Source organism: Hemiscyllium ocellatum, chromosome 26, assembly GCF_020745735.1.
Source record: "Hemiscyllium ocellatum isolate sHemOce1 chromosome 26, sHemOce1.pat.X.cur, whole genome shotgun sequence".
Classification (NCBI taxonomy): Eukaryota; Metazoa; Chordata; class Chondrichthyes; order Orectolobiformes; family Hemiscylliidae; genus Hemiscyllium; species Hemiscyllium ocellatum.
Window position 1 is genome coordinate 14,487,176 of NC_083426.1, and position 144,179 is coordinate 14,631,354.

Here is a 144,179-nt window from a genome sequence, read left to right on the forward strand (position 1 = left end):
ATCCAATCAACTAGCAATCGTGGAAAAAATTGAAAAAGCTCATGTAGACCAAAACAAACTTATTAAGGTTACAACTGGGAAGTATGAATCAATCCAGGGCAGAGCACTCATTATCAGACATTTAATATTAGTTATGCCCCTTGGAGGAAGGGTGAAAATTTGTCCATTGAATAAACAATTCAAAGCTCAGAAACTAAATCAAAGTTTAAATTGCTGTATCTAATAAAAGACCATCATTATAAGAGTTTGAATCTGTTGGGAACAACTGCAAACAAACTTTCAAAAAGAGGACACACATAAAGAAAAGCATTAAACTAGCTGGTATAATTTGACTACACTGCATAAACAGTTTATTAATAATTGCTGTGTTTAAATGAAGATTAATGTTTGCAATGCAATCAAAAACAGACTCAAAGTCAAGAAGTAGGGTGCCAAACATTTTCAGAATGAAACTCGTGAGCATTCAACAGAAAGGATGCAAATTGCCTATATTGTGAAGAGGAATGTGAAACCCATTATGAAGGAGAGAGAAATAGCGCAAAACTACAACATCTTTTTCCATTTCAGAAAAATAAACCTACAAAATGACTTCATTTTAGCACATTGCTATGCTCTTTTAAATTCTTGAAAACAAGAATTTGACAAGTAGGTTTAAAGAGAATCCAAAGGGATTCTACAAATACATCAAGGGCAAAAGGGTAACGAGGGAGAGAATAGAACCACTTAAAGCTCAGCAAGACAGCCTAAGTGCAGAATGGCAGGAGTTGGGGGAGATAATTAAATGAGTATTTTGCATCAGTGTTTACAGTGGAGAAGGATATGGAAGCTAGAGGACTTGGGGAAATCAATAGCAATATCTTGATGAGGAAGAGGTGCTGGATGTATTAAAATATATTAAAAAGTGGATAACTCCCCAGGACCTGATCAGGTATAACGTAGAAGTTGTGGGAAACTAGGAAAGTAATTGCTGAGCCCCTTGCTGAGATATTTATTTCATCAATAGCCACAGGCGAGGTGTCGGAAGATTAGAGGTTTGCTAACATAGTGCCACTATTTAAGATAAGTGGCAAGGAAAATCCAGGGAACTACAGTGCACTGACATCAGTGGTGAACAAGTTGTTAGAGGGAATCTTGAGGGACAGGAATACATGTATTTGCAAAGGCAAGGAATGATTAGCAATAGTCAACATGGCTTTGTGCATGGGAAATTGTTTCTCACAAACTTAATAGAATGTTTTGAAGAAGCACCGAAGAGGATTGATGAAGGTAGGGTGGCGGATGTGATCTGTATGGATTTCAGTAAAGGCATTCAACAAGGTTCTGCATGGGAGACTGGTTAGCAAGGTTAGATTACATGGAATACAGGGAGAGCTAGCCATTTGGATACAGAACTGGCTCGAACGTAGAAGACAGAGGGTGGTGGTAGAAGGTTGCTTTTTGGACTGGAGGCCTGTGACCAGCAGTGAGCACAAGGATCGGTGCTGGGTCCATTGCTTTTTGTCATTTATTTAAATTATTTGGATGTGAGCACAGGAGGTATGGTTAGTAAATTTGCAGATGACATTAAAATTGGAGGTGTAGTGGACAGCAAAGAAGGTTACCTCAGGGTTCAATGGGATTTTGATCAGATGGGCTAATGGGCCTAGGAGTGGCAGATGGAGTTCAACTTAGATAAATGTGAGGTGCTGCATTTTGGAAAGGCAAATCAGGGCAGGACTCATACAATTAATGGTAAGGTCCTGGGGAGTGTTGCTGAACAAAGAGACCTTGGAGTGCAGATTCATAGTTCCTTGAAAATGGAGTTGCAGGTAGAGAGGAGAGTGAAGAAGTCATTTGTTATGCTTATCTTTATTGAACAGAACATTAAGTATAGGAATTGGCAGGTTATGTTGTGGCTGTATAGGACATTGGTTAGGCGACGTTTGGAATATTGAATGCAAATCTGGTCTCCCTACTATCAAAAGGATGTTGTGAAACTTGAAAGAGTTCAGAAAAGTGTACAAGGATGTTGCCAGGGTTGGAGGATTTGAGCTATAGGGAGAGGCTGAGTAGGCTGGGGCTGTTTTCCCTGGGGCGTCGGAGGCTGAGGTTTGACCTTGTGGAAGTTTCTAAAATCATGAGGGTGGTGGATAGAATAAATAGCCACGGTCTTTTCCCTGGGGTACAGGATTCCAGAGCTAGAGGGCATAGGTTTAGGGTGAGAGAGGAAAATTTGAAATGGACTTAAAGGGTTACCTTTTCACTCAGAAGATGGTGCGTACATGGAATGAGCTGCCAGAGTAAGTGGTAGAGGCTGATACAATTACAACATTTAAAAGACATCTGGTTGGGTATATGAAGAGGAAGAGTTTAAAGAATACAGGCCAATTGTTGAAAAAGGAAAGTAAATTAACTTAAGATATCTGGTTGGCATGGATGAGTTGACTGAAGAGTCTGTTTCCGTGCTGCACATCTCTCCGACTCTTTGGCTTTAATAGAAATTGAAGGGTAATTCTAAAATATTTAGAAGATTTTGCCACGCTAATTGATAGAATTTAAAGATAAACTTCTGAAAAGTGAAACAAAGAAATAGCAGTATAAAAGAAACTTAATTAAAACAGGCTTCATTAACAATTCATCTTCAGTATACAGCAACAACAAATCACAATACCAAAAATAAGTTGCAAAAGAACACTCAGCATTTATTAATTGAAGTGATCATGCTATTTAAAGTATTGAATACCAGCTATATACACAATGTAGATAAAATATTCTTTCACAGGCAAATCAGAAATTGCTAGAAAAACTCAGCAAATCAAGCAGTATCTGTAGAGAGAAAGCAGAGTTAATGTTTCGGGTCCAGAGACCCTTCTTCAAAAATATTCCTTCACTAGGTTTCAAATAAATTATTTAAATAAGAGAAGGAACAGTAATGAAGAAAAGTTTACACCACAAAGTAGATGTAAGAATACAGATACTTCCGACAGTGTATTAAAGTAGATGGTATGGAAGAAATATTTCATGAGATGAAGAATTGCTTCAGGACTGCAAAAAAAAGCCCAGAGAAAAGAAGAACAATGTCAAGTAGCAGAGCATATTTTAAAACAGCAGAATATAAGAGATAGACAACTTGGATAATATGGTATTGGCAATTATATTGTATTTAGAAACAGTGGAGAAAGCACATTTTAATATAGGATTGCAGTTTCCAGGAGAACCTGTTGACAACTTTATTGATGATTGTTTCATATTGTCAGAACTAATTTGAGTTAAAAATCACACAACACAAGATTATAGTCCAACCAGTTTATTTGGAAGCATTACCTTTTGAAGCGCTGTTCCTTCATCAAGTGATTGGCAGAACTAATTTGTCAGTCTGTCACACTGACAGAACTAATTATGTCAGTTAGAACTAATTTGAGACAGAGTTGTTCGTAGAATTGTATGATACTTTTCATTCAGCTCTGTTACAAACAAAAAAGAGATGTCACACTTGAAAGAGCTATCCATATATAGTAGAAGCTGAAACCCAAAAGTATTACAAGGCATTGACAAGAACAGAAAGTAAACCTAACTCATGTAGGGGAATGGGTCTGGGTGGATTGCTCTTCGAGGGTTGGTGTGGACTTGTTGGGCCTAAGGGCCTGTTTCCACACTGTAAGTAATCTAATCTAATCTATTCAGACATGATCAAAACAGCATTAAAGTCTTCAAATTGCTTGATACTAGAGGTTGCTGTTTCAGATATGGAAATTTTAAAAACATATGCAAACAGACACAATATCCAGTTACAATATCCAGTTTTATTAACATCAGTGCAGCTTTTGTAAGAAAGTGGGCCATTTCCAGAGAATATCGAAAAGTCAAAAATAACATCTGAAGCAGCGAATTAATAAAGCTTATTTGCAGATCAAGATCAACACCTTAGAGCTAGTATTATTGGCAGAAGTTCCAGATTACCAAGAAATGCCTCCATTACGACACATCCTAATATGATGATATAACATCTTTAAACTGAATCATTCCAAGGGGTATTAGAAGACTCATGTGTATGATAGAGAGTATACAGATTCATTGGCATCAAACTTCATTTCAAACGTGACACTGGGACAAGTGTCACTATATAATATAAAAAAAGCCCACTTCATTAAAACTACAATTTTCAGACACAGGACAGCAGGAACTACAGAACATTACTCAAAATCAAAGGCATTGCGAGGGTAGTCTTAAAATAAGAAAGCAATTCTATATGGATTACGGATGCATCATCAGAAACCAACACTTCTCACTCAGAGCAGAGAAACCTGTGTAACTTTTACAATTCTGCTTCAAAAGCATCAACCCGCTCAGACATCAAACGCAATCAGTTGACATAGCTTTGTTCAATAAGAAGACTTCATAAGCCTCAGAGGAATACTTGATGAACCCAAGAGGAAATGTATGCCACTGAAGATCAGTTACGTAAGTATACAACAACTCTTCACACCTTGAGAGGTCAGAAGGTGCTACTGATTTCACAGGATGAGATTATTAAATTGACTTCCAACCGCAAATGAATATTCAAACTCTGATCATTGGATATCTTTGACACCATAGACACCAGTAATTTATAGTACCAGTTAGCAGTAGATTCTTGAGATAGTCAGGTTGTCTGTTTGAAGGAAGCAGTAGAAAAAGGGCAGAATCAGATTTAATTGGATAAACTGACCATGTCATCCAAATGAGGATGTGCAAGAATGGAAGAGGCACACACGAGTTAACCTCACTGCAGTTGACTTCTTTCAGAAACACAGCTTCTTCTCTTACATGATTCGATCAAACTAAAGATCCTCCAAGTGGGAATATGTTAAACAGTATTCAGGAGATTAAAGATCCACCAAGATTCCAGGTTTTGAATGAATTGAACTTGAAAGTTCTGTCCTCCAGCAGCAAGCTTCCAAGCCAACCAAGTTGACAGCCATTTGTAAAGTCAGAGACTTGCTGAACAATGGGTACTTGTAAATCTATTTGCTTTACCAATGTTATTTATTTTAAACAATTGTATAAAGAATTTAATAAACAGTTAGTACCTGAAAGAGTTAACTAACACCATGAGGAAAGCTCAGCTTATCAGAATGAAAAGAATGCTTCTCTGGAAAGTAGTTTCTTGGAAGGAGCTAACTGGTTCACTTGTATTTCAAGTTCCAAGTTCACAGTAATGTTTTCTTACTCTTAAATCTAACCTGAGGTCTTATAAGGAACTACCATGTAACTTAGATGCAATGTAACCATTAGGTCATGTGCAATAAATCTATTCTGTTCAACAAATACCTTGTGTGGCCATCCTTCCCTACTTCATATCAGTGACTGAGCCAGTAACAGTAAGAGGGATTGCTGGCTGTGAATTTACCCAAGGCATCTCAGATGATTCTGCTGGATATGACCACAATTTATACCAAACGTTGCACTCAGTGTCCGTGTACTACCACAAAGACCAAGGACAAAGTAAAGAAGAAAATAATACATTGTTTCAGTACAAAGTGATAGAGTCATAGAGGTATACGGCACAGAAACAAACCTTTCGGCCCAACTCATTCATGCCAACGAAGTTTCCTGAACTGAACTAGTCCTATTTGCCTGCGTTTAGTCCATATCCATCGAAACCTTTTCCATCCATGTACCTGTCCAAATGTCTTTTAAATTTTGTAGCTGGACCTACCTCGACCTCCTCTGGCGGTTGAATCCATATACACACCCTCTGCAAGAAAAGGTTGTCTTTCAGGTCCCTTTTAAATCTTTCCCCTCCTACCGTCAGCCTATGGAGAAAGGGAGGACTGCAGATGCTGCAGATCAGAGTCAAAAAGTGTGGCGCTGGGAGAGCACAACATGTCAGACAGCTTCCGAGGAGCAAGAGAGTCGATGCTTTGGGCATGAGCCCTTCATTCGTCATTCCTGATGAAGGCTAATGTCCGAAATTGTCCTGCGCCTTAGATGCTGCTTGACCTGCTGTACTTTTCCAGTGCCACACTTTTCGATTCTTACCTTAAACCTATGCCCATAGTTTTGGACTCACTTACTCTGAGGAAAAGACATTGGCTATTCACCTTATCTATGCCCCTTGTGATTTTGTACAGAGTCATAGAGATGTATAGCATGGAAACAGACGCTTCGGTCCAACCTGTCCATGCCGACCAGATAGCCCAAACCAATTTAGTCCCACCTGCCAGCACCCAGCCTATATTCCTCCAAATCATTCCTATTCATATACCCATCCAAATGCCTCCTAAATGTTGCAATTGTACCAGTTCCCACCACTTCCTCTGGCAGCTCATTCCATACACGTATCACCCTCTGTGTGAAAAGGTTGCCCCGTAGGTCTCTATTATATCTTTCCCCTCTCACCCTAAACCTATAGTTCTGGACTCCCCGACACCAGAGAAAGGACTTTGCCTATTTACCCTTTCCATGCCCCTCATAATTCTATAAATCTCTAAAAGGTCACCCCTCAGCCTCCGACACTCCAGTGAAAACAGCCGCAGCCTGTTCAGCTTCTCCCTATAGCTCAAATCCTCCAATCCTAGCAACATCTTTGTAAATCTTTTCTGAATCCTTTCAAGTTTCACAACATCTTTCCGATAGGAAAGAGACCAGAATTCCACGCAATATTCCAACAGTGGCCTATCCAATGTCCTGTACAGCCACAACGTGACCTCCCAACTCCTGTACTCAGTACTCTGACCAATAAAGGAAAGCATACCAAACGCCTTCTTCACTATCCTATCTACCTGCGACTCCAATTTCAAGGAGCTATGAACCTGCACTCTAAGGTCTCTTTGTTCAGCAACACTCTCTAGGACTTTACCATTAAGTGTATAAGTCCTGCCAAGATATGCTTTCCCAAAATGCAGCGCCTGGGGATTTATCCACCTTTACCCATTTCAAGACATCCAGCACTTCCTCCTCTGTAATATGGACATTTTGTAAGGTGTCATCATCTATTTCCCTACAGTCTATATCATCCATATCCTTTTCCACAGCAAATACTGATGCATGGTGGCACCGTGGTTAGCACTGCTGCCTTACAGTGCCAGAGACCTGGGTTCAATTCCTGCATCAGGCAACTGTCTGTGTGGAATTTGCACATTCTCCCAGTGTCTGTGTGGGTTTCCTCCAGGTGCTCTGGTTTCCTCCCACAGTCACAGAGATGTGCAGGTTAGGTGAATTGGCCATGTTAAATTGCCCATAGTGTTAGGTGAAGGGGTAAATGTAGGGGAATGGGTCTGGGTGGGTTGCTGTTTGGAGGGTCGGTGTGGACTTGTTGGGCTGAAGGGCCTGTTTCCACACTGTAAGTAATCTAATCTAAAAGAAAATGCTCATTTAGTATCTCCCCCATTTTATGCAGCTCCACACAAAGGCCGCCTTGTTGATCTCTGAGGGGCCCTATTCTCTCCCTAGTTACCCTTTTGTCCTTAATGTATTTGTAAAAACTCTTTGGATTCTCCTTAATTCTATTTGCCAAAGCCATCTCATGTCCCCTTTTTGCCCTCGTGATTTCCCTCTTAAGTATACTCCTATTTCCTTTATATTCTTCACTCGATCTAGCTTGTTTATACCTTACATATACTTCCTTCTTTTTCTTAACCAAACCCTCAATTTCTTTAGTCATCCAGCATTCCCTATACCTACCGTCTTTCCTTTCACCCTAATAGGAATATACTTTCTCAGGATTCTCGTTATCTCATTTCTGAAGGCTTCCCACTTTCCAGTCGTTCCTTTACCTGCGAACATTTGGCCCCAATCAGCTTTTGAATGTTCTTGTCTAATACCGTCCAAATTGGCCTTCCTCCAATTTAGAACTTCAACTTTTAGATCTGGACTATCCTTTTCCATCACTATTTTAAATCCAATGGAATTATGGTCGCTGGCCCCAAAGTGCGTCCCTACTGGCACCTCAGTCACCTTCCCAGCTTTATTCCCCAAGAGTAGGTCATGTTTTGCACCTTCTCTAGGAGGTATATCCACATACTGAATCAGAAAATTGTCTTGTACACACTTAACAAATTCCACTCCATCTAAATCTGTAACACTATGACAGTCCCAGTCTATGTTTGGAAAGTTAAAATCCCCTAACATAATCACCCTATTATTCTTACAGATAGCTGAGATCTCCTTACAAATTTGTTTTTCAATTTCCTTCTGACTATTAGGGGGTTTATAATACAATCCCAATAAGGTGATCATCCCTTTCTTATTTCTCAGTTCCACCCAAATAACTTGCCTGGATGTATTTCTGGGAATATCCTCCCTCAGCACAGCTGCAATGCTATCCCTTATCAAAAATGCCACTCCCCCTCCTCTCTTGCCTCCCTTTCTATCCTTCCTATTGCTTTTGTATCCTGGAACATTAAGCTGCCAGTCTTGCCCATCCCTGAGCCATGTTTCTGTAATTGCTATGATATCCCAGTCCCACATTCCTAACCATGCCTTGAGTTCATCTGCCTTCCCTGTTAGGCCCCTTGCATTGAAAGAAATGCAGTTTAGTTTATTAGTCCTACCTTGTCCCTGCCTGCCCTGACTGTTTGACTTGCTTCTGTTCTCAACTGTACCAGCCTCAGACTGATTTCTTTCCTCACTATCTCCCTGGGTCCGACCCTCCCCACCTTACTAGTTTAAATCCTCCCAAGCAGCTCTAGCAATTTTCCCTGCCAGTAAATTAGTCCCCTTCCAATTTAGGTGCAATCTGTTTTTCTTGTGCAGGTCACTTCTACCCCAAAAGAGATTCCAATGATCCAAAAATGTTAATCCTTCCCCCATATACACCAGCTCCTCAGCCATGCATTCAACTGTTCTATCCTCTATTCCTGCCCTCAATAGCTGATAGCACCTAGAGTAATCCATATATTACTACTCTCAAGGATCTACTTTTTAAATTTCTGCCTAACTCTCTGTAATCTCCCTTCAGATTCTCAACCTTTTCCCTTCCTATGTCATTGGTACCAATGTGGACAATGACTTCTCGCTGGGCCCTCTCCCCTGTATGTACCTCGGACTAGAGAATCCCCTAATACAATTAATCTCTTGGAACCCGACATACCCCTCGTTGCATCAGAGCCAGTCTCAATACCAGAAACCTGGCTGTTCGTGCTACGTTCACCTGAGAATCCATCACCCCCTACATTTTCCAAAACAGCATACCTGTTTGAAATGGGTATATCCACAGAAGATTCCTGCACTTGCTGCCTACCTCTCTTACCTTTCCTGGAGTTAACCCATCTATGTGACTGTATCGGAGGCTTTCCCCCTTCCTATAACTGCCATCCATCACATACTGTTACTGTTGCGAATTCCTCATTGCTTCTAACTGTCTCTCCAACCGATTCATTCGATCTGATAAGATTTGTAGCCAACAGCATTTATGGCAGATATAATCTGCTATAACACTTAAACTCTCTTTAAACTCCCATATCTAACAAGAAGTACATATCACTCTATTAAAGGCCATTTTTGCTCCTTCACAATCTACAGACCCAGAAAATAACACTGTCTTATTCCCCTACAAACACTGCCCCAGGTTAAATTAATAGTTATGGCTTATATTTTAATTTAATCAAGAGGCATATCTCCAAAAAAACTAATCAAGAAAGAACCCACTCTACTCACTTCTGCAGATTCTCTGTGGGCCACATTTAAAACAACAATTAACTTATCTGATTCTGTGCTGTGGACTTTGCCTAACAGTTCCTCCAAGATCAGTTGTGAATTTCACTGTTTGTTAATTTTCTCAGATGCACTCCCATGTCCAGCAATACATGAATTCAAACATCAAAGGCAGTAATTGTGCAGGTTCTTTCTCCATCTCTCTCCTGCAATGACCTCACCATGTACTTCCTTTGTCTGTTCTTGTCCCTTTTAAAATTGCTGTTGTTTTGACTTTTCTTTTCCAAAGTTCCAAAACAATGCATCAGTGTATAAAACAGTAATTGCTGCTCCTAGAATTTGAGGAAATCACCTCCAGCACCTAAAATACCTCAAAAAAGGAGCAGATGTTATAGACAGAAATTTTTCCCTTCCTCCATCTTGAAATACCCAGAATCCTCCCCAGCTGTAGCATTACCTCCTAATTCCTGTGCTCAATGATCTGACCAATGAAGACAAATATGCCAAACACCTTCTTCATCACCCTGTCTACCTGTGATGTCACTTTCAAAGAAATGTGCACCTGCATCTTTCTATTTGACAACGCTCCCTAAAGCCCTTGTGTAAACCCTGCCCTGGTTTGTTTCACAAAAATGCAATACCTAGCTTTTATCTAAATTAAACTCCAGCTGCCATTCATTGGCCCACTGGTCCAGTTGGTCAAGATCCTGCTGTACTCTTGGATAACTTTCTTCACTATTCATTATACCATTATTTTGGTGTCATCTGAAAATTTATTAAACATGCCTCCTATATTTTCATTTAAATCGTTTTTATAAATGGTGAATAACAACGGGCACAACACCGATTCTTGAGGCATACTGCTAGTCACAGGTCACCAGTCTGAAAAATAACCCTCTCCCACCATCCTCTGTTTCCTCCTGTCAAACCAATTTTGTATCCAATTGGCTAGTTCTCATTGGATCCAATAAGGTACCTTGTTGAAGACCTTCCTAAAGGCCACATAGACAATATCTACTGCTCTGCCCTCAGCTATCCAGCTTATGCACTAACAGTCATGCACAAAAATGTGAGGTGAAGTGCATGGAGGGATAGTTAATAGGAGAAAGTGAGGACTGCAAATGCTGGAGGCCAGAGTCGAGAGTGTGGTGCTGGAAAAGCACAGCAGGTCAGGCAGTGTCTGAGGAGCAGGAAAATCAATGTTTCGGGCAAGAGTCCTTCATCAGGAATAGTTAATCAGAATAGTTAATAGTTTGCTTTATTATAGGATGTGTCTGTTTCTTTGGTCACTTTGAACAGTTGAACGTTCTGGATCTTGAATCTGTGGTGATCTCATTGTGAACTGAAAGTTCTGACAAACATATACCAACCCACCAAAGACAAACTGGATTTTGAGTTCTGTTTAGCATTAAGAACAGTTCCTTTTACGTCATTGTTTAATTTGAGCCTGTTGCGTGAAATCATATTGGATCAGAAGGGTGCAACCCTTTGAGTCTGCTTATCATTTGGAACAGCTCAACCAGCAACCCTCCTTCACATTCTGAGCTCAGAAACAATGCGACCTGCTGAATAAAGACTTAGCTGCTTGCGAATGAACTTGTTTTGAAAATCTGTCAATAGTAATGATAACAGGAGCATGCAGAAAACTAGTTCGGCATCAGAACACAAAAGAAATGATCACTGGAAGGTGGACCTTTTTTTCAAAGTGTGGCATAAAGATTATATATAGTTTGCTGAAATATAAGGAGAACAGGGGGCTAGCGGGATTAAACAAGTGAAGAAATATCAGGCACAACTGCTCAGCCGAGTCACTATTTTTCTGTTCAATTGGCTGCTAAAACTGAGTGTAAGAAAACAAGGTATACGGCAAGGCCAGCTGGTATGGCAGACTTGTTCCTTCTAAAGACCATGTACAATTAGTCTGTTGTGGACTCTGCCTTGTTTATTAAATCTCTTGAGAGAAGTGAATAACCACAGGTAAAATTTCCAAGATAAAGCTCTGTGAAAGTTATCCCTGACACCCTAAGGTAACATAGCAAAACTCTCAGACATTAGGCTAAAATTACAATCAGCATTATTCAACCCTTGCCAATCGCATTCCACTGGTGACACTTTCTTGGTCTCAGAAGTACAGAAGCCATTGTGTTCCAGAGCGTATTTGAATACCTGTGTCACCGTCATCACCTTCAACCTTGTTCTTTAATAAACCAACAAATGTTTTTTTTAGGGAAATTAATCAAGATCGCATTAACTGATTTTTTTGGTGGAAATCCAGTTCACATATGGTTACAGTGGGAAGACGTCAAACTTAGTTTCTTGCTGTACTTGAGATTTTCTTTTCCGTATCACTATGATCAGAGGTTAAGTAATTCCTTGTATCGATGTTATCCATCCCTTCCTGTATCAGAAAGACTAGAATAACTGTGCTGCCTTAATCTGCTTTACTCAAACGGAAGCAAATTCAATTCCAAAAATCTTCCTTCCAAAGTAAGAGCTTTAAACAAGGGCATCATCCTTGTTAAAAATCACACAACACCAGGTTATAGTCCAACAGGTTTAATTGGAAGTACACTAGCTTTCAGAGCGACGCTCCTTCATCAGGTGGTAGTGGAGGGCTCAATCCTGTTAGGATTGAGCCCTCCACTACCACCTGATGAAGGAGCGTCGCTCTGAAAGCTAGTGCTTCCAATTAAACCTGTTGGACTATAACCTGGTGTTGTGTGATTTTTAACTTTGTACACCCCAGTCCAACACCGGCATCTCCAAATCATCATCCTTGTTGCTCTTCTCTAAACCTCCTCCACATCATCAATGTCCTTTTGTAAGTTGAACACATTCAAACCTAGCGCTCCAGAAGTGAATGAACCTACAAATGAAACAATATTGAAATAACCTGTTAGTGCTTACAAACTTAAGGATATTTCTGATATAGAAGGGCCCCAACATTATTAACCAGGATCATCCACATTTCCTCTTTAGATTCTTGGAGAACTTTACGATGTGTTTGATAGACTGATGGTGTAGCTGTTTAGCAAGCTTTGGAATGTCTGGATATGAAAAGCAGGAGAGTTCATCTTGATGTTGTAGCCAATATTTACTTGTTAACCAATATCACTAAAAAAAAAGTTTGCCTGGTCATTTCCTTATTTTAAGTGAGATCTTACCATGTACAAATGAGCTCCCTCCATCTCCTATATTACAACAATGAATAGGCTTCAAAACCAATTTTTTGGCTATAAGGTGTTTGGGATGTCCTGAAAGATGTTATATAAAAGTAAGTGTTATTTTATTTCATCCTCTTGGCATTCACTTATTATTCAGCCTTAATTATGTTTTATTCTGATGTGTAGCACTTGATTTTACTGCTATTAGGAAGCTAAAACAGCTAAGTTGGTTTTGCTAAGTTAGGCTGCCTCAATGGGTTTAATGGGTATGTTACTATTCTGACAAATGTGACATTTTCAAAAGACAGCCATAAAAACCAAGAAATGGAAGGCAAGTTAAAATAAACTTAAGGAATATGATAAATCATTTTGTTCATTTTTGGTTGGTTTAATAATTTTGCTGAATTGAATAATTATCTGGCTTTGGCATTGGTTGCGGTTTTTCGACAGATGCATTGTGAGATGTTCGAGATGGCCATTCAACTATGAAAACGGCCATTGCCCATGATATCTTTCAAATACAGCCTTAGTTAGTTTGGCAACAAATCTTTCCTTGAAATGCAGTATAAAGTTTACTAATTGGCTAGCGTTTGTCATGGTTAATGAGTGAAACCTCCCTTAATGATGAACAAGAGAACACAAGACTGACAGAATTGGTGGAGAATGACCTTGGCTTCTTTGTTGTAAGACCTAGTTCATTAATTCATTGATATTCTGGGGTTATAGAGTCATACAGCACAGAAACAGACCCTTCAGTCCATGCCAACCAAGTAGTTCCATTTGCCTGCATTTGGCCCATATCCCTTTCCTAATCATGTATCTGTCCAAATGTCTTTTAAATGTTGTAGTTGTACCTGCATCTAACACTTCCTTTAGCAGCTCATGCCACATACGAACCACCCTCTGTGAAAAGACTCCCCCTCAGGTCCCTTTTAAATCTTTCTCCTCTCACTTAAAAATATGCCCTCTAGTTTTGAACACCACTATCCTAGTAAAAAAAACTTTCTATTTACCTTTATCTATGTCCCACATGGTTTTATAAAATCTGTAAGGGCACCACTCAACATTCTAAGTTCCAGTAAAATAGGTGCCAACCTATCCAGCCTCTCCTGATAACTCAAATCTTCCAGTCTCGGTAGTATCCTCGTAAATCTTATCTACACCATCTCACATTTTATAATATCTTTCTGATAGCAAGCGACCAGAACTGTACACAGCACTCCAAAGTAGCCTTACCAACATTCTGTATAACAACATGACATCTCAACTCCTACATTGAATGGTCTGAGTAAGCTTTCAAAATGACTTCTTTACCATTCTGTCTATCTGTGACAAAACTTTCAAAATGCTATGTATCTGAACCCCGAGGTCTCTCTGTTTGACAAGACTCCCCAGGACCCTACCAATCCAAAAATGTGCAAGTGAGGTGAATTGACCATGCTAAATTGCCCATAGTGTTCAGAGGTGCGTAGGTTAGGTGCATTAGTCAGGGGAAAATATAAAAAAAAGTAATAAGGTAGGGGAATGGGTCTGGGTTGGGATACTCTTCAAAGGATCAGTATGGATCTGTTGGGCCAAATGGCCTGTTTCCACACTGTAGGGACTCTATTTATCTGTATTAGTCCTTCCCATGCTTGTCAACATGTCAGAGGCTCAGGAATTACTCCAAAGCTGAATTAACTACCATGCAATACAGGCTAGCTCTGTTGATTGGATGGCTGGTGAGTGATGCCAATGATGTGGGTTCAATTCCTGCACAGGCTGAGGTTACCATGCATGACTCTCCTTCCCAACCTCTCCCCTTACCTGAGGTGGGGTGACCCTCAGGTTAATAAGCTGCCAGTTGTATTTCCTTAATGAGAGAGTGGGATTGTGGTGACCTTTCCTTTTTTTAAACCAGACTTGAATTTTTGTTCCTCGTCAACTCCTTCCAAAACCTGAGGTCACTTCAGGAAAAAAAAAAGTCCTGATATAAGAACCTGCATTAAATGCATCACCTGTAAAGTCCTAATAAATCTCAAAATCTTAAAGAGAATAAGGTTTCAAGATTATTAATGAAAGTCTTTTTTAAAGGCTCCACCAACAGTCTGTTTATCTTTTTCTTCAGAATTATAAGGTATAAGCATTGCTGACAAGTCTACCAATTATTGCCTACCATTAATCGTTACTCCTGAGAACGATTGTTGATCTTCTTCAGTGTTTCCAATGGCTGTTGCCACATGTAGTGAGCATTGTTCTTCTGATTTCTGGGTTTTATTGTGACTTCAACAATTGCCAATAATAATTACATTAGTTGTTTAAATGCTGTCCAAGCCAATTCTTGCCTCTGATTCAGGTGGTCAGGGTTAGAAACCCACTTCAAGACTCAAGCACAAAATCTAAGATGGCACTTCATACAGAATAGTGTTGTTAGAGATGATGTCAATGATGAACATTAAATATTCCACAGCATTATTGAAGAAGGTTTGGAGGTGCTGTGACCAGAATTCTTCCCTTAACCAATAGCAACAGATATAGTTTAGCTGCTTATCCTGCCTATCTGTCACTAACCTGTGGGAATTTACTATGTCTGAAATACCTAGCACCTTTGTCTGTATGATAACAGAAATGCATTCAAAAATAATTCGTTAAAAATGAAATAGTTTAAGGGCTTGCTGGAAAAATACTACAAGGTGGCATATGAAATCTTATCTATCAGAACACTTATCTATCCTTACTGAATTCATGAAACCTTTCCTTTGAAAATGAATTTGACACATTTACCATTTTGTAATGCTCTTCAATAAGCTTCTTGTAGTTTAGGTCCTTGTTTTTCACTTATTCCAGATGTTTCTTGGTTTCCCTGTCTGAAAATAGTCTTGAGGGTTGATTTACCAGTCTGAACTAGTAACCAGATCCAAACAGAATTTAAACAACTTTCTGTGAACTTAAAAATTCTGCCAAACTATCACTCAGAGTCATAGGGATGTACAGCATGGAACCCGTCCATGCCGACCAGATATCCCAACCCAATCAAGTCCCACCTGCCAGCACCCGGCCCATCTCCCTCCAAACCCTTCCTATTCATATACCCATCCAAATGCCTCCTAAATGTTGCAATTGTACCAGCCTCCACCACATCCTCTGGCAGCTCATTCCATACACGTACCACCCTCTGTGTGAAAAAGTTGTCCCTTAGGTCTCTATTGTATCTTTCCCCTCTCACCCTAAACCTATGCCCTCTAGTTCTGGAGTCCCTGACCCCAGGGAAAAGACCTTGTCTATTTATCCTATCCATGCCCCTCATGATTTTGTAAACCTCTATAAGATCACCCCTCAACCTCCGATGCTCCAGGGAAAACAGCCCCAGCCTGTTCAGCCTCTCCCTGTAGCCCAAATCCTCCAACCCTGGCAACATCCTTGTGAATCTTTTCTGAACCCTTTCAAGTTTCACAACATCTTTCCGATAGGAAGGAGACCAGAATTGCACGCAATATTCCAACAGTGGCCTAACCAATGTCCTGTACAGCCGAAACATGACCTTCCAACTCCTGTACTCAGTACTCTGACCACTAAAGGAAAGCATACAACACCTTCTTCACTATCCTACCTACCTGCAAATCCACTTTCAAGGAGATATGAACCTGCACTCCAAGGTCTCTTTGTTCAGCAACATTCCCTAGGACCTTACCATTAAGTGTATAAGTCCTGCTAAGATTTGCTTTCCCAAAATGCAGCACCTCGCATTTATTTGAATTAAACTCCATCTGCCACTTCTTGGCTCATTAGCCCATCTGTTCCGGATCCTGTTGTAATCTGAGGTAACCCTCTTTGCTGTCCACTACACCTCCAAATTTGGTGTCATCTGCAAACTTACTAACTGTACCTGTTATGCCCGCATCCAAATCATTTATGTAAATGGCAAAAAGTAGAGGACTCAGCACTGATCCTTGTGGCACTCCACTGGTCGGAGGCTTCCAGTCTGAAAAACAACCCTCCACCACCATCCTCTGTCTTCTACCTTTGAGCCAGTTCTGTATCAAAATGGCTAGTTCTCCCTACATTCCATGAGATCTAATCTTGCTAATCAGTCTCCTTTGGGGAACCTTGTTGAACGCCTTACTGAAGTCCATATAGATCACATCTACCACTCTGCCCTCATCAATCTTCTTTGTTACTTCTTCAAAAACCTCAATCAAGTATGTGAGACATGATTTCCCACGCTGAAAGCCATGTTGATTGTCCCGAATCAGTCCTTGCCTTTCCAAATACATGTACATCCTGTCCCTCAGGATTCCCTCCCAACAACCTTCCCACCACTGAGGTCAGGATCACCAGTCTATAGTTCCCTGGCTTGTCTTTACGGCCCTTCTTAAACAGTGGCACAATGTTAGCCAACCTCCAGTCTTCCTGCACCTCACCTGTGACTATCGATGATACAAATATCTCAGCAAAAGGTCCCAGTAATCACATCTCTAGCTTCCAACAGAGTTCTCGGGTACACCTGATCAGGGATGGGGGATTTATCCACCTTTAACCGTTTCAAGACATCCAACACTTCCTCCTCTGTAGTCTGGACATTTTGCAAGATTACACCATCTATTCCCCTACAGTCTATATCTTCCATATCCTTTTCCACAGTAAATACTGATGTAAAATATTCATTTAGTATCTCCCCCATTTTATGTGGCTCCACACAAAGGCAGCCTTGCTGATCTTTGAGGGGCCCTATTCTCTTCCTAGTTACCCTTTTGTCCTTAATACATTTGTAAAAACTCTTTGGATTTCCCTTAATTCTATTTGCCAAAGCTATCTCATGTCCCCGTTTTGCCCTCCTGATTTTCCTTCTTAAGTATACTCCTACTTTTTCTTTACTCTTCTCAGGATTCACTCAATCTATCCTGTCTATACCTGACTTATGCTTCTTTCTTTTTCTTAACCAAACCCTCAATTTCTATAGTCATCCAGCATTCCCTATACCTACCAGCCTTCCCTTTCACCCTGACAGGAATATACTTTCTCTGGATTCTTGTTATCTCATTTCTGAAGGCTTCCCATTATCCAGCCGTCTCTTTACCTGCGAACATCTGACTCCAATCAGCTTTCAAAAGTTCTTGCCTAATACTGCCAAAATTAGCCTTTCTCCAATTTAGAACTTCAACTTTTAGATCTGGTCTATCCTTTTCCATCACTATTTTAAAACAAATAGAATTATGGTTGCTGGCCCAAAGTGCTCCCCCAGTGATACCTCAGTCAACTGCCCCACCTTATTTCCCAAGAGTAGGTCAAGTTTTGCAACTTCTCTAGTAGGTCCATCCACACACTGAATCAGAAAATTGTCTTGTACACACTCCATCTAAACCTTTAACGCTATGGCAGTCCCAGTCGATGTTTGGAAAGTTAAAATCCCCTACCATAACCACCCTGTCATTCTTACAGATAGCTGAGATCTCCTTACAAGTTTGTTTCTCAATTTCCCTTTGACTATTGGGGGGTCTATAATACAATCCCCATAAGGTGATCATCCCTTTCTTATTTCTCAGTTCCCCCCAAATAACTTCCCTGGATGTATTTCCAGGAATATCCTCCCTCGGCACAACTGTAATGCTAACCCTTATCAAAAATGCCACTCCCCCTCCTCTCTTGCCTCCCTTTCTATCCTTCCTGTAGCATTTGTATCCTGGAACATTAAGCTGCCAATCCTGCCCATCCCTGAACCATGTTTCTGTAATTGCTATGTTATCTCAATCCCATGTTCTGAACCATGCCCTGAGTTCATCTGCCTTCCCTGTTAGGCCCCTTGCATTGAAATAAATGCAGTTTAATTTCTTAGTCCTACCTTGTCCCTGTCTGCCCTGACTGTTTGACTCACTTCTGTTCTCAGCTGTACCCGTCTCAGATAGATCTCTTTCCTCACTATCTCCCTGGGCACCCCCCCCCCACCACCTTACTAGTTTAAATCCTCCCAAGCAGTTCTAGTAAATTTCCCTGTCAGTATATTAGTCCTCTTCCAATTTAGGTGCAATCTGTTTTTCTTGTACAGGTCATTTCTACCCTAAAAGAGATTCCAATGATCCAAAAATGTGAATCCTTCTCCCATACACCAGCTCCTCAGCCAGGCATTCATCTGCTCTATCCGCCTATTCCTGCCTTCACTAGCTCGTAGCACTGGGAGTAATCCAGATATTACAACCCTTGAGGACCTCCTTTTTAAATTCCTGTCCAAATCTTTGTTATCTCCCTTCAGAATCTCAACCTTTTCCCTTGTTTTGTTGTTGGTTCCAATGTGGACAATGACCTCCTGCTGGCCTTCTCCCCCGTGAGAACATTCTGCACCCTCTCTGGGACATCCTTGATCCTGGCACCAGGGAAACAACACACCATTCTGCTTTTTCTCTGCTGGCCACAGAAACATCTGTCTGTACCTCTGAATACAGAACCCCTGAACACAATTGATCTTTTGGAAGCCGACGTACTCCTCGTTGCTTTAGAGCCTGTCTCAATTCCAGAACGTAGCTGTTCGTGCTACGTTCCCCTGCAAATCCGTCACCTCCTACATTTTCCAAAACAGTATATCTGTTTGAAATGGGTATATCCACAAAAGACTCCTGCACTAGCTGCCTACCTCTCTTACCCTTCCTGGAGTTAACCCATCTATGTGACTGTATCTGAGACTTTCCCCCCTTCCCCCATCACATACTGTTGCTGTTGCAAATTTCTCATTGCCTCTATCTGTCTCTCCAATCAATCCACTTGATCTGATAAGATTTGCATCCCACAGCATTTATGGCAGATATATTCCGCAGTAACCCTTAAACTCTCTTTAAACTCCCACATCTGACAAGAAGTACATATCACTGCAAAGGCCATTTTTGCTCCTTCACAATCTACAGACCCAGAAAATAACACCGTCTTATTCCTCGACAAACACTGCCCCAGGTTAAATTAATAGCTATGGCTTATATTTTAAGTTTAATCAAGAAACTTATCTCCAAAAACATATAAACAAGAAAGAATCCACTATACACACTACTGCAGCCTTTCTCTTGGACAGACTTAAAACAACAATTAACTTATCTGATTCTGTACTGTGAACTTCGCCCAACAGTTCCTCCAAGATTAGTTGTGAATTTCACTGTTTGTTAATTTTCCCAGATGCACTGCGATGTCCAGCGATACCCGAATTCAAACAGCAAAGACAGTACCTGTGCAGGTTTTCTCTCTCTCTCTCTCTCTCCTGCACTGTCCTCACCATGTGCTTCCTTTGTCTGCTCTTCTCCCTTTTAAACTGCTGTTGTTTTTACATTTTTTTCTCAGATCACTCCAATATCCAGTGATACACGAATTCAAACAGTCTTAACTGAACACATCACATCACATGATTGTATTTGAATTTAGTATAAGCTGGTTCCTCAAGCAAGCTGCCCAGAATGAATCCTATAATCTTCAGAATTTCTTTGGGCTTAACCCTGAGTAAACAAGGTTTTTGAGCGCGATAACAGAAATAAACGGACAAATACCAGCCTTCAAATTAGGAAAAAAAGTGTTTAACTGAAATCCACACAGACACCAGTCATAATTGAGCACCATGGGCCTCTGAACTTTCAAGGATAGGCCATATGGAGCCACTCAGTGATTATATTAAGCAGACAGACCTTCTACTACAGGAAGTTCCCTGTTTGTACACAATATTGATTTCCTCCACTAACCTGAGAAGTTGTTGGACTTCCCCTTCTCTCTATTGCCCTAGATAGCACTGGAAGCAATCCAGATACTTTCACCTTTGCACTCTTCACTTTTAAACTTGTATATCATACCTTGCTTTCCTGCTTTGCTTCTGAACTATTGTTCAGACTTGACTAGTTAGATTGATGGATAATATTTCTCTGGTCCCAATAGGACTGCAACAAATGTTCCAGAGGACATTTGATTCTCTATGTCGAAGCCTCTGCTTTTGACTTTTAATCCCATTCTTAACACCATGTTCATCCAGCTTATTTTCAACTGTTAATCAACATGGCTTTGCATTGTGCCACATATCTATTACTCTACAGGGAGAAAAGGCTTCTAATCTTGCTTGAGACTCGCCAATTTTTGTGCCAGTGTTTTCACTCATTTTGATCATGGTATAAGCTGGATTGCATGCTTATATCTGCATTATTGATGCATATCAAATAAAGTTTTGGATGGGCAGTGGTCACACTGCACTGTTTTGCCTTGTGTATAAAGCTTCTTCCTGGTTTGGATGAAGTTTGGACACAGTAGTACAAAGTATGCAGAAACACGTAGTGCAAGTCATGGAAAGCCTTATCTGGAATATGACTTGAAAACAAGGAAAGAGATTATGGGGAAAGGTTTAAAAGGGCACAATATTTATTTCTCATTAAGCATCAGGTTGCCTCTGATTCATGGCAAAATTTAGCAATCCTTGAACTTAGCAGTAATAAACAGATCTTGATAGTGGGGATGGGTAGTTACAAAATTATTTTTCAATATTAGTTTGTACTCCGATCACAACAGCACACCTTCACACCTCAACTGCTGGGTAATGAAATACAGCAAGCATGTTTTCAGAAGGCAAGGTGAACAGCGAGCACAATGTAAAGTGGAATTAATGGAGAAGGTCAAAAAAGTGGTGAAAGAGGTAGGCTTTCAAGATTCATTTGAGGGTGGACACTGGGTTTTGAGAAAGGAATTGAAAAGAATTGACACCTAAATGTATACCATCAATAAAGGAGCAGGTTTGGGATAGAACAGATGGACTGGAGCTGCCTGGGCGGAGGATGCTGTTGAGACCTGTTTAGCAATAATATTGCAGGCTAAGGGAAGAGAAAGGTAATGGAGTTTTGGAGACAAATATCGGTTATGATTCCAATGCATGGAGAAAGCAAATAGATTGATATGTGATCAGAAATGTATGTGGGACACAAAATGATCTCTGGGTAAATTGGAACTTGAGTAGAGCATGACTTGGTCAAAAGTTTGCCAGAGATTTTGAATTTCTGGCCAGAAAGCCAAGGATGGAGCATTCTGCTGAAAACTACGTGTGAAATAGGGAAATTAGGGAGTGGTAATCAGAGGGCAGAGGAGGGGTGATCAGTTCGTGCACAAGATGTGTGATTTGAAGTCCAATCCTGGGTTTGTGAGACAATGTAGATTGGTCGGTTCAAGCGAGTGAGCAGCCAGTGTGAACAGTGGAACCAAGACCTGGAGCCTCCTGAGAAGTACTGATCCGACTAACTCCAGTATGGCTGACATTGAGCTGGTTCTTTCTGAACGAGGGGCTGGATTTTAGTTTTCCGACCCGCGAGCAACACGGGAACTTGGCAGCACATACGGAAGCCAGGCATTTCAGAAAACGTTTGTTTGATCGTGGCGTCTTAATACAGTCAGTGCATTAGCAACTGATATCGTGGGTTTCTGACCAATTAGCGCAAGTGGGTGTGGTGATGACCTGTATCTGTCTATTGCAGCTCAAATATTTAAAAGGGCTTGTTAAGATGAGATTTGAAACATTGTACAGCTGTTTAAACAGAGCCAGAGCCTGGAGCTATGGATTCACAACATTATAACAAGGTAATACCAAGATAATACCAGTGATGCCTCCCTGGAGATGATGTTGGCTCCAAGGGCCCAAGGAGATACAGTTCCCTGCCGATGGGAAGAAGAAACTTAATACAGAGTACAAGAAAGTGTGGTTAGAAGTTGCCGAGAGAAGTGAGCAGAGAAAGTGCGGTTCTGCGCTCCTGGATATAGTCCTACAAGAAGTTAATGACCTTATCAGAGAAGGTAAGTAACGTGGCACAGTGAAGAATTTCCAAATGTGTGTCTTAGCCCAGCAGCCCATCAATCTGCCTTCCAAAGCTTTCTCCAGCAAATCACACTCACACCACACCTTAGAAAGACACCCATCCCTCTCTGTTGAGATACATCCTCACATTACAATCTGGTCACACACTACCTTAATGCAGTGTTATGCCATCACTTCCTATGATTTCCTAAATCTTGCTTTTATACCCATTCAATTCACTCCTTTACTTACACTTAAAGTCTCTACTTTCCTTTCTTTCAGGAGGAGAGAGCTCAGAACACCATAGAGAGGAAGCTAACTAGTGCCATCTCTGGACAGATGGAGTCATAGAGAGGTCTAGCACAGAAACAAGCCCTTCGCTCCGACTTGCTTGTGCCACCCAGTTGTCACAATTTAATCTAGTCCCATGTGCCAGCACTTGATCCAAATCCCTCGAAACCATTCCTATTCATATACCCATGCTGATGCCTTTTAAATGTTTTAATTATACCAGCCTTCACCACTTCCCCGGCAGCTCATTCCATACACACACCACCCTCTGTGTATATAGGCCCCTCAGGTCCTTTTTATATCTTTCCCCTGTCACCATAAACCTATGCCTTCTAGTTTTGAATTCCTCCACCCTGGGAAAAAGACTTTGTCTATTCATCCTGTCCATGTCCCTTATGATTTTATAAATCTCTATCAGGTTACCCCTCAGCCTCCGACACTCCATGGAAAACAGCCCCAGCCTATTCATCCTCTCCCTATAGTTCAAACCCTCCAATCCTGGCAACATTCTTGTAAATCTTTTCTGCTCCAACTCAAGTTAAAAAACGTCTGTTCTAAATTAGGGTGACCAAAATTGAATGCAGTATTCTAAACGTGGCCGACCCAATGTCCTGAACAGTTGCAACATGACATCCCAACTCAATGCACTGACCAATAAAGTCATGCATGCCAAATGCTTTCATCACTACCTTGTCTACCTGCGACTCCATCTTTAGGGAGCTATGAAACTGCACCCCAAGGTCTTTTTGTTCAGCCACATTCCCCAGGACCTTACCATTAGTGAATAACTCCTGCCCTGATTTGCCTGTCCAAAATGCAACTCCTCATATCTATCTAAATTAAACTCCATCTGCCACTTCTTGGCCCAGTGGCTCATCAGCCCATTGGTCTAACTGTTGTACTCCGAGATAACCTTCTCTGCTGTCCGCTACACCTCCAACTTTGGTGTCATCTGAAAACTTACTAATTATACCTCTTATGTTCACACCCAAATCCTTTATATAAGTGACAAAATGCAGTGGACCTGGCACTGATATTTGTGGAACACCGCTGGTCACAGGGCTCCAGTCCAATAGCAATCCTCAACTACCACCCTCTGTCTCCTACTTTCCAGTCAGTTTTGTATCCAAATGGCTAGCTCTCTCCTTGTATTCCATGTGATCTAACTTTGCTAACCAGTCTACCATGTGGAAGCTTGTCAAATGCTTTGCTCAAGTCCATATGGTCAAAGTCCTCTGCTCTGCCTTCATCAATTTTCTTCATCATTGCTTCAAAAAAATAAACCAAGTTAGTGAGACACAATTCTCACATGCCAAGCCATGTTGACTATTCCTAATCAGTCCTTGCCTTTCCAAACACATGTAAGTCCTGTGTTTGGAATCACCTCATTGTTCATGGCCATCAGAAACCCCTCCAACAACTTACCCACCACTGATAGGAGAAAGTGAGGACTGCAGATGCTGGAGATCAGAGCTGAAAATGTGTTGCTGGAAAAGCACAGCAGGTCAGGCAGCATCCAAGAGCAGGACAGTCAACGTTTCAGGCATGAGCCCTTCTTCAGGAAGAAGGGCTCATGTCCGACACGTGGACTCCCCTGCTCCTTGGATGCTGCCTGACCTGCTGTGTTTTTCCAGCAACACATTTTCAGCTACCCACCACTGATGTCAGGCTCACTGGTCTATTGTTCCCTTGGTTTTCCTTACCATCTTTCTTAAATAATGGAACCACCTTAGCCACCCTCCAGTCTTCTGGCACCTCATCAGTGGCTATCAGTGATATAAGTATCTCAGCAAGGGGTCCAGCACTCACTTCCCTAGCTTCACACAAACTTCTTGGGTACACCGGATCATGTCACAGGGATTTATCTATTTTTATGCATTTTTAAATGTCCAGCAGCTCCTCCTCTGTCATGTGGCCACATTTCAAGATGTCATTATTTATTTCTCCAAGTTCTCTAGCTTCCATGTCCTTCTCCACAGTAAGTACTGACGTGAAATACTCGTTTGGTATTTCATTCATTTCCTGCTGATCCACACATCAATGAACTCGTTGATTTTTAAGGGGCCCTATTCTCTCCCTAGTTACTCTTTTAACCTTAATGCATTTGTAGACTCTCTTTAGATTCTCCTTAACCCGCTTTGCCAAAGCTATTTCATGTTCCCCTTTTGCCCTCCTAATTTCCATGTTGAATATACTTCTACTGCCGTTATACTCCTCACAGTCCAAAGATGTGCGGGTCAGGTGAATTGGCCATGCTAAATTGCCCGTAGTGTTAGGTAAGGGGTATATGTAGGGGTATGGGTGGGTTGCACTTCGGCGGGTCGGTGTGGACTTGTTGGGCCGAATTCCACACTGTAAGTAATCTAATCTAATCAAGGGATTGATCCCAGCTGTCTATACTTACCATATATCTCCTTTGTTTTCTTGACCAGTGCCTCAATTTCTCTAGTCATTCAATGTTCCTTACACCTACCAGCCTTGGCCTTCACACCAACAGGAACATACTGTCTCTGGACTCTGGTCACCTCATTGTTGATGGCCTTCCACTTTCCAACCATCGCATTACCTGCAAATAACCTTTCCCAATCAACTTTTGAAAGTTCTTGTCCACTACTGTCAAACTTGGCTGACGGAATTGGAGTGGGAAAGCAGGGTTTCCACATGCCAGATTGTCAGAATAGGAGAGATAGAATCTTCCAGCTACCTTTAGACAGAATTAATTACCAATGAACACAGCCCACAAAGCATTCAGTAGCTTCCTGATGTAAGCAGGACTCAAAAATGATAATACAGGTACAATCCAGACTGGAAAGTCACAAAATGTAACCCCACTATTTAAAACAAAAGGAGAGAGAAATTGTAGAATGATGGGCTTGTTGATTTGTCATCAATAGAAGACAATGTTAAGATTGTTTTTATTCATTCACAGATTGCTGGCTGGCCCAACATTTATTACTCATCCCCAGTTGCCCTTGAGAAGGTGTTGATGAGCTGCCTTCAACTATGAATGAATGATGATATATTCTCAAGTCAGGATGGTGAGTGGCTTGGAGGGGACCTTGCAGGTTGCAGTATTCCCATGCATCTTCTGCCCTTGACCTGGACATGGTCTGGGTTTGGAAGGTGCTTTCTCAACAGCTATGGTGAATTTCCACAACCGGTGTTATAGATGATACATACTGCTTCATCTTAGCATTCGTAGTGGAGTATGCGAATGTTTGTGGTTATGGTGCCAATCAAGGGGGCTGCTTTATGCTGGATGACACAATCCAGGACAAAACAAACCAATTAATTGCCAAAACATCCACAAAACATTCAATACCCCCACTACTAATACTCAGTAGCAACAGTGTGTATCACCTGCAACCACTTGAGCATGGTTGGAGCTGCACTCATCCAGGCAAGAGGGGGCATTTGGTCACGCTCCTGACTTGTTCCTTGTTGATGATAGTCTGTTGTGGAGAGTCAGGAGCTGAGTCGCCCACTGAAGAATTATGAGGCTTGATCTGTACTGTGGGTCATATGTTAACTTTCAACCTCCATGTCTGTGGATAGGCTAACCTGCATGACATATATGTGGCGAATTTCAGCTGGATATTCCCAACCGTCTGTTAGAAGGGTGTTTTTGGAGCACTGAAGTTGGAATAATCACTGCTTCAAGCAGTGCCATGTAGATATTGCCACAAGTGGACAGATACGTTAAGACATATGGAGAGAATGACTAAATATTATACTCAATAATGCATGGTAATTACAGGCAAAGTTATGATAGATGGTCCAATGTGAGAAGTTCATCCCCAGATGCTCAGACAGCTGCTGTAATGATTTGGAGTTCCAGCTTTTCAGATCAGCAGGATCACCCAAAAAGTGGGGGCCTTACTGATCTTCAGGTCGTCCATCGCAGTAAGCATTGAGCATGGGGAGGCATTGAAGCTCAATCTGAAGATTCAACCTGATGGAATATGGTCACTCCAATGTCTTTTCTCACAAAATACCAGAAATTGACCAACATCTGCCTGTGAGGTAATGGATAGGATAAAACAGGTAAAAGAGAACATATTTACCAAGAGAAAGCACCAGAGGAAAAAACGATTGACAATGACACACATCACGTATAAAATTGTTTAAAAATCTGTCAGCACTGATGAGAAGACTGAAATACTTTAGTCAAGAGGTTGGTGAATGTAGTCAAGTGCAATGTACAATTTTTAATATTTGGAAGTTACTGTGGTCGTAGATATTGATTTACAATCCCTGCAGCTTTCCCCCAGCTGCTATTCATGATGCTCATGTACATGCCACCATAATGATACTCCTTTTGCAGGACTAAGATCACCACAGGCCTTGACCTCTTAGCTGGAATGCACAGTAGGACAACATTAACATCCAAAACTGCTGAGTCAACATTCCAATGATGTGGTTCATGACCACTCTTGTGGAAGTCAACACCTGGGTGGTTAGAAATGACTAAATCCTATTGTCGATGCTGTGCTTTGTTTGTAGGTTATGTTTAGTGTGTGTTTGTTGGGTGGAGAGAATGTGCACGTCACAATACGTGCTGCAGCTCTGCTAATTTAGGTGTGGCTTTTTGTAAACTTCTCTTGTTCTTTTCATCCATGCTATGGAACAACTGAAATATTCTTGGTACTTTATTCCCAGCCTCTTCATATTTATTCCATGCGCATATTTGTTTAAAAGAGTCATGTGCTTAGCTCTACCACTAACATCAAGATGTGATTGTCAAACCTGCAAAATGTTCATGTTATCAAAATCTTTAACCTTCTTCACTTCCTTCACCCATCAACCGGAATCTATTCATAAGATCTTCAATTTTTATTCATTAGCCCTTTGTACAATCAGCCCCTATGAGATAATATTGGAGTGGCCTATCTGCATACTCTGCCTTGCAAATTTATTAAGAACAAAATAACTCATTATGTGTATGAAATTGTTGCACAAACCTGTGATATGGTAGGCTAGTATAGAATGCTGATGTCAAACAGGAACATTGAGGGCAACTTTATTCTAACCTGCTAAGGGCAATGGGAGACAAGCAATAAATGCTGCCCCAGCCAACAACGGACAAATACCATGAGTGAATTAAAAAGAAAAGCTGATTGGTTGCATCACTTGATTTACATCCCACCTATTCTCAACTGAAGTTAATAAGAGGTATATTGGGTGTGGTGTAAAAACCAGCTGATCTTGTGTTTTCTCTGTCTGCCAGGAGTTGGGTTAAAATATCCTTGGTAATGTGCTGCATTACGCAAATTTTAGAGCTAGCAGTAATCAAGAAAATATCAACGCCAAGATTTGTGCAATTGTCAAAAACCACAATACATTACTCTAAACTGGTCTGACTCGGTCTTTCTCTGGTTTAAATAGAAACATGTGGGCCTATTTAATCGATCTGCCAATTTTTAAAAAATGTTGACATCCATAATTGTTTTTTTATGTTCAAGCACAATTGTGCTTACCAATGTCTGATTTGTGTTTTCCCATTGTGAACTCACATCAATCCAATCCTCTCTATAGCAACAGATTAATTCTGGACACCAAATGAATCTTGAAGCCACTAAATGTGTGGGTTGCTCCACTCATGAGTATCTGTTCTGATAAATGTTGGTACGATAAAGGGTGTGTTGACCGTAAATCTATTTCAAGCTCAGCATGTTTAAAGGTTGGGGTCATCTTATAATGAAATACAGCCACAAGTTTTATCAATGTAGATAGGTAATCTTAACCGTTTTGGCAATTCAAAAGATCCAACTTAATTGCTGGAGTATGAGCTTGAAAAGTTGTTGATTGTTAAGGCTGTTTTCCATTTGTTTGCTTTTGTGTGTAAGGCTCTCTGTATTCATTTGAAAACGGAATGCTGGGCGGTGCTGTTCTCTTCTATTCCACCTGTGTTGCCATGTATCTGATTCATTGGAAGTGAATGCACGCGGAAGAAACTGGACTTGCTCATCCACTTTCATTCCTCGTTCCTTCAGGGGAACTGTTCTGTATCATTTCTGTTCTCTTGGGAACGACTGCAATGGGAGTCAGGAACTTCTTTCTAAAGTGTCTGTGAACCTTTTACTAATCTGTTTGTCTACAGGGCTTGAAAATTTTAATTGGAAAAAAAAGTAATCAAAGCAGTTCATGAACGCTGGGAACCAACTTATTAAAAATGATAAAAATTTGATGCTTGTTTCAAAGCTTAGGGTTTCCATTTTCTTGTCTGTGACAACCTACTCTGAATGTTTTTGCGGTCTGGCAAGTAAATACTATCTTGATGTTCATCAAACTGGCACCGAAGGTTTGAGAGTTAAATTATGATGAACAAACACAAAAATAATACAATATTCATCACTTTGAAATGACATTGATTGTGATACACTGACACTTGATGCTTTGTCAACTGTGGGAAATGTTCTATAGATGACCTCATAACAATTCAGTCAAATATATTGCATGCTTGTGCAATAACCCGACAGAGGCCGGTATCCAGTCACCAAGTCACACGTGCACAGTACCTGACACTGATCTGCTAGCGCAGAGCCAACTCTCTGAGCGAATAGAGCCTCTGACACTCCTTTTTTTTTTGTTTTTTTTTCTTTTTTCTTCAAAAAAAAGTGAAGGGGAAAATACCATAGAAACAGACCCCTAGATTTTCTGCAGTATAGCCATCGTCTTACCAGAACAAAGGGGTTGCTTTCTTATTAGAGAGAAGCAACTGATGGTGATTTAACCGGGGGGGGGCTACCAGAACTCAAGCAAGGGAAGAGGTTAAGAAGGACAGTCCTTCATGGTAACCTCAAACTGGTGATGGGAATGGAACCCATGCTGTTGGAATTATACTGCTATGCAAACCAACTGAGCTAAATCAACTCCCAGGTCACTCCCTGTTTATTTTTTTTCCCTGGTTAATTTTTTTTTAATTAAGCCCCACACTACCGCCTAACTGCAGTAGTGCTTATTTTTTCCCCAGCACCCATGGTGTGTGTGTGCAGGTGTGAGACACAGTGAGAGACACAAAGTGCACAAATCTTTATTTAATTTCCACCACCAGGAAGAAAGGAGACACCCGAGTGGCCTGTGACAAGCAGTGCCCTTCACATCAAAGGGCAATGCTGTGTGATCAAAACAGTGAAGGGGAGGGCAGGGACTAAACCAAAATAGCGTTGGAGGGGGAAATGATGCACTCCACTCCCTGCGACGCCCACCTCTCCCTGAACAACTCCAGGGTGTTGGTGGACACCGCGTGCTCCTTCTCCAAGGACACCCGGGCCCTAGCGTAACCGCGGAAGAGGGGCAGGCAGTCAGCCAACACTCCTGTTTATATCTGTCAGCCAGAGATCCCTGATTGGACCAGATTAACAGCCTTAACCAGGGAAATCATACCTTATGAGAACTACCTGGCTGACCTCATTATAATCACTAGATCATGGTTGCCCGATTGCCAGTTGTCACTGCCTGACCTTTGCTTATTGTTCTATTATTATTCCATTGTTGTCAACATGCCTGGCACCATTCCGTATGTCAGATGAGCAGATCGCTTCCTCTTTGGGTCCAGCTTCCCACAGTTGTGGATATATTGACCATATTACTTAAATCGCTGCTTCTTCATTTTTTTTTCTTGAATCATTTCCTTTGTGCCCAAGTTGCTCTTTCTCCTATTGACCAGCTATCAAATACGGTGTACATCTTCCACAGAGGTACAATCCAATCTAACAGAGTTTCTGTTCAGTTCTGAAGGGTAAACATCCCTTGATGGAGCACTGCAAGAGAAATCCAATAAAATGGTTAACCAAAAACTTACAGAAATGCAATGGAAACTTACCAAAATCAAATTAAAATAACATTAGAATTTTTGAAAAGATTTGTAGTTCGGGTTGTGGATGAGGTTGTAGATTTGTTTGCCAGGCTTCTACAAGATACCCTGCAAGGACTGTGAAAAACACTACATAGGACAAACAAGGTAAAATGGAATTTACGAGTGAATGACCATTAGCTCACCACTGCCAGACACGACCACTACTCTCTCCTTTCCACCCACACAGACAATGAAGTAGACAAATTCGACTGGGACAATGTAACCAGCCGAGCACAGGCTAAACAGAGACACGCTAGAGAATTCTTTGAAACCTGGCACCCCAACCAGAATTCAGTCAATAAACATATTGAACTGGACCCGCGATGCAAATGATTCAGATACAGAACTGGAAGTACCAGAAAACAGACACATAAAAACCAGGCGGGACAGACCACCAACGCTTCACTGGAGGCACACTGTCGATCACACCTCCCATGGTGATGAAATGTCTGGGAGCCAAACACATTGATGATGCACCCTAGCCCCTGAGGTGCCCAACAGAGCTTCTGTACTGACCCTGTGCCTGGACTGAAGCAACTTACTGCTCAACATTTTACCTTGTCACTTACTTTTCATGAGATGTCACAGATATGTTTGTAGCATTTCCTGACTGCTCCACAGCTGCTTGCTATAGAGTTCAGGGTTATTCATGTTTAAAAATGCAGTGAGCACCGTACTTGCACTGTCTTCCTGTAACTTTGATTTAAGCTCAAACTGCGTTCCTTCTAAGAACAATGGTACAGATAGTTGCACACTGTCTGGCTTTCTTCTCCAGGCTTTATTTAGAACATAGAACAGTACAGGCCCTTCAGGCCTCAATGTTGTGCTAACCTTTTATCCTACTCTAAGATCAGATTAACCTACATGCTCTTCATTGTCCTATCTTCCGTGTGTCTCTCCAAGAGTTGCTTAAATGTCCTTAATGTCTCAGATTCTGCTACCACTGGTGGCAGTGTATTCCACCCATCCACCACTCTCTGTTTAAAGAACCTGCTTCTGACATCTCCCCTAAACCTTCCTCCAAACACCTTAAAATTATGCCCCCACACAATAGCCATTTCCCCCCGAGGAAAAAGTCTCTGGCTATCCATGCTATGCCTCTTATCATCTTGTACACCTCTATCAAGTCACATCTCATCCTTCTTTGCTCCAATAAGAAAAGCCCTAGCTCCCTCAGCTTTTCTTCATTAGGCATGCACTCCAGTCCAGGCAGCATCTTGGTATATCTCCTCTGCACCCTCTCTAAAGCTTCCACATCCTTCCTATAATGAGGTGACCAGAACTGAACACAACATTCCAAGTGTGGTCTAATCAGGGCTTTATAAAGCTGCAGCAAAACCAAGTGGCTCTTAAACTCAATCCCCCTGCTAATGAAAGCCAACACACCATATGCCTTCTTAATAACCTTATCAACTTGGGTGGCAACTTTGAGGGATCTATGGACATGGACCTCGAGATTCCTCTGTTCCTCCACACTGCCAAGAATCCTGCCTTTAACCCTGTAATTTGCATTCAGTATAGACCTTCCAAAATGAATCACATCACACTTTTCCAAGTTGAACTCCATTAGCCCAGCTGGCCAGTTGGCCCATTCTTGTTCCTATTTATTACCTTCTTGTGACTGAGTCCACTGGCTAATGATATAGAATTTAGACCACTTAGCTTTGTGTTCTATATGACAGCATTTTGGCTTCATCCTCAGGCTGATCTGAGGTGAAATGTTACAATTTATTGTTTGTTGTTTCTTTTGGTCAAGCAGTAACACAAGGTGAGCTCAATAAATTGATTCAAGATCGGCTTCACGTGAAGGCTAGAAACCTTCCAATTTTCCAGGGGTGAGAATCCTGGAAAATTAGGTGAGTGGTTGCCAGGACTGGTGTAAGACCACGTCTCATCTCTGTCCATGTAACATCCAAGCAGGAAGATGTGTGAGCAACTGTCAACATTGTCCCCACTTGGGAAGCTTATGTAGTCAAGTAACTACCATGAAAAACCACTTGAGGGCCTATTGCTGCTTTGGCAGGAACTTTCTCAGCTACAGTTGAGAAAGTTGAAAGACTAACTGCCAGATAAATCTACTTGCAGGCTGCATGTTGTTTGGTGGAGACATGAGGGAGGTGGGAGATTGGTGAAATCCCTTGATCTTAAATAATTGCTCATGCTTTGTCATGGCATACTGGCAACATTCCCACTGCTCTTGTTTCCAACTCCATCTCCCTGCGATCCCTTCTCTGTGGGACAGTCCCTCGACAACACCTGTCTTTGTTTCTAGTTCCTCCAACCTGGAATCTTAGGGATGGGGTGGGGATCTGTGGAGCAGCAGTCACAACCTCCTCAGTGGTGCTGAGTACCTGTAATACCTGACAGGAGATGGACCATGCACCAGTCCCCAGATTCGAAGGACATGGATCCCCCAGACTCTGGTAAGATCAGATATCTGACTGATTGCATTCACAATCCTGGGCTGGACTGCGGTGATACACTTGACTGACTGTAATCTCCCTTTATCCCACTGAGGACTGCTTTCCATTGAATTTCACTCATGGCTATTTTCTTGCAGCACGTGCAGTGTGTTTGCCACATTAGCTGCTGACACATGCTGCAGTTTTGACGTTAATGTAGTACAGACATACAGCAACATGTCAACCCCTTTGATCGTTCAGTGCTCCCCACCATCATATGATGCCTGCCTCTCCCTCTGTGCTATGCAGCAGCTGCTAATCTGTAATTAAACACTTAAGACCCTGTGCACATAGGAAGCAATGTGACCCGCACAGAGGCTGGCAGTCTGAAAATCAGTGCTGAAGTCAGTGAGTGTGCACGAACAAAACAATGAGAAATACACAGAGGCTAGAATCTTCCAATTAAATACAAAATGAGTGAGCTGTAAGAAAGCCAGTGAGATGCATGTGTTCTTGGGGCTAAAGGGTTCAAAAGTAATGGGTAGAAAGCAGGAACTGGATACAGAATTGGATGATCAGCCAGGAGAATAATAAACGACAGAACAGGCTCGAGGGGATGAATGGCCTATTCCAATTCCTATTTTCTATATTTAGAACATAGAACATAGAACATAGAAGGATACAGCGCAGTACAGGCCCTTCGGCCCTCGATGTTGCGCCGACCGAATCCTACCTAACCTATACTAGCCCAATAACTTCCAAATGCCTATCCAATGCCCGCTTAAATGACCATAAAGAAGGAGAGTTCACCACTGATACAGGCAGGGCATTCCATGAACTCACAACCCGCTGTGTGAAGAATCTACCCCTAACATCTGTCCTATACCTACCACCCCTTAATTTAAAGCTATGTCCCCTAGTAACACCTGACTCCATTAGCGGTAAAAGGTTCTTAGTATCTACCCTATCTAAACCCCTAATCATCTTATACACTTCTATCAGATCTCCCCTAAACCTTCTCTTCTCCAATGAGAACAGCCCCAAGTGCCTCAGCCTTTCCTCATAAGATTTTCCTACCATTCCAGGCAACATCCTGGTAAACCTCCTCTGCACTCGTTCTAAAGCTTCCACATCCTTCCTATAGTATGGCGACCAAAACTGCACACAATACTCCAGATGAGGCCTCACCAGAGTCCTATACAACTGCAACATGACCTCAGGACTCCGGAACTCAATTCCTCTGCCAATAAAGCCCAGTACACCATATGCCTTCCTCACAGCACTATTTACCTGGGTGGCAACTTTCAGAGATCTGTGTACATAGACACCAAGATCCCTCTGCTCATCCACACTACCAAGTAGCCTACCATTAGCCCAGTAATCCATCATCTTGTTATTCCTACCAAAGTGAACGACTTCGCACTTAGCTACATTGAATTCCATTTGCCACATTTCCGCCCAGCTCTGCAACTTATCTATATCCCGCTGTAACCTACCACTTCCTTCCTCACTATCCACAACTCCACCGACTTTTGTGTCATCCGCAAACTTGCTCACCCAGCTTTCAAGTCCTTCCTCTAGATCATTTATAAAGATAACAAAAAGCAATGGTCCCAAAACAGATCCTTGTGGTACACCGCTAGTAACTGCGCTCCAAGATGAACATAATCCATCAACTACTACCCTCTGTCTCCTTCCAGCCAGCCAATTCCTAATCCAAACCTCTAATGTATCCTCAATGCCATACCTCCGAAGTTTTAGCATTAGCCTACCATGGGGAACCTTATCGAACGCCTTACTAAAATCCATATACACAACATCTACTGCTTTACCCTCATCCACTTCCTTAGTCACCTTCTCAAAGAACTCAATAAGGTTTGTGAGGCACGACCTGCCCTTCACAAAACCATGCTGGCTATCCCTGATCACGTTGTTCCTACACAGATGTTCATAAATCTTATCCCTTACCATTCTCTCTAAGACTTTGCCCACCACTGAAGTCAGACTCACTGGCCTATAGTTACTAGGGCTATCCCTACTCCCTTTCTTGAACAATGGGACCACATTCGCTATCCTCCAGTCCTCTGGTACTATTCCCGTAGACAATGACGACATAAAAATCCAGGCCAATGGCTCTGCTATCTCCTCCCTAGCTTCCCATAGGATCCTGGGGTAAATGCCATCAGGCCCAGGAGACTTATCTATATTCATCCTTTCCAATATTCCCAAAACCTCCTCCCTGCATATTTCCAGGGCATCCATTCTAATTATTTGTGATTCCATATTCACATCAGCAACAGTGTCCTGTTCCTGAGTGAATACTGATGAAAAGTACTGATTTAATGTCTCTCCAATCTCCTCCGCCTCCACACACAACTTCCCACTACTATCCTTGACTGGACCGATACCTACCCTAGTCATCCTTTTATTCTTGACATACCTATAGAAAGCCTTTGGGTTTTCCCTAATCCTACCAGCTAAAGACTTTTCATGTCCCCTTCTCGCTTCTCTTAGCTCCCTCTTTAGCTCCTTCCTGGCTACCTTATAACTCTCAATCGCCCCAACTGAACCTTCACGCCTCATCTTTACATATGCCGCCTTCTTCCCTTTCACAAGGGACTCCAATTCCTTACTAAACCACGGCTGCCTCACAAGGCCCTTTACACCATGCCTGACTGGTACATACCTATCGAGGACACGCAGTAGCTGCTCCTTGAACAATCCCCACATCTCATTAGTGTTCTTCTCTTGAAGCCTGTTTTTCCAATCCACACATCCTAAGTCATGCCTCACTGCATCATAATTTCCCTGCCCCCAGCTATAGCTCTTGCCCTGCGGCGCACGATTATCCCTCTCCATCACTAAAGTAAAAGTCACCGAGTTGTGGTCACTGTCCCCGAAGTGCTCACCTACCTCCAAGTCTAACACCTGGCCTGGTTCATTACCTAGAACCAAATCCAATATAGCCTCCCCTCTTGTTGGCCTGTCGACATATTGTGTCAGGAAACCCTCCTGCACACATTGTACAAACACCGACCCATCTAATGAACTCGAGCTATAGCTCTCCCAGTCAATATCTGGGAAGTTAAAGTCCCCCATAACAACCACCCTGCTACCTTCACTCTTTTCCTGAATCATCCACGCAATATTATCCTCTACTTCTCTAGGACTATTAGGAGGCCTGTAGAAAACACCTAACAGGGTGACCTCACCTTTCCTATTTCTAACCTCAGCCCAAACTACCTCAGATGGCAAGTCCTCTTCCATCATCCATTCCACTGCTGTGATACTGTCTTTGACAAGTAATGCCACGCCTCCCCCTTTTTTACCCCCATGTCTGATCCTACTAAAACATTTGAACCCTGGAACGTGCAACAGCCATTCTTGTCCCTGTTCTACCCACGTCTCTGTAATGGCCACAACATCGAAGTCCCAGGTACCAACCCACGCTGCAAGTTCACCTACCTTATTCCTTATACTTCTGGCATTGAAGTATACACACTTCAATCCACCTTTCTGGTTACAGGCACCCTCCTTAGAGATCGCTGCATTATTCCTAACCTCCCTACACTCAAGGTCCTGTACCCTAAAGCTACAGTCCTGGTTCCCATGCCCCCGCGGGCTATGTGGCTGCAAAGTAACCTGCCAGAAGCAAGCGAGTTATAGGTGTCCCTCAGCTCCAAAAAAAAGTATTGAAGGGCTGAAATGGCACCTGAGTTGGTCTGAGAGTAGGCACAGTGATACTGCTGATGGTTTGTCAATATTGGCATGCATGGATGAAAGGTCAAGGAGAATGGTGATGACAGAGCATGCAGGAATAGCAGAGAGAAGGTGGCACTTACTCCAGCAAAGCAGAGAAGGTCATCGACCTTTTTGCGTCAATGCTGAGCATTTCTCTGGATGGTGGAGACTGTACTGACTAGAGTGGCAACCTCAGACCCAACTGGCAGGGTCTGGTGTGATGGTCTCCTCTGATCCTGGGGGAAGAGGACATTGTTGCTCTGCAGCATCCTGTCCCCTGGGACCTCTAAGTCCCTGTCTACAAAATGGGGCACCGATTTTCTCTTATCTGCCTAGTCAAAAGCAAATGTCATGAATGGTGCAGAGCTGTCAGAACTTGGCTGGGTGAGTAATGGCTTTTTAGTTATGGCACTGGTGCCAGGAATTCCGATATGTTCCAGTAGTGATGAATACTTCGGCCTACAGCCAGTGGGAAAACAACCAGGATGTCATTTTAATGAGGTAAGTTTGGAATAATAGAATGAGAAATCTCCCAATGCCTCATAGAGGGAAACCTTCCATTAAACATGATAAAAATGACACTGAACTGATCCCTGGTTACAATCAACCCATTGTCCATGAACTGTCAATGAGACATATTGAAAAAAATGATGAATAACTTGTGAATGTCCTAGCTGCTTAGATGAGCAGGTCTGTAAATTTACTTGAAGTGTCCTGTGTAGGAAAATGTTGGTCTGGTTTTATACCTCCTTCCCCTCATGTATGTTGCTCCTGTTCCACGTGGAACACCTTGCTCTGTGTTAGCATTCTGAACAGCAATTTCATCGAGAACAGAAGAAATTGCAAAACTGGGGAAAATAAGTTTGAGCCCACAAATAAGAGCTTCATTAGAGCAAATTGCAGAAGATCCCTTCATGTTATTTTAGACATAACGATAAGAGAGAAAACAATGGATCATAGTAGTCCATACAGTGCTAAGGGGTTGGTTAGCACAGTTGGCTAGATGACTACACTGTGATGCAAAATAAAGCCTACAGAGCAGACTGCCATTTCACGTGATCCCACATCTGTGGAATGGTTACTCTCAAGCTGTACATAACCAATTTTCTCTCTCCAATGAATCACAGAATTGTTATAGTGTAGAAAGAGGCAATTTGGCCCATCATCTGTTCAAATAAGCATCATTACCTTACAACAGTCTCTTGCCTTTTCCCCATATCCTTGCAAACTATTTCTAAACAAATATCACCAAATACCCTATTGATACCTGACTCTGGATGGACTGCTCTTCAGAGGGCCAGTGTGGACTTGAAGTGCCTGAGGGACATCCACTCTGTGGGCAGCCTATGATTCTAAATTGATGCTCAGTTGAAGTTCTGTCAGGGCCATACCAAACATCATCTTAGTCTTGACCCAAATATGGGTTACAATCCCAACTATGTTATTACTAATCAAGTTAGATCCCAGACTGTTTCGTTTTCACTTTAACAAAGTGTCATTTACTAAAACATAAATACATGACACTATGTATTCAAGATAGCACCAACAATAAACGAAAGTTTATTAGCAAGATAAATAAAGTTAAATAGAAAAACCCAAGCTATTTATGTATAAAACAAATTTTAAAGATTTTGAAATATGGCAAAATACAACTACATTAATGCCAACAACATACTTTTATAGTACTCACATTGGAGAAAATGTCCTTCTATTTCATATCCACAGGGCTTAATTTAACCATAGTATCAATGCCTTGGCTTGAGACGTGGTTAGTATGTTACTGGAGCATTCATACAGTTGAGCTTAGCTTTTTTAGCTTCAAATAACCTCAGAATTTTAACCAAACACTTTTGGTCTGGAACATTTAAATTAAACACTAACATTGAAAGTATTAAACAAAAATAAACCAAAGAACTATGCATGCCGAAAATCAGAAACAAAAACAGGAAATTCTGGAAAAAGACTCAGCAGGTTTAGCAGCATCTCTGGAGAGACAGCAGAGTTAACATTTTGTGTCCAGTGACCCCTCTTGAGTTCTGAATATCTGCTGCAAGCACAGGTCAGAGGCTGAGAATTCTGTGTAAGTAACTCACTTCCTGATTTCTCAATGTGTGAGAAATCCATCTACAAGGCACAAGTTTGTGAGTGTGATGGAATACTCTCCATTTGCCTGATTAGATTAGATTCCCTACAATGTCGAAACAGGCCCTTCGGCCCAACCAGTCCACACTGACCCTCCGAAGAGTAACCCGCCCAGACCCATTTCCCTCTGCCTAATGCACCTAACACTACAGGCAATTGAGCATGGCCAATTCACCTGACCTGCACATCTTTGGACTGTGGGAGGAAACCAGAGCACCCAGAGGAAACCCATGCAGACACTGGGAGAATGTGCAGACAGTCAACCGAGGTTGGAATCGAATCTGGGACCCTGATGCTGTGAGGCAGCAATGCTAACCACTGAACCACTGTGCCACTCTAATCATACACAAGAAGTTGAACACCTTCTGAGCAAAATAGCTTGCTGGACAGGCACCCTGTACTCCACCTTCAAACATTCACTCTCGTTCACTATCTACTTCAAACCTTCGACATTCACTCCTATTCACTATCTACCACCAGATGGACAAGGGCAGCAAACACATGGTTCACAATCACCTCAATGATTCCCTCCGAGCCACACACCATCTCAACATGGAACAACATTGCTGTCCCTTCACTTGCTTGGTCAGAACGCTGGAAATCCATTTCCAATATCCTGATGTTTACCTACACCGTGCAGATGACAAGGGAGAAAAGAGCTCAATTCCTCCTACTCAATTATTGATGGACATTAAAAACTGGGTTTGACACTGTCGTAAAGGTTTTTAAAAATGCACTACTGGGATTAGAAAATAAACTTGATGGACTTTAATTTCTTTTGGTCCACAAATTCCAATATTTCTATGAATTCATCCACTACTTTTGATAATTCGATTTTATTTACGAGATATCTCCACTTTAATTCAATTATATTTACTACATGTCTCCACCTTAAGCTAATTTCTGAGTAAGTCGCTTAGCCCCCAATCCTGCCTTCTCCCATTCTGCAAGAGGAAGATGATGCATGGCAAATTTTATAACAAAAAAAACATTAAAATCCCACTTTTAGAATCACCAGTTCTTATGTAAATAAAAATCTGTCACAGGTTCATGATTACAAACTGGAACAATGGTTAGCATTGAGAATGTTTGAAATTGTCATAAATTTATTACTTAAAAGATCCCAAAGTCTCTCAGCTGTTGAAAAGACATAAATGATTTTGACCTAAAGCTGGATAAAGGAAAATGTATTAAGACCACAGAGATATCGGTACTGTATGGTTAGTAATCAATACTTGTTGGTTGTCTTGTATATTTCTTGTTGATTGAGCTTAGTCCCAGACTTTGGGGATAATACTAATGTGATTAAATTAGAATGAATGAGGTGGTGATGACTTCAAGACCAGGTTGGCAGATATGCTGCACCATTATTAGCATTTACAAAGCCTTCACCACTTTCAGGCTGTGACTGTATAACCCATGCATCCAAAGACTATTATTTTAGGAGAAATGTGAACAAAGCTGTGATTTTCTGGTTTTTACCAAGAGGCTGGCCAAAGTTAATCAGTGAAAGCAACTTGCCAATTTTTCCTTTTATTTCTGAAGAAGTATCATGCCAGACTTGAAACATTTATTTAATTTCTCTCTCCACAGATGCTGCCAGATCTGCTGAATTTCGTCAATTTGCTTTGTGTTTGCTTCAGAGTTCCAACATCCGCAATATTCTGCATTTACTGATTGGAACATCACTTTTCAGATGCTCAACTTTTCAGTCACAGTTCAGGTCACCAATGTATGTGGTCATGAGGGAGCCACAAAGAAGTGACCTAACATTGGGCCCTTGTATTTTCATGTACACATATCCATCCTTACTCTGCAAGGGTTTATACATTGCAAATACAATGTTAGCAGCTTGAATCTGATCTGCTCCATTGGATTACCCTGCTTGGGGCAGGAATTTTGTTTATCTTCTTTAAATGGCATCCCACACTCACAACGGATGCAGCCTATCTCCATTTTGACAGTGGTGAGCATCTACCAGTATTCTACCGGTCAGCTGCTGGAAGATTAGAACGCAGCTTCTCATCCCTGTAGTATATTTTATGTCTCAATAGTGACAACTGGCTCAATTTTTGCAGGTTTCCAATTTAATCTTCACCTACATTTCAAAAATCACCCCAATGACCCTCTCTGACGTAACCATTTGTGCTTAGTCAGACCACTTACGTGACTGTGATCACATTTATATTTTGTTGATCGGCATTAATAGTTTTTTAAATACATAATGACTCATCTAGTAAAACAAAAACATTTTCCTAAGGTTGAATTGAAGTTGGGTTCTGTTCAATGAACAAGTGTGTGTTCCTGTTTGGGCAATTATTGTAGTGGGAGCTTCAAATCAGATTGTACTTTTGAAACAATGTTGGTCACGGAGCTCAAACCAGAACTGTAAATGTGTGCCAGAAAAGGTGATGGAGAAGTACCGACTGAGATAAGGAACATTGTGCTTTCAGAAGGAAAATGAAGGAAAAGCTGGCTGTTGAGATCTTCAATTTCCTCTCAAGTTTTAATAATGACATCGGAGACCTACAAGCCTAAGGGCTTGGTCTGAGTTTCTTGAGAATTTAATGATCTTTATTATTTTACATGAGTCCAGCTAAATATCGCCAAATTCTCTCAATAGGCATGAAATTCCATGTTCATGTCAACCCAAACTTAATTTATTTCAGATGTGAGTCATGCAACTTGCAACTATTTATTTCTATGCCTCCAACATTCTAATGTCAAATATTGTACCCTTGCTGTACAACAACAAAAGGAAAATCTCAGCAAGTGTCATGCGGTGGAAAGATTTTGAGCACTGATTTGGAGCTACCTGTGATTATAAAAATGCTCCATGCTTTAGTCCTTTTGTGTTACTTCACCCATTCCTGTAAAACCTATGGGACACAGAACATTTGAATGGAAAGTTGCCAAGGACATGGTTTCAAAGGATTATTAGTCAAGAGCAAAGGTCGGAATTTTAACCCTTCACCTTTTTGCTGACAAAACATTTCTAATTGCAGTAAACAACGGGATATCTGTCTACAAAACAGCAGATGAAAAGAAGTGACAAACACAAAGGAGGAAATGAATACTCAGGACTGTGCGGGCTTTTGCATAATTGGAATTTCTGCATAATTAGGAATGAAAGATCAGCAGAAATCTACGTGCTTCTTGCACTTGTTTCAATTTTCATGTTAATCTTCTCCCAAAGTGGAAAATAATAGGAAGATAATTTGAGATGGATCTTCCTGTATGTGAGATAAATCCAGCTATTGGTGGAATGGTAGGGGCAAAAATATTCATTGACAAGCTAGGTGATTGATGAAATCAATAATACATTGCTATAGCCTGATATTTTATTTAAACTATGCAAAAACGTGATATCAACAGGAGTATAATGTGACATACTGCATGCAAATTTCACTATTTGGAGTTTCTACTTGTCCAGATTGTAATCAACTGATCTGTGCAATTAAGAAAGGATCCTTGATTTCAGCTGTGGAGTTTTGGGAAGGCATGACTTTCACCCAGCCCTTTATATCTATTACTGATCTAGCTTATTTTCCTGATGTTTAGTACTGGTACATCGGGCTCTTCCATGATTGGTAATCATATAATCCTCACAATGTGGAAGCAGGCCATTAGGCCCAGTAAGTCCACACTGACCCACTGAAGAGTAACCTGCCCAAACCCATTCCCCTACCCTATTCCTCCACATTTATCTCTAACTAACGAACCTAACCTACACATCTCTGAACACTATGGGCAATTTAGCACGGCCAATTCACCTCACCTGACATTCTTTGGACTGTGAGGGGAATCCAGAGCACCCGAAGGAAATCCACACAGACATAGGACGAATGTGCAAACTCCACACAGACAATGCCCAAGGCTGGAATCGAACTTGGGTCCCTGTCGCTGTGAGGTAGCAGTGCTAACCACTGAGCCTCTATGCCACCCAAATGAGTAATGTGTGTAGCTTCCTCCTCCAATGAATTGCTTAACCGTCCACTGCCATTTTTGACTGGAAGTGGCAAGACTGAAGAGCAAGTCCAATGAATTTTTTTTTTAACTAATTGTAGCCGTCACTGGCTTGTCTTGCAGTTATTGCCCAGAGGACAGTCAAGGGTCACATCTGGGTCTGGAGTCACACATAGACGTAAGAACAACAGATTTCACTCCTCGAGGATATTAGTGAACCATGTAGGTTTTTACTCCAACCAACGGTGGTTACATGGCCATCAGCTTTTTTTTACTGAATTCAAACTCATGTACCCAGAAACTTAGTCTGGAGCTCCGGAATGCTCATTCAGTGACATTACCAATATGCTGCCGTGTCCCCAGATTGTATTACAGAATACCACTCCTGCCAATGTATACAACAGTGTATCCTCCATTTAAAGGTGTGCAGGGGAACTGGCAGTTCACAATGTATCTGTCAATGTACTTCATTCTTTGGTGCTCCCTTCTCCACCAACACGTCATCCCTTTCATGCCCACAATCTCCACTTGTTAATGCTCCACCCTTGGAGTTCATTTTACTAAGTTACCTCCTGTCCTGCTTGTTTGATTCTGTGTTGCAGAACCTTTCACTTGTGCTGCTCAATTAACTAAAACACTTGAGGTTAAAAAAAAAATGATGAATGGGCAGTAAATTAATCTTTGATGCTTTAAATTGCATCATGCCTTGAGATAGTTTTTATGTGCATAACGACAATAACATTTAAGTTCCCATTATTGCGATGCCTTTGCTCTTGTGATATCAGTAACAGAATAGATACTGTAAATATTTAATAAGAGATAGAGTGTTACAAAAGGTTAAACATAGCAATTCCTGTATCTGAGCACTCAACGATAATAAAGCCAAATCCTAAACGTTCACTGCTTGCCAATTGTGATTACTGTATACTTTAGGAAATTGGATGGTGCCGGGGTAAGATAGTTGGCCTTTTCTCTCTGTGAACAGCTTTAGCACAGACTCCTCTGCAAGAATCTTACAGGACTGGGGAGTCTCAGTCTTATTCCTAGAAGGCACTGGCTGGCAGTGCTAAATGATCCTTAATTTAGTGCAAATCAGACAAATTTGCTTTGAAAGGCCTCAGCATGACCATGAGTGAGAAAATGTCACACTGCTGCAGTAGCAGCATACGTTAAATTAGATTCCCTACAGTGTGGAAACAGGCCCTTCAGTCCAACAAGTCCATACCGGCCCTCTGAAGAGTAGTTCAGCCAACCCCATTTTAATCTGACTAATGCACCTAACACTATGGACAATTTAGAATGGCCAATTCACCTGAGCTGCACATGTTTGGACTGTGGGAGGAAATCAGAGCAAACCCGCACAGATACAGGGAGCAAACTCCACACAGACAGTTACCCAAGGCTGGAATTGAACCTAGGTCCCTGGCACCGTGAGGCAGCGGAGCTAACCACAGAGCCACTGTGCCACACAGTTCTGAGTTTAGGACTGAAAAACATGATTAAGGAGCATAAAGAAAAGTAAAGGAAAACTTGCGTTTGTATAGCGCCTTTCACAACCTCAGCATGTCTCAAAATGTATTACAGTCCCTGAAGTACTCTTGAATTGTTGCCAGTTTTGCAATATAGGAAAGACAGCAGTCAATACTGTGTTCTGCAAACTCTCACAAAATGGTAACATGATAATGACCAATAAAGATGCTTTAGTAACATTGACTGAAGGATAAATATCAGGATAACTGCCTTATTCCTCTTAGAAACAGAGGACTGGGAATCTTTTGCATCTATATTAGGATGCTGATGAGGCTTCAATTTAATGTCATATTTGAAAGTGTGATGATACCATGCTTTAAGATATGCATTTTGCCCTGTTTTCGTTTGAGGAGAGTTTTAAGACAGGTGTACCGAGCGGTCTATTTGAATGCAATGAACAGCTTGTGAGGCCTTGGGATTTCTTTAAAAGTTGGATTTTTCAAACTCCCACAGAACCAGGATTTTAAAAAAAATTTCATTTTTCAGGAGCAGTTGCTGGTTTCGAAGCTGTAGTAAATCGTGACAAACTCTCACAGAGTTGTCTTTCTTCCTTCTGCTAGGGCCTTTCTTTCCTTTCCTGCAGACAGCACTGCAGCCAGTGCAGCACCCTCTCAGTCATGCAGCAGAGGAAAGATAATTTGCACTCCAACTGGGAGTGAGTTTCCCAAAGCTGACATTTCTCACTACAATCACCTGGGTAAAAGTTGCATCAGGTAGATGCGTTGCCACCACCTTCCTTTTAGGGCAGTAAAGGACCTGACAACATTAGCAAGTTTTGAGAAGATTTGTAGCTCAGGTTGAGGTTCTGGATGTAGGTTTGCTCGCTGAACTGGAAAGTTCATTTTCAGTCACTTCATCGCCGTATTAGGTAACATCATCAGTGAGCCTCTGGATGAGGTCATATGGTGAGTTTCCTCGGCTTTGCATAGTTCCTCTGTGCTGCCGTGTGTGGTGGTTCATTGAAATAATGTTTTAATGCTGTTTTGTTTGTTGGGATGATTGCTTCTGTAGTTCAGTATTTGGTCAGTATGTGCTAATTTCCTGTAGACGCTGGTTTGAAGTTCCCCAAGACTTCATCCACAGGCTCACTGAGAATGTAACCCAGTGTGCTGACAAAACGTTGGAAAATGAACCTTCAAGCTCAGAGAGTAAACCTACATCTAGGATCTGACAACATGTGGGAGGGGAACACCACTCTGTAGTCTAACTGGAAGAGGCTATTGTCTTAAATAAGGTGATGTTTATTTCCCAATCACAAACAAATCCCTGTTACAACGGTAAGATAAATATTGTCACTACTGAGTAAGACTATGAGGGAGATCTTGAGGGTAGGTTTGGCTCCTTCAGGACCCAGTGCTGTTCCCCACCTCTTCATATTGGTTGGAGTGTTATGCACTCCTCAGCAACAAGCCTTTCAGAAACAAACACCTTATACAAACATTATACAGAAGAGGACAGTATTTCATTCACCAATTTATCACAGCTTGCAAAATATCAACCAAAAAAAAATGTATTAAAGCCTGAATATTTATGTCCAATAGATGAACGTGTTCAAAATTGTAATAAGTCTGGGCTAAAGTAGAAGAGAAAAAACTGTTTCTACTTATCAAAGGATCAGAAACCAAATGACACCAATTTAGGCAATTTCCAGAATAAACAATAACAATGAAGAAAAGCTTCTTTTTCATAATGTGTGGCTAAGATCTGATATGTGCCCATGTGTATGTTGGAAGCAGGTTCAATCATGGTTTTCAAAAGAGAATTGAGCAATTATCTAAAAAGAAAACATTTTCAAGGCCTGGAAACAAATCTGGGGTGTGGATGAGATGAATCTTTCTTGTAGGCAGCTTGCAGGAAAAGATGGAATAAACAGTTTCCCGCTGCAAAATCTCCTTTACTTCTCCTCTATTCTTTTGTGATTCTATTTTACAAAAGCACTGTAAAAGCTCTGTCACATGATATGCTTTGCAGAAGTTGTCAAGGCAGTTATGAATGACAAACTTTGAAATCAAGATAAATTGGTGCTATCCCTTAGATTCAACTAAATGGGAGAGATGTCCAGGGTTCTTTCTGCACGTGGAGTTTCACTTGGTTTGAAGGGGGGCTCTCACTTCAGTCAGAGGCAAGTACTTGAGACTTATTTTAAAAACAAAACTATGCAATTAATTATTCTGCAATTATTGATTTAAAGAGGATTGGAAAGAATAGAAGCTTACATCTTCAAATACAATAACTAAGGATGCATACAGTTGTTTATTCTACTGTGGTCGTTATTCTGGATCTGATCAACTAGACTCTCCTCAAAACTCCTTCCTCACATTGAAAATTGTAGAGTTCAATTCAACGCAGATGACAATTTTTAGGAAATGCATTCAACTCACAGCACATAATAGTTGGAAGTTTATTGTAATTGAGAAAGGAACAGTTCTTGCCTTGCAAGTTATCATGAATTTCAGCCTTGTGAGTTGCTCTAACAGAGGGGATTTGAAGTATTCTTGAATAGGATAAGTAACTGAGTGTTTCCTTAAACAATCAAAGTGGTGGAATATGAAACAAACATGACAGCGTTCCTGCTCCTCGGATGCTGCCTGACCTGCTGTGCTTTTCCATCACCACACTCTCGACTCTAATCTCCAGCATCTGCAGTACTCACTTTCGCCTAGTTGATTACAGCATCTGAGCCAGGAAGTGAAAGTTAGAATAAATAATTCAATATCAAGTACGTACCGTAATATAAACAGAGGGGAAAAAAAGATAAATTAAAAAGGCAAAAAGAAAACACTTTGAAATAATCTTTTTACAAAAGTATCCGACAATAATTAAGCTGAAGGAATGAACCTCCACAATATTATTCTGGATTAGTGGTGCTGGAAGAGCACAGCAGTTCAGGCAGCATCCAAGAAGCAGCGAAATCGATGTTTTGGGCAAAAGCCCTTCATCAGGAATAAAGGCAGTGAGCCTGAAGTGTGGAGAGTTAAGCTAGAGGAGGGTGGGGGTGTGGAGAAAGTAGCATGGAGTACAATGGGTGAGTGGGGGAGGGGATGAAGGTGATAGGTCAGGGGGGAGAGGCCATCACCACTGATCCAGAATCTGGTTTCCAGCATCTGCAGTCATTGTTTTTACCTCGTTTTCACCTCCACAATATTAAGTTGAGTTATTTTTTGTTAAGTTTGACTTGATCAAGCAAGTGAGGAATTAAATTATTGTCTGTTTTATTGGGGTTATTAGTAAAACACTTCCTGTAAAGAAGAATAGTCAAAGGACTCACGTTAAAAGTAAAGGCGTAGATTTATGGCTCTTTATCATGGCCCAAGGATAACAAATGTAAAGTCCTTTGAAGTAAAAATAACTTCTGCAGTTTGGGACACAGCAATGTTTTAAAATGTTTTGTCTTATAATAGGTCTGTATGTGTACGTTATTGGAATAAGTTCAGTAAAGAGGCTTGTACACTTATTTTGATCTAAGTGCAAAGGCACTTAGTAATCTCAGTTTTAACAGTAAGGGGATAAGATTTGATTCTTGTTAATGTAGCTCTCATTTCTTATGCAGAACAAAATAAGCCAATATGATCTTTTGAAAGTGATTTTAGTTTATTTGTTTCAGTCATCAACTGTTATTGTTGAAGCGCACGTGGCTCTTTAAACTGAAAGTCATTAATAACTATGGAATTTCCATAATACTTAGATACATCAATCATAACACTGGAAATGGTATTAATCACCAGAATGTACCCAACATAAAAACATATGAATTATGGTCATTTGGCTCCTTGATTCCACACTGCAATTCAGTAAGATCACAGCTGATTAGATTTCTTCATATTCCTGCCTATCCTGATAAGCTTTCACCCTCTTGTTTGTCAAGAATCTAGATCATAGAGTCATAGAGTCGGACAGCATGGAAACACACCTTTCGGTCCAACCAGTCCATGTCGACCAGAATCCCAAACTAAACTATTCCCAGCTGCCTGCGCTTGGCCCATAACCCTCTAAATGTTTCTTATTCATGAACTTATCCAAATGTCTTTTAAACGTTGTAACTGTACTCACATCCACCACTTCCTCTGGAAATTCATTCTGCACACAAACCACTCTCCATGTAAAAAAATTTGTCCTTCCATGTCCTTTTTAAATCTCTCTCCTCTCACGTTAAAGATACTCCTCCTAGTCTTGAACTCCCCCACCCCAGGAAAAAGACACATGCGTACCACCTTATCTATATCCCTCATGATTTAAAAACCTCTATAAGGTCACCCCTCAACCTCTGAGGCTCCAGTGAAAAAAGTCCCAGCGTATCCAACCTCTCCTTATAACTCAACTATTCCATTCCCCAGCAACATTGTGGTAAATCATTCCTGAACCCTTCCTGCTGGATAATATCCTTCCTATGACAGGGCAACCAGTTACCTCTACTTTAAAAACATTCAAAACCTCTGCATCCACTACTTTTTGAGAGTCACAGTTCCAAAGTTTCACAACTCCATGTGAAAGAAAACAGCTCCTCTCATTCAGGCATAAATTGGTCTCATGATGTCCTATAATCTTAATAGAGATCTATAAAGGTAGTAAGCTAAGACAGACAGCTTCTAATGAAAGGGATGATCCCAGAAATAACCGACATCCCAGGAATGAAATAGAACAAAGAACTGAAGATGCTGAAGATCTGAAACAAAAAGGAAATTGCTGGAGAAACTCAGCAGCATCTGTGGGAAGAAAGCAGAGTTAACGTTTCAAGTCCAGTGACTCTCAGGAAAATAGTCTGGAGATAATAGGAAGTAATATCAGTAAGGTGACCATCACTTTTAGAGGAACCAATTAGAAATTTGATATATACTACCTGGACAGTCTAAGATGAAAAAAATCCAAAAGAACTGCAGATGCTGGAAATCAGAAACAAGAACAGAAATTGTTGGAAAAGCTTAGTAGGTCTGGCAACATCTGTGGAGAGAAATCAGAGTTAACGTCTTGAGTCACTGGACCGCAAATGTTAAATCTAAAATTAATCATGTATTCTTCATACAGTGCTTAGCCAACAACATTTCAGGATGCCTCTGGTCATATCCAGGTGGCAGTGGTAGCAAAAGCTAATAAGCTGTAACTCTTAGCAGTCTGTCAAACAATGGGAAGATAGCGGACAGAAGATGTCAGTTAATGAAAGAGAACAAGACACTAGTGTCCAGCCAGCCAGAAATCACAAGCTGAAGTCCTGAAGGAGATTGACTGAAAATTATCACCTTTACAGATTTGTTACGAAAACTTAATAACTTCAATATATTCTGAAATGCATATGAAAACATACTTTCACCAGGAATGGTCCTTTCATTAATCAAGACTAGTAGACATTCTAGGTAGGTTCTCACAAATTCAGTCTATAATTGTAAGTGAGCTAAGTTTACAATTAAACTGAACTCCAAATCTGATACACTTGTTAAAAAACATGTTTTACTGCCATAGAGTTTGATCAGGGTAAGTTAAGACTTAGGACAAGGCCTACCATGGGTAACTACCATGCAAACACAGAAGCTTCCCATGTGTTTGAGTGGTGAGTCAATTGGGGATAACAACATCCAGATCTTTTGTGTTTCACCACACATCTGCCCTCACTTGAATCTATTGAAAGATTTATGCATTGATAACTACCAACCATTTATTATTTTAGCAGGATAATCTGGGATATCAGTTTTGCTGAATACGTGGTTTCGTTCATTTAAAACTCCTCACAACTGTTAATCCATTTAACATATGCTAACGAGAAACATTGCTTTTGTTAAAATCTCAGACAAAACAATTTGATGTGAATGTGTTAACCAATTCATTACTAATCTGACCTCACCACCTCTGGTGTGAGATCAAGAACTTGTGTCTGTACAATGCCTTTAATTTAAATAAGTTCATAGAGAAATAAAGTAAAAGTCAGTTATAAAAGTAGGGAGGTTTAGATTACTTACAGTGTGGAAACAGGCCCTTCAGCCCAACAAGTCCACACTGACCCGCCAAAGCGCAACCCACCCATACCCCTAACCTAACACTACGGGCCATTTAGCATGGCCAATTCACCTGACCCACACATCTTTGGACTGCGGGAGGAAACCGGAGCAAACCCGCACAGACACGGGGAGAACGTGCAAACTCCACACAGTCAATTGCTTGAGGCGGAAACTGAACCTGGTTCTCTGGCGCTGTGAGACAGCAGTGCTAACCACTGTGCCACCGTGCCACCCACGCATTTAATTTGGTACACACTCATTGTCTAAACTTGAGCTGACTAGTTTGCTGAAATGTGTTAAGAGAGTAATAATGTTAAATTAAGATGTAGAATAAATTTTATGTAAATGAATTAACCCATGGTAAAAACTGTAAGTGCATGAAACAATCTTTAGGTTATGCAGCAAAAGTGAAGAGCAAAAAGCAGTTAACCTTTCTTTCCAGTTAGGTCCAATAGCAACACTCACAACATCTTCTCAGGAGGCTGTAGGTTCAAGTCCTACTCCAGAGATTTGAGTATGTCAATCTGTACTGACAACATACTGCAGTACCTGGGGGAGGGCATGCTATTGAAGATGCCATTTTAAATCAAAGCATGGTCTATTCTCTCGGGTGGACATTAAAGGCTCTATGGCAGTACTTTGAAATGAGGCAAGAGAGTTATTTCATGGTACACATCCCAATATTTATCCCTCAGTCAATGTCACAAAAGAAACAAGAGTATCTGGTCATTATCACATTGCTGCTTCTGGGAGTTTGCTGTGCACAAATTAGTTGATACATTTCATACATGTAGCTGGGACTACGTTTTGAAAATACTTGATTGGCTGCACAACTTTTAGGGATGACTAGGATTTATGAACGTGCGCTACACAAATGCAAGTCTGTCTTTCTCATTAGATGCTGAGAGTTCCCAACACTTCTCTAAATTTAAGATATGCAGCATTTTGCCCTTGTGGCCAGAGCATAATCACAAGAAATGAAATATTTAAAGTCAAAGGAAAAAAAGTCACCGAGAGAAAATAATTTCTATACATTTTATTTGATAATAAAATAAACCTTAAGACAATAACAATGTTGTATATTAAATTTGACATGTTTTGGAATTTTTTGTACATTCTTGCCTTGGCATAATATAAATCAAGTGAATATTCAGTCAATGATTTATCGATATAGACAGCGATTTCCTTGTGTAACGGACATCGTCATTTTTGTATCAGACTAACCTGCCTGCACAGTCGACACAAAGATTGTCTATGTGGAGCATACCATACATGCATTCATTTTCTGGAGATCCAATATTTGGCTGAAATGATAGCTTTAGAAACAGTTACCAATATGTGGTATTGTTTAGGCAGCAACCTAACTTGTTTGAGTCAACTTAGCTGATACACCAGTCTCTTAAACTGTACTATTATCCAATTATTTGTGAAAAAATATTTATAGTCAATAAATACAAATGAATGTCACAGTGTCTCACTCACCTGTCTATACACTGCGATTGTGCAATACAGTTTTGACTAGTTTCCTGAAGTGTACTAACAACCAGTTTCCTGGTTGTAATAACCCTGCTAACCTTGCAGATCATCCAGGTAAAACAAAGGTTGGTATGATGCAACAAGCAGAAGGAACATTTACAGGTAATCAATTAATTTAAATTAAAATGTTAAAAGAATCAGTGGGAGAGATTTTTAGCTGAAAATGTGTTGCTGGAAAAGCTCAGCAGGTCAGGCAGCATCCAAGGAACAGGAAATGCGACGTTTCGGGCATAAGCCCTTCTTCAGGAATTCCTGAAGAAGGGCTTATGCCCAAAATGTCGAATTTCCTGTTCCTTGGATGCTGCCTGATCTGCTGCGCTTTTCCAGCAACACATTTTCAGCTCTGACCTCCAGCATCTGCAGACCTCACTTTCTCCTCGAGAGATTTGTAGACAACAATCTGCCCAAATAGAGAATAATACATCTCCCTTTACTTACTGAAGCTGCCTCAATGCTTTCCTGAATTAGGTTAAAAATCACACAGCACCAGGTTAGAGTCCAACAGGTTTATTTGAAGCACTAGCTTTCAGAGCACCGCTCCTTCATTGGGTGGTTGTGTGATCATTTCCTGAATTACTGAGTCTACAGCAGTTGGTGAAGCTGCTCTGCAATGTGCTTTCCTCAAGTAATGGAGATGAAACCAATTTGCATGGTGGCTATTCAGAGCCAAGAATGTGATGCTGGAAAAGCACAGCCAGTCAGGCAGCATCTGAGGAGCAGGAAAATCATTTTGGGCAAAAGTCCTTCATCAGGAATGAGACTGGGAGCCTCAGGGATGGAGAGGTAAATGGGAGAGGAGTGGGGCTTGGGGGGGGGGTAGGTAGCTAAGAGTGCAATAGGTGAATGGAGGTGGGAGTAATGGTGATAGGTCAGAGGGGAGGGCTGAGTGGATAGGTGGGAAGGAAGATGGACAGATGGGTCAGGTCATGAGAATGGTGCTGAGCTGGGAGGTTGGAGCTGGGGTAAGGTGGGGGGGGGGGAGAGGGGAAATGAGAAAACTGGTGAAGTCCACATTGATGCCATGGGGTTGGAGGTCCCAAGGCGGAAGATGAGGCATCCTTCCTCCAGGCGTCGGGTGATAAGGGAGTGGTGATAGAGGAAGCCCAGGACCTGAATGTTCTCGGCGGAGTGGGAGGGGGAGTTAAAGTATTTGGCCATGGGGCAGTGGGGTTGATTGGTGCGGGTGTCCCGGCGATGTTCTCTGAAGCACTCTGCAAGTAGGCATCCTGTCCCCCCCATTGTAGAGGAGACCGCATTTGGAACAACGGATACAATAAATGACATGTATGGAAGTGTAGGTGAAACTTTGAGGGGTGTGGAAGACTCCTTTCGGGCCTTGGATGGACGTGAGGCGGGGAGGTGTGGGTGCAGGTTTTGCAATTCCTGCGGCGGCAGGGGAGGGTGCTGGGAGGGGAGGGTGGGGTGTCGGGGGGCGTGGACCTCACCAAGCAGTCGGAGATGGGAACAGTCTTTACGGAAAACGGATGGGGGTGAGGAAGGAAATATATCCCTGGTTGTGGGATCTGTTTACAGGTGGCGGAAATGGCAGAGGATGATGCGATGTATACAGAGATTGGTGGGGTGGAAGGTGAGCACCGGAGGGGGGGCGGGGGGGGTATGTCCTTGTTACGGTTGGAGGGGTGGGGTTTGAGGGTGAAGGTGCGGGATGTGGATGAGATGCATTGGAGGGCATCATCAACTGTGTGGGAGGGGAAATTGCTGTCTTTAAAGAACGGGACCATCTGGTGTGTTCTGTGGTGGAACTAGCCCTCCTGGGAACAGATGCGGCAGAGGCGGAGGAATTGGGAATAAGGGATAACATTTTTACAGGAAGTAGGGTGGGAGAAGGCGTAATCCAGGTAGCTGTGAGAGTCGGTGGGTTCGTAGAAAATGTCAGTGTTGAGCTGGTCATTGTTGATGGAAATGGAGAGGTCCAGATAGGGGAGAGAGGTGTCAGAGGTGGCCCAGGTGAATTTAAGGTCAGGGTGGAATGTGTTGGTGAAGTTGATGAAGTGCTTAACCTCCTCGTCGGAGCACATGAGGGCGCCGATGCAGTCATCAATGTAGCGGAGGAAAAGGTGGGGAGTGGTGCCACGTAGCCAACAAAGAGACAGACATAATTGAGGCCCATGCAGGTGCCCATGGTTATCCCTCTTGTCTGGAGGAAGTGCTAACCACTAAGCTACCATGCCTTAGAGTCATTAGATTAGACTTACAGTGTGGAAACAGGCCCTCCGGCCCAACAAGTCCACACCGACCCGCCGAAGCGCAACCCACCCATACCCCTACATTTACCCCTTACCTAACACTACGGGCAATTTAGCTTGGCCAATTCACCTGACCCGCACATCTTTGTGACTGTGGGAGGAAACCGGAGCACCCGGAGGAAACCCACGCAGACACGGGGAGAACGTGCAAACTCCACACAGTCAGTCGCCTGAGTCGGGAATTGAACCCGGGTCTACAGGCGCTGTGAGGCAGCAGTGCTAACCACTGTGCCACCGTGCCGCCCACAAAGAAATGTACAGCACAGAAACCGACCCTTCAATCCAACTCGTCCAGGCCAACCAGATATCCTAAACCTAATCTAGTCCCATTTGCCATACTTGGCCCATATCCCTCTAAACCCTTCCTATTCATATATCCAGCCAGGTGCCTTTTAAATGCTGTAACTGTACCAGCCTCCACCACTTCTTCTGGCAGCTCATTTGACACATATACCATCTTCTGCGCGTAAAAGTTGGCCCTTAGGTCCCTTTTATATCTTTCTCCTCTCAACCTAAACCTGTGTCCTCTAGTTCTGGACACCCCATCCCAGGGAAAAGACCCTGTCTATTTATCTTATCCATGGCCTCATGATTTTATAAACCTCTATAAGATCACTCCTTAGCCTCTGATGCTCCAGGCAAAACAGCCCCAGGCTACTCCAACAATTATTCAAATTTTTATTTATAAATTTCATTTACATTTTCTCCTGGATCTGCTGGTACCTTTTATCTTCGATCAGTGACTATGCTACATTTATAGTGCTGTATTAAATAATAATTCCATGTTATCCTGATAGCTGTTTAGAGCTATGTGGATTGAAGGAGGGAGACACATCATCCAATTGAGAAGATTGGTTTTGATGGTTGCTTGACACACTACTTGAATTTACTTTCCAATGACTTCAATCCTTTTGAAATGTGATTATATTTCTGGTAAAATTTAAATAAAATTAATTTGTTCGCTTAAAATTGAGTTTATGCAGTTCAGTAATACCACATTTGCATCAGATGCTGGTAGTGCAAATATTTTCTTGAGTCATGGAATAGTTATTTATTACAGCTAAATACATGAATGAACACATTGCACTTAAACATTTTTCATCTCATTGAGTTATATTGAAAATGAATTCAAAATGAATTGATGCGTATTTGTAAATGTATGCAGCCAAACACATGCCTTTAACTCCTTTATTTGTCCCAGTACTAGCAGCATCCATTAACGTAGCGCAGGCAACTGCAATAGACAGTGTTGTATCAGCCTTTGTGCATTTCTTGTAAGGCTTTTAAATTGAAGACAAACCGAGGCTGTAGTTCCATTCACCAACAATTTTTTAAAATGAAGAAAAATTCTACAAGCCAAACTCCAGCCATGATTATTAGATTAGATTTCCAATAGCATGGAAACAGGCCCTTCAGCCCAACAAGTCCACACCAACCCTTTAAAGAGCAACCCACCCAGACCTATTCCCCCACATTTACCCCTGACCAATGTACCTAACACTACAGGCAATTTAGCATGGCCAATTCACCCAACCTGCACATTTTTGGATTGTGGGAGGAAACCGGAGCACCTGGAGGAAACCCACGCAGACATGAGAAGAATGTGCAAACTCCATATAGACAGTCATCCGAGGTGTGAATTGAACTCAGGCCCCTGGCGCTGTGAGGCAGCAGTGCTAATTACTGTGCCGCTGTGTTCTTCTGAACCAATGTTTTAATTGTGTTTTGACTTCTGAATGGCATCCATAAATCCTAAAATTAGTGCATGTTTGAGTGCCGTTATTTATTGTCATTTTTCATAGTTGGCAATTGTGATTTATGGATAAAAGCGTAACTAAAGTTGTTCTTCTGGAATTCAAAGCAGCTGTTGTACAAACAGGGCAGAAATTCTGTGGTATAGCTGCGAGATTACTTTTGAGATATAAAATCTGGTTCCTTAATGCAGGTTCTGTTGTGAAGATTCCAAATACTAACAACCCATATCTTTATTAAAATGTTATATATGCATATTTAACTTTCACTTATGGCAACTCCTTTTCTCTGCAATCTGCGTTCCCTCGATAATAACCTATTCACCTATGATAGCACAGTGCAAAGTAGTGTAAAGTTCAGAAAACTGTATTACCAAGAACCTGAAAGGGATTTTACACTCCTGTTGTCCAGACAGGAAGATCTCACGTTGGCACCATTTCAATTACAAGTTCCTGTCAATGGCCTGAGTCAGTTGAGAATTAAGTGTAGTCCAGCTTAAATATACCCCGGAATGGGTCCAGTTTTAAGAGCTTGAACCTCAAGGTACTGAGTGGCTTATCTGCCAAGTTATTTCATGTGGTTTAAGGAAACGAATGCAAATCCACCGCAACTTCTGAATTACGGAAAAGCTATTGAGGTATTATACTAGTTACGAAATTGAGTTGCAGACTTCCCAGACTCTTAGAAAAATAAATCTTTGTATGAAGCCACAGTTGAAGGCATAGCCAACACAACAGGACATTACAAAAAATATAGTCCCCACACAAGGAATTTCCACTTTGATCCAGTCCCAGTGCTCAGCAGCATTTTTTGTTCGTCGATGTTCTGTCGTCTCCTAAGGAGATGGAGTTCGTCAAATAACAATCTTTCCATTCAGAATCCTTAGGAGAGAAAAGGGAAAACAAGAAGGCATGATTTATAGATTCAATTGTAAAAGGCTTGTCAAAAAGCTCCATGTTAGTGCATCATGAAGGGTTACCACCAGCTGAATATGTTACAACAAAAGGGAAAAAAAGAAATCAGATGAGTTAATAAGAAAAGACTCCCTCAGCCAATCAAACCCAATTCTATTTCTTTTTCTGTTTAGACAAAGGGGAATTCCAAATCTCCTGGTAATTCTTTTTTTTCCTCTTTACCTCCACACTACCACCTAACTGCAGTAGTGCTTATATTTTCCCTAGCACCCATGTTGTGTGTGTGCAGGACACAGTGAAGAACAAGAGGTGTTTAAGTCTTTATTCATTTTCCACCATCAGGAAGAAAGGAAACACCCGAGGGGTCAGTGACAAGCAGTGCTCTTCACAGCAAAGGGCAATGCTGTGTGATCAAAAAAGTGAAGGGGAGGGAAGGGATTAAATCAAAATAGAGTTGGAGGAGAAAATAAAGCAGTCCATTCCCTGCGGTGCCCACCTCTCCCTGAACAGCTCAAGAGTGAGTTGGTAGACATCGCATGCTTTTTCTCCAGGGACACCCAGGCTCAGATATAGCCATGGAAGAGGGGCAGGCAGTCGGATCGAACCCAATTCTATCCCAGAGGTTTAGGAATAACCTGCTGAATCACTGATTGCACTTAATGATGCTAACCTCTAGTCTTTTAAAGCGTGCCAGGTTAATAGGTTTGTTACAACATGTAGGAAGGCATAGCTTTTCTGAGAAGTCTCAGGGAATTGGGAGAACAGCTGAAACCATGGGCTAGTTACAATGTGTGCTATTATCTTGCATTGGGAGCTTTGAATGGAAGGGTCTTTTCATGGACTCGCACTTTTCCTTTACGGGGAATTTCTAAAATTGTGTAATGATGGAACACTTTTGAATGAAAATATCACAATCCAGGAAAAGAAGGTTAAGTAAATAAATCTGCTATAGTTACAGTTTCTAAACATAACTACTCCCACATTGTGCATCACACCCTAACTGCTGATTAATGCTATAGCTCAGAAAACATTTCAGTCAAATGCTCTGTCTCACTGATAATCGTTGTTAACTTAATAGCTAATGGGCTGAGACCATTCCAAAGAGTGCAAGGAATTTTGCTTCCTGTTGGTGCTACATCGTTTGCTTCCCTTTCTAAAGGTTCTTGGTGCTCCCTGCCCTGCTCCAAATAGATAACTTGTTTGCTTCAGCAGCAGCTTCCGGCCTGGTATTCCAGTGGCTCGGTGCGGCCATTTCACAGCAGTACTGCCTTTCCCAAACCCAGGAGCCATGAATTTAAAATCTATGCCTTTTGTTATTAAAATAGGTGCTAAGATATGGTGACTTAACCGCTTTTCACAGTTTTGTCTCTGTAAAAAATAAAAGTGACGATAAATTACTACGTGAAAGTGAGGACTGCAGATGCTGGAGATCAGAGTCGAGAGTGTGGTGCTGGAAAAGCACAGCAGGTCAGGCAGCATCCAAGGAGCAGGGGAATCGATGTTTCAAGCATAAGCCCTTCATCAGGAATATGAAATCCTTCACAGCCTCTCATTTCTGATGAAGGGTTTATGTCCAAAGCATCGATTCTCCTGCTCCTCAGATGCTGCCAGACCTGCTGTCCTTTTCCAGCACCAGACTCTCAACAGTAAATGACTACTCTATTCTAAAGACAACAAAGCTGTTTTACCAAGTGGTCTATGTTCTGTATCCAGCATGGTATTTGTATCTGACATAGCAATGCTTCCGTTATGCCCTACAAATGAAAATCTAGAAAATCTGTTGCGTTGAAGAATCCAACAGAATATGGAACTCAAAAATTTAATATGGAAATATATAGCACCAAAACAGACCCTTCGGGTCAACCCGTCCATGCCGACCAGATAGCCTAACCTAATCTAGTCCCATTTTCCAGCACTTGGCCCATATCCCTCTAAACCCTTCCTCCTCATATATCCATTGAGTTGCTTTTTAAATTTTGTTATTGCACCAGCCTCCACCACTTCCCCTGGCAGTTCATTCCATACATACACCACCCTCTGCATGAAAATGCTGCCCCTTAGATCTCTTTTGAATCCCTTTCACCTGTCAGCTTAAACCGATGCCCTCTAGTTTTGGACTCCATCACCCTGGGGAGAAGCTACTCACCCTATCCATGCCCCTCATGATTGTATAAACTTCTTTAAGGTCATCCCTAAGCCTCCAGCACTCCAAAGAAAATAACTCCAGCCTATTCAGCCTCTCCCTATAGTTCAAATCCTGCAACACTGGCAACATATTTGTACATCTTCTCTGCACTCTTTCAGGTTTCACAACACCCTTCCTAATTTCACTCCTGAATGGAGTGCTCCAGCTTTCAGATCATGGCCTTGGCCCTAGATTCACATAGAAATATGAATTAGCACCAGGAGTAGGCTATTCACCCCTTTGAGCCAGCTCTATCACCAAAAAGACGATGGCTGATCTGATTTTGGCCTCAACGCAACATGTTGCTGTCTGTCTACACCTTCACTTTCAATCCCCCCCCTCACCCCACCCCCCACCATCCCCCAAGAACCTTTGATCCTCTTGTTCATCAAGAAACTAACTACCTAAATATTTCCTAGATTAGGGAATAAATTGAACAAATTGTTGTTCCTTCAGCTGCCTTCAGAGGCAAGCAGATATAAACTGTAACTGCTTTCTTTCAAGCAGCAAGATGGCAAGTTTGATCCATAGTTTACATTGAGTTTGTGTTTAATGGATGCTGCAGTTCTTCTCAACAGCTTTGGGACAAGGGAGTGAAAACATTTGGATTCTGGTTTCACCTGATTATTTCATTACATGCAATTGCATCCTACCACCCCACCACCCCCCCCACAACATATATATTATATATATATACACACACACAAATGTGCACTGACCTCTCAATTCTGAGACCTTTGACAGGTTTAATTGTTAAGAAACTGATGTAATTTTTACCTGCAACAGAGCTTTTCTGGCAATGTTCTCAAAGGCATGGTCCACATTAATATCCTCTTTTGCACTCACTTCAAAGTAAGGAATGTTGCGAGATGCACACCAAGTTTCTGCCTCATCACTTGTAACCTGCAAAAGTGAAAGGAGAGGATGACCATAATGCGAACACAACTGGAGAGTCATAGTCGGTAAGGTTAGTCATTAGTCTGCTCAAAAGAATCTTTCACTTGGAAACTCAGAAGCTGGATTTAGTGCTTTACCTTGCCTGATTCTGGAGTTGTTCCTGCACATCCCAATCTGCCAATCGTGAGTGAACATTAGATCCCTATGTCATGTCACTAAAATCGAACTTCCATGAATTTTTGAGCTGCAGATCCACACTGTCAGAAAATTGGCCAGGCAATATGTTGCATTCACGTTGCTCTTGTTCAGGATATGTAAGGGGGCACAAATCTCTCTGACAGCTGTTCCATAAAATGTTTCATCAACCTATCATTGTGTTTATGTGTCAGAAATTGTGTGATTGTGACAAGGGTGCCACATTATTCCTCTAACTGGTTAGTTTACCAACAAAGAAGGAATTTAAAATATGAATTTCTGAACAGCCTTTCTCAAATTCAGCCCATGCTAGTGTTTTCATTACTTCTGAAGTGTAGGCACAAGTGGCAAGATTATAACAACCAGATTGTTAATAGTATGATAATTATATTAAGAAACACCAGTGAAGAGTATCACTTAATTAAGTATTTGGAGTGCTTCCTGTCAAGCTGTTGTGGTGCAGTAGTAGCATCCCTACCTCTAAGCCAGGAGGCTGGAATTCAAGTTCCACCTGCTCCAGAGGTGTGTCATAACACATCAAAGAACAGGTGGATTAGAAAATATATTTTGAAGTCTTTTTATAAAGGGAATGCTGGGTGGTCATATATGATGCTGCATTCTGTAGGTAAACTATCTACAGTAAAACTGAGGTATGCCAATATCGCAAGTGATCTGCCCACAAATTTGAGTTAATTAGAGCTGTGAAATAGCCAAAGAGCAAGCCAATTGTTACTACATAACTCAATTACCTACAAATATAATCTATATCAAAAAAAATTCTAAATAAAGTGGGAAATAAATACTTTCAAGTTTTCACACCTTACAATAGCCTGACCTTATTAAGCAAAAAGCACTGAAAAATGTTGGGAATTAGCTTTGAGAAAAGGCAGGAATCATAGTATGCTGGTCGTAGCTGAGTGTGATAGTATCCGCCAAATCTTCAAGGCAATCAAAAGTGGTCTCAATGACGTTGCGCCGCAGTGTGAAATCCCAAAGCCTCTCTATGGTCTTCGTGGCTTCAGCTAGGAATGTAGGCAGACAACAGCTGAGGATTCATCAATTCAACCTCCTCAGCTGAAGATTGGACCATATCTGTGATTGCCTCATCTGCCTCATCTATTGTAGGGTGGGTGGTGACAGCCACCTTGGGGTTTCTCAGGTTGTCACTGCTGGAATGTCCATGCCAGCCTCCTGCAGGGAGGCGAAAATAGCTTTGATCTCATTCAAAACCTCCTCGTTCTTGACATCCTCGTTGAACGTTTGAACGTTCTTCCACAGGCAGATTTTGAAATTATGCTTATGTTCTAAAGGCTGCCAAGGTATAGCAGGGAGAAGCCACAATGGATTGAGCAAGGTCATGAGTTTTCCATGGCTGCCTACTGTGAGCTGAAGTCCAATAGAAGTCTTTCTCAATTACTTGGGTCATTTAATCAGTGACTAACTGAGTCATGAAGAGCCATAGCATTGCAGGTTCCATCTGTGATATATGCTGAATTAGCTGACCTTTCAGAATACTGTAACTGGCCTCCACAGAAAATCAACAAGGACAGCCATTCCTGATCTCTATCCTGCGCTCATGGGTAGTGGAAATGTTTAGGCTAATTGATCATGGATTACAACCAAAGAAACTGACAAAACACAATGCAAAGCTCATACATCACTAACGGTCACAGGGCTGAGATATTAGAGTCCACAGAATGCAAGTAATAGAATTGTTACAGTGAGGAAAAAGGTTATTCAGCCCATTGAGTCTGCATGACCATCCGAAGAGCAGCCCATTCAGATGCAGCCCCCACGCTACCCCTAACACCCCGTATTTACTACGGCTAACCCACCTAGCCTGCACATCCCTGGACACTATGGGTCAAATTGCCATGGCCAATCTACCTAACCTGCACATCTTTGAACAGAGGGAGGAAACCAAAGCACCCGGTAAAATTCAAACCAACACGAGGATAACGAGGGAAAGTCCACAAGTCACCCAAGTCTAGAGTCAAACCCAAGTCCCTGACACTGGTAGGACTTGAATCCAGGCCTCCAAACCTAGGGGTAGGGACACTATTTCTGTGCCACAAGAGGGCTCTAACAAGTGTTTTAATTTTTGTTTCATTTAACCTATTTTTCTAATCAACCTATTCAGAGAAATTGTTACATACTGCTAGGACATGGGGTTAACCTTCCTGCTTAATTTAAACCAGCAGCACAGAAAAAAATTAGCCCGTGTAGTAATCTGTGAAAAGCCAAGGCCTAGAACTATTTAAAGCAAAAATTAACAACTTTATTTCTTGAAGTATAACAGAGAATAATGAACTAATAACTATTTACAAGTCCTTCCTCTAACCTATCTTTTACTTTCCCTTTTATAATAGAGTTATAGAGTCATAGAGATGTATAGCATGGAAACAGACTCTTCGGTCCAACCTGTTCATGCTGACCAGATATCCCAACCCAATCTAGTCCCACTTGCCAACACCCAGCCCATATCCCTCCAAACCCTTCCTATTCATATACCCATCCAAATGCCTCTTAAATGTTGCAGTTGTACCAGCCTCCACCACTTCCTCTGGCAGCTCAATCCATAAACTTACCACCCTCTGTGTGAAAAAGTTGCCACTTAGGTCTCTTTTATATCTTTCCCCTCTCACCCTAAATCTATGCCCTCTAATTCTGGACTCCCCGTCCCCAGAGAAAAGACTTTGCCTAATTTACCCTATCCATGCCACTCATAATTTTGTAAACCTCTATAAGGTCACCCCTCAGCCTCCAATGCTCCAGGGAAATCGCCATCCAATAAGAGCCCTGAATAAGATTTACTGATTACAATTTTAAAACCAGCCAGCAGTCGAATTGTCTCCTTATCTCCATCGGTAGATTGACTCTCCAGGTCAATGCTGAGGTTTTTCTCTGTGCAAACTCCTTCTCGAGACAAGTACCTCTCAGAGAGTTCTGACTAACAGCCTACATCTGTTGGTCTTTTGGCAGTTCTCTTTCAATGTTCAATTTATCCCAGTCTTATACCCCCCAAAACATTGGATTGTGTCATTGGCTTTTAATATTGTCAACATACTCAATTCAAACTTGATTGGAGTTTGTTTTTTTGGGGGGGTACAATTTAAACTGATTGACCGAATTCAAATTTGTTTTTGTCTCCAGACAACCAGCTACCCTAGCTGTTGGACCACATGTTACATTGTATCTTATTCAAAACACTTGATGATGTCAGGTAGTTCTGCTAGCTTTTAACTCTCTTAAAGGTGCAGTACACCCACATCTTCATAAGAATACCTCTAGAGCAGGTGGGAGTTAAACAGTGTCTCTCGGTCCAGGAGTACGGACACTACTACTGTGCCACAAGAGGACCGCCGACAAATGTTTTAAGTATTTAATTAAATAATGCTTTTCACCTGGGTATTTTAACAATATAGTAAAAATACCCTAACAAAAAAAACCTGACAGCGGAGCAAAAAATAACTAATTGGACAAATTTTAGCAAATGCCAATTCACTCTGCCTGTCATTTGGAACATCACAGAGAAACTGCTGCTATTATATTCATTAAAAGTATAAATGTTGCAAAAAAACACAAAAACAAAACTTAAGTTACAGGCCACAGTTATAGGTCAGTCACTAATATATTCAGTTAAATATTCAGTAGGAAGTTTTAAAAATATAAATCCACAGTGTTAAGAATGTACAACACATTCCCACAAGGGAATAAATGCTGGCCTAGCAAGTGATGCCCACAAACTGTGAACAGTTTTTAGAAGAAAACTACAAGGTGAATAACAAAATATATTCAAGAAAAATGTGGATAGGTCTATGAAATAGTAAGGTTTCTTAGATTAGATTACTTACAGTGTGGAAACAGGCCTTCGGCCCAACAAGTCCACACCGACCCGCCGAAGCGCAATCCACCCATACCCCTACATTTACCCCTTACCTAACACTATGGGCAATTTAGCATGGCCAATTCACCTGACCCGCACATCTTTGTGACTGTGGGAGGAAACCGGAGCACCCGGAGGAAACCCACACAGACACGGGGAGAACGTGCAAACTCCACACAGTCAGTTGCCTGAGTCGGGAATTGAACCCAGGTCCCTGGCGCTGTGAGGCAGCAATGCTAACCACTGTGCCACCGTGCCGCCCAAAGGTGTAGAGGGATAACATATGGATAGGTTTAGATGATGAGGAATGTCAGGTGGCTGATGGGAGCTTAAACACCATCATTGACAGTTGAGCCAAATGGCCTGTTTCTCTGCTGTAGACTTGCTGAAATTCTATGAAAGCCAAAGATAGCTGAAAGACTGATTAAGCTAGTAGTTTCTCACAATGGTAGTACATTTCTACCCTTGTTGTTTCATGATGAAAGGGAATGTGAGAGTTGGTGTGGATTAAATATCTCCTTGGATTCTCTGCTCAAAAAGCTCCTAGTAGTGTCTTCAAAGTTTTCTGCTGGTCTTAGAGCACCCTCTATTGGAGGAGAGAATGGGAGCATCAGAAGGTGAATCAAAGTCAGACCCTTCTCCACCACCACCTGCTGGCTGGCTGAAGAACAGCAGAGTTTTTACATTAGATTAAGTTCCCTACAGTATGGAAACAGTCTCTTCAGGTAAAAAGTGAGGTTTGCAGATGCTGGAGATCACAGTTGAAAATGTGTTGCTGGTTAAAGCACAGCAGGTTAGGCAGCATCCAAGGAATCACCTATCACATCTCCATCGCCCCTCCCCCAACTCCCTCCTCCCTACCTTTTATCTTAGCCTGCCTGGCACCCTCTCCTCATTCCTGATGAAGGGCTTATGCCCGAAACGTCAAATTTCCTATTCCTTGGATGCTGCCTAACCTGCTGTGCTTTAACCAGCAACACATTTTCAACAGTCTCTTCAGCCCAACAAATCCACACTGACCCTCCGAAGAGTAATCCATCCAGACTGTTTCCCCTACCCTATATTTACCCCTGACTAATGCACCTAACATTTTGGGCAATTTAGCATGACCAATTCACCTAACCTGCACATTTTTGGATTGTGGGAGGAAACCCACGCGCACATGGGGAGAATGTGCAAACTCCACACAGACAATGGCCCGAGGTTGGAATCGAACCTTGATCCCTGGCACTGTGAGGCAGCAGTGCTAAGCACTGAGTGACTGTGCCACCTTGATTTGAGTTTCTTCACTACAAAGCTGGTCGGTTTGAATAGAAATCCTGCACTTTGTTCCTGCCTTTGCTTCTTATACTGACCCTTTCCTTCTCTTGCACGTGACTGCAATCAGTTACAGAGTATGGCCAAAGAAATTACTTTTGTTTTACACTCTGATGATTTCACGAACACCCACTGCAATGATCAAATAAACAGTGGACAGCAAAATGGTTATTTTTTTCTAAAGAGTGTACATTGTAGTTATTAAATGTACTTTTTAAATAATTATAGGTGGCTCAATTGGTACTTGTCACAGCTTTGAGTTAAAGGTTGTTGCTGCCTAGATTAGAGTGGTGCTGGAAAAGCACAGAAGGTCAGGCAGCATCCGAGGAACAGGAAAATCGACATTTCGGACAAAAGCTTTTTGCCTTAAACGTCGATTTTCCTCTTCCTCGGATGCTGCCTGACCTGCTGTGCTTTTCCAGCACCACTCTAACTAGACTCTGATCTCCAGCATCTGCAGTCCTCACTTTTGCCTTAAAGGTTGTTGCTTCAAATCCTGTTCAAGGTCGTACGAGGAAAATATTTAGGCTCATACCCAGTGCAGTATTGAGGGAGTGAGGGAGTGTTGTCATTTATGTGAGACATTGGACTGAGGAAGACTCTCTGCCTGTATTCCTGATGAAGGGCTTTTGCCCGAAACGTCGCTTTTATTGTTCCTCAGATGCTGTCTGGACTGCTGTGCTTTCCCAGCACCACTCTAATCTAGCCTCTGGTTTCCAGCATCTGCAGTCCTTGTTTTTACCCTGAGGAAGGGTCCCATGGCAACCTTCTTAATAAAGGCAGGTGAGTTTATGCCGATATCTTGACCAATATTTATCCCTGAATTGACATTTCAGAAAGAAATGGTCAGCCATTATCAAATTATTGTGCACAAATTCCCTGATGCACTTCTTTCATCACAACAGTGACAAGCCTTTAAATGCCCTTCATGGGCTGTGAGATACTTTTGACACAGGCTGATGTTGGGAAAGGTGCTTTATAAATGCAAGTCTTTTTTTGGATTTACTGTTCTATTGTTTTCACTACTGAATAACAATATGTAATAACACACTCAAACTGAGCATGAATGGTAGTAACTATAAGAGAGAGAGTTAAGGCTAATGCAAATAAACAAGGTTGTTTTGTTGGATTATAGTGTGATTTTCAGAATGAGAATCAAAAATTCCAAACATAAATAAGAAACTCACTGATAGCTTTTTTTTCTTTGCCAATTGCCATGGCAGCAGCACTTACTGTTAATTAGGAACGCTGGCTTCTATGACATGTCAAAATTTATTAATTACTTCTATCCATCAGAATGTTAGCAGATTTCTCAGTTTGGTGCGAGGGACTTCAATTATGTGGCTAGATTACAGAATATGGGAGGTGTCCGGGAGAGTTGTTAGACGTGTTCCAATGTATGAGCAGCTTCAGCAATGTAAGAACAGGAGGAGGCCATTTGGCCCCTTGACCCTGCTCAATCAGAACAAAATTGTTTGCAGTCTCACTCCCTGGAGTTACTGTGGTGCCAGGGATACAAGGCAACCTGTCCAGGGTACAAAAAAATAGGTTTGCAGCTATTCAATGGCCAATTTTCCATCCATTCACTGGAGACAGAATTTCCTCAGACATACGGAGCCTGCTGCTGACCAATTAGAGTCGAGCAGTTCTCAATGTTCCAGTATGGCCCATTGGTGCAGTGGCCATTGTCGGGACTGCAATGAGGAGACCAGCAGCAATAAATCCAAACTCAGTCGGTGTTTGGAGTCGAGAATTCGACGTTTCGAGCATAAGCCCTTCATCAGGAATAAGAGAGAGAGGGCCAAGCAGGCTAAGATAAAAGGTAGGGAGGAGGGACTAGGGGGAGGGGCGATAGAGGTGAGATAGGTGGAAGGAGGTCAAGGTGAGGGTGATAGGTCGGAGTGGGGTGGGGGCGGAGAGGTCAGGAAGAGGATTGCAGGTTAGGAGGGCGGTGCTGAGTTGAGGGAACCGACTGAGACAAGGTGGGGGGAGGGGAAATGAGGAAACTGGAGAAATCTGAATTCATACCTTGTGGTTGGAGGGTTCCCAGGCGGAAGATGAGGCGCTCCTCCTCCAGCCGTCGTGTAGTTGTGTTCTGCCGGTGGAGGAGTCCAAGGACCTGCATGTCCTCGGTGGAGTGGGAGGGAGAGTTAAAGTGTTGAGCCACGGGGTGATTGGGTTGGTTGGTTCGGGCGGCCCGGAGGTGTTCTCTGAAGCGTTCCGCAAGTAAGCGGCCTGTCTCACCAATATAGAGGAGGCCACATCGGGTGCAGCGGATGCAATAGATGATGTGTGTGGAGGTACAGGTGAACTTGTGGCGGATATGGAAGGATCCCTTGGGGCCTTGGAGGGAAGTGAGTGTGGAGGTGTGGGCGCAAGTTTTACATTTCCTGCGGTTGCAGGGGAAGGTGCCGGTAGTGGAGGTTGGGTTGGTGGGGGGTGTGGATCTGACGAGGGAGTCACGAAGGGAGTGGTCCTTGCGGAACGCTGATAGGGGAGGGGAGGGAAATATATCCTTGGTGGTGGGGTCCGTTTGGAGGTGGCGGAAATGGCGGCGGATGATACGTTGTATGCGGAGGTTGGTGGGGTGGTAGGTGAGAACCAGTGGGGTTCTGTCTTGGTGGCGGTTGGAGGAGCGGGGCTCAAGGGTGGAGGAGCGGGAAGTGGAGGAGATGCGGTGGAGGGCATCGTCGATCACGTCTGGGGGGAGTCTGCGGTCCTTGAAGAAGGAGGCCATCTGGGCTGTGTGGTGTTGGAATTGGTCCTCCTGGGAGCAGATGCGGCGGAGACGAAGGAATTGGGAATATGGGATGGCGTTTTTACAGGGGGCAGGGTGGGAGGAAATGTAACACCCCCGGCACCTTCCCCTGCAACCGCAGGAAATGTAAAACTTGCGCCCACACCTCCACACTCACTTCCCTCCAAGGCCCCAAGGGATCCTTCCATATCCGCCACAAGTTCACCTGTACCTCCACACACATCATCTATTGCATCCGCTGCACCCGATGTGGCCTCCTCTATATTGGTGAGACAGGCCGCTTACTTGCGGAACGCTTCAGAGAACACCTCCGGGTCGCCCGAACCAACCAACCCAATCACCCCGTGGCTCAACACTTTAACTCTCCCTCCCACTCCACCGAGGACATGCAGGTCCTTGGACTCCTCCACCGGCAGAACACAACTACACGACGGCTGGAGGAGGAGCGCCTCATCTTCCGCCTGGGAACCCTCCAACCACAAGGTATGAATTCAGATTTCTCCAGTTTCCTCATTTCCCCTCCCCCCACCTTGTCTCAGTCGGTTCCCTCAACTCAGCACCGCCCTCCTAACCTGCAATCCTCTTCCTGACCTCTCCGCCCCCACCCCACTCCGACCTATCACCCTCACCTTGACCTCCTTCCACCTATCTCACCTCTATCGCCCCTCCCCCTAGTCCCTCCTCCCTACCTTTTATCTTAGCCTGCTTGGCTCTCTCTCTCTTATTCCTGATGAAGGGCTTATGCTCGAAACGTCGAATTCTCTATTCCTGAGATGCTGCCTGGCCTGCTGTGCTTTGACCAGCAACACATTTGCAGCTGTGATCTCCAGCATCTGCAGACCTCATTTTTTACTCGGTGTTTGGAGTCAGTGAGATAGGTCTTTGAGTGGGGTGGGACTGGTGTTTGAAAGCCCATAGGAGTGAGCGACTAGATCTTGGTGTGGTTGGACAGTGGGTGATGGGTTAAGGAGGGACATATGCAGCCTGTACAAAGAGAACTCCCAGGGATGGGCCTCCTTCTCCTGCCACCAGTTGATTCCTGGTGTACCTGGGATGAGGTCCCAATATTGGTTTTAATTGCCCACTGAAGGATGTCACTTTGAATATTTGCAGGTGTCACCCTGCCCTCTAGCACTGGCAGTAACGCAGGAAAAGGCAGTGGGCTAGTCAAATTCTGGATTCAATCATATCTCTGTGGCAGTGTTTACTCCAGCCCCAAATATCCACTGTTACCCCAGATCCCTCAATACTTTTTGCAAACCATATATCTATCAATGTCATCAATGGTTGATCTGTGGCTGTTTGTTGAAGAGAGAGCCAAAGCTGACAAACTCAATGTGGACAAAGTAATAAAAAAAAACTTTCAACAGGCAGAAGGCACAGATAGAAAATAACTGACAAGAAAATCAAGGATAATGAGTTTTTTTAAAATGCAGGGCATTGCTATGATCTGGAATTTTCTGCTTGAAAGGGCATTTGGAATAACTTTCTAGAGATATGTACATGAAAATGTTAAAAATGTAGAGGTTCCGAATATGTGTGGTACTCATTGGAAGCTCTGCCAAAGGACTGTGACAGAGGTGGTGGCTCAATGGTCACTTTCTGTGCTCTACCATTGTAAGGTTTTGTAGTGACTTACCTGCCTCTCCATTACATCAACTTTATTGCCCAGAATAATGAAAGGGTAGTCTTTATATTCCAAAGGAATTTGCAGCAAAATCTCTTCCCTCCAGTCTTCCAGAGCATATAGTGAGTCTCGATCAGTCACATCAAATACAAGGACACAGCCATCTGATCCTTTAGAGAAGGAGGGTACCAGTGATTTAAAACGTTCCTGACCTCCAGTGTCCCAGATCTGAATTGAAGAACAAAACGCAAATCAGTTAATAATGGACCAAACTGTTGCCTCATTAGTGATCCCTAGTTATTTCTGTGGGATATCGGTGTTGCCCATTCATTACCCATCCAATTTGTCCTGGACAGTACTAAATCATTGAAGTCAGACCAGTTCAGGACAACCAATTTACTTCCCAAAACAGCATTAGTGAACTCAATGATTTTTTTTATAAACATCAATGATATTTCATAGGTCCCATGACTAGAGTAATAAGGGGAAGTGGTGGTGTAGTGGCAATGTTATTGGAATAGTCATCCAAAACCCCAGGGTAATGTTCTGGGGATGTGAGTGTGATTCTCTCCGTGGCAGATTGTGAAATTTAGAAAACCCCCGAGAGTTAAAAAGTTACCCTAAATACTTGAGTATTAGTCAAATTCTTTTTTACTACTTTTTAAGGTTGATTTATGGGGTTGACTATTACACATGGATATTAGTTTTGAGGGGCTGAAGTTCATGCCTGTCAAAATTCATACTGTATCATTAGCAGAAGCCCAACTAATCTCTAAATGAATAAAGAAAATAAAATGAATTATGGTAATTCTGAAGACCTGGAGGGGATCCCAACAGCTAATGGACTGGAAGACCGGGAGTGGAGTGGAACAATGGCAGACTGGAAAGCTGGAGGGGGATGTGACAGCCGACACACTGACTCACGAACATTAATCTGTTATCTGTGAAGAACTAGGGTCAACTTTTACATGAGATATATGGAAAATTCCAGGTTGTTTGGCCAAAAATAGGGGGTCAACTTTTACATGTGATCGACTATTACTCGAGTATACATGGCAGTCTGATAATGACACTCTAAATACTGCTGTTTGTTGGTTAAAAACTATTTGATTGCTTTATGGTAGGGAATCTTCAGTCCTTACGCGGTCTGGTCTACGTGACCACACACTCACAGCAACATAGAATCTCTACAGTACCGAAAGAGATCATTTGGCCTATCAAATTTGCACCAACCTCCGAAGAGCATCCCACCCAGACCCTTACTTTATTCCCTTATTTCCCATAGACAATCTATCCTGCCTGCGTATCCCCGGACACTAAGGACAATATACCACGGCCAATCCACCTAACCTGCACATCTTTGGACCGTGGGAGGAAACCGGAGAACCCAGAGGAAATCCCCGCAGACACTGGGAGAACTCCGTACAGACGGTCACCCAAGGTTGGAACTGAACCTGGGTCCCTGGCTCTGTGAGGCAGCGGTGCTACTACAGAGTCACGGTGCTGCCCAACATGGTGAACTGTTAACTGCTTTTCTGGGCAATTAGGGATGGGCCATAAATTTTGGCTTTGGCCAGTGATGCCCACATCTCATGAATGATTAAAACGAAAATTACCGGAATCATACATTGGTACATCTGCTGAACTAGAACAGCTAGGTCTTCAGTTTGGCTCAGATGAACAGAGGGCTGTGATGAAGCAAAACAAATATTCCTCACCTGTAGCTTCACTAATGTGTTGTCCACTTTGATCTCTTTTGGAAGGATGCTTGCTCCCAGGGTGGTACGGTACTCCTGAATGAATCTGTTGTTGACATACCGGTTCAGAAGAGAGGTTTTACCAACCCTACAGCAAAGGATTCAGGAAGATACAGTCATAACTCAACCTCTGTTATAAGATGGCACTCCAACCCACCCTAAGTAAATTGATGCGAAATACAGATTTTTTCAGGGAAGGAGTCACGTGACATATGCAGAGCAATTCTTTGAATTTGCTGCCCAGATCTACTCGAGACAGAGAGATTGGTAGGTGCCACTTGATGTTCCTGTGCTTTGATGTTGTTGATCAGTCAGAGAATCACACAGGAGCAAAACAAAATAAGTTTCATTTTATTTTATATTGTGTGTTAGTGTTTATGATCTGTGTTAGTGTTTATGCTCTTCGACATCATCTCACCCTGTCAGCATATAACGCTGTGCAAATCTCCCTCAGGCATTTAGCTGGCATCGTCTTAATGCCATTTACCTCAGCTATGTCTTGTAGTAGTGCGCTTCACATTCCCAACAATCTCTGGGTAAAGAACTCTCCCCTGAATTCTTTGCATCAGATTTGTTAGTGACCGCCATATATTTATAACTCTTTGTTTTGGAGTTCCCCACAGAAAGAGGTGTCACCTCTCCATCTGCCCTGTCCAACACCTCCTTAATTTTAAAAATAACCTTTACTTGGTCAAGCCCACAATCTTCTGTTTTCCAGAGGAAAGACCATAGGCTGATAGTTATCATTTGTAATAATGTATATCACTTCTGCAACCAGGTTTGCACTTTCCTTCCACATTGTTTATTAAATACGGAGACCCAGAATAATGCACACTGCTTCATTTGGCGAAGTACCAGGTGTGCGATATAAATTTAATAGAATTTCCTACCTTTATGATTTTATTGACTCAATGTGGCTCGAAGGTGGTGCACTTTCTGACTAGCTCCAAGTTACTGTGTGCTGAAGTATGTCGCTGTCTTCATGATATTGGTGTGTTATGGTTCATTCACAGAGTCCAAGTTCCTGTGGCAATGTATACTTTGTCCTACACACTTCAGTGGAGCTATATATAGTGATGGTAGAGACTCCAATGTTCTTTGCATCGTATGGCTGACCAGGAATCTGGTCTAATCCTAATGAAGGGTTTTTGCCCAAAACGTCGATTTTCCTGCTCCTCAGATGCTGCCTGACCTGCTGTGCTTTTACAGCTCCACTCTAATCTAGACTCTGGATTACAGCATCAGCAGTCCTTGTTTTTACCGTGTTTTGACCAGGAATCTTTCCCACTCTCAACTGTTGATGCATGCAGATTGAGAATCAACTTCTGTGGTGGTTTGTGAATGCACCTTCCTTGATTATCAAGTACTGATTGGGACTCAAGCACAGAGCTTCCTGCTCAGAGGCAGGAATGCTGCCCTTATTGTATTGATGTAAGGGCAGAAAAGTTCTCTGTTTATCTTGAGCCACCCAACAGGAAAGCTTTGCATTTGTAGAATCTCTTTTTCTAGTACAACATGTCCATGGTGACTTGAGGGGAGCTTTACTCAAGTGAAGGGAGTCCACAGTGAGGACTATGTTCACTGGAATTTAAAATATAGGGGGAATCTCATTGGAACCAATAAAATTCTCAAAGGACTACATGTAAGAAGGATGTTCCCAATGAATAGGGAGTCCAGAACCAGGGGCCACAATCTATGAGCGCTGGGTAAGCTATTTAGAACTGGGATAAGGAAAACCTCCTGCACCTGGAGAGTGGGGACCTTGTGGGATTCTTTGCCACAGAAAGCAGTTGAGGCTAAACCATTGAATGTTTACAAGAAGCAGTTAGATATAATTCTTAGGGCTAAAGAAATCAAAGGGTTCAGAGAGATGCAGGAACTGGGTACTGAGTTGGATTGTCATACTGAATGATGGAGCAGGCTTGAAGGGTGAAATATTTCCTATGTTTCTATGCATTTTGAGTGGAGAATTTAGACTGGTGGACCCACACTGCAATAAGGGATAACTCTCTCCATTAGTTATTTTAAAATTTCACACTTTATTTGAGTCATTATAGAGGAAGTCCTCATGGTGGCCTGTCAAACATTTGCCTGATGCGTAAGGTTCGATAAAAATGGAAGTTTTCTCTATGTGTATTTGCAGGCATTGAGCCATCGGTGTAGATGTTTCAAAATGAATGTAAGGATGCACTTATTTGATTTCTGACTATGTTTGTGACAAGTGCAAGGATATGAAAATATTAAGAAGTAGTATCTGGACCATAGAGTTCTAGAGTCATAGAGATGTACAGTATGGAAACAGACCCTTCTGTCCAACCCGTATCAATCTAGTCCCACCTGCCAGCACCCGGCCTATATCCCTCCAAACCCTTCCTATTCATATACCCATCCAAATGCTTCTTAAATGTTGAAATTGTACCAGCCTCCACCACTTCCTCTGGCAGCTCATTCCATACACGTACCATCCTCTGCGTGAAAAAGTTGCCCCTTAGGTCTCTTTTATGTCTTTCCCCTCTCATCCAGGATTGAATCTAATATTTCTTTCAAATGATTTCTCCAGTTCTGTGCCTTTGCCAGTTTATACTGAATCAATTTGCCTTTGAATATTTGACTGAAGTTATTCCTCAGACTGCCCAGAGTTTGACAGAATTCCATATTCTATCCTTCATAGTCTAGTGGCTTTTGAGAGGCTGGAGAGACAGTTACCCATCAGTGAAGCATCCACATGCAAGGAAGTTTGTTTCTAATGTAGCATTCTAAGTAGGTAGCTCTTTTCTGGAGAGGATACATTGAGGGTGGACACACAGTAGTGAGAGGAAAGTTACTGGTGTAGAACTTGAACCCATGTCCCCAGATCACTAGCTTTGGATTCTGGTCTAGTGACATGGCCGCTTTAGTACCATTACCAAGGATTGGTGTTCCCTCTGACCCCAATAGAAGCACAGCAATACCGAACCTACCAAGTTATGAACAAACACACCTCACAGGAGTTTTTAAGGGACCACACAGAGCAACAAACTGGCTATCCAGCAAAGACAGACTGCAGAGCACATTGTTATCAAGATACAGAAATATTATCAGTCAACTACTTACTGTGCCTTGATTTTACTTGATGATGCCTTAAAATAATTTTGTTTCATTCCTCTCTTCTCCCAAATTCTCCTGAATGATATAAATGCTTGCAATACATATTTTTAAAAGCTCTACTTTTGCTAATACTTACCCAAGGGAACCAAGGATAACTATTTTCAAGTCCACTCTCTTTTTGATGCTCATCTATGGTGCCTGGAAATAAAAATGTAGGAAGATACTTTGTTATCGCTTGGCTGAAAGAAACATGTCCTTGCTGGTTGCAGACTGATCAACTTGAATGGTTATGGCTCTAAAATGACCTATCTGGACTTGATAAAAACAAATAGAGCATTTTTTATCAGGGTGGTTCTATTCCAAGCTTATTTTTCATTTACTTGTGGGATGTGGGCACATTTATTGCTCATCCCTAGTTGCCCCTTGAGAAGGTGGTGGTGAGCTGCCTTCTTGAACCGCTGCAGTCCATCTGCTGTGGGTTGACCCACAACGCCATTAGGGTGGGAATTCCAGGATTTTGATCCAGCGATAACGAGGAATGGCAATATATTTCCAAGTTAGGATGGTGAGTGACGAGTGTTCTCATATATTTCTGCCCTTGTCCTTCTAGATGGGAGTGGTCTTGGATTTGAAAGTTACTGACGGAGGAACTTCAACCTCTCTGTGCACAAATGAGTGCCTCATTTTCTCTGAGTAAAGGCATTTCTCTTGAGTTCTTTATAGGATTTATCAGCAATTAATTAGCGAGAAAAAGTTTTAGCATTTCACATCAATAACCTTTTACAGAAACTTGACACAACAATTTACATTAACTTAATTGCAAAAGCTGTTGTGCTGCTCAATGATGTGTTCCCAAGGCAAATGTTATTTCAACATGGAAATTATATCAGTCGGATTTTACAGGGTTTCTATGATAATAAAAACATGTTTGAGGAGTTGCATCAAAGATTTACAAGGCTGATATCAGAGCTAAGACATTATGAATATGCGGGAAAACTTGATTGAGTAACAGCATTTTCTAGAAAGAAGAATGTTGAGGGGTAATCAAATAGAGGCCATTAAAATGATAATGGGGCATTTGGAGAAAACATTTCCAACTGTGGGAAACTGAAATGAGGTGTTCTGAGTCCAAAATACTCACTATATGTCAAATGAATAATTCTGGAGAAACGTCTTTGCTCAGACTATGATAAAAAAAACTGCTCTTATATGGTGTAGTTGAGGTGATAAGCATTAATAACTTTAAGGGGTGTCTAGGTGGATCCATGAAGGAGAAAGAAATAGTGCACATGTAGGTGAGGTTAGATAAGCAGGTGCAGGAAGAAAAAAGCTTATGTGAAGCATAAATATTGACACATGGCAAGTTTGTCTGCTCTAAATTCTATACAGTCTACAATTGTCAACTGTAAAGATTCTAACAATCACACACACACATAAATATAACATACTTGAAGTCCTATATCTACACATAATTTGTCCAGAGTTTAGCTTTGTATTTTCACAGTTTTGTTAGATTTTTCAATTGTTGTACATTCCTGCTCCTACTTTTCTCTTGACAATGGTATCTGTCTATGTAAAGATGTCACACCGCAATTGCACCCTCTTTTCAATAAGGGAGTTGTAACACCTTCATTTCTCACCTTCTAGCTCCTCATCATGTCCTGCAGAGAAACACCTATACAGTGATCGGCAATACTTCTCCACTTCCCAAATTGTGGTAAGTTTAGGAAGTTATCAAAACAAAAGAAAATAAAATCAAAGTACCACAATGACATACATGCGCAATAACTTTGAAACAGGACTGACTGACATCTGTGTACCTTGGATCTGTAACCCTGCACCCTCTGCTTTTCAACAGAGGATTGCACTCGATCTCAGTACAGCAATTAATTTTGTAAGTTAATAAATTAGCCCTGTTTCTAGACACACGATATAGAATTTTCTAGGAATCTACTGCAGGTGATTTCCCAACCAAATTGGGAATGTACTGTCATCCATTCTTCCCATTTGAATACCACAATACAAAACAAATGTTACAATTCCACCATCATTGTCTGTCAGTGTGCACTCTTTAGCACCAACTTACAAGACCAATACCAAGTAAAACCCTTCAGTAAAATGTCACCAGTAACCTGTTACTAATGCAGTCATCACTAATGCTTGAGGCCCTTCGGTGTTTGTGGAGTTACTTCTTGAAGTGGGACAGAGCAATAATAAATCTGTAGCTCAGCGCCATTGGCAGGTGGGGTTGCAGAGAAATACAACATAACTTCTCTCATTTAAAATCACAAATATTGTTAAATAATCTTGTGACTTTAATCTAATCTCAGAAGTCAAAGATCAGCTATAAACCCCTTGAGTTTTACTTTCACACTTTATTACTTAAACCCAACTCTGTAATTCAATTACAGCCTTCTGAGCACGTGTTGGCCCCATAAACCTGCAACATTTATGGCCTTATGACATTGGATCAGTACTCCTGTTGTGTTGTGTGGGTGCATAGCTCAGTAGCAATCCAGCAATGTACCAAACTGTGTAACAAAAACTAATAAGCAACATTCCCTTCTCAGATGTGTGTGATGATGCTACACTTAAAGGGGCCACACACAGCAAGGAACAGTTAAAGGGAAAGTCTCTCCCTCCTCGCCCTGATTGCAAAGCTGCCTCTGTTCCCCTCTCCAGTCTTTCCTCCTTCTAACTGCCCCTTCATGAAGGCCCATATCAAAGGACAGTGCAGTGTGTTGACTGAGCCCTGTAGAATCTGGTCAAACTATTTTCAGCTTCCTCTTGCGTTTCCATCAACAACTTCCCTCAAACTGTGAATTGCAAATTATTTCATTTACTGAACTCACATTGCATTGCACCAGATGGCACTTTAACTAACGAGCTAACTATTTATATGTACAATGCCTGTTATAATGTTGGTCATATTTACTTGGGCATGTTTCCCCGTGGGAATTTGGTTAAGGAAATTTATCAATTTCAATTTACTTAATTTTAAAATTCTCATCCTTGTTTTCAAACCCCTCCCTGGCCTCCTAATTCTATATTCTACGACCCTATAGGCTTCAAGATTCCTGTGCTTTTCCAGTTCTGGCCTTCAGTGGGTCCCCAATTCAAATTGTTTCATGATTGGCCACTATGCTTGGTCCCCAACTTCTGGAATGCCTTCCTAACATCTGTCTATCCCTTGATTCACTTACATCTTTGAGATGCTCCCTATCTCTTTGAACATTTGTTCATCTGCCCTAATATTTCCTAATATCATCTGCAAGCAGACTTTGTTGGCGATGCTCCTGTGAGGTAGCTTGAAATATTTAACAAAATGAAAGGTGCTAGTTAAATACAAGATTTTGTTGAATTTTCCAGAGTATGACAGGGTATGGGCGGCACGGTGGCACAGTTGCCTCACAGCGCCAGAGACTTGGGTTCAATTCCCGCCTCAGGCGACTGACTGTGTGGAGTTTGCACATTCTCCCCGTGTCTGCGTGGGTCTCCTCTGGGTGTTCTGGTTTCCTCCCACAGTCCAAAAATGTGCAGGTTAGGTGAATTGGCTATGCTAAATTGCCTGTAATGGTGGGTGAAATGTAGGGTAATGGGTCTGGGTGAGTTGCGGGTCGGTGTGGACTTGTTGAGCTGAAGGGCCTGTAAGTAATCTAATCTACATAGATGCCCAAGTGCTGAATTGGTCAGTCGTATCAGTGTTTTATCTCTCTCTCTTCCCCTCTCTTATCGCTCTCTTGGACACCATCTTGAATGCTTACATTTGCCTCATGTGGTATTGGGCCATCCACGAATTGGCCTGTACACCCCCATCAGAAGGTCAGCTGAGGAGATGGTCCACAGGAAAGCCTGAATCTCAACCAAAGACGAGGTAATGTGAAGAAGCACATTTGGATAAGTTCAAAGTGCAATTAGAAGAATAAACCAGCTCTGTTGGATACTCAGACCATTCTCGTTTACTGTCAGATGGCAAGGAGGACAGATCGTCATGTACAGTGCAATCAAATTGTTCACACTGTCCATTGTGCACTAGGTGACAGGGGCTAGTGTGACCCTTAGCAATGCCATATACCCTGCAGAGCTCCTGTAGGAGCTTGCTTTGAAGTTGTGCCCCTGATCACTGAGAATCTGACATAAAACACTGAAACGGACAGACCAATCACACACACTAACACTCTGACTGTGGATGAAACCTTTAGGTCATGGATGGGAGTGGCCAATGTGAACTTGGTGAAGACATTGTGAATACAAGAACACACTCAGTTCCTTTACTACTGGGATAAAAGATCACAACATCCATTACAAAGACATCTGGACATCACTTGGTGACCAGGAATCTCATGCAGGGCTCAAGTCATTTCCCTGCTTCGTTCAAAGTAGACCCTTCACAATTCTGGCAGTAATCATCAATAGCAGCAGCCAGTTTTAGGCCAGTAATACCAGCCTATGACCAAAGCAGACATTTCTAATGTCACTTGGTGTCTTACTTGATGATCAATGGCTTGCTGAACACCTGAGGCTCTCAGGAAGGATGACTTGCTCTCTCTCTCTCTATCTCTCCCTCCCTCCTTCCCTCCCATTGTCATGAATCAGTTGATGGAGCACTCCAGCTTCTTCCCTGATCCTCTACCAGCACCTCAATAGTTTCCGTGCCAATTGGAGTTCCTCATCGAGAGTTGGTGGATGTTGGGCCATCCAGTAATGGTGCTGTACACTGACGCCTGTGTCTCACGGCAGAAGGTCTCTGAGGTCCTCTATCGAGCTAGGTAGCAAAGGTGAAGGCTTCCCCAACTGACCTTTTTCTGTCCTGGTTTGGATCACACTTATTGGTGGCACGAGCTGAATCATGGTGGAATGCTGCCTTTGACCTGGGATTTGGCTCTGGCCATGGCATCAGCCTTAAAGCCCTCCAGCTGGGCAGGGTTAGGATCCATTCTGTGTATGGTTTAATTTGATGTGATTTACCACTGTCATGTGTACTAAGGTACAATGAAAAATGTTGTCTTATGTGCTTTACAGGTATACCATGCCCCCAAGTGCATCAGGGTAACAGAACAGAGTGCACGATACAATGTTAAAGCTGCCAAGAAGATGCACAGAGAGATCAACATTAACATTAAAGAGGTCCATTCAAAAGTCTGTTGACGGAGCAGAAGAATTTGTTCTTTAATCTGTTTGTACGCGTACACAAACTTTTATATCTTCTGCCCAATGGAAGAGAGTGGTCGTTCTTCCCACAGAGGCTATCAGAATTTGTCTTACAATTGCCTGAATTGTACTGGATTTGGAATCAAAACCTTGGCAGCTGTTTGAAAGTAACTAACAGGGTTGTTTTCAGTAAACACCTCAAACTCTATGCTCATCAGAATGTTTCTGAATTTCAGGGAAATAGTCTGGCTCAAAGCTAGCAATTCAACTTGCATTCTGGAGTAATTCTCCATATTCTTCTTGTTCAGCTTCAGATGCAGACAGGAATTAGGGATAATCACTTTTTTCCATGTTTGATCCTATGGCAGCTCCATGTGTAGGCGAAGGAAACAGTCAAAGAGTTAACATTGCTGCCTCACAGCAACAGGACCCATGTTCAATTCCAGCTTTGGTGAACATGTCTGCATGGGTTTCCTCCAGGTGCTCAGATTTCCTCCCACAGTCCAAAGGTGTGCACATTAGGTGGATTGGTCATGCTAAACTGCCCCGCAGTGTCCAGAGTTGTTCGGGATAGATGGATTAGCCATGGGAAATGCAGGGTTATGAGGGTAGATGGGGGACTGGGTCTGGGTGGGATGCTCTTTGGAAGATCAATGCAGAATCGATGGACCAAATGGCCACTTGCTGCACTGTATGAATTTGCTGAATCATTTCTATGAAAATATAGCAGATGCTGGAAATCTGAACTAAACATGGAACATACTGGAGAAACTCAGCAGATCTGGCAACATCTGAGAAGAGTTACTATTTTGAGTCCATATAACTGCTTCTTTGAACACAGAAGGTTAACTCTGTTTCTCTTTCCATAGATGCTGCCAGACCTGTTGTGTTTTCTCAGCATTATCCATCCTTATTCCAAAGAAACCAATGGTGGTTGCCAGTATGAAAGGAAGTTGAAAATCTGGGTAGCCAAGAGCTGGTCATGGGACATGTTCCTGTTTGGGGCTGCAAAAGGAGCATTTGCACTTTGGGTTCAAATTCCTGTGATACGATCTGACATTTCACACTTGGACATCCCTTTCCCAACCGCCCCTGCAGCATTCTCCGAATTCCTTAGCAAATTATGGAAAGGGATGACCAACTGTGCACCACCTTGCACAGACATCCTTCAGTAACCAGACAGAGCAAGGAATCCACACAGTTTCCTCTACGACTTAGCTCAGGCTCACTTCTCTACTGCTTGGATTTTCTCATCATCAGGAGCAATGCCTTCCTTGATAACAAAGTGCCACAGAGACTGTATTTTAGTCTAGACAAGTTGGCACTTTCTGGTTTGACTTTCAAGGTAAACTATGATAAGTGGGCTAACTGTCCCCATGACTTGTCCGGACTTGTCCTACCTGCCTATCTCCTTTTCCACCTATTCACTCCACCCTCTCCTCCCTGACCTATCACCTTCACCTCCTCCCCCACTCACCCATTGTACTCTATGCTACTTTCTCCCTACCCCCACCCTCCCCAAGCTTATCTCTCCACGCTTCAGGCTCACTGCCTTTATTCCTGATGAAGGACTTTTGCCCAAAACGTCGATTTTGCTGCTTGTTGGATGCTGCCTGAACTGCTGTGCTCTTCCAGCACCACTGATCCAGAATAAGACAATGTCTTGTCTTGTGTGGGTCTCCTTAAATGTAGAGATGAGTGCATTATTCAGATACACCAAGATGGACTGACAATTAAAGTCGACAAAAACTTTATCCATCACATACATGACGTTGGCAGTAGAATTACAGAACCCAAATGATGTTCTCATGCATTTTTAAAAATCTCTCAGGTGCCTGTTCAGAATGCAATCTTATCAATGTCTTGTTCAGCGATGCATAGCTGATTATAACCATGGGCAAAATTGATATTGTAGAAATACTTTGCACTTTTGAGAACTTGCGATGCTTCCCAATTCTAGGATGAGGTTAAACCCTCCAATGAGTCTTTGCATTGAGTGCCTGATAATGGACACAGATCTTCAGTTTTCTATCCTTCTTCCTCACCAGTACTGTATGGAACGCAAACAGAACTTTTCACCCTCAGGTGACACCTCACTTGAATGACTTCTCCAAGTCATCACATATTTTTCCTATTGACGGGGTGAGACCCTGTGGTAAGGGATCTTAACTGGATGGTCATCTCTAGTTATGATCCTGTGGCTTACCAGGTCACAACTGTCAATGTCATCATCACTATCTTCACTGAAAATCACCCTGTATTCGGTGACAGTAGAAACAAGCTGCCACGTCTGAGCCTTCTCCAACTTAAGGATGTCCATCTTTTTAATAAGGTTAGAGATACCTCCTCTGCTCAGTTTTTGACGGTGGCAGGTCTCAAGTTACCTGTGGGCATTTTTTTTTGGTTATTTATGGGATGTTGGTGCTGCCGGCTAGGCTGGCTATTGCCCACCCCTAATTGCCCAGAGGGCAGATCAGAGTCAATCACATTGCTGTGAGTCTAGAGTCACATATAGGCCAGACCAAATAAGGATGACAGTTTCCTTCCCTAAAGGACATTAGTAAACCAGATGGATTTTTTCTGACAATCATTAGTGGCCATCAGATACTTATTCTACATTTTCTTTTATTGAATTCAAACTTCACCATCTTCCATGGTGGGATTAGAACCCTACTCCCAGAACTTTGCCCAGCTTTCTGGATTAAAAGTCTAACCATGATACCAGACATCCATCACCTCCCTTCCTTTGCTGGAGGGAAACATATGTTGTCACCTTTCTTCATGATAGCCTACCTTTTCCTCCCACAGTGATCAGTGCGTTTCCCAGAGTTACACCAACTCCGCTACATGTATTACTCTTACAAGACCTACTGTTGACCAGTTAGAGTCAGTTAGCATGAGTTTTCAAGAACAATGATGATATGGGTTGGTAAAAGAACAGCCTTATTCCGTACTCCTCAAACTGTTCCTGTATAGGTTGATACACCTTGAGTGTATGGAGCAAGCTCAAAGCCACCTGTTCTCTATCTATGAACCTTGTGAAGTGCTGCTCAGAGAAGTCATCATTTTCCAAGCTTTCCAAGACACCTGGATATGTTTGACCCCAATATTTTCAATATCCTTCCTTTCACTGGAGTATCCATCAGGCCATAAGCAATCAGAAACTGCATGCCATGAACAATGTGATTGGGTATGTTTGGGGAGAGCTCAATGTGGCCATGATAGGCCACAGTGGCCACACTCTCAGCATTTCATTAATAGTTAAACTAAAGTCAAATGCCTCCACCAATCATCTTGGACCTCGTAAAAAATCCCCATATGGATTCCCTTGATCCTTGATTTGCTGAATAGAACCAATAGTATCTCAGAACTAGAGGAGGCAAGGAGGCAATATTCCTTAACTCAGTCCATTATCTCTTGAAAGGTTTTAGTATCTGATGTCTCAGGAAACATAAGGCTCCCGATAACCGAGTAAACTGTGGCTCCACGCGTTGTCAGGAGAATTACTAGTGGTTTTTCATCTGCCTCAATGTTCATTTTTCTGGAAGAAATAATATGCTTTTTCCACATACTGGACACAATCTTCAACTTCAGGATCAAATGATGCAAAACTTCCCAAATAATAGTATTAAAATTTTATCGGTTTCCATGAAATCTCAATTCATTCTTCAAAACCCCAGTGAACGTACTCCTAACCAATCCAATCTCTCTTACCTTGTGAGTCCTGTCATTCTCTGAATCAGTCAGCGTGATATTTAAGTACAGGAATTAACAGGGTCCGGTTGGTCGAGTGTGGAAAGAGGAATCCACGTACGGGTCCAAATTCTTGGAGATAATATGAGTTGCTTTATTACATGACACTGATCCAGCTCTCTTAGAGCCAGCTCTCATAGGGAACCGAGCCTCTGACACTCCAGTCTATATCTGTCAGCCAGGGCTCCCTGATTGGAGCAGATTAACAGCCCTAATCAGGGAACCCATATTCTATAAGGTCCATCTGACTGACCTTGCTACAATCACTACAGTTACATTGATATGGTAGACACTGATACAAAGACTTTGAGGAGCATCTGGATGATAGGCCTCACTCTTCTGAGATCCTAAACTGTTCTTACCACATCATCATGATGGACTGTGCTTCAGGCACTCTTCAATCATGAAGGCAAAGTCAATGTAGACCTAGTTGACCATGGGGCTACTCTTTTATTATATGGAGACAGCTGCTGGTGGTTTGACCTGGGGGTCACGAAACCTCTGGACAGGTGAGAAAGAGAATCCTTCATGGTGACCTCAGCCAGTGCAGAAATTGAACATCGCGTGATGCTACTCTACAATGCAAACCAGCTCTTCAGCCAACTGCGCCAACTGACCCTGACTCTTTTGTAGTAACCCCTTCTATAAAAGATAAGATCAGGTCCTCGGTGTGTCAGCCTAAGCCTATGGATTGCTAGTCCTGTACTTTACCACTACGCCACCAGCTCCTCACACTGCCCAGTGGTATCAGCCCAGATTTCTGTGTCCAAGTGTCTGTGGAGGGCAGGGGTGGGGTTGGGGAGGCGGGGCCTGAATCTACAATCAAGTAACACGGAGACAACAATGATAGTCACTGAGCCTGTATGCATCTAAGAACATGAACACAATTTGGAAAGGCCTTCCAAAATCAGAATCCTCAGAACACAATTCTCGACCTAAGGCATGACTGATCTTGGAGGAACCAAATTTTCAGGGCCCCTTAATTGATCCCAGGAAACACAAAGCTATGTTCTTTTCTGACTGAAGTTTACAACTATCTGAGATTTAACATGGACAGATTCTACTTGAATTGCACTGATATTACAAACAGAACCTTGTTTTTAACTAAAGCTTTAACGTGACAAACGACTACATGAAGGCACATTTTGGTATTGTCAGTTCATGTCAATGCAAGTTTCTGTACAGAGATAATTCAGGGACACAGGCACTGACGTGAAGTTTTAGAATGTAAAATCACAGTCAAGATGGTTAGGCATTAAGTGACAATAGATCCCCTTCATGACTACATCAGTATTGAAAGGGAAATATAAATTAGAACAAATAAAGCACTGCTACCATCACACACTTTCTGTAGTAGTGACAGCTGCTTCAAGTTAAACTTCTTCAAGTTAAATCTCTGGTATACTCACAGTTTGGCTCATTCACATGTAGCTCTGGGCAGGATATGAGGAGACTGTGTGCTCAGTCCAAATCTACAGCAGCAGTTTGAAGTCTGATACCTTCAGATCCATTTTACTTTCTGTTCATCTCATGAGGGTGTAGGGGTGTAGAAAGTCGACAGCTGATATCAACGCTCTGTCAAACAAAGCAGCTGCTCAGACAGAGTGCAAAGCCGGTTTGTTCAGATTCAGATTGTTCTGCCTGACGTAGCAACATGGGTGTTTCCCACCAGAGAGCTGCTGGCACAGTGCAGCAGGGTGGAACAAAACCGTCACTGGTCTCAGTCAGTGAATTAAAGAGAGAGCTCCCTTGAGGTTAAACTGTTACTCTGATTATGCAACCGCTGACAGAACCATACTTACTAAAAGAATTCAGCTGTTTGCGTATCCTCCACCATTCAGTAAGATCAGTAAGCTTAATTTGAATGTGGCTTCATTTCAACTTTCCTGTCTACCCCAATACTCTTTGACAACTATGTCAATCACAAATCTATCTAATACAGCCGATAAAATATTTGATGACCCTGCATGGCTCTCTGGGGAAAAGAATTCCACATACTAATGACATGCTGAGAGAAAACCCTTCCTCACCATCTTAAATGGGGGACACCTTATTTTTAAACCATGTCTCCTCCTTCCCAGAAACAGAAACAGCCTTTCTGTATCCATACTGTCAAATCCCCTTTATCTTTCAACAAGATCACCTTTCATTCCTCTAATCTCCAGTGAGTCTTCATCTAACCTGTCCAACCATTCTTCAAAAGATAACTCCTTAATCGCTGGGTTCAGTTGAATGAACCTTCTCTGAACTGCTTGCAGTGCACAATAGAAATAATGGCATAATATCTTCTTTGCAAATGGAATAGAAGAGCGAGCACTTTACTAGGGGCATGTCTGATTTAGTTGTTTACGGAGTAAAGCACATATAAAGGAACATAACATAAGAATAGGAGCAGAATTAGATAATTCAGTCATTGAGCCTGCTCTGTCATTTTTTACAGTCATGACTGATATGATCTCAGCCTCATCTACTTTCCTTCTCCCTCCTCATCACTCTTTCACCTGTTACTAATTAAAAGTTGGTCTATCTCTGCCTTAAATTTATTCAATGTCCCAGTGTACACTACAGTCTGGGGTAATGAGTTGAAGAGCTTCCTGACCTTTTGAGAGAAGCGATTCCTCCTCACCTCTGTTTTGAATCTGCCATCCCTCATCCAAAAACTATGATCACATATTCTAGATTGCCCCACAGAGGAAGCATCTGTTTTGACTCTACCTTGCCAATTCCCTTCAATATAATCTAGACATTCATTCAATCACCTCTCAATCTTCTAAATTCCAGAGAGTATAGGCTGAAACTGCTCAATCTCTCATAGAACATAGAACAATACAGAGCAGAACAGGCCCTTCGCCGACCAGTGAAATAGTCTAAGCCCATCCCCCTACACTATCCCATCATCTTCCATATGCTTATCCAAGGACTGTGTAAATACCCCTAAAGTGGCTGAGTTAACTGCATTGGTACCAAAACAGATCCTTGTGGGGGGCATAGCTACAAATTATGGGGTGATAGATTTAAGTCAGATGTCAGAGGCAGGTTCTTTACTGAGAGAGTAGTAAGGGTGTGGAATGCCCTGCCTGCCAATGCAGTTAACTCAGCCATATTAGGGCCATTTAAACAGTCTTCGGATAAGCACATGAATGATGATGAGACAGTGTTGGAGGATGGGCTTAGATTAGTTCACAGATCGGCGCAACATTGAGGGCCGAAGGGCTTGTTCTACGTTCTTCTAGTATTTCCTGATTTATACTGTGCCCTCCTGTGGGACTATAGTTTGGGCACCTATCGATTATTCCCACCAAAGAGTCTTGCACTTGTTATTTTTTATTTTAACCTGAACTGATTGTACATCTTGAATTCTAGTGCCTGTAAAATTTTAGATTAGATTAGATTACTTACAGTATGGAAACAGGCCCTTCGGCCCAACAAGTCCACACCGACCTGCTGAAGCGCAACCCACCCATACCCCTAACACTACGGCCAATTCACCTGTCCTGCACATCTTTGGACTGTAGGAGGAACCCACGCAGACACAGGGAGAATGTGCAAACTCTACACAGTTAGTCGCCTGAGGCAGGAATTGAACCCCAGTCTCTGGCACTGGGAGGCAGCAGTGCTAACCACTATGCCACCGTGCCACCCGACAGTGCTGATCTCTTCCTTTGCTAACAGAGCTACAGTACCTCTTTCTCCTTCTTGCCTATCCTTCTGAAACATCGAGTACCTTTGGCTATTCAATTCCAAAATCTGGAATTTCCACATCTCAGTAATCACTGCCGAATTATATCCATTTGTCTCTATTTGCACTGTTAACTCATTAATTTTATTCAGACTGCATTGAGGTACAAAGCCTTTAAATTTGTTTAATTATTAAATTTATTTACTCTTTTATGATTCTTTGGTGCAATCTGATATTCTTTTTATTTTCACTAACAATCAACCTCAACATTAACCTGAACTCCTACCTAGTCCTTTAACTTTGATTTTTCAATTTTCTGCGCAACTGAATCTGCTGTCTCCAACCAATTAGTTCAAAGTCCTATCTACAGCCCTAGTTGTATAGTTTGCCAGAGCCCTGGTCCCAGCATGATTCAAGTGGAGCCCGTCACATGAAAAACTCCACATTTGTTCATTTCTGATGTAAATGCCCCATGAATCTGAAATTTGGGATGTTCAATTGATGTCCACTTTTCGAAACCAACTGGTTAGCTGAAAAATGCTTTGGGATTTCCTGAGGATGTGAAACAAGCTGCATAAATGCAAGTAATTTTATATTTTTTTTTAGAAATGAACTTCTGCAAATCTCACTGGTTTGAAATATACTGTAACTCTGATCTTTTTTCTCTTCCTAGGGGAGTGCATTGGGCAGTGAAATGAGACCACATTTATCCAACTTCAAACAGAAGTGTTCACAGCTCAACAGCTACAAACAATAATATTTGTACAATATCTCTGATTGCAACCAAATGCGAAGCTTTCTGTAGATCAGTTTGTATCTCTTGAGGACTCTCTATTTTGTACAACACATTTAGTCCTCACTGTGCCAGACAGGCATTGATTGGTCAGCTGATGTTTCCTTTCACATTCTAGAATAATTATCAATCCCAATCAATATATGTATAAATGTAGCAAAATGTAAGCAAACTCTCATCCTCATATTCCTTCAATTGTCACTGAGCAGTATGTTTTACACCATCAATTCTGACAGTACATATTCCTGGAAGTTTAATTACAAAGTCTCCCACAGCCTGCCATTGGTCACCTGTTCATTTATCCAGCCAGTAACCAGTGTCCTGTACCAATTGCATGTCCCAATTATGCATTCTTGGCCAAGAGCCAAGTATCAGCTAAAGGTATTCACTCAACAGGAAACTTGTTTTGACAAGTGAAGTGATTTGCTGATTCATTTGTTTCGCTGATGTCTTTAAAGTGATTAAAATAAATTATAAGTTCAGTGATTTCTTTTGTTCATGCCTTTTTAGACAAAATCAGAAGGCGACAAATATCTGTCCTTTTATCCCCTCTTCTCACCCCATCCACCAATTACATGTCACAGAGGACCTTACACCAAAGTGTGTCTAGAAAGTTGGTAAATTCCCTCAGAATATATAAGCGGAAACAATTTTACAACAGCTTATATCTAAATCTCTTTCATTGAAAAAATGGACAAGGGATTCAAAATTTTAACATCTCTATGACTGCCATAGTTGCTGTGCTAATCTATACCTCCAGACATGTTTAGACGGCTCACTGTTCTTGCTTCCCCTATACAAAATAGAATCTATTGTATATTTCAACTATTTTCCCATTTGATATTCACTTCTCATCAACGAGAATAAAATTCCTGAGTTATCATGTTCAGAGTTACCCAAGTTCCATTTGTTTCCAACTGTTGATTGAGTTATGACATATACAATACATGAGCATACTTCTGATCTTTAGTCATTCATGACATAAACGCATGAATTCAGGCAGACTTCCCTTTCTGGTACAAGTTTATAGATGCATAGCCATTGGCATTATTTTTTCACTTCCCTTACTAAACTCGATATAGTCCTGGAGACCTGCTCCCTCACTAGAGAGAGACAACTTGGGATAATTTAAAGTGAAAGTCAACACATCTCGCGCAAGGACTAAGGTCAAGAAGTTTGAATATTTATGTTGACCTCAGCCAGAAAAGGAATTAAACCCATTATTTTGGCATAAGTCTATATAACGCACCAGCCATCCAAGCTCACCAGACCTCAAGCTCAAGTAATACTCAGTGATAATAACCAAGTTGCTGAACTTTGTTGAATACTTTCCAAGTCATATTGTCCTGAGGGAGTTGGCCCACGGCTTTGACATCTTGCTTTTCTACACAAAGGAAAATATATTGTTACATGGTTTTATAAAGGTCTTTAAAGACCCTGGGATTTTACACACATTTTTAGCAGTATGCCTTTGTGCAGTGTTACTAACTGTCATACCTTTTTATTTGCCACTTGTGCTTTGTGTATGTGAAAAATGATTCAGGATCTCCTGTGCAATAGTCTTTTTTCCATTTATAAATGATATCATTTGAAATGCAATCAATGTGTTATTCTGCTCAGTTAGACCCTGAAGCACATGATGAATATTCTGTCTTTCAATCCTAATGCAGTTGTAGTGATAGCAAGTTTGTAAATAAATGAGTTGGATTTCAAAGCTGCAGCTTTTTATCAGTGTGATTTGTATAGTGTAACGCTGGTGCAAAGCAGACTGAATTGAAGTGATTCTTCAGCAGTAAGAGTCTTGTCACTTAGCTTCCAGACCAGCTAATCTGAAACTGGTGTAAAATAAAGTTTCATAAATTACCCAGACTATCTCTGGCAGAATCAGATTTGGAATTTAATCCATCATTTCAGTGTTGACTCACGAAGAGCTATTCTGTTAGACCTACGCCCTTAAGCTTTCCCCAGCCTAAAAATTTTCCTTTTCAAGAACATAAGAATTAAGAGTGGGAGTAGGCAATTCAGCCCCTCGGGCCTGCTCTGTCGTTTCATATGATCACAGATGATCTCATTTTGGCCTCAACTCCACATCCCTGCTCCATCATTATAACCCTTTGATCCATTCCTCATCAAATATCTGTATGTCTCCTTTCTTAAATTTATTCAGAGTCCAGTGAACCCTGGGCTTGTGAATTCCATGGATTCATGACCCTTTCAAAGAAGTAAATCTTCCTCATCTCTTTCAAATAGAGTCATAGAGTCAAAGGGATGCACAGCACAGATGCAGACCCTTCAGTCCAATCCTTCCATGCCAACTAGATATCCTAACTTAATCTAGTCAAGTTTGCCACCATTTGGCCCACATCCCTCCCAACCCTTCCTATTCAATAACCCATCCAAATGCCTTTTAAATGCTGTAGTTGTACCAGCCTCCACCATTTACTCTGGCAGCTCATTCCATACATGCACCACCCTCTGTGTGAAAAAGTAGCCCCTTAGGTCCGTTTTAAATTTTTCCCCTCTCATCCTAAACCTATGCCCTCTAGTTTTGGACTCTCCAACCCTTAGCATCAAACTATGATTTCTCATTCTAAATTGCCTTACAGGGAGACATTTTCAAGCAAGATTCCAAATTTTTTTAATCATCTTGAAAGGAACTATTGAGTTTGCTTTGGCCTAGTTGGACAAGGACTGCATCAACTCACATGTTCAATACTGTCAAGAAAACTGAATATCACTCCTATTTGTGTAGAAGTGGCAGTAAGCTGTAGACAGATTTATAAATGATCCAGATGTTTCACTGACTATAAAGAATAAAGATACAATAATAGGAGTCAGCAGGTGATTCTCTGTTCTAACCCAGAAGGAAAAATTCACACTTAAAATTGGTGAATGGCACATGTACCATTCTGACTCATTTAATATATGTAATTGACTCATTTAATATGTCCCCAGCAGAGCAACAGTCTGAGTGATCAAGTGGGAAATTACTTTGGCCAGTGGTTTTGGTGCAAACTTTGAAGGAAAAAACTCTGTGCAAGACAATGAGGAAGAAAAATAAAGTTCATTCCTCAAGACGCTGTCACAGTGGTAAACCACAGGCACTGACATTCTGATCATTGAACCAATAATGTGAATTGTTCATGTGACATTGTACTTGGAAATGTTGATTCTTACTGCTTAGCACAGCAACATCAATAACTTGCATTTAGATTAGATTCCCTACAGTCTGGAAACAGGCCCTTCGGCCCAAATAATTCACACCGACCCTCTGAAGAGTAACCCACCCAGACCCATTCCCCCTAACTAATGCATCTACCTCTACGGGCAATTTAGCATGGCCAATTCACTTAACCTGCACATCTTTGGACTGTGGAAGGAAACCAGAGCACCCGGAGGAAACCAATGCAGACATGGGGAACATGTATAAACTCCACACAGGCTGAGACTGGAATCAAATCTGGGTCCCTGGCGCTGTGAGGCAGCAGTGCTAACCACTGAGCCACCGTGCCGCCCAAATTCAATTAATCACCTTTAAAATGCTAAGTATTCAGGCAAGATTCGAAGGATAGAAAGCTGTACTGAAAGATTGCACAAAGTGGTAAGTTTGAAGAGCGCCTCAAAGAAGGAGAGAGAGAGGTCAAGGGATATAGAAACTGAATGTTGTAATTCTAGAGCTTATGGCTAGGCTGCTGAAGGGAATAGTGGATGTAAAATGTGAGCAGCACAAAGGTATTTGAGAGTTCAGAGGCTGAAGGAGATCACACAGAGAAGGGGAGCAAAAATGAGAGTTTAAAAGGAAACACATAAAAGAATGATGAACGTTAAGATACGGAATCTTATCCAGCAAGAGTGACCAACCCAAGGTTTCATTTTGTCCTCTTCACACTTAAATTGCCAACCACCTGCCACCCCACCCCTGCTGATCAGAACTACCACCACGACACAATCCATACCCAGGAATCCAATATCTTCACACAGCAAAGCCCAATCTCTCTGAGCCTCTATCATCTATCTCACACAGAATACCAGCTCTCCCATTCACAGTAGTGTTCCACTCTGTCACAGCTATCTATGTTGTTGGGGGTGTCTACTGTCCTTTTAAAGTGACCAGGAGGGTGGGGGGAGGGTGGATGAGCACAGTCTAGGTCAGACCGTGTAGCTGTAAAAGACGTAAAAGAAATTGTTCCTGGTTCAACTTTCACTTGAACATTATAGTCTTTTATAATTTATGAATTGACCCAAATATAATAACTGGTGACAAGGCTGAGTTAAGGCCCATTAACTACCGTGTTCAGAAGGAAAGGAGGAGACCAACCACGACTTTGGGAATGGTGTGAGATTGAGGAGGAGGTGGAGTGGTCGACTTGTTGGGAGACAGATTGAAACGTCAAAGGTAGTAACTGTAAGGGGGCTTGAGCTGTAGTTGATGCTGAGGCAGGTGATTACTCAGCAGGGAGCAGTCCGAGAACAGAATTCATGAAGGCCCTTGGGCTGCAATCAACAGCCGAAAAGGGGAGTACTCATCCCAAAGTTTACTGAAAATCATCATGGAGAGTGTCATTGAGGCAGCAATTTCACGTTGATTTGTCAGACCGGCAGAGGGACAGAGGTTGCTAGTGATTGTGGATGCCCACTCCAAAAGGCTCAAGATGGCAGCCATGAAGTTGGTATCAGCGGGAATAAGGATAGACCGGCTGGATGAAATATTTGCCAGACTGGGGAAGCCGGAACAAGTCGCGAGTGACAATATTCGACAGTTTGTTGTGGAAGATTTCGGGGAGTACCTGGAATGCCACTGAGTCAGACTTGTGAGATCAAGCTCTGCAGTATCAGGTGACAAAAGGCCAGTTGGAGAGATTTGTATAAACCCTGAAGCAAGCTCCCTGTCCTAGGGATTGCTAGGATGGGAAGAATCAACACGTTCCTCAGCATGCACATGAACGTACCACACATGAAGACCCAATGCTCACTGGAGTCTTTAATGTTCAACCGACAACTGAGAACCATGTTTGATCTACTGCAGCCAGAAGAGACCAGAGAGGTGGCATTAAGAAGAACAATGAGCCAGAAGGGTGGGAACTTCAAAGTGGAGGATGGTCCAAAAAGGAGAGACTGTCTTGGCCAGAAATTACACTTTTGGGGACAAATGGATTCCAGCGACAGCGGTGCCTCAATTGGGACCATTGTTGTAGATGATACAGACCAGAGATGAGCTGGTCTGGAGGGAACACATGGGCCAGATGGTTGCCATACCTTACCAATGGGGAGAGGTCCCTCAAAATTCAGAGCCAGGCCTGAAGGAACCTGTGGTGTTGACTGAGTCATGTGTCTCCGAGCCAGGATTGGTCATAACCAGAGAGATGACAGTAACTGTGTCACAGGGCAATGGCAGCCAATCAGGGTCATGCATATCGGTTGAATGGCAGGAAGCCCAGGAGACTGCATCAGAAAAGGTTCCTGGGATGAGGAGATTGTCTTCAAGAAACCGTTATCCCCCATCCCAAGACATAAACATGATGTGGATTACATATGGGACACTTTCCAAAGTGGGCTTGTGTCATTCTCCCACGTTTTCCATTATTTCAGGGTGGCACGGTGGCTCATAGAGCCAGGGACTCAGGTTCAATTCCAGCCTCAGGTGACTGCACATTCTCTCTGTGTCTGCGTGGGTTTCCTCCGGGTGCTCCGGTTCCCACCCACAGTCCAAAGATGTGCGGGTTAGGTTGATTAGCTGTGCTAAATTGCCCATAGTGTTCAGGGATGTATAAGTCAGATGGATTAGTTAGGGGTAAATATAGGGTAGGGGAATGGATCTGGGTGAGTTACTCTTTGGAGGGTCAGTCTGGACTTGTTGCACTAAAGAGCTTGTTTCCACACTGCAGAGGTTCTATGATTGCATGTATGTATGTTGGCTATGATGCCTGCATCATGTTTACAATTGTTGTATATATGTTTATTAATGGAAGTTTTTGAAATAGAGGGAGAGGGCTGTTATGTATGTGGTGGGAGTGTGCACTGCCTCTTTAAGAGAACAGGTAGATGACCCAGAGGGAGTGAGTTTTGATTCAGTCTATGTCTGACAGTGTAGCTGTAAAGACATAAAAGAACTATTCCTGCTTCAGGTTTCACCAGGCCTGGTCTATTTGTAATCTCATGGTCTATTTGTAATTTATAACTAGACCCTTTCATAACAGTCCCCCAGTCTCACGTTCCCATCTATCCATGACCTGATGTTAATGAGGACTGAGGTCCAATACTGAGGGCTGGTCAGAGCTGAGTTCAGACACAGAGAGTGAATAATATGCCCCCTTCCCTCATACCACGTGGATAAGGTGGGCACATTCAGTTTCCTTGCCCAGGGAGTTTGGAATTCATGTAACATTCGCACTTTTCTTGGTGCATTTCATCAAAATATCACAAAATAAAAAGAATTGAATCGACTTGGGAGCAAACCAAACAGCTACTTGTACAATTCCATATTGTGGCAACACATCCCGTTTAATTTTAAACTCCTGGCTCTGACTTACAAAAGGAAAGGAATAGCTTCCATTTGTGTAGTGCTTTCTCTCACATCAGAACATTCAAAAGTGCCTCATGGACAAAGTTAATTTCTCAAGATAGTGGGTTAATTGACATAGGTTTAATATTGCTGAAAATGTGTTGCTGGTTAAAGCGCAGCAGGTCAGGCAGCATCCAAGGAACAGGAAATTCGACGTTTCGGGCATAAGCCCTTCATCAGGAATGCTTTAAAAATGGGAAAAAATTAGCTCAGAATCCTAAGGTACTGTCACATGATGAATACGAGGATACAACAGCTGGCAGCTTAAGTGCAGGATTGGAGAGAGAGATGAACTATAATCATTTCATGGAGTTAAAAATCACACAACACCAGGTTATAGTCCAACAGGTTTAATTGGAAGCACACTAGCTTTCGGAGCAACGCTCCTTCATCAGGTGGTAGTAACCTGGTGTTGTGTGATTTTTAACTTTGTACACCCCAGTCCAACACCGACATCACCAAATCATCATTTCATGGAAATATTGGAAAGGAAAGTTGCATACAAAGGAGCTTTGTGCAAAGCTGACTATGCCAAACTTCCTAAATAATGGAAAATATGAGTGGTACAGCATATGTGGACAGTCTAAAATCTGGCTGAGTTTATATTTCATGCACACTGCTACTAATGGTAAGGCCAAAGTCATGGCTTTGATGCGTGTGCCATCTGTCCTGCCTGACAATTCTTTGTTTTAAATGAATTGACAAAAGCTATAGAGAAATGAGGACAATACTTTTCACACAGCAAGTTATTCTAGACTGAAAGAATGGAGTAAGCAGATTCAGTAAGAACTAACAGCCAGGAGATTTAATGTTGAAAAAGTACAATGTGTGAGTTTATGGGCAAAGATCAAGAGCAGATAATGCTTCATTGGCAAACAATACTTGATTGGCACACATGCACAGCCTTCAAAATTCACTCCCCTTACCATCAATATACAGTGGGACCCGTGTGCAGGATGCACTGCAGTAGCTCACTGAGTCTCCTCTGACAGCACCTTCTAAAGCCACTGCCTCTGCCATCTGGAAGGATAAGGGCTGCAGATACATGGCAACACCACCCTCCCTAATAGCCAATTAGGGATGGACAATAAATGTTGGCCTAACCAACCATTCCCACTTCCCGTGAACAAATTTATTAAAAATCCACTTAATTAGGTAAATATATTAAAAAGCCAGCAGAGGTGTGCTTCATGAATCTGAGCATAAGTAGTTGACGAGCACTCAGGAAAATTTATGTCATTTAATTGGATGAACATAAGCATTGTGTAAATATGAATAAAAAAAGGGCAAATTCGAGGAAGGAGAAAGTAAGAATTCGGAGTTAGTGTAGGTCCAAGGTTAGAATTCTCTGCATTCAAGGAGCTTCTACCTCTGTCCCACTGTCCTGCCCGGATCCTTATATCCCAATTCTCTTATTTCCTTAAAATCTCAGTCTTCAATAACAAAGCAATCACAGCTCTCTGGGTTAGAGAAATGTGAGAAAATCAGACGTGGAATCAGATGTCCTTGGATGATGTGTGGGGATAAAAGGAGATGAGAAACTGCAAACTGTGGTCAATAAACCAAATTCAGGCTTTGTCTTTTGTGTGCCCACACTGGAAACATGGAACCTACATCTGCAAACATCAAGCTACACTTCCTGCTGCCTCTAGAAAGCAATCATATAATCAAGGATCCCTCCTATCCTGGTTATACTCTCTTCCATTCTCTTCCATTGAGCAAAAGATACAAAAGTTTGAAAACATGAACCAGCAGATTTATCAATCTCTGGGGTCACAAATCAGGCTGAGTCATGGGGAAAGCTGAAAAGATTGTGGGTTGGGAGAACATCACGGGATGGTGTTGATGAAATTCAAGGTTGACGAGGAGACTGTTGGAGATGGAAGAAAATTATGCAGTGGGTGACTCACTTGTAGTGGTCAAATTAGAAGCATTGTGCCACACAAGTCTTGAGTATTGATTGTTTTATTTGTGAGCTCACGGGGAGAGACTAGTTGACCGAATGGCCACAAGTCACTCCAATGAGATCGGAGAGTTGTGTGATTAAATAGGTTACAATCATTTAACAATTAGCAAACTGTTAATTGCATGATCATGAGCAGCTTGCCCAGTCATTAACTTCAGTCACGTAATGTCTGGGCAGTGTTGGTTGGTAGCTGATAAGCAGGTGTTAGTATACAATAGGTCCTTGCAAAGAGAAGAATAGTTCCACACGAAAGTGAAGAATTTGTTTCTCAGGTACCAGGAAAACACAGACTTTGAGCAAGCAGGCACTAAGATGAGATTCAAAATGGTTTCCAGGTTTTTAATATATGACAAAATGGCTGCCATGAATCTAACAATTCTCCTACAGAGACTAATGGGGTAGATGTGTGCAATGGTGTTAAAGAGATTGTGGGTCAGGAAGGGTAGTAACTATTGAGAAGATTAAAAGGTTCAGGGATTGGGGTGATTGATTGAGGGGAGGGAGATGAGAAGAAGGATTGGCACTGAGGTCAGGAGTAACTAATGGGGAGGAGGGAGATCATGGAGAGAGGAATGAAGAAGTCATAATCAGGGGGGAAGATCAAGGGGATGCAGCTGGTGGAGGAGTTTGGATGAATTAAGATGATGTGGGATGTATTGAAGTGATCACCAGGAGGGTTTCTAGTTAACATGAAATGTTGTAGAAAGTAGTTTCAAAGAGATGAATGGACCCAACCTCTCTCTCTTTCCCTCAGCTGGCTGTTGGTTTCCTGACTCCTGTGAATACAACACCTTTCACAACCACAGCAAGTCCCAAACCATTTTTTCAGCCAATGAGGTAATTCATATCATTGGAATGGTTTGCAGACAAAACAGTTGAATTTGTTTAAACCAAAGTCCTATTTCACCAGCCCATTTCTGTCTTCTTGAAGTCTGTTATTTTCTCCTTCACTCCATGTTATAATTCCAAGTTTTGGTGACATCTGTAAATTGCAAAATTTCTGCTTCTCCCATTTCCCTCAATATCCCCAGTTCCGACTTTCCAAATTCTCCCATCCTCAGTCAGAAATCTCTGCCATTCCTGAGCCAACACAGGCTTTTCCACTCCCATTCTCTGATCCTCCAATCATCAGACCACCAGTTAACCTCCACCTTTCCCAGTTCTTGGACCCTCAATTCCGAGGTGCATAGCCACCATTGGAGGTTCCAATGGAACTCTGCTCCGGAATACCTCTCCCTGTCCTGGACATTACAATCCAGAAGACAAGTTGCAGCAAGCTGGAGATCTCTCCTTTCAGATAGAACAACTTTGTTCTCATTATTAATAATATCTTTGTCTGATTTTATACAAATAAGCAGGATGCATCTTCCCAGTCAATGTATCAGTGCACTGTTCAACAGCATTATCTATTCTCAGTGAGGGATGCCCCCTTCCAGCCCGTGATATTCCAACAACAGCACATTCAGTAGTGACAAGATAACAGTGCTGTTAGTATATGGCAATAAAACAGATAACTCACTAATGTGCCTGGCAGAGATCCATGGAAAGCAGTAAAAGAAGATACTTTAATTGAAAGAAGACATGATAAACAAATAAAATGATAATAAACACAGTCAGAAGCATTGTTTAATTTAATGTAACCCTTGCTCAATCAGGAGGAGATAATTCTGAGCTGCAGTTCATCTTGAAGATTACAGAGTGTGGTTTAAAACGTCATTGCAAATCCTGCATAGCGAACTAATGAATGTGGAAGATGTCTTATTATTATGCAGTATGAGTGCATTCATTTTCCTCACCTTTTGAGCAGAAACATTGGAAGAAATGTGTTTAATGGCCTTATGAGATAACAGATTAAAAAAAAGTTAAACAATGCCTTTATCAGTGCTTCAACTTCATATCATTCCAGTGGTGTGGGAGATATCATGAACCAACAGCTTTGATAAGCTCAGTCAGTAACATGGCCTCACAAATATAACATCCCTGGGCCTCAGAACGTTAACCCTGATCTGTCCTGGACCATCTACGTAGCTGAGATGGTTAAGAAGGCATAGCAATGCCTCTTCTTCCTCAGGTGGCTAAGGAAATTCAGCATGTCTATAACGATCCTCACTAACTTTTACAGATGCACCCTGGAAAGTATTCTATCTGAATGGATTACAACTTTGTACGGCAACTGCTCTGCTTAGAACCGTAAGAAACTACAGAAAGTTGTGAACACAGCCTAGACTATCACAGAAGCCAATCTTCCATCAAATGATTCAATTTTCACTTCTTGTTGCTGCAGAGAGGCAGCCTACATCATCACAGATCCGTCCCACCCCAGTTATAATCTCTTCCAACATCTTCTGTCAGGCAGAAGATACAAAAGCTTAAAAACACGTACCAACAGATTCAAGAACTGCTTCTACCCTGCTGTTTTTCGACCTATAAATGGACCTTTCAAATTTCAAATCTAATGTTGATCTTGCACATCTTCTTTGCAGCCACAATTTTGTATTCATCGCTCTGTTCAATCACCCTATGATCTTTGTATGTTATTATCTGCATGTACTGCATGCAAAACAAATCTTTTCACTGTGTGTAGGTACATTGACAATAATGAATCAAATCAAATTTCTCTCCACAGATGCTGCCAGATCTGCTGAGCTTTTCCAGCAATTTCTGTTTCTGATTTCCAGCATCTGCAGTTCTTTCAGTTTTTATTAACAGTACGAGTTTCAGTTGAAACACATCATGAATTTCTTAATGATAGCTTGGTGGTTGGACCCTTTCATCTTAAGGTAATGCAATTATAACACCATTATTACATCAGTCAATATATGTGTAAGAATGCAATCAAACTATTGAGGTGCAGAAACTCCTGTAACTGTTTTTGAAAGAATACCCCAGAGAAGTACAGGTTTACAAGGATGAGGGGTGTGTGTGTGTGTGTGTGTGTGTTGGTGGAGATGGGATGCTCTCTGGAGGGTCAGTGTGGCTCGATAGGCCAAATGGCCTGCTTCCACTTTGAAGGAACTCTATGATTCTAGTTCGCTAATGTCATTTAGGGATGGAGATATGACATCCTTACCCAATTTAGCCTACATGTGCCTTTAACTACATTATGAACTGGCCCAGCAAACCATCCAGAGATGATCAATAAATGTTGGTTTTGTCAGCAATAATAACATGATCGCTTGAGTAAAAAAAAACAAAAAATGCTGAAGTGTATTCACATGGCCGTACAGAAGGTGGAATGCTTTGTTCCTGATACTGTAATTGATACATAACTAACAGTCTCTCAACAGCTACAAAGTCTTTATTATTAAGGAATAAGCAGCTTTAAGTTACACTGACACAAAATCAGGGGTACACAACTTCAGTGCAAAGACTTCAGTTTGAATCATGAATACCGGAGATTTAATTATGGATTTATGATTCAATGACGTCCTTACTGAATTAAAATTGTGCAAACAATGTTTCAAGTTTACAAAACAAATGATAGAAGATCTAGAGAAATGAGCTTTTTCACTTCTGGTCTTTCCATAGATGAGCAGAAACATCCAGAAAAGATCTGGAAAGTTCTTGAAGATCAATTCAAAGATGGGCAGCACGGTGGTTTAGTGATTACTACCTGCTGCCTCACAGTGCCAGGGATTTGGGTTCGATTCCTGCCTCAGGCAACTGCCTGTGTGGAGTTTGCACATTCTCCCCGGGTCCGTGTGGGTTTCCTCTATGCTAATTGCCTGTAGTTAGATTAGATTGGATTACTTACAGTGTGGAAACAGGCCCTTCGGCCCAACAAGTCCACACCGAAGCGCAACCCACCCAGAGACATTCCCCTTCACCTAACACCATGGGTAAGCTAGCATGGCCAATTCACCTCACCTGCACATGTTTTGGATTGTGGGAGGAAACCGGAACACCCGGAGGAAACCCACACAGACACGGGGAGAATGTGCAAATTCCACACAGAGAGTCACCTGAGGCGGGAATTGAATCTGGGTCTCTGGTGCTATGAGGCTGCAGTGCTAACCAGTGTGCCATCGTGCATTAGTCAGGGGTGAACGTAGGGAAATGGGTCTGGGTGGGTTGCTCTTCAGAGGGTCGATGTGGACTTATTGGGCTGAAGGGCCTGTTTCCACATTGTAGGGAATCAAATCAACTTCAGGATTAACTGACTCCAATTTATCACAATCATCTACTGACCAGTTTGTCAGAAGATGCTAGAGCAAAGAACAGGAGCATGACTTTTTGAATTATTTATCACCTTGACACCAAATAAAACCTTTAGGAAGGATCTTTTGGCCATACCATTGATAGAATACTACAAAATGGTTGCATGTATGAAGCCAACAACTTTAGGTATTGCTATGGTCAACAAGTGCATCAAATCAACAAACCACACACATTGGGACAGAACCTGAGACAATCAAATCAGTAAATGATCTCAAAGGATGTGAAATTGATCTGAAATGGAATGTGTTCAATTTATTTTTAAAAAATCAAAAAACTGAGGATGCAGGAAATCTGAAACAGAAACAGAAATTGCTAGAGAAAATAGTTTGGTCACCCTGTTATAGGCAAGATCTTATTAAACTGGAAAGGGTTCAGAAAAGATTTGCCAGGAAGTTGCCAGTAATGGATGATGTGAGATATAAAATTGGACTGGAAAGGCTGGGATTTTTTTTCTCTGGAGCATAGGAAGTTGAGGGTGAACTTATTGTGAACTTTAAAGAATCATGAGAGACCTAGATAAGGTGAATGACATGAGTCTTTGCCCTAGGGTGGGGGAGATCAAAACTAGGAGGCAAACTTTTAAGGTGAGAGAAGAAAGGTTTAAAAAGGACATGAGAGGCAACTTTTTTTTTACACAGAGAGTAGTTTGTATGTGAAATGAACTGTCAGAAAAAGTGGCAGATGCAGATACAGTTACAACATTTAAAAGGCATCTAGATAAGTTCATAAATAGGAAAGATTTGGAGGGATATGGGCCAGGTGCTGGCAGGTGGGGCTAGTTTAGTTTGGGATTACTGTCAGTGTGGACTAGTTAGACCAAAGGGTCTGGTTCCATGCTGTATAACTTTATGACTATAAAATCAATCAGTCTGGCAGCATTTGTAGAGAGAAAGCAGAGTAAATATTTCATGTCCAGGGACTCTTCTTCAGAGTCTGGTGTATTGAGCACTTTATCTAATCCACTCAGAGGCCATCATCCTGTTTACTTCAAAATAAGACTGTTTAGTCCAGTGGTCAGTGATAGAGGTGAAGCTCCCAGGAGTAGTGTTTTAAACTGTTTGGAGTAATGACAGTCAAACAAGGAATAGTGCCAAAATTTCCTACCAAAGGAAAAGAAGTTCTTAAAGGGTACAAAATAAATCATTGTACCATTATTTAGAGGAATTGGTCCTTACTGTATAAATACAGCCAACAAGGGAGAACTAGCCATTTGGATACACAACTGGCTCAAAGGTAGAGGACAGAGGGTGGTGGTGGAGGGTTGCTTTTCAGACTGGAGGCCTGTGACCAGTGGTGTGCCACCAGGATTGATGCTGGGTTCATTGCCTTTTGTCATTTATGTAAATGATTTGAATGAAAACATAGGAGGTACAGTCAGTACATTTGCAGATGACACCAAAATTGGAGGTGTAGTGGACAGCGAAGAAGGTTACCTCAGAATACAATGGGATCTTGATCAGATGGGCAATGGGCTGAGAAGTGCAGATGGAGTTTAATTTAGATAAATGTGAGGTACTACATTTTGGAAAAGCAAGTCAGACCTGGACTTATACACTTAATGGTACGGTCCTGGGGAGTGTTGATGAACAAAGAGACCTTGAAGTGCAGGTGCATGGCTCCTTGAAAGTGGAGTCACTGGTAGATAGGATAGTCAAGAAGGCATTTGGTATGCTTTCCTTTATTGGTCAGAGCATTGGTTATAGGAGTTGGGAGGTCATGCTGCAGCTGTACAGGACATTGGTTAGGCCACTTTTGGAATATTACATGCAATTCTGGTCTCCTTCTATCGGAAGGTGTTGTGAAACTTGAAAGGTTTCAGAAAATATTTGACCTATGGGGAAAGGCTGAACAGGCTGGGGCTGTTTTCCCTGGAGCATCGGAGGCTGAGAGGAGACCTTACAGAGATTTATAAAATCATGAGGAACATGGACAGGATAAATAGACAAAGTCTCTTCCCTGGTGTGGGGGAATTCCAGAACTAGAGGGCATAGGTTTAGGGTGACGAGGGAAAGATATAAAATGGGCCCAAGGGGCAACTTTTTCAAGCAGCGGGTATGTATGCATGTATGGAATGAGCTGCCAGAGGAGGTGGTGGAGGCTGGTACAATTACAGCACTTAAAAGCATCTGGCTGGGTATATGAGTATAAAGGATTGGAGGGATTTGAGCCAACTACTGGCAAATGAGATTAGATTAGATTGGGATATCTGGTCGGCGTGGACAAGTTGGACCGAAGGGTCTGGTTCCAAGCTGCACATCTCTATGACTCTGTAGTAGGTATATATTAAGGTTTTCAAGACAAAACAGAAAGATGGCAAAAAGAAACAACAGAATTTCTTGGAATTGAAAAAGGGTTTGCAAAGAAATTGAAAATTAAAGACTCAGGTACAGTGTAACATTGAAGGTGGCACTTCATAACAAGTGAGAGATGGCATAAAGACTGGAATACTTGTTCTGTTGGAAATTCTAGTGATCACCTGCTCGCACCACCTTTTCTTTACCAGGAGCAGAGAAGACTCAGTTGGAATGACCATTCGGGTTAAGCAAATAAAAAACCAAAGGAATGAAGGCTTCCATTCAGAGTGTTGATAATGCAAAGATTATTGCAATTCTGATCTAAAGATCCGTCCCTGACCACGACACAGATTCACACGTAACCTATGTTGCTCAAACCCACCTGTCCTTGGTGTTACAGGGACGTGATGTCTTGACATAAAACTTTTAAAATTAGGACTTGTTTTCCCCTGACAATGACTTGAGATATACCAACTTTGACTCTGTGTAGCCAAAAGGGACCAGTCTTCTCAGATACTTCTTTCATCCTATCATACTATCAGGACACCCTTGGATAATTATCTTTTACAATATTTGTAGTTCATTAGCTTTGGTAGTTGCTTTTCTCAAACGTTCACACTAGCTTTGGCTAAAGTGCAATAAGTTAATCTCAGGAACAGCATCATCTTCATAGTCTAGAGCATCAAAATGTCAAAATGTCTGCTTCTTATTCTTGGGAGCTTCACTTCTGTCATTGACCTCACCATGACCGAAATCTTCCATCCTGGAGTGCAGCTTTGGTGGGAGGCATGGATGTGAACATCATTTACACTCGGCAAGTTGGCTTTCCTTGGAGGAGCAAATTACTGCAGATGCTGGAATCTGGACAAAAAATAACAAATACTGGAGATCACAATGGGTCAGAGAGCATCCATGGTGAGAGAGTAAGCTAAAACTTTGAGTCTAGATGACTCTTCATCTTTTGTCTCACAGTTACGAATTGTTAGCTTATCACTCGCAAGCATGAGGAGCACGGTGAAATATATGATGGGGCAGATAGTAGGTGATAACGTTTTTTGGCGGAAAGTCCTGGTGCCATCGTTGAACAACATATGGAGAGGTATTTGTTGCCTACAAATCAAACCATTCAGGCTTGCTGAGTGAATGTCTGCAACTAAACATTGTGGCTCATCTGATCTTTCCTGGTCAGCTTACCCTGCTGACAAACATGCTTCTACCAGTCCCTTTGACTCTTACCTATTACACTCCAGCATCCCGTCTCGGTCCTTCTCCATGCACCATAATTATAAGTCAATTATAAGTTTAGAGAACTCACATTTCTGATTAAGCATGAGCTCCACAATCTGAAAGGACTTCAATCTGACTACACTCAAATGTGCACCTATCCCTTTCCCTCTTCCTTCTGTGAGTTGATCCAAAGCATTGCATTCCTGTAAGTAATGAACCATGCCTCTTCAGTCCTTGAGCCTCTGAAGGCCTTACATCCTTTGGATTGAAGACTGTTTCTGCTCATTGCGTACTTAGTCGACAAGGTTAGGACCACTTTGTGGTTTACCAAGGTCAGTGGTTTGCCCTATAACAAGGTTAAGTTTAGAGAGCAATGTGTTAGGAATGGGGTTTAAACTTGCTTTCACCTGTTTCTATTACTTGAAGTTTGAAATCAAAGAAAGACAGAAATTGCTGACAAACTCAGTAGAACTGACAGCATCTGTGGAGAGGAAACAGAGTTAATGTTTCGAGGCCAGTTACCCTTCTTCAGAACCATTGGTCAAGAATAGCATTTTCATTTACTGTTGTTCACAAACTCAGTCATTGCTGTCCAGTGATTCTTGCTATTGGGCTTGTCAGCTCTCAGCTGGTGCTTGCCTTTGGGGTCTCTCTGCCCCATGTGCTGCCAGCCTTGCTTCTCGCAGGGGTGTAATTGCCTGAGGTTTCATTCACTGCTGGGAGTCTATCTACTCGGCAGTCGCTGTTATTTTTCCCTATGTTTTCTCAATCTTCACCTTGAATGGGCAGCATGGTAGCTCAGTGGTTAACACTGCTGCCTTACAGCACCAAGGATCCCAGATCAGGCAACTGTCCGTGTGGAGTTTACACGTTGTCTGCATGGGTTTCCTCCTACAATCAGAAAGACGTGCAGGTTAGATGAATTGGTCATAGTGTTCAGGGATGTGTAGGCTAGGTGCTTTAGTCAGGGGTAAATGTGGCGTAGTAGAGGGTGGGATACTCTTCGGACGGTGGGTGTGGATTTGTTGGGACCGGTGGCCTATTTCCACACTGTAGGGATTCTAACTGTCTATTGTGACTTCTTTTGTTTACTTCTTTCCATCTCGTGTACCTTTTTCTCCCATCCACTGCACTACTGCTTTACTCTTCTTTCCCTCTTTAGTATTGAAACAAGGCTATTGAGACTCTTGCCCTGTGTTTTAAATTTTTGGGACAGTACTGGGTGCTGATCAGTGTCTTTCTTGTTTCTCTGGGGAAGATCTTGTTGTTTAACCATTGCCACCATTTTGGAAGTGTGCTCAGAGATGGACCTGCAACAGGTAGAGTCATAGAGTCCTTTCGGTCCAACCTGTCCATGCTGACCAGATATCCCAACCCAATCTAGTCCCACCTGCCAGCACCCAGCCCATATCCCTCCAAACCCTTCCTATTGATATATCCAGCCAAGTGCCTCTTAAATGTTGTAATTGTACCAGCCTCCACCACTTCCTCTGGCAGCTCATTCCATACATGTACCACCCTCTGCATGAAAACGTTGTCCCATAGGTCTCTTTTATATCTTTCCCCTCTCACCCTAAACCTATGACCTCTAGTTCTGGACTCCCCCACCCCAGGGAACAAACTTTGGCTATTTACCCTATCCATGCCCCTCATAATTTTGTAAACCTCTATAAGGTCACCCCTCAGCCTCCGATGCTGCAGGGAAAACAGCCCCAGCCTGTTCATCCTCACCTATAGCTCAATTCTTCCAACCCTGGCAACATCCTTGTAAATCTTTTCTGAACACTTTCAAGTTTCACAACATCTTTCCAATAGGAAAGAGACCAGAATTGCATGCAATCTTCCAAAAGTAGACTAACCAATGTCCTGTACAGCCACAACATGACAACCCAACTCCTGTACTCAATACTCTGACCAATAAAGGAAAGCATACCAAACGCCTTCTTCACTATCTTATCTACCTGCAACTCCACTTCCAAGGAGCTATGAACCTGCAATCCAAGGTCTCTTTGTTCACCAATACTCCCTAGGACCTTACCATTAAGTGTATAAGTCCTGCTAGGATTTGCTTTCCCAAAATGCAGCACCTCGCATTTATCTGAATTAAACTCCATCTGCCACCTCTCAGTCCAATGGCCCATCTGGTCAAGATCCTGTTGTAATCTGATGTAACCCTCTTCGCTGTCCACTACACCTCCAAATTTGGTGTCACTGCAAGCTTACTAACTTTCTTCTTATGCTCGCATCAATAAAGTTATATTTGTGATGTGCATGACAAGGAAACAGTGAGATATCCCTGTATGATCACCTTAAAGGAAAGCTTCTGCACACCGATGTCACATGCCCTGATGTCACTAATGGTGTCATGAGCTAATCTCTTGATAGCTAATGTCTTAAACGACAAATAGGAAGTGACTTCACAAACTAATGATCGATTTTTTTGAGGGACTTAGGATAAGAGACATGTACCATTTCCAGCTCTCAAATCTTTCATAGTAATCAGATTATCTAAATGAAAATTCATTAATAGGACAGAATTGTTTCGTGGCATTTGGTATGTATTGTACTTAGCATTCCAGAAGGCAGTTGACATGATATCACAAAGGTTACTGTAGAAAATAAAAGCTTATGATATAAGTGGGTAACATGTTGACATTGACAGAAGATTGACTAGTTACAGGAAACACAGTCATCATAAACAAGTACTTTTCTGCTAGCAAGTTTTAACAAATGGTTTTCTACACACATCAGTGTTAAGGTCTTAACTTTTTACAATATATGTATAAATGACTAGCATGGTGGGACTAAAGGTATGGTTCCTAAATTTGCTGAGAGTATTAAGATAGGTAGTAAAGTAAGTTGTGAAGGCTATAGTGGCTGTAGAGGGTTGTAGATAAGTTAAGTGAGTGGGCAAAGATCTTGCAAATGGAGTATAATGTAGGTAAATGTGAAATTTGCATTTTGGAAGAATGAAAACAAAGCCTATTATCTAAATGTTGTGAAATTGCAGAACTCTGAGATGCAGGGAGATCAATGTGTCCTAGTGCATGAATCACAAAAGGTTGTTATTCAGGTAAAGCAAGTAATTAGGAAAGCTAATAGAATATTATTGCTTACTGAAAGGAAAATCCAAAGTAAGGCAGTTATGCTCCAGTTATACAGGGCATTAGTGAGATTATGTCTGGACTACTTTGTATCATTTCGGTCTCCATATTTAAGTAAGGACGTAAGTGCATTGGGAGCAGTTTAGAGAATATTTATGAGACAGAGGTAGGGGGAAACCTTTTTTCACAAACGTCTGCAAATCTTTAAAACTGTTCCTCAAAAGCCATGATTGCAGAGTCCGTGAATATCTTTAAGGCAGAGGTCACTAATATCTTGATAATCAAGGATTGAATGGTTATCAGAGGTATGAGGGAATGTTGAGGAATCACATCAGACATGATCTTCTGGAATGGTGGAGCAAACTTGAGGTCCAGTTGGCCTTTTCCTGCTCCTAATTCAAATGTTCAAGAATGCCATTTGGATTTCACAGTCTTTTCTGAATGAAGATGATAAATATGAAATATAGTGTTCAGATCTGGTCGCCTCATTACAGCAAGGATGTGGAAGCTTTAGAGAGGATATTTCCAGCTTGCTGCCTGGACCGAAGGGCATGTCTTATGAAGAAAGGTTGAGGGAGCTAGGGTTTTTCTAATTGGAGTGAAGAAGGGTGAGAGCTGACTTGATAGAGGTGTACAAGATGATGAGAGGCATAGTTAGAGTGGATTGCCAATGACTTTTTCCCAGGGTGGTAATGATTATCATGCGGGGGCATAATTTTAAGGTAATTGGTGAAAGGTTTAGGGAAGATGTCAGAAGTAAGTTCTTTACACAGAAAGTTGTGGGTGTGTGGAATGCACTGCCAGCAGTGGTAGTAGAGTCAGATACACTAGGGATAGCTAAGTGACTCTTGGATCAAAACATTGGAGATAGAACAATAAAGGGTACCTTGGTTAGTCGGTTGAAAGGGTCGTACAACATCAAGGACTGAAGGATCTGAATTGAGATTTACTGTTCTATGTTCTATATTTCTAGTTTTTATCCTATTTTCTCATATCAAGACATAGTATCCTTTCTTTATCCCCCTTTATGGATGGCACGGTGGCACAGTGGTTAGCACTGCTGTCTCACAGCACCTGAGACCCAGGTTCAATTCCCGACTCAGGTGACTGACTGTGTGGAGTTTGCACGTTCTCCCCGTGTCTGCATGGGTTTCCTCCGGGTGCTCCGGTTTCCTCCCACAGTCCAAAGATGTGCGGGTCAGGTGAATTGGCCATGCTAAATTGCCCGTAGTGTTAGGTAAGGGGTAAATGTAGGGGTATAGGTGGGTTGCGCTTCGGTGGGTCGGTGTGGACTTGTTGGGCCGAAGGGCCTGTTTCCACACTGTAAGTAATCTAATCTAATCTCTATTTTCCCAGTCATTGCCAGATATCATCTACACAGATGATGCTGGGGAAACCTGGCAGGTCTGACATCATCTGTGTGAGAGAGAAGCATATCTAGTGTTTCAAGCTCTAACTGACTTCTTCACAATGTTTCAGAAGAAGCACCATATTGGACTTCGAACTTTAATTCTGTACCTCTCTCCACAGATGCTGCCAGACCTGCTGAGTTCCTCCTCTGTGTTTGTTTCAGATTCACTGCAACCACTATCTTGTGTTGTTGCTCTATTCTGAAGCCTTTACAATCTCTGCCTGCAAATACCTCGCTCTGCATTTTTTCTGCCATAGATATTTCCAAATCAAACTGTTCAGAGATGTTATTAAACACCTTGAGAACACTTGGGACTTGAACTCAGGTCTCCTGGCCCAAAGGTAGGGACACTACCAGTGTACCACAAGAACCTAAAGGCATACTCTCTCCAAAGTCAGCCTCCAGTACATTTATCGGTGCTCATTCTTAGTGTATTGGCACAGTGCTACAAAAAGCGAATTTATTGATCTGAACAAAAACCACAAGTTCAACAAGAATGGAAGAAGTAAATTCTCCAAATTGCATGTTCCTATTTTACCAACAGTGATTATTTACCATTTTATCCTTACCGTCCCCACTAATCTGGCACTAATCAGACATTGGAGACTGAGATTGAGTAACATGAGGAACCATTTCTTGAATGATTAATCATTAACTGAGAGAAAGTCATTTTAATTATTTCAATTAGTTACAGAAACAATCAATGTTAATCCTGATTTGTGATTTTAGTTACAGTTCAATAAGCAACAGAAGCAACGCGCTTAATATATATAGATTTCTTTAAAAAGGAACCCATTTTACAAAACATTTGAAGAATAGTTTTCTCTCAGGAAGCACTGCAATAAATGTTGACGAACAAGATGAATCAAACCGATTGTGATGTAAGACCTTGATGCATATTAGTTCATTGCAACAAATGGAATCTTCACTTCCAGCTTTTCTCCTTTTCCAGGAACAATGTCACCAATTCACTATGAATGCAAAGTTAAAAATCATACAACACCAGGTTACAGTCCAACAGGTTTATTTGGAAGTACTAGCTTTCAGAGCGCTGCTCTTTCATCAGGTGGTTGTGGAGAATAAGATCGTAAGACACAGAACTTATAGCAAAAGTTTATAGTGTGATGCAACTGAAATTATATGTTGAAAGAGGCCTGGATTGTTTGTTAAGTCTCTCATCTTTTAGAATCAACATGTTGGTTTCATATGTATATCGCAGACCTTTTTTAAAGTTACATTGTCAAGTGAACTTTAACAGTAGGTGCCATGTCGGCCCAGACAATGCATTGAAGGTGTGAGGTGCCCTGTGTGAGACTGTCTGTGCCCCAATGTTCAGACTGGTTCTAATCTAAAAAAGGGATTTACAAAATTTTACATGGATTTATGCAGTTTTTGAGCAAAATAAAATGTAATTCTGCAAATACAAATTCACTCCACAAACTTATATTCGTGTGTCTGTGTCTGTGTGCATGTGTGTGTGTGTGTGTGTGCGTGGGGGGGAGGGTCATGAGTGCCTGTGATAGAGTGTGTGCAAGTGTATGAGTGTAAAGGGGTATAAGTCTGTGAGATGGTGTGTGTGTGCATGAGAGTGTGAGAGTGTATGTGTACGCATATGAGAGTAAAAAGTGAGGTCTGCAGATGCTGGAGATCAGAGCTGAAAATGTGTTGCTGGTTAAAGCACAGCAGGTCAGGCAGCATCCAAGGAACAGGAAATTCGACGTTTTGGGCCAGAGCCCCATTCCTGATGAAGGGCTCTGGCCCGAAACGTCAAATTTCCTGTTCCTTGGATGCTGCCTGACCTGCTGTGCTTTAACCAGCAACACATTTTCAGCTAAGCGTATGAGAGTCAGCTTGTGTATGAGAGAGGGTCTGCGTGAGTGTATGGGTCTGTAGGAATGTGTATGTGTCTGTAGGAATGTGTATGTGTCTGTAGGAATGTGTATGTATCTGTAGGAGTGTGTGTGTGTGTGTGTGTGTGTGTCTGTAGGAACAAAGAACAAAGAAAGTTTACAGCACAAGGACAGGCCCGTCAGCCCACCGAGCCTAAGCCGATCCAAATCCACTGTCTAAACCTATCGCCCAATTCCTAAGGATCTGTTTCCCTCTGCTCCCTACCTACTCATGCATCTGTCCAACACACCTTAAATGAATCTACTGTGCCTGCCTCTACTGCCTTTGCACGTTCTAGGCACCTACGACCCTCTGTGTGTAAAGTACTTGCAGGGTATATCCCCCTTAAACTTTTCACCTCTCATCTTGAATGCGTGACCACTCGTTATTGAATTCCTCACCCTGGGAAAAGCTTCTCTCTATCTACACGGTCTATACGCTTCATGATTTTGGCGACCTCAATTTGATGGCCCCATAATCTCCTTTTTTCTAATGAAAACAATTCTAACCTATTCAAACACTCTTCATAGCTAGCTCCTTCCACACCAGGCAACATCCTCGTAAACCTTCTCTGCACCCTCTCCAAAGCATCCACATCCTTTTGGTAATGTGGCGACCAGAACTGTACACAATATGCTAAATGCGGCCGAACCAAAGTCTTGTAAAATTTTAACATGATCTGCCAGCTCTTATACTTAATACCCCATCCAATGAAACTTACTGATCAGACCAACAATGCCCTCTTCCAGATCATTTATGTATGTTACAAACAACAGCAGCCCCAGCACTGATCCCTGAGGAACACTCACTGGTCACCGTTCTCCAGTTTGAGAAACTCCCTTCAACTACAATCCTCTGTCTCCTTTTGTGCAATCAGTTCTTTATCCACCTCACAAGAACACCCTGTATACCATGTGACTTCACTTTCTCCATTAGTTTACCATGGAGAAATTTATCAAACGCCTTACTAAAGTCCCTTTATATGACATCTACACCCCTTCCTTCATCTATCAACTTGGTCACTTCCTTAAAGTACTCTAAAGTTGGTAAGGCACGACCTACCCTGCACAAAACCATGTTGCCTATCATTGATAAGCCCTTTCTTTTCCAAATATAAATAGATTTTATCTCTCAGTACCTTCTCCAGCAACTTTCCCACCACTGATGTTAGGCTCACTAGTCTATAGTTACCTCGAATAACCCTACTACCCTTCTTGTACAGGGGGACAACATGAGCAACCCACCAGTCCTCCGGTACTTCACCTGTGTTTAAGGTGCTACAAAGATATCTGTCAGGGCCCCAGCTATTTCCTCTCTTACCATCCTTAGCAACCTGGGATAGATCCCATCTGGTCCTGGGGATTTGTCCACCTTAATATCCTTTATGAGTATGTGTCTATAGGAGTGTCTGTGTCTGTGTGTGTGTGCACCTATCTCTGTGTGTGTGTGTGTGTGTGTGTGAGAGAGTATAGTGCAGTGGGGTCACCTGTCGTGTGACATAAACGCAAGGTCCCAGTTAACACCATCCCCATCCCCATGGGTACTGAACTTGGCCACCAGCCTCTGCTCGGCCACTTCACATTGTTGCCTGTAGTCTGCCTTGGAGGATAGTCACCCAAAGGTCCAAGGTTGAATGTCCCGGACCGCTGAAGTGTGAAGTGTTCCTTGACTGGGAGGGAACACTCCTGTCTGCTGATTGTTGTGTGATGTCCATTTATCTGTTGCCGTTGCCTTTGCTTTGTCTCTCCAATGTACCATGCCTCAGGACATCCTTGCCTGCAGCGTATGAGATAGACAACGTTGGCTGAGTCATATGATTACTTGCCACATACATGGTGGGAGGTCTCCTGACACATGATAGCGGTATCTGTGTCTCCTTTCCCAGGACAGGGTTGTCTCTCAAACTGGCAATTTTGCCCAGATTTGTAGATAGGAGTGCATTGCAATGAAAGTCAAATGTAGCTATCTAACATTTTAGTTTCAAGTTCTCAGTATATTCAATAAAATCACCCTGAAGGCAAATAAATTACTGGTCAGTGAACTTAATCTCTGAATGCATTGAGTATTTTCATAGCAATTGGTTTAAAGGGCAAATATCATTTAAACAGCACCGACACTGGGCTCTATGCCATATTTTCTAAATGTAATTGTGAGCAACAATGACACTGCCTGCCCTAAGATTTATTTTAAATCAAAATCCTGAAAAAAATCAAAACCCTAGTAAAGATTGTACTGTGAATTTGCAAACTGCGTGTGGAGACTTTTAGCAACATGGCAAATTATTGACAGAAGATTTTAATGCATTGATTTCTGAATGTTAAAAACCTTAATTTCAAAGTGATGCTGTACACATTGGAGTTTTAGCAACATTCTAAGTAACTGCAATAAACGTTGCAACCCTGTCTGCCTGAATCAGTGTAATGGGACATTACGGGATGGATTTAGCCAGGCCCACCCTGTTGTTCCCTCTATCAAACACTGCATAATAATAGCCAATGAAGACGTCACCCAGGATCCAGAATGGTCCAGCAGGTGGAGGTATGTCCATTCCTTGGAATCCACTGCTGCAATAAATTCGTCCCCATTCATCCTCCTCCTGCAAGGGGAACAGACTTGGTGAATCGCAATACCTACTGCATTTCAAATAAGGAGAGAACTCATAACAGAATGCTTCCAGGAAGACTTTGCAATAATTAAGTTTTGTTCTACTGAAGTACTATAAAATTCGATAAAGCAATGCTACAAAATAAAAAAGTTAAAAATCACGCAACACCAGGTTATAGTCCAATGTGTATAAGCTTTTGGAGCACTGCTCCTTCATCAGGTACCTTGTGGAGCAGTATCATAGGACACAGAATTTATAGCAAGAGATCATAGTATCATACACTGATGCGATACATGTATGACACTGTGATCTTTTGCTATAAATTCTGTGTCCTACGATCCTGCTCCACCAGCTATCTAATGAAGGAGCAGTGCTCCAAAAGCTTATACACGTTGGACTATAACCTGGTGTTGTGTGATTTTTAACTTCGTCCACTACAGTCCATCACTGGCACCTCCACATTATAAAATAAAAAAATACAGCAGCTAATCTGCATACAGAAAGATCCTCCAAATCCTCATTCAGCTAATGACTGGATCATCTGTGTTCAGTGATAATAATAGATATTGGTCTGAATTCCAAGAGAACTCGCTTGTTTTTCTTCAAGGTCGCGATTATATTATTTCACATGTTGCCAAGAGTGCATACAGGGCCTTAGTTAAGTGTCTCACTCAAATGCAGCACTCACTCAGTAGCACCCAGGATTGTCAGTTTGTGTTGCATCTTAGACTATGTTACAAAATTGTTGAGTCACAATTGTTGACTCAACTTGGACAAAGTTGACCTGCTGACATGCTCCAGTTCAAAACAGTTGCGATTTTTTAAACAGAAAATAAAAGATGTTGAAATCACAGTGAGTCAGGCAGCTCTGTGGAGAGAGAGCAAGTCAATGTTTCATGTCTGGCATTTTTTGTTTTCAGTACAGATTCCAGCATCTGCAGTACTTTGCACCTATTTTGTGTTATAGTCTTTCTTTTAAACTCCGGCACATACAGTTGATGGACATTTAAAAATGAATGATGATGTGTGTTCAACACGTTTCATTCTCACCCTTCCTGATCCTACCCATTACCACCACTGATTGGCTGTTTTTGAGACTGGTCCTACAAGATTCACAACAATGATTGTTAGAGCAGCTTGATCATCAGGGAATAATCCAAGTGACAGATTTCCCCTTACTCTCTTTCTCACTAACCTCGAGTGTGGAGTGGGCTTTTCATTGGCATCAGTGGAAACCAATGCACCCCCCAACCCCAGAGATGGATGCTGCAACTCCAACTCACCAGGTAAATAAAATAATTCAGTCAGTTCCAGTCTGCCTGCATTGTCCACCCTGAAACCTGACAAATAAAGCTTTTTATGGCTGCTCCCAACCCCTTCATGGCTGTTGTCCATGTCTCTGTGTCTGAATTAAGAAGAGTAGCAGTGGAAATGGTATGGGAGCAATGGATAGGGGAGAGGGAATAGGGAGAGGGATAGGAAAGAGACATGTGGAAACAGATGGAAAAGAGAGGAACAGGGTGAAAGACAGGGAATCGTGATGTGGGACAGAGACATAGGGAAACGGGGAATAGGCTCTCAGTGCACACATGCTAGCTAAACCATAACAATGTTTCATATGCAACCTGTATTGAATGCTCAAACAGAGGTCACATTGGTAACATGTGCATTAATGACTCATGATATCTGATATCATGTCATTGCCAAAAGTCACATCATTCAATTATGAAAGTTATGAAGATTCAACCACAAGGAGAACTGAAACTTCTGACTCAGGAGTGAGACAACTACTGCTGAGTAACAGCTGAAGTCAATATAACTATCATGCAAAACTACAAGTGAATGGCCTGGTTTAGAAACTGTTGGTTATTTATAATTTGCAGAGATGTATATATTTATTTATACATTAAATGTTATGCCTTTGCTGTTATTGTTATTAGTTATTTCTTTCTGGAACTGTGAGGTAAATAATCTGATTTTAAGGCAAAACTTTGCAAATAATCTGATTTAAGGCAGGACCAATATGCAACAATTGTGTGCAGACACCACTCCACCCAATTTGCCATCCATTGGACTTTTCACCCATTCTCAAGGTGGACATGTTGATCCCATGACTGAAATTTATGGTATGCATTCCTCTCCTGAGAAGCTCTACACGTTGGGAGTATTCAATTATAAATCTACCCCATGTTCTGCTATCATTCTGGGGAAATAACAGTTTATCAAACAGTAGAATTCAATTTTCCTGTTAAGTCAAATAGTTCTTTCCTCTTGAAATAAGTGGCTACATACCTGAAGTGTGTAGGCCTGTGGTGGAAGAACATAGTCAACACCTCCTATTGTGAACGTCACATCAGGCATATTGGACATATGATCACAGTCTATGGAGTACTGTAAAACACATCAGTGCCCAGTTATTAAAAGAGCAATTATCTACTCTAGCAGTAGGAGGTGATCATGAGGCATTTTAGAGGCAGCTTCCAGCTTGTAACAACTCACTGTGCAAAAAAAGTCTTCCTGTGTAATAAATTTTATTTTGGAATCATTTTGAAATCATAATAGTTGAATTTTAATTGAGAGACATATTTTACTACCTCTAACTTTTCAAATCTGTCATCATAAAAGGATAAGGAAATCCTGTTATCTTGTCCTACTTGATAGACCATAATGAACTGCTTCTATATTAAAGTCACATTTTCTTGTACATACCATTCCATTTCTGCTAGAAACTGCCCCAATCCTGTTCTGTAGTGCATTGATGCTCTTGACAGGTCCAGTAAGGAGAGATGTGCCAGTGTCAACTATGGCTTTGCATCCATTTTCACAGAACAGAACAGTTCCACCGACCTTCACACTAAAAACACAAGGACATCAGAAATAGACCACGTGCAACCTTGAGTCTACTCTCCTAATTAACAAGATCATCCACCTCACCTCCACTTTCCTGCTCTATCCCTAAATCCCTTAATTCCCTCACAACCCAAAAACTCTATCAATCTCAGTCTTGAATAAGTTTAATAACTAGTCTTCTGAAGCACAGAATTCCAAAGATTCACAGCTTTCTGTGTTGAGATATATCTCCTTATCTCACCCTAAATAGCCAACCACTCAATCTGAAATTCTAATCCTCTAGGTCTAAATTCTCCAACCAGGGAGAAACAGACTCCTAGCTTCACCCTGTCTAGCTCACTAAAATCTTTCTTATTCATTGAGATCACTTCTTATTTTTCTGATCTCACCCAAGGCAGAAAGCAGTTAGGCAACCATTGAATATTTAGGGCATTTCATTAGAAAATGAATTTCCACAATGTAAGCCAATACTGGTGTGCATGTGCACAAACACACACACACACAATCCAGTAAGCCAATGTATTAATTACTTTTGTATTGCGTTGCTTACTTTGAATCATGTAATTGTTCTTTTCTTCATTGCACATTGAGATATGTAAACTGGTTTTCATGGAGTCCTGTTAGAATCCCAACAGTGTGGAAACAGATCGTTAGGCCTAACAAATCCACACCGAACGTCTGAAGAGCAATCCACCCAGACCCATTCCCCTAAGCTATTAGACTCCATTCATCTCTGGCCAATGCACCTAACACACGCAACCCTGAACATTATGGGCAGTTTAGCATGGCCAATTCACCTAACCTGCACGTCTTTAGATTGTGGGAGGAAACGTACACAGACATGGGGAGAATGTGCACACAGACAGTCGCCCAAGGCTAGAATTGAACCCAGATCCCTAGCACTGTGAGGCAACAGTGCTAACCACTGAGCCACCATGCCACCCCTATGTTCATCTCATTGTGCTAGAGAGGAACATCATAGAAGAAATGGTACCCTGACTGAAGAACTGCATTGTGGGTGTGAGAACAGAAAGACAGGTTGGGAAGAAAATAGTCAAGACTTGATTTTTGCTCATAACTGTTGGAGTTGTGAGGGAGCTGTGCTTCAGTTTCCGTGACCATAAAGATTAGGGCATTACCACTCTAGACAGGTACATGTTTCTTCAAGCATAACCTTGCAAAGAAGCTGGAGAAAATACATCTGATGGTGGCTTTGAACATGATAGTGATGTGATTGCAAATAAATTAAAAGAACTAATACAAGCTATTATCTGACCTGGCACACAAACATAGCAAGGAAAAGTTATAAACAAGAATTTTGAGAATAACTCACTGCTGCAGCTGGATAGAGAGTTTTGTCACCCGCTCTGAACTTGGGCCAGGAGATCCATTGATGGACTAAACAGCTGAGACAGACCTTACCTCAAGGGATTTAAGTCAAATGAAGTCGAATTTCTAAGCAGCCAGTCAACTAAAAAAACAATCATCTCAAATAACATTGTGGTACCATTGAAGAAAGAAAAATGATTGCAGCACCAACCAATCTGTTTGGTGATTTGGACTGGAGGTACAGAACTGTATTCCTCTGAGTGTGTGTGGGGTAGTGTGGGGTAAAATTAAAGTTACATACATTAGGAATGCTGTCCTTTTACTAGACGTGTTTATATCATACAGTTGTAAATGAACAATTGATTTGGTCTACTTTTTGCCATTGGTCAAAAACAGTTTGATTACAATAAATAAAAGTTTTTCTATGAATGTGAAAATACTTAGTGTGTGCATTCATTTAACCTGAATTAATCATGTGTGTAGAATTGGGCAATTGGTTTAATCCAATTTTCACAAGTTGTGATAACTCAGGAAATGGTTGGGTTTGATTTATAATATATTATTCCCAGCGAGTGATACCATTGTTCAGAAGAAATCCATGAAGGACTGTTTTGTACAGTCATAACAAAACCACATGGCCTAATATAGACATCATTGAACTACTCTCTAAGCTCTCAAATACCCAGTTAAAAATATATAAACTCTGGCCTGTTGCTGGTATTGAGAAATTGGTCAGAGTGATCTATTTGACCTGTGATTCAAACAATCCCCACACCATCCTGATCACAGCAATCAATTCCCCAGCACTGTGGCTCTGTGCCTAATGACACTTTCAACAGCTGTTAAATGGGCCATGAGACCTCTTCACTCAGACTTGTCCTCTCAAAGACAATGCTTATTTTCCCCTGTTTGATGTCAACGCAAAATTTTTTGAAGTACTATTTAGCAGCAATTGTGGTTCAGCTAATCATTTAACTATAAAAGCTTGCAATAGCTCTTTTAACAACCTTGTCTATTCTCTAAGAAACTTGATCTGTGTGACTAGAATAGGATTGTTTTTGGCCGGGGTTCATCATCTGCATCTTTCAATTGTCATTAAAAAAGTTTGCTATGTGGGTGTCTGCAGCTTTTATAAAATCAGAAAATGTAGATCTATGAAGGGTATATTTGTTCTTTGCTCTAGCAGGAACTTTTAAAAATGCTTTTAGATAAATGACCATAGAAGAAGGCTTATGTTTAGTCTGTGTTAGAACTGTTCTACATGAGCTCTAGAAGCATGGGTTTGATAAGCTGAATGTTGTTTTATTCTTCTGGAAATAGCCCATAAGATATAGGAGCAAATTTAGGCCAATCAGCCTCCACAGCCCTCTGAGGCAATGGGTTCCATAGACTCACACTCTGGCTGAAGAAATTCCCCTTCCTCTCAGTTGTAAAGGGTCATACTTTCATTCTGAGGCTGTGTCCTCTGATCTTAGTCTCTCCTACTGGTGGAAGCATCTTCTCCACATCCACTTTATCCAGGCCTGAAGCATTCTGCAACCTGAATTAATCATGTGTGTAGAATTGGGCAATTGGTTTAATCCAATTTTCACAAGTTGTGTATAGACATTCAATAAGATTTCCCTCTCATCCTTCTAAACTCCATCAGTTACAGACCCAGAGTCCCCAGCTGCTCCTCATTCAACAAGCCCTACATCCCCTGGATCTTCTTTGTAAACTTCCTCTGCACCCCTTTAAAATGTCAGCACATCTTCCTTAAATATGGGTTCCCACACTACTGTCAGTATTCCAAATTAGACTGACCGGAACCTTATACAGCCTCAGCAGTACATCTCTGCTCTTATATTCTCGCCCTCTTCCTAATTGCCAACTGAACCTACAATTTAACCTTAACAGAATCTCCTGAACTAGGATTCCCAAATCCTTTTGTGCTTCAGATTTCTAAAGCCTTTCCCCTTTCAGAAAATAATCTACACCACTGTTCTTCCTACCAAAGAATATAATCTCATACTTTCCCACATTGTATTGCATCTGCTACTTCTTTGACCACTCTCCTAGCCTGTCGGAAGTCCTTCTGCAGCTCCCCTACTTATTCAACACAACCTGTCCCTCCTCCTATCTTTGTGTCATCTGCAAACTTAGCAACAATGCCCTCAGTTTCTTTGTCCAGATCTTTAAGGTATAACATGAATAGTTGTAGTCCCAACACTGATCCCTGCTGAATTCCACTAATCACCAGCTGCCATCCTGAAAATGACTTCTTTATCCCCAGTCTCTGCCTTCTGCCAGTCAGCCAATCCTCTATCCATGTCTCTAATACTATGGGCTCTTATCCTGTTTAGCAGCCTCCTCTGCAGCACTTTGTCAAAGGTCTATGGAAATCCAAATAAATCATGCCCACTGGCTCTCCTTTGTCTAACTTGCGTGTTATCTTCTAAAAGAATTCTAACATATTTGACCTCCCCCTAACAAAGTCATGCTGACTCCACCTTATTTTACCTTGCATTTCCAAGTGTTCCAAAATCTCATCCTTAATAATGGATACTAAAATCTTACCAATATCTGAGGTCAGGTTATCTGGCCTATAGTTTCCTGACTCCTGCCTTGCTACCTCCTTAAACATGAGTGTTACATTAGCCATTTTCCAGTCTTATGGGGGCCCTCCCTGACTCCAGTGATTCCTGAAAGATCACTATTAATGACTCTACAATTTCCCCAGCTATCTCCTTCAGAACTCTGGTATGTAATCCATCTGGTCCAGGTAATTATCAACCTTCAGACCTTTCAGATTCGCTATCACCTTCTCCTTTGTGATGGTTACCCCACCTCTGCCTCCTGACTCTCTGGAGTTTCTGGTATGTTGCTGTGCACATTGATGCAAAGTATCTACTCAGTTCCTCAGCCATTTCTTTGTTCTGCATTATTCTTTCTCTAGCCTCATTTTCTGGCAGCCCAATGCCCATTGTCTTTAAAATATCTAAAAAAATTCTTGTAATCTTCATTTGTATTCCTAACTAGCTTACTCTCATATTTCAGATTCTCTCCCCCCTTATTGCTTTTTTAGTTATCCTCTGCTGGCTTTTAAAGGCTTCCCAATCTACTGGATTCCCCCCAATTTTCACCACATTGAATGTTTTCTCTTTTGCTTTTATGGTGTCCCTGACATCTTCTATCAGTCTCATCCTTCCCTTAGTATGTTTCTTCTTCCTTGTGATGAATTTCCACTGTGCCATCCAAATTGCCCAAAGAAACTCCACCATTGCTGCTCCACTGTCTTCCCTGCTAGGCTTCCCTTCCAATCAACACAAGCCAGCTCCTTTCTCATGTTTTTATAGCTACCTTTACTCAAATGTAATACCATTACATTTCATTCTAGCTCCTCCCTCTCAAACTACCGTGTGATTCTATCATATCACAGTCACTGTCCCTTGGAGGTTCCTTCACTTGAGCTCGCTAATCAAGTCTGCCTCATTACACATCATTGTAACCAGAATTGCCTGTACCCTAGTGGGCCTTACTACAAACTGCTCCAAAAACAAAACATCATGTAGACATTCCACTAATCCCATTTCTTGAGATTAGATTCCTTACATTATTGAAATGGGTCCTTCAGCCCAAGTCCACACCAACCCTCCGAAGAGTAACCCACCCAACCCTGTATTTACCCCTGACTAATGCAACTAAAATTATGTGTAATCTAGCATGGTCACTTCACCTGACCTGCATGTCTTTTGATTGTGGGAGGAAACCAGAGCACCTAGACGAAGCCCACATAGTCAGTTGCCCGAGGTAGGAATTGAAACTGGGTCCCTAGTGCTGTAAGGCAGCAGTGCTAACCACTGTGCTGCCCCATCTGATGCCAACCTGGTTTTCATAGTACACCTACATATTGAAGTCCCCAAGATTATTGTAACAGTGGCTTTTCTTACATGTCTTTTCTGTCTCCTGATTTATTTTCTTCCCCACATCGTACTACTGCTAAGAGGCCTGTACACAACTCCCTTTGAAGTTCCTCAACTCTACCCACAGTTTCTACACCTTCATAGTTTCTTCTGTTAAGATTTAAGAGCCTTGTTTCTGATTGAACTGCATCACCTTCAAGCTTAAATGGAACAGTCTTCCACATTGAAGTCACTGTTTCTGAAGGTTCCTTTACAACAATGTTATTAATATGTCCTTTGTCATTGCATGATACTAGATTTAGAGTCCATTTCCTAATTGGTTCCACAGGAAATGGCTTCAAAAAACCTACATTTCAAGGATTCATCCTCTGTAACACTTAATTAGGTTTCCCATTCTCTTTTAAAAACTTCCATGATTACCATATTACTGTAACTCTACACACCTGCTTTCCCAATTTATACTGTATGTGGTTACCTCTGCTGTTTAGTGGCTGATAAACAGCTTCCACCAATGTCTTCTGCCTCTTGATGTTTCCTAATTCCACTTTAAACTGATACTGTATCTTTGACATTAGAACAAAGGTAATCTCTCACTGCAATATGAATGCACATTGTTACTTACAGAGTTACCACCCAATCATTTCCCACCTTTATATTCTTCCTGAATGTCACAGACCCGTAGATATCCAGGTCACAGATTTGGTTTTATTGATGGCCATTAGATATATATGGCTACTGATTTTACACATGGTTTTCTATATGTGCTGGTAATTCATTTTTTTTATTATTAATGTTGTGGACATTCAGATGCAGAAAATTTCTTGCCTTCATCAGACTGAAGGGCACTGAATCTTAAGATTAGAATTGTACAATTAATTTGTGGTTACTGTACTTTTAAGCCTATATTAAGTCAGAGATCCTGCAGAATCACACAGAGGATGGTATGTGACAGAAAATCAGTTGGCACAAAAAGTCTATGCAGGTATTACACAGTAACCTCATTGCACCCTGTTAACATTTCCTTCAATTCCTTTCTCTCTCATGTATTTATCTAACTTTCCCTTAAATAATGGATGCTATCCACCTCATGTTATAGCCGAGGATTTCTATTCTCCATTAGCCTTGACCAACCTTGAAACAATCTATAACTGAATACCTCGAGAGTAACAGTGTAAGAAAATAAGCAGTTCCAACTCTTTATTATCTGCTAAGGAATCTCTTACTTGACCATATTATTACCCCCCCATCCCCATCCCCCATCCTTGTGATCAAATGCCCCACTCCTTTACTCAGATTTTCCTGCCACATCTCATCCTAAATGTACTATAAAACCTAATTCAGAATCAGAGATCACGTCAAGGTATAATTGAAGGGGTGCTCCATGGGAAGTAGGTTTTGACCACCATCTAGTGGTTCTGTGAAAACCTACATGCCCTGGAACACCACTTATTGTATGGAATGCAAATGCAGTTTATCTCGTGCCTGCATTTACCCGTCTAACTGAATTTGCCAGTATCCTTTGTTGGTCACAGGAATCCAATGAAGTTCACCAGTGAAGTGCGAAGTATCAAATCCACCAAAAACAATTTCACTCCCAGACTCATCATTTGGATTTCTGGGAAATAAAACAAAAAGAGAAAGCATTAAAATTTGGTCAAAAGTGATTTTAAAAAAACACATCAAAAGTGGCAGCAGAATGTAATATCAATCAGTGTTAGTTTTAAAATCACAGCTCAGGATTTCTTCTGTTCAGCCTTAGTGATAAATATAGTCTTTGTAACCACAGTTGGGAATTGTTCCCTCCCTCTATACTCTTGGTGAGGAAATAAAGTGAGTTTGGGCAATTTGATATGATTCTCAGCTTCCACTGGGCAAAATCTCTAGGTTGCTTAGAGAAAAAGATTTCAGGAGCCTTAAGGGAAGCTATGGGGCCTGAGATCCTCAACTAAAGATAGGAGTCTTCAAGTCTAGGAACATCGAGTTGGCCAGAGATCAGCAAAGACTGTGAGACCCATCCAAACATTTGCCAACACTTTGGCAATAACAGAACAAGGGGCTTGTTGGTGGTTGGATAGGCCTGAGGAATGAAATCTTTAAAACCTGAAGGAAACAAGAAGTGGTCTGTAAGTGTTCTAAATTGCTGAGACCTGGCAGTTTAATGAAGGAACCTTGCTGATTGCGGAATTCAATCTTACATTCTTTCCATGTCTTCTAGAAAATGTTGCATTCATGAACACTGCAGCTGTAGGGGAAACACTTGCAGCCAATGCAGTCATAGTGCTTGTGATGTACATGTATCGCTGCTGAGCTGAGCTGAGCTGGGAGTGACAGGGAGCTGAACAATTTGCAGTCTTTGCTGATCTCTGGCCAACTCGATGTTCTTAGGCTGGAAAATTCCCATCTCAGTGCCTTTGGTTGAGATCCCAGTGTGCAGAGCAGGTGAGTGGAGCCTGTAGTGGGAGTGTAGAGCAGGGAGTGGGAGAAGCAGACTTCAGAGCAGTGAGCACAGTGAAGGAGGTGAGAGTTCCTTGGTTGACAGTGGTATTGTTGAACATGTGTGCAAAGGCATAGTGCCATGGTAGTGTGACATCACCAGTGTCATCCACTCATGGACACCCATGGACATCTTTGTCCACCGCCCTGACATTGGCAACATAAATGCAAAGAAACTCTGGTAATGCTCACTGTTTGAAGGGAAATGTCCTTCTACGCTTCAATTCCAGTTGTATAATGGTTGAACACTGTGAAACTGTAGACTCTCAGATCGGGGTTGATTCCAGCCTCAGGTGACTGTTTGTTTGGAACTTGCACATTCTCCCTCTGTCCGCATGGGTTTCCACCGGGTGCTCCGGTTTCCTCCCACAGTCCAAAGATGTGCAGGTTAGGTGGATGGGAGACGCTAAATTGCCCATTGTGTTCAACGATGTACAGGTTAGAAGGATTAGCCATGGGGAATGCAGAGTTACAGGGATATTGTAAAGGGGTGGGATGGATCTGGGAGGGATGCTCTTTGGTGAGTCGGTGTGGATTCAATGAGCTGAATGGCCTGCTTCCACACCATAGGGATTCAATGATTCTATGATATAGAAGCAAATAAAGCTGCAAAGTAAAAGATACCAGCTGAAGACCATGTTCTTGAAATGGCAGATAGAAACTTTAACATAGCATCATAAGATAAATTAATGGATAAATTTGAAAACTTGAATGTGAATTTTTTAATTATGTTATTCATAAAATTTGTTCAAATAATTATTATGGACAATTGGGCAGAGGTCCCCAAAACCTGGTTTACAGCTCAAAAATTGAGGAATCAGGATCTGAAATTGTAATGGCATCGTTGCAGCGATGGGTCACTTTGATTGAACTTAAACTCTCCACACACTTTGTGGCAAGTTTCTAGTAACTTCCTACAAGATCTACTCAAATTCGCTTCAGCATTAATTGGCACCCTCAAATTGAGGGAATGACTGAATGATATTATTCATCTTCAGAAAGATACAGCAATCGGGAAGAAAGCAAAGATATTTCTCTTACAGGTATCTGAACCTTATCATACAGCCTGAATTCTAATTGTCCACTCTCTGAGGGTACACCGTTTCAATTGCTGTGCTCTTGTGTACAGAAGACAATGCAAGTCATCCATGCCACAGTCCCATGATATGTATGTCAATGGGTGGTCCCCCTTGGCTTCATCCAGTGGTCCCCGGTGTTACATATACCAGTCTTCAGCCAATTTGATTCACTTCACGTATTCTCAAGAAACAGTGGATACCACAAATCTACGAGCCTTGACAACATTCTGGTCAAGGTTCAACTGAAGGCGTATGCTCCAGGACCTGCCATGACCCTAGTCAAGCTATTCCAGAACACTTACAACAGCCAATGTCGATCATTGTTCAGGTACACTTTGTACACAAAAAGCAAGAAAATTCAACCCAGTTAATTACCGCCTCCTACTCGACTGCCAGTAAGGTGATGGGAAGTGTAATTAAAATTGCTATTAAGCTGTAACTGCTCATCAATACCTGCTCACTGACACTCAGGCAAACTACTCTCCTACTTGCTATGTTCTTAAAACCCTCTGGTATATTCCATTTAGGTCAGATTAATGCAAAGTTGATAGCTGCTCCTCAGTGTGAAACCAATACATTTACAGGGGTTTTAAAATATCTCTACAAGCAAAAATTTACAGGGGTTTACATTTACAGGGGTTTTAAAATATCTCTACAAGCAAACATCTTTGCTTCCAGTTCAAATTGTAGTAGCTTCTGGTGTCTTTGTTTTACACTGAGGCCCCACCCAGCCTTAATCAACCAATCACAGTGAGCATAGCTCAGCTAGCAGAAAGATATAATCAAAGCTAAAGAATGTAAACACCACGTATTTAAGTCCTTTGTCCACTCACTCTCTAATCCTTACTGTTACTGATAACTTTACCCAAAAGTGATCAGGAGCAGATTTTCTGGTTGATTCTTTTTTTCGTTCCCTAGACCAGATGCATTTGAAATCATGTCTAAAGTTATCCACATAACTCAGTCCCAGAAATAAACCCAGAAGTTTCTTGACCCAGAGAGATGTATATTTGAACTGGATCTTCAGGGAGAAGTTTTGGGGGTGGCGGGACAGTGGTCATGAGGGCAATTTATACAGCATCCTTCATGGATACTTAAACTCCCAAAATGCATTTGACTCAATGTAGTAAATTATATTTATATTTTATTCCAGTCATCCCTTTCACAAAATACAACAGTAATGTGACATATTTATTGTTTGAACAGAAGTGAATCTAGATGTCTAAAACAGAAATATATAATAATGCATTGAGTTTGGTTTAGGCAAAATTAGAATTTGCATTGATTAAATACTTGAGTGTTCTGAATCATATTGACTAAACTCTGTGCTGCAGAATCCAAATATTCTAATCTAATATATTGCACTGCATATATTATGTCAAAGGAAAGGGAGTATTTATCTTGAAAGATTTGATCTTCAAATATTTAATCTACTTCATATAAGGACCTTTAAAAGAAAGACACACCTGCTAAGATACACAGAGAATATGGGCAAGTTTACCAAGCCTTGCGCCACCATGTTGTCAAATACTGGTGTGGCATCTGCTGTTGCAATAGATGGGTAAGCCAGTCCAAGAATCCCATCAAATGGGGAATACAGAAACGTTGTGCCAGGCTCTGTCACACTCTCACCAAATTTCTGGTTCACAATGGTGATGCCTTCAACCTAAGTACAGAAAGAAAGACATGAGTTTAAGTGACATCATTCCTGGCCTCACAACATCTCAAAGTAATGAACTTCTTCTGAACTGTGGCCCTGTTGTAATGTAGAAAACATATTAAGCAAATTTCGAACAATAATTTTGAAGAGCAGGGAAGTTTTGCTCAGTGTTCTAACTATTGTTTATTCCTCAACTTGCATTAATAAAACATGGTCAAGTCCCCAGGGCGATGAGGCATTGACCATGTTTTATTGATGCAAGTCGAGGAATAAACAATAGTTAGAACACTAAGCAAAACTTCCCTGCTCTTCAAAATTGTTCTGTGGGACCTTTTACAAATGTCTGAGAAGAAGTCAATACTTTGGTTTCTGGTGTCCTCTAAAAGACAACACTTCTGGTAGAGCAGCACTCCATCAGCATTGCACTGGAGAATGAATTTTATATTGAAATTTTTGAAGAATGTGAAAAAATAGCATGTAACCAGGGGAGGTTTTGGTCTAGTGGTATTGTCGTTGGGCTGTTAACGCAGAGACCCAGATAATGTCCTGAAAGCCTGGGTTTGAATTTTGCCACGCAGATGGTGGTATATGAATTCAATAAAAATCTAGAATTAAGAATCTGATGATGACCATAAATCTGTTATTGGAAAAACCCATCTGGTTCACCAATGTTCTTTCGGTTCACTACACGTGACTCCAGACCCACAGCAAAGTAGTTGACTCTTAAGTGCCCTCTGATAATTAAGGATGGATGATAAATGCTACCTGGGCCTCATTCCATGAATGAATAAAGGAAAACAAAATTGTTCCTAGCCTGAAACCAAGTGCACCAGAAATAAAACCAAGAATAGTGGAATTGCTCAGTATGTTAGATATCATCTAGCCAAGAGCAACTCATTGAACAATTCAGGTCAACAACCTTGAAGAAGAACTACTTAAGTACCAGAAGCAATCCAGCCTTCCACCTACTGGGTAATACCAGCCTTGTTTGGATTAACATTCTCATTTACTGGAATATTCCACATCTACTGCTTCACTCTTGACATTTCAGATTCCTCTTTAAAATACGATAATTACTTACCGTTACAGTATCTATTCCAATTATTCCTGTCAGACTGCCTGTACCATAATGGATAGAGAAAGGACGGCCATCCCTTGTATAAGTCGATGATTTATCTGGGATGAACTTGTCATGGTCTTCTGTAAAAGAAAAAAAAACTCTCTCCCTGAGACAGAATTCTCGTTAAAAAAAGCCAACCTGGACAAACATTTCAATGTATAGACTTTGCAAAGTGACATTCTGTTGGATCCTTTATCTTGTCCTCATTAGGACAGAATTGCAGCGAGTAAATTTCGAAGACAATAACAATATTCTGTAGAAATTGCTGTTCCCTTAGAGATTTGGCATTCCAAAGATGTTGTTTTAGATTAGATTAGACTTACAGTGTGGAAACAGGCCCTTCGGCCCAACAAGTCCACACCGACCCGCCGAAGCGCAACCCACCCATACCCGTACATTTACCCCTTACCTAACACTACGGGCAATTTAGCTTGGCCAATTCACCTGACCCGCACATCTTTGGACTGTGGGAGGAAACCGGAGCACCCGGAGGAAACCCACGCAGACACGGGGAGAACGTGCAAACTCCACACAGTCAGTCGCCTGAGTCGGGAATTGAACCCGGGTCTACAGGCGCTGTGAGGCAGCAGTGCTAACCACTGTGCCACCGTGCCGCCCATGAGTACAAGATCAAAAGCATAAACAGCACATTTCTTTTCCCAGAAGTATCCCACGTATAGGTAAGTTCATTCTCCATCTACAAAGAGGAGATGACATCCTAGTTGGTTAGGATATGCCGAGTTTAATTCTCAGTACTAAAATGTCCTTATTCCTTTTCAAATGAATGAGTATGCAAACGTTTTGAATGGCAAAGGCTGAACATAAAGGGCAATATGGATCTTAGAATGGTAGATTAGATGTGGTCAATTTACTGGTTATTTGGGGGGAGTTTCTAGATTAGGAGAATGGGGATCTAGCAGAGAGTGTTACCTTTTTGATTCACACAATATCCAAATTCACATTATGCCTTCTCACTGGATGACAGTAAATGTTGCACATGTGCAAACTTGAAGGATAGATAGTGTAGGGGGAGGTAGCTAGGGAGTAGACAGATTGGAACCTGCCTTTCAGTGGAGGTCAGTGATGTGATGTTGTTTCTGATCTTTATCCATGATTTGTGCAGTGATTGTAACGAGGCCAGCCAGGTGGACCTCATAAAATATGAGTTCCCTGATTGTGGCTGTTAATCTGGTCAATAGGGGAGCCTGGCTGACAGATAAGAACAGGAGTGTTAGAGGTACTGTTCACTATGAGAGCTGTCTCTGAGGGAGCTGGATTAGTGTCATATCTCTCCATATGTCAATAAAGGGTGAGTTGGTGATGGGGTACTGGCTGCTGTCAAATTATTTCAATTTGGACAATGTAATATTGTCTCACATGACTAAGTTAGCCAATGACATAAAACTGGATATGGTTGCCAATGATGAATGCCTGACAGCTCTCAGACACATGACAACCAGAGAGGTATGCAGTCAATGAAGGGGCAGGAGTGGGACAGAATGTAGTTGGAGCTGCCCTTTTGCTGTGTGTTACTAGAGATTTTGTTTTCTTTATTCTTTCATGAGGTATCAGCATCTCTGCCAAGGCCAGCATTAGTTGCCTTTTCCCAATTGCCCATGAACTGTAGACAGTTAAGAGTCAATCACAGTGGATGTGGGTCTGGAGTCACATGTGGGCAAGACCAGGTGAGGTCTGCAGATTTCCTTCCCTAACTGACGTTAGTGAATAAGATGGCATTTTGCAACAATCAGTGAGAGTTGTCATGGTCACTATTACTGAGACTAGATTTATATTCCAAACTTAGATGGGACTTTGTGTTCCAGATGGAGGTGAAACTGACAGATTGGCACCAACTTTATCTACTAGTCCCTCATTCCAGCTATCCTGAAAGATTCAGGCATATTGTAATTTCAGTGGAGAAAGAAACATGTTCTTCAGGCACATTCCCTGGCTTTGAATCCCGACAATTACCTGGCATGGCCATTATGAAGTTGTCTTTGTAGAAATGAGCTGATTGACACTAGACACAAAGTTGGACCTCCTGCCTCTGCTCCCAGGGAGATGAACACATTACATTTTCCCACTACCACCACATCCATCACCCACAAATCCCGAGTTGTGCCAATGCTTGATCCTCAATACAGGAATTGCCAGACCCCATAAAAACCAGACAGAATCAGACATTGATCTTTCAGACACAACTGAAAAGATCCATGTAATTACTGTGTTAAAGGTTTATGGGATGTCTATGTCCAATCCTTAAAACAACGTCACACCAAAATTGACAACCCCTGTCATATTCTCTCATCCATGTATGGAAACAGAAAACAATGCATGTTGTGATGATAACCTGGATTCGAGAAGGAGTACCAATCTGAGCAAAGGATTTTGGGGATTAATCTGGTGACAATGGAATCTCTCACTGGTCTCACTTACTGCAAGCTCTGCTGTGGCAATAAACCGAAGGCACCCATAAATTGGATGAACCAGTATCAAATACAACAGTGAAATTCTGAGGTGGTGTGCCAATGGAAATCTCCCCGCCATACTGAGTCTGTAACAAGACATGAATAATTATATTAATGCACTTTGCAGTAGATTGTCCTGAAAGCAAACTCCATACTTGGGGAAAGAAAGACTGGTTGTTCCATAATATCAAGTATGAGCAACGCAAGGGTAAGCCTTCTCCTGATAAATTCCATCTATCCGAGTTACCATGATACAAAAAATGTTTTCTGTGTGCTCTTGAAATCTGGAACATGAGCTGAATCTTCGGTAAACTGTAAGGCTTTAGTTACAACTGATTTTCAGAACATTCATAGGAATGGATTGGTTTCAACTTGAGGGAGGGTTGGAGTGAAATTGGAGCCATGAGGGCAAACCATGGAATATGAGGCATTTGAACGTCCAAAAACTTGCATGAATTACACGCCTAGAGAGGACGCAAGTTGGTCACGTGATTGGTCAGGTGACTGGTCAGGTAATGGGAGTGTCAAACCAGCTTTCTCAGTAACTTACCAAAATGGTCTCTGGCAAGTTTATTATTGAATCGGGACAGTGAACAAGCCAGCACTCTGGGGTTGGAGGGTAGGTGGTGGATAAGATGTAAGACCACTGTATTCATGGAATAGAGAAAAACGCCTGGTACCATTTAACAGAAGGGACTTTCATTTGAAGTCCTGCTGTGTCAGGTTTTGAAAAGTGCCTATCCAGGATGTGCCACAGTCAGTTAAATTGGCACTTCAGCCCCAAAGACATAGCCATTGAAATCAAAATAGCAGATTTTATTGTGCCTGTGTAAAATCGAAGCGTGGGTGGAAACATGGTGCAAATGCTCCCGTGCTGTGTTCATTCTCATCTAGTAACCTGATTTCCACTGAACGAAGAGGAGTTGACATTGGCCCTTGAAGGCAGGATTTTTGGGCACCACCAACGTTGGAAACAAGGGCCTGAAAATAACAGCAGTGCCAAACAATACACCTTTCAGCTGCCAGCCACCTTGATCAAGCCAAGTGTGGGCTGCGCAACATCTCAAAGTGGGAAGCCATTTACCTTGCTACAGTCAGCTAAAGGAGGTTCCTCAGTTTGTTTCTAGTTTACAAACACAATGGCAGCATTGGGAGTGAGGCTGTTGTGAGAGCAGTTCAAACATGTGCAGGTGCACCCAAAAGGTGTCCTCTCGAGGGGCACCCCAGCTGCCCTCGACATCTCCCACTGCCATCTCTTTGGGCGGCCTAGCCTCTTTCTTCCTCTTTTTAAACTGGTGTAATGGCTCCTTCATGTTGAAGCACCCTCTGTTTGTTCCCCTTTACAGCAGTTAGCTGCCCCTGTGAAACTGGATGCCCTCTAATTGGCTTTCCAAAACACAATTACCACCCATTTTTCTACAAGGGACCTGACTCTGCCAATTGTGGAGGGGTACCCTGATCAAAAGCTCAGTGGGTTGCCAGGTCCCCCAGGGTTGGCGGCCGGGGGTGGGGGGGATGGGGATTGGGGGGGGGGGGGGGGGGGGGGGAAAGAGGTGGTGGTGGTGGGGAGGGGTGTTCTTTGGGAAAACAGAAATAATCCTGGCATCTTAGTCCCAGTACAACATTTCTGCCCTGAGTTTCTTCCCATTTCATTCTTTTCTTTTTCCTCTTTAAGTTGCTGTCAGTGCAGCTACAATTTCAAAGCACAAGATGGTTATGGAATGGTCTGAAGCATTTCTATTGTTTCAAATTAAATGAAGATATTGTCATGGGTAGACCAACTGCCCCCCTCAAAACATATCAAAGAGATAGTCTCGACCCTAAGCTTTTCTTATTGTAAAGGCAAGTGCCAGGCATTGCATTCCAGATGCAATTCAATTGGTCAAATTACCAAGCTTGAAGTGGATCACACTTTATTCATACTCCATAGTTAAAATACACACAAAAAAAAGAGAAATTGGAATAACTTGACTGTATTGGAAAACTTAACAGAAGAATAGATTATTTAACCACTAAACAGTAACTGTTCCAATATAGTAGCATCTCACAAACACGTTGGGACTGAAAGACTCTGGTCTTTGCTTATGAGGATGATGGCACATAGAGCACTGAGACTTATGGGAACATGTCCATTAGTAATATGAGCATTAAAAATGCAACAAAGCAAAACAGCTTTTCCATAACTACTTGTTAAGTTGCCTGTTCCAGGTTCTTTGAAAGGCCACCATGATAATTATGAAGTTGGGTCTCAGTATGAAGTTGAAATGACAGTTCTCCATGCCTAACTCAGGTTGGGTAACAATAGCAGCTACAATTTATTTCTAAACTTTCCTTTGATGATTGGCGTCTACCCGATTTAGTCGTATAGCTACATTAAAGGCATTCCTTCAGCAATGATATAAATCTCATTTATTTCATTTCTAATCCTAATATGTATAACTCCGTTTCACAAGTACGTTTAAGCTGTCGGAACAGACTTACATCCATGTAATTGAGAAGGGGCTCAGATGTTCTTTGTATGGCAGAACACTCCTGAACTTGACCCATTTGTACCATATCCATCTTATGGTGCTCCCAGAAATACGAGAGTATCCCTTTCTCTCTCATTGTTTGCTTGACTGACTTGTGCTTCTTCAGTGGAATTCTGTCAAATTATAAGAGGGAAAATTGATGAAGCCACAACCAATGATTGAGCATGATTTTCTTGCCAAAGAGTAGCTTCCAAATAATGTAATTTTCATACTTCTGCAAAGCAGCTATCTCAAATTCTTTAACTTGTCAAGCTGCTTTCAAATGGGCAAGAGTGAAGAAGGGAAGGGTGGTTAAAGATTAAGTATTTTGCATCCTAGCACAGAGGAACATCTTTCACAATAACTACCCACCCCCTTCCATAAACTCAGCTGACCCACAGAAGTAACAAATAAATGAAATGCCATCAGACTAGAATCTAGTTCTTCCCTTCATTGCCTGAAGGGAATTCTGAATTGTAACAACACCCAACAAAACCCTACAATACACTTCAATTCCTACTGCAGAAAAGCACCTGCATTTTACTGGTGAGGAATTCTTCCATTATCTTCAATGACATACTTCCTAGCTTCTCAAAGTATCTTCAATTGTTAAGTTAGGGGGTAAATTAAAAATGACACACACCAGATTACAGTCCAATAGGCTTATTTGGAAGTATAAGCTTTTAGAGTGCTTTTCCTTTGTTGTGTAGCTCGTGGGGCAGGATCATAGGACAAAGAATTTACAGCAAAATATCAAAGTGTCATACAACTGATGCGATGTATTGAACAAACCTAGATTGCTGTTAAGTCTTTAATCACTTATAATGGGTTGCAGGTTTCAGTTCATTAATATATGAATCCCAGAATTTCTTGCAAGTCACATTCCCAAGATGACTTTAGGTTTTATTAAAAAAAAGGTGACATCTCAGCTCAGACAATGCATTAAAGGCGTGAGGTTAGAGTCCGTCTACATTCCAACCTTGAGTCAGTCTAGTTCTATTCTAAAGTAGGAATTCATACAATGTCATATGTACTGACTGCCAACGTTGTCCACCTCATTCGCTGAAGACAAGGATACCCCGAGATATGGTACTTGGAGAGACCAAGCAGACGTTACGACAATGGATGATTGGATACCACGCAACAATCATCAGGCAGAGATGTTAAAACCGCCCCCCACCCCCACCCCCACCCCCACCCCATCACGGAACACTTCAGTGGTCAAGGGCATTTGGCCTTACATCTTTGGGTGACTGTCCGCCAAGGCAGACTTTGGGATAGACACCGACGCAGAGTGGCCGAGCAGAGGCTGATAGCCAGGTTCAGTACACATGAGGATGGTCTTAGTGGGACCTTGGATTTATGTCACACTACAAGTGATCTCACTACACTATATGCACACATGCACAGACTCACACACAAGCACACATACATACACACTCTTACATGCTCACACACTCTCACAGACCCTCTCTCATACACATGCTCTCTCTCTCAGATACACGCACAGACACACACGTTCATGTGCATACCCTATCACAGGCATAAACTCCATCACACTCACGCACACACTCGCTCACGCACGAACACACAAACACACACATAGACGCACACTCATACACACTCTCCATATCTTCTCACACAAACACACACACTCCTTCTCTCTCTCTCATACGCACACATGTACACATTCTCTCTCTTCCTTTTTCTCTCTCTCTCTTTCTCTTTCTCTTTCTTTCTCTCTCCCTCCCTCTCCCTCTCTTCCCTTCTCTCCCTCACATGCACGCACACAAATATAGATCAATGGGGTGAATTTGCATTTGCCGACTTATGTTTGCAGATACATTCTATTCTGTTCCAAAAGCACACAATCTGTAGGCAATCAGTCCATGTGATATTTTATAAATTCCTACTTTGCAAATAGAACTAGTCTGACTCAAGGTCGGAAAACAGACAGATTCTAACCTCATACCTTTAACACATTGTCTGAGCTGAGTTGCCACTTTTTTTATATAAAAACTTAAGTCACCTCAAGAATGTGACTTGAAAGAAGTTCTGGAATTTACATATTAATGATTTGAAACCTGCAATACATTCTAAGTGATTAAAGACTTAACAGCAATTGTTCAATACATCGCAGAAGTTGTCTGACACTTTGATCTTTTATTACAAGTTCTCTGTCCTATGATCCTGCCCACTAATTACCTGATGAAGAAGCAGCGCTCTGAAACGAGCACTTCTAAATAAACCTGTGGAACTATAACCTGGTGTTGCGTGATTGTTAGCTTTGTCCACCCCAGTCCAACACCAGCACCTCCACATTACGTTAGGGGTAATATTGAGTTATGAGGCCTCAGATAAGGAAAAAAGCAAATTACTGCAGATTTTTCCAACTGCTGTTCTCGCAGCATCCTAAAAGCCACACTCAGGGCCATGCGCCGCTACATGAAAGCACTCAACACCTCTCTCCAGAAGCACGAACTTACTCTCTCTCAAAGCTGTCCAGGTCTACAGTTTCCTTTCATACTTCGTATCGTTCGATGCCTTAACTCCAAACTTTTCCTGTTTCTTGCAGATGTTAAGGAATGCAAGCTTCAACTTCTCATCCACACCCCTGCCCACCCTCCACCTTCCAACAGTCCCTATCCCTCGAACCCCATCTCTTCCCACCCCAGCCCTTGCTGTGTGTTCACCATACCCTCTGACTTTCCCCTCTCTGAGGCTGAGAGTGCTGTTCTCAGCAAAGGACCCAGCTTTGTATCCTTACGTCTCAGTTTTGACAAACGGTCAGTTAGGTTCGAGGCATCAGCTCTTTTCTCTCCTTAAGATGCTGCCAGACCTGCTGAGATTTTCCAGCATTTTCTCTTTTGGTCTCAGATTAGGAAACGTTGGCAAAGAGCAAGTTGATTGTTACACAGTTGGACGGTTGATTTTCCTCCTTTGTTTTTCCAGAAAGAGTGGTTTATTGAGATTAGTGAAAGAACATTTAAAAAAAGCAGGAGTGCTTCAGAACTGCCCTGTCTTCAATTAGCTCACAGTTGATCTTCACCACAACTTCACTTTCCCACCTCAACTTCACTTTCCCATATCCCATGATAACTTTTATGTCTAAACATTTTTGGTTTGATTATACTTGATCATTGATATTCCAGAGCCCTCTGGGGCAGAGAATCTCAAAATAACACAGTGCTCTGAGGGAAGAAATTTCTCCTCATCTGAGCCTGAAATGATTGGTCTTTCTCCTGAGAATATGGCCCCCATTCCTTGACTATCCAGAGGGACAGTCACTTAAGATGAAAATAAACACACCACCAGGGTCAGGCTAGTTAGGAAGCTCAAAACAAAGCTAAAATTGTGAGGTTGTAAACAATCTTACTGACTTTTAGATACTCTAGTCTTCCTCTGTACAAATTTCAATCAACTGCACCATCCTTAGGAAATTTTTTTCTGTTTTGTTACCTTTTAAGGCATTCTGACAAATGGAAACAGCAAAGGGCAAAAATTATCCACTTCATTCTCTCTTCCAATCAGGGCCAATAAGTTGCTTGAAGTCAGGGTTCACGTTCTTGTAAATGTTTAAATCTTTGCTTTAAACTCTGGATTACTGTACTGTGGGAGACAATACTCCAAGTGCAATGGGAACAGGAAGTCAAGTTAGTTTTATAGTGAATTATCAGAACAAACTTTATGCTGACCTTTTTCTTTACTAAGTCAGAACCAATTGGAAACGTACACTGCTCCAATATTAATCATCGTGAGATACAATTTCTCAGATTAAAAAATATTCATTTGTTGGTTACACCCAGTAAACAATCAGAGGCTTGGAACCTGGAAGCAAACAAAAAGGAGATTTGACCAAAGTAGTTGAGTTGCCAGATCAAAAAATCATTGTTAGCATTTGGATACATACTGCAGAATGACTCAGCTTTTAATTGTTAATGTGAGCATATAGATCTTTAAAAAATAAACAAATTTTAGTTTATGCAAAAGTAGGCTCATTTTAAGATTTTCACGCAGCCAGTTAGTTAGCATGAAGACTACATCAACACATTCACTAATCTGCCAACTTTGTGCATCCAAACATTGGACTATCCCATTTAAAACCAGAAGGTAGCAAATTCTAACCCAGTCCCAATCCCAGTCCCTAACCCAATTTTAGTTGCATCGCATTAAACTTTTGCTATAAATTCTGTGTCCTATGATCTTATACTTCACAATCAACTGATGCAGGAGCAGCTCTCCAAAAGCTAATGTTTCCTAAATAGACCTTTTGGACTATAACCTGGTGTTGTTTGATTTGTAATTTTGTATACCCCAGTCCAACACCGGCACCTCCAAATCATAACCCAATCCCGATAATTTTCTACTTAAGTCCAAAACTCAACTGAAATTTAAGACTCATATATTCTGATCAAGATTCATCAAGGATATTGATTACAGCATTAACTACAACAATTTCCTCAAACAAGAATGTGAAAAATGTACATGATTTTATGCACCTATATTTATTCACACAAAAGCAGAGGGATGTTGGAAATCTGAAATAAAACCTGAAAAAACTCAAAAAATGTTAGAAAATATGCAATAGATCATGATTGCCAAAGATCTGTGGAGAGAGAAACAGAGTTAACATTTCAGGTAAATAATACTTTGGATGGTAGATTGTTGATGATGATTTTGCTAATTGTAATTACATTTCTCTAGACTTCTCTTTTGTTCCTTTATTTGTCCCACTAATATCTCTTTTTGCCTGATTCACATTACCCATTTTTTTTTTCATTTAACCTCCCAGAAGGAAAAAACAAGTAAAACTTGTGAATGATACATACTATCTAATCTAGGAGCAACCTACTGCAGCTGTACTGAAAACAACAAATGCTGGAGATCACATCGGGTCAGACAACATTGAATTGTAGAATTCCTACAGTGTGGAAACAGGTCCATTGGCCTAACAAGTCCACACCAACTCTCTTCACCCCTACCCTATATTTAAACTACACATCTCTGCACACTATAGGCAATTTAGCATGGTCAATGCACCTGAGCTGCACATCTTTGGATTGTGGGAGGGAACCAATGCAGAAGGTCCAAACTCCAAATAGACAGTTGCCTGAGGCTGAAATCAAACCCAGGTCCTTGGCACTGTGAAGCAGCAGTGCTAACCACTGAGTCACCATGCCACCACCCATGGAGAGACAGCAAGCTAACATTTTGAATCTAGATATCAATTCATCTCTAGCATTTGTTGTTTTCCATACTATCTAATTCACCTGGTGTGCTTCAAAATCAGCCTGACCAGTGCATTCATTCTTAGGAGCATTTTTACTGGTTTACAATTCTTTCAATTTCCAGGCTTGCCTTTTTTTGCTCAGAGCTTTGAGTATAGGAGTCGGGACATTATACAGGATGTTAGTGAGGCCTCTGCTAGAGTACTGTGTCCAGTTCTGGTCAACCTGTTATAAGAAAGATATTATTAAGCTGAAGCAGGTTCAGAAGAGATTTACCAGGTATGGAGGGGTTGATTTATAAGGAGAGTCTGGATAGGCTGGAACTTTTTTCACTGGAGCGTGGAGGGATGACTTTATAGAGGTTTACAAAACCATCAGAAATATAGATTAAGTAAATGGCAGGTGTCTTTTCCCAAAGGTGGGGAATTTCAAGACTAGGGGGCATATTTTTAAGGTGCGAGGAGAAAGATTTAAGAAAAGAGATGAGGGACCTTTTTTTCCACAGAGGGTGGTTCATGCGTGGAATGAACGTCCAGAGGAAGTAATCGATTAGGGTACAGTTACTGGGCATTTAGATGAGTACACTAATGAGAAATGTTTGGGGGGGACATGGGTCTAGCAGAGGCATGTGGGACCAATTTAGATTGGGATTATGGTCGGCAAGGACTGGTTAGCTCAAAGTGTCCTTTTCCGTGCTGTGTCACTCTTTGACTCTATGATTCCTTCCTTTCACCTAGCATCGTCTTTTTCTTTGTAGTTTCCTCCTATTTCCTTTTTTCTTCTTCCTGTATTGCATTTGCTTAAACAGGTTTCATCTGTAAATCTTTCCAGTGATAGGCAATTGATTTGAAATGTTAGCCATTTCTTTCTCTGGAGGTGCTGCTTAATATTTTTCCAGCATCAACTATTTTAACTTCACCTTCAATTTTCCTGTTCATCATTTACTTGTTCAAGAGCATCATCTACTGGTTTATGAGAAGAACAACAGCAGGAGTGAGACCTTTGGACAATAACTAGCATTTTTAAAATTCATTTTTAGAATGTAAGAGTTGCTGTCAAGGACAGTATCAATTGCTTATCTCTAACGGCCCTTTAGAAATTGCTAGTGAGCTGTTTTCTTGCACTCACATACACTGTTCTGTTTGGGCTGAAGTTCCAGGATTTTAACCCAGCAAAATAATTCCAAGTCAAGTAGGTGTGACCAAGGGGGGGACTTGCAGGTGGGGAAGTTCCATTGTTCTACTGCGTTACTTCTAAATGTAAAGGTCATGGGTTTAGACAGTGTTACCTATGGGCACTTGGTGAGTTAAGACCATAAGACATAGGAGTGGAAGTAAGGCCATTCGGTCCATCGATTCCACTCCGCCATTCAATCATGGCTGATGGGCATTTCAACTCCACTTACCAGCATTCTCCCCGTAGCCCTTCATTCCTCGTGACATCAAGAATCTATCAATCTCTGCCTTGAAGACATTTAGCGTTCCGGCCTCCACTGCACTCTGCGGCAAGGAATTCCACAGGCCCACCACTCTCTGGCTGAAGAAATGTCTCCGCATTTCTGTTCTGAATTGACCCCCTCTAATTCTAAGGCTGTGTCCACGGGTCCTAGTCTCCTCGCCTAACGGAAACAATTTCCTAGCGTCCACCTTTTCCAAGCCATGTATTATCTTGTTAGTTTCTATTAAGTCCCCCTCAATCTTCTAAACTCCAATGAATACAATCCCAGGATCCTCAGCCGTTCCTCATATGTTAGACCAACCATCCCAGGGATCATCCGTGTGAAAATGAGTTGCTGCCTTGCATGTTATAGATGCTAACAATGACGATTTAATGGTGGATAGAGTGAATACTTAATGTGGTAGATGTTACATCAAACAAAATGTTTGCCTTGGATGAAATGGAGCAGCTTGAGTGTTGCCGGATCTGAATCAGCCAAGTGCAGAGGATTCCTACACACCCCGACTTGTGCATCGTCATGTGGGGAAACGTTTCGGACAGTCAGGAGAGGAGTTAAATGGAGCATTTTTTTAATCACCTAACTCTTCAAAAAGAGTTAATTTTAGCAAATCCCAATTTCATAAGTATTCCTGTCACTGCAATTACAAGGTGTGGAGGTGCTGGTGTTGGACTGGGGCGGACAAAGTCAGAAATCACCCGGACACTAGGTGACTTCACCTGATGAAGGAGCAGCACTCTGAAAGTTTGTGATTTCAGCTAAACATGTTGGACTGTAACCTGGCATAGTGTGACTTCTAATTCTGCATTTACAAGGAAATGGTTTCACTAGTTTGGAAGAAAGAAAGTGTTTGTACATGAAATAACTTGGGTAAAGATTTTCTCTTATTGTTTGAATTAATAATGAGGATTTTTTTTTATCCAAGCAGCATTGAGAGCATCAACCATTCAGACTGGATCTTTATTAAGTCCAGTGTTTTGTGTTGAATGATTCTGCTTGAGCAGAGAAACTGGTAGACAATACAATAATTGGAAAAACCCTGGGAACCCAGCTTACTTGGCTCATGCCTATGTCTCTGGAAGTATTCTACAGTCCAGCTGCTCACTCTAACTGAAGCAGATTTGGTGTCATATTCACACTGGAGCTGAGGTACAAATATGCAATTTATCTTTAGTGCTACAGCGTACCCTGTTATCTCAGCGACATTATTTATTTACAACATTGCCTGAGATCTCTGGCATTGAGAACCTTGGTTGAGACTTATCTTCTTAAAACCTGGCTGTTAATATCCTGGTCTCCTCACTGTACAAGCATCAGCTTGCTAAACATGTGTCTTATACATATATTACCTGTGTTCCTGTTCACTTCCACTGACTTCCTATACATGAAATTGGAAATATTTATTCCAATCAATAATTTTTTCCAAACCAAATGCCCCTTCGAGTGTCAGCATACACTTGTTGAACTCCAACCTTGTGTCAAATTCCCTGCAAATCCACCTTTTCCTTCAATACCAATATTTAAACTTGGTGTTAGAGACGCCAATCATCTTTCCCAACCACAGAATTCCCATTCCAAGCTGCTTTGCCTTGCAACCTCTCCCGTGCATTTAAAATATTTCTCCCGACCCCATTCTTTTAGCCAATTCATCTTAAATCATTTGCCATTCTATCCATGTCTCTCCTGTGTGAATGACCTCTAGGTCACCTCATCACTTCAAAGGTGCTATACAAATGCATACTTTTCTTACTGCCAGACTTCCTTATATGGTCTTGTCAGTGTCAGTATTGTATTGGAAGAGCTTGGCTAGGAGCGTGGCAAGTTCTGGAGCACATGTTTCAGGCTATTGCCAGAGTGTTGTCAGAACCAAAAGCCTTTGCAGTGGCCAACGTGTTTAACCATCTTTTGGTTTCATCTGCAGTGAGGGAAGTTAGCTGAACACTGGCATCTAGAATGTGTGGACCTCTGCAGGAAGCCAAGGTGAATGATCCAGTCGCACTTCTGGCTGAAGATTGCTGCAAATGCTGCAGCTTTGTCTTTGCTGTGTTATATTGGGCTACCTCATTGCTGAGGATGAGGTGATTAACGGAGGCTCCTGCTCCTGTTTGTTGTCCACCACTGTTCATGACTGGATGTTGTAGCACTGCAGAGCTCAAGTTTGATCTATTGATCGTGGAATTGCTTAGTTCTATCACTTGCTGCTCACACTGTTCAGCTTGCGGTAGTTCTGCTTTGTAGCATCACCTGTTTGGCACTGCCTTTTTAGGTTTACCTGGAGCTGCTCTTGATGTACCTTCCTGCAGTCTTCATTGAGCCCGGGTTGATCCCCTGGTTTGATGGTAATGGTGGAGTGCAGAATAGACTGGGCCATGAGGTGCAGATTGTGTTTGAGTACATTTCTGCCACGACTGATGGCCCACATTGTTATCACAAATACCTTGTTTAGTGTTGCTAGATCTGTTTGCAATCTATCCCAGTTAGCACAATGGATGTGTCGCACAATAAGATGCAGTGTATCCTCAATGTGAAAAAGGGACTTTATCTCCAGAAGGACTGTGTGGTGGTTACTCTTACTGTTACTTTCATGGACAGATATATCTGCAAGAGATGGAAACTGATTTGTTTTGGTTCCGAGAGAGAGAGAGAGAGCTGATTATGTTTATGGATAAGGTGGAGATGACTTTGTATATAAAGTAGAAAGCAGAAAATGGGTTGCTGGAAAAGCGCAGCAGGTCAGACAGCATCCAAGGAACAGGAGAATCGACGTTTCAGGCATGAGCCCCCTTCTTCAGGCTCATGCCCGAAACATCGACTCTCCTGCTCCTTGGATGCTGCATGACCTGCTGCGCTTTTCCAGCAACACATTTTCAGCTCTGATCTCCAGCATCTGCAGTCCTCATTTTTTCCCATATAAAGTAGGAACCCTGGAATCTAAGTTATGATCATTATGAGTTCCTGACTGCCTTAAAGTGTACTTTTCCAGTTTTTACTTTTTTGAGTTCTGAAATAACTCCATGGAGGCTGATATCCCATCAGCGAGCCTCCCTTTATTTGCATGCGCACAGTGCATGGACTGTGACCAGCCAACTCAGAGCCAGTCCCTAGAGTGAGGAGAATTTCTGAGACACTTATTTATTTATTTTTTTCTTTGAGACACTTTTTTATATCTGTCAACCAGTGTTCCCTGATTGGCCCAGATTAACAGCCCCAATCAGGGAACTCATGCTCAGTGAGATCCACCTGGCCAAACGTGTTACAATGATTACCCAAATTCCCATTTCAATGTTTGCTTTTCTTCGGAGATAACACAGCTCTAGGTTGGTAGGAAACATTTGTGCCATGAGGCGTAAAATGTCACATCTGAATATCCAGGTTACAATGACCTGTTATGCTTTTCTTTCTTACATTTTATATTGGATAAGAAGTAAGTTCCAATGATGCTTTGATAATAGCAGATAAATGCGATCTTCCTTTACTACAAATGTAAGTGAAAGTCTGAAAAATTGTCTGTTTAGCATCTTTGCAGTATGTTCCTGATCAGTAATTGTATTGCTTTGAATGCTATTGATGTAAAGCCATTTCTTTTCCCAACATTTTTTTTTGTCTTTTTTGAGTGTGTGCTATGCTGGACTAATCACAGACCAGGCGAATCACTTCATAACTCTTTTGTTTCTGTTCTATGAAGAAAGTATCTTTGCATTTCAGACTTCAGAATTTTCTTCCCATTTAGAAAATAGTCCATGCCTCCATTCTTCCTACCTCTCACTTTCCCACATTGTACTCCATCTTCCACTTTTTTTATCCATTCTCCTAACCTGTCCAAATCCTCCTGCAGCCTCACCACGTCCTCTATGCTATGTGTCTCTCTACCTATTTTCGCATTGGCTGCAAACTTAGTCAAAATGCCATCAGTTCCTTCATCCAGATCATTCATGTATAAAGTGAAAAGTTGTGGTCCCAACACTGAGCCTTGCAGAACACCATGTGTCACTGGCTGCCATCCTGAGAAGGACCCTTTTACCCTCACTCTCTGCTTTTTGCCAGACAGCCTGGTTTCTATCCATGCACCTTGCCTCTGACACCATGGGCCCTTATCATACTCAGTAGCTTGCTGTGTGGCACCTTGTCAAAGGCCTTCTTGAAGTCCGTTAGATAGCATCCATTGGCTCTCCTTGGTCTAACCTCCTCATTACTTCCTCAAATAATTCTAATAGATTTATTAGGCATGACCTCTCCATGATGAAACCATACTAACTTTGCCCCATTTTACTGGACCCTTCTAAGTATTCAAAAATCTCATCCTTCTCAATGGATTCCAGGATCTTATCCATGACCGAGGTTAGGCTAATCAGTCTGTAATATTCCGTCTTTTGCCTTACTTCCTTTTTTAACAAGGGAGTCACATAAGCAATTTTCTAGTCCTCTGGGACACTTCCTAATTCTAAAAATTCCTGCAAGATCACCACTAAAGCCTCCACTATCTCTTCAGCTATCTCCCTTAGAATTCCTGGGTGTAATCCAGGTGATTTATCCACTTTCAGGCCATTCAGTTTTTCTGGCACCTTCTCCTTGGTGATGGCCACCATACTCAGCTCTGCTCCCGTACTCTCTTGAATTTTTGGGTTATTTCTTGTGTCTTCCACTGTGAAGACTGATGTGAAATAATTATTTAGTTCCTCAGCCATGTCCTTGCACCCTCTACTTTCTTTCCAGTGCCATTTTCCAGCGGCCCAATGTCCGCATTTGTCTCTCTTATGTCCTTCATATATCTAAAGAAGCTCTGACAGT

At 41.8% G+C, this 144,179-nt stretch overlaps 2 protein-coding genes across 2 annotated transcripts; both read right to left on the reverse strand.

Annotated features, from left to right (window-relative positions):
* Positions 1-54,932: 54,932 nt before the first annotated feature.
* LOC132828153 (ras-related protein Rab-7b-like) lies at positions 54,933-85,194 on the reverse strand. Its single transcript, XM_060845079.1, has 6 exons — positions 84,957-85,194; positions 74,780-74,841; positions 71,518-71,644; positions 69,812-70,027; positions 59,897-60,022; positions 54,933-56,901 (listed from the first exon to the last, which is right to left on the reverse strand). Exons 2-6 carry the CDS (start codon positions 74,830-74,832, stop codon positions 56,818-56,820), a joined length of 606 nt encoding a protein of 201 aa, XP_060701062.1. The 5' UTR covers positions 74,833-74,841; positions 84,957-85,194; the 3' UTR covers positions 54,933-56,817.
* A 27,925-nt stretch (positions 85,195-113,119) lies between these two features.
* LOC132828094 (cathepsin E-A-like) lies at positions 113,120-141,813 on the reverse strand. The gene is made up of 10 exons (XM_060845004.1): positions 141,664-141,813; positions 140,741-140,769; positions 132,679-132,841; positions 130,166-130,283; positions 127,691-127,809; positions 126,416-126,615; positions 122,870-122,992; positions 116,006-116,150; positions 115,589-115,687; positions 113,120-113,287 (listed from the first exon to the last, which is right to left on the reverse strand). Exons 1-10 carry the CDS (start codon positions 141,811-141,813, stop codon positions 113,120-113,122), a joined length of 1,314 nt encoding a protein of 437 aa, XP_060700987.1.
* Positions 141,814-144,179: the final 2,366 nt, after the last annotated feature.

Coding starts and splice junctions, on each gene's coding strand:
- LOC132828153 (XM_060845079.1), bottom strand. CDS start 74,832: ATGAGCATCAAAAAGAGAGTGGACTTGAAAATAGTTATCCTTGGTTCC. Junction 60,023..69,811: donor TTGATGTAATGGAGAGGCAG/GTAAGTCACTAC, acceptor TCACTTTTGCAG/GTTACAAGTGATGAGGCAGA. Junction 56,902..59,896: donor CCAGAAAAGCTCTGTTGCAG/GTAAAAATTACA, acceptor TTCTCTCCTAAG/GATTCTGAATGGAAAGATTG.
- LOC132828094 (XM_060845004.1), bottom strand. CDS start 141,813: ATGTGGGCCATCAGTCGTGGCAGAAATGTACTCAAACACAATCTGCAC. Junction 140,770..141,663: donor TACATCAAGAGCAGCTCCAG/GTAAACCTAAAA, acceptor TTTCATGTATAG/GAAGTCAGTGGAAGTGAACA. Junction 130,284..132,678: donor CCCTTCTCAATTACATGGAT/GTAAGTCTGTTC, acceptor GTCTTGTTACAG/ACTCAGTATGGCGGGGAGAT.